The sequence below is a fragment of the Ananas comosus genome, linkage group 21 (assembly GCF_001540865.1).
Source record: "Ananas comosus cultivar F153 linkage group 21, ASM154086v1, whole genome shotgun sequence".
NCBI lineage: Eukaryota > Viridiplantae > Streptophyta > Magnoliopsida > Poales > Bromeliaceae > Ananas > Ananas comosus.
The window spans coordinates 9,512,173-9,649,535 of record NC_033641.1 but is presented as its reverse complement, the minus strand read 5'-3'; the positions used below and the strand labels follow the sequence as shown (position 1 = coordinate 9,649,535).

The 137,363-nt window shown below is 37.5% G+C and overlaps 20 protein-coding genes across 32 annotated transcripts in view; 8 read left to right on the top strand and 12 right to left on the bottom strand.

Annotated features, from left to right (window-relative positions):
* The window catches only part of LOC109726627 (protein FAR1-RELATED SEQUENCE 7-like), a 4,518-nt gene extending 2,559 nt beyond the window's left edge, over window positions 1–1,959 (bottom strand). For all 4 annotated transcript variants that reach the window (XM_020256336.1, XM_020256335.1, XM_020256338.1 and 1 more), the window contains exon 1: window positions 1–1,959. This exon is cut by the window's left edge and continues 904 nt beyond it. In XM_020256336.1, the coding sequence (XP_020111925.1) occupies window positions 1–1,592 (1,592 nt within the window). In that variant the 5' untranslated portion in view covers window positions 1,593–1,959.
* LOC109726717 (proline-rich receptor-like protein kinase PERK7) lies at window positions 4,009–4,889 on the bottom strand. The gene has a single exon (XM_020256497.1). The coding sequence runs from the start codon at window positions 4,860–4,862 to the stop codon at window positions 4,221–4,223; it is 642 nt and encodes a 213-aa protein (XP_020112086.1). The 5' UTR covers window positions 4,863–4,889; the 3' UTR covers window positions 4,009–4,220.
* LOC109726716 (N-glycosylase/DNA lyase OGG1) lies at window positions 5,455–8,391 on the bottom strand. Its single transcript, XM_020256496.1, has 3 exons — window positions 7,531–8,391; window positions 6,341–6,551; window positions 5,455–6,232 (listed from the first exon to the last, which is right to left on the bottom strand). Exons 1-3 carry the CDS (start codon window positions 8,316–8,318, stop codon window positions 5,975–5,977), a joined length of 1,257 nt encoding a protein of 418 aa, XP_020112085.1. The 5' UTR covers window positions 8,319–8,391; the 3' UTR covers window positions 5,455–5,974.
* Window positions 12,030–16,507, top strand: LOC109726515 (aspartic proteinase Asp1-like). Its single transcript, XM_020256129.1, has 8 exons — window positions 12,030–12,348; window positions 12,452–12,569; window positions 14,372–14,607; window positions 14,840–15,073; window positions 15,184–15,322; window positions 15,597–15,791; window positions 15,886–15,958; window positions 16,068–16,507. Exons 1-8 carry the CDS (start codon window positions 12,125–12,127, stop codon window positions 16,175–16,177), a joined length of 1,329 nt encoding a protein of 442 aa, XP_020111718.1. The 5' UTR covers window positions 12,030–12,124; the 3' UTR covers window positions 16,178–16,507.
* LOC109726514 (probable L-ascorbate peroxidase 6, chloroplastic) lies at window positions 16,619–21,054 on the bottom strand. 2 transcript variants are annotated; one of them, XM_020256127.1, is made up of 12 exons: window positions 20,703–21,054; window positions 20,095–20,223; window positions 19,250–19,370; window positions 18,923–19,023; window positions 18,745–18,832; window positions 18,416–18,483; window positions 18,235–18,321; window positions 17,845–17,919; window positions 17,669–17,746; window positions 17,487–17,591; window positions 17,271–17,351; window positions 16,619–16,957 (listed from the first exon to the last, which is right to left on the bottom strand). In XM_020256127.1, the coding sequence occupies exons 1-12, from the start codon at window positions 20,949–20,951 to the stop codon at window positions 16,805–16,807; spliced, it is 1,335 nt and encodes a 444-aa protein (XP_020111716.1). In that variant the 5' UTR covers window positions 20,952–21,054; the 3' UTR covers window positions 16,619–16,804. The 2 variants fall into 2 exon arrangements, with proteins under 2 accessions (XP_020111716.1, XP_020111717.1); XM_020256128.1 differs by having other exon boundaries at window positions 16,825–17,128; window positions 20,703–21,053.
* Window positions 23,155–31,803, bottom strand: LOC109726707 (DNA polymerase delta catalytic subunit; the record flags this gene model as incomplete). Of its 6 annotated transcripts, none has more annotated exon segments than XR_002220588.1 (31): window positions 23,155–23,550; window positions 23,641–23,809; window positions 23,901–23,988; window positions 24,094–24,167; window positions 24,410–24,570; window positions 24,648–24,737; window positions 24,806–24,880; window positions 25,468–25,539; window positions 25,670–25,842; window positions 25,920–26,034; window positions 26,184–26,297; window positions 26,677–26,756; window positions 26,912–26,999; window positions 27,105–27,161; window positions 27,298–27,363; window positions 27,451–27,546; window positions 27,661–27,768; window positions 28,036–28,134; window positions 28,240–28,359; window positions 28,480–28,566; window positions 28,734–28,805; window positions 28,922–28,988; window positions 29,363–29,454; window positions 29,572–29,649; window positions 29,848–29,985; window positions 30,134–30,269; window positions 30,373–30,568; window positions 30,911–31,070; window positions 31,166–31,272; window positions 31,365–31,475; window positions 31,560–31,803. XR_002220588.1 is itself a non-coding variant. In XM_020256473.1 (31 exon segments), coding segments are annotated over 30 exon segments (3,252 nt in total), but the record flags the coding sequence as incomplete, so codon positions are not given.
* LOC109726132 (tetratricopeptide repeat protein 33) lies at window positions 33,060–35,776 on the top strand. Its single transcript, XM_020255568.1, has 5 exons — window positions 33,060–33,302; window positions 34,291–34,429; window positions 34,792–34,823; window positions 35,241–35,327; window positions 35,425–35,776. Exons 1-5 carry the CDS (start codon window positions 33,093–33,095, stop codon window positions 35,563–35,565), a joined length of 609 nt encoding a protein of 202 aa, XP_020111157.1. The 5' UTR covers window positions 33,060–33,092; the 3' UTR covers window positions 35,566–35,776.
* On the top strand, window positions 36,527–39,286 carry LOC109726145 (psbP domain-containing protein 2, chloroplastic). Its single transcript, XM_020255586.1, has 3 exons — window positions 36,527–36,930; window positions 37,038–37,190; window positions 38,786–39,286. Exons 1-3 carry the CDS (start codon window positions 36,586–36,588, stop codon window positions 39,035–39,037), a joined length of 750 nt encoding a protein of 249 aa, XP_020111175.1. The 5' UTR covers window positions 36,527–36,585; the 3' UTR covers window positions 39,038–39,286.
* Window positions 42,562–47,723, top strand: LOC109726260 (amino-acid permease BAT1 homolog). Its single transcript, XM_020255769.1, has 7 exons — window positions 42,562–42,758; window positions 42,871–43,053; window positions 44,680–44,799; window positions 45,443–45,634; window positions 45,961–46,266; window positions 46,577–46,759; window positions 47,039–47,723. Exons 1-7 carry the CDS (start codon window positions 42,681–42,683, stop codon window positions 47,528–47,530), a joined length of 1,554 nt encoding a protein of 517 aa, XP_020111358.1. The 5' UTR covers window positions 42,562–42,680; the 3' UTR covers window positions 47,531–47,723.
* Window positions 51,372–63,365, top strand: LOC109726811 (histone-lysine N-methyltransferase ASHH2). Its single transcript, XM_020256602.1, has 18 exons — window positions 51,372–51,550; window positions 51,817–54,225; window positions 54,384–54,600; window positions 55,124–55,290; window positions 55,439–55,518; window positions 56,334–56,465; window positions 56,553–56,669; window positions 56,774–56,866; window positions 57,421–57,498; window positions 58,484–58,540; window positions 59,301–59,940; window positions 60,025–60,080; window positions 60,271–60,347; window positions 60,447–60,529; window positions 60,639–60,718; window positions 60,854–60,933; window positions 61,791–61,836; window positions 62,055–63,365. The coding sequence occupies exons 1-18, from the start codon at window positions 51,406–51,408 to the stop codon at window positions 63,033–63,035; spliced, it is 5,538 nt and encodes a 1,845-aa protein (XP_020112191.1). The 5' UTR covers window positions 51,372–51,405; the 3' UTR covers window positions 63,036–63,365.
* LOC109726812 (glutathione S-transferase TCHQD) lies at window positions 65,169–68,459 on the bottom strand. 2 transcript variants are annotated; one of them, XM_020256603.1, is made up of 3 exons: window positions 68,292–68,459; window positions 66,699–66,909; window positions 65,169–66,178 (listed from the first exon to the last, which is right to left on the bottom strand). In XM_020256603.1, the coding sequence occupies exons 1-3, from the start codon at window positions 68,401–68,403 to the stop codon at window positions 65,590–65,592; spliced, it is 912 nt and encodes a 303-aa protein (XP_020112192.1). In that variant the 5' UTR covers window positions 68,404–68,459; the 3' UTR covers window positions 65,169–65,589. The 2 variants fall into 2 exon arrangements, with proteins under 2 accessions (XP_020112192.1, XP_020112193.1); XM_020256604.1 differs by lacking the exon at window positions 68,292–68,459 and adding an exon at window positions 67,052–67,923.
* On the top strand, window positions 79,715–83,952 carry LOC109726602 (lipase-like PAD4). Its single transcript, XM_020256306.1, has 4 exons — window positions 79,715–79,864; window positions 80,014–80,383; window positions 81,685–82,407; window positions 82,995–83,952. The coding sequence occupies exons 1-4, from the start codon at window positions 79,830–79,832 to the stop codon at window positions 83,742–83,744; spliced, it is 1,878 nt and encodes a 625-aa protein (XP_020111895.1). The 5' UTR covers window positions 79,715–79,829; the 3' UTR covers window positions 83,745–83,952.
* LOC109726525 (LRR receptor-like serine/threonine-protein kinase GSO1) lies at window positions 84,674–88,409 on the bottom strand. The gene is made up of 2 exons (XM_020256148.1): window positions 85,373–88,409; window positions 84,674–85,264 (listed from the first exon to the last, which is right to left on the bottom strand). Exons 1-2 carry the CDS (start codon window positions 87,969–87,971, stop codon window positions 84,957–84,959), a joined length of 2,907 nt encoding a protein of 968 aa, XP_020111737.1. The 5' UTR covers window positions 87,972–88,409; the 3' UTR covers window positions 84,674–84,956.
* On the bottom strand, window positions 92,747–95,575 carry LOC109726881 (acyl-coenzyme A thioesterase 13-like). The gene is made up of 3 exons (XM_020256717.1): window positions 95,365–95,575; window positions 94,364–94,507; window positions 92,747–93,246 (listed from the first exon to the last, which is right to left on the bottom strand). The coding sequence occupies exons 1-3, from the start codon at window positions 95,551–95,553 to the stop codon at window positions 93,103–93,105; spliced, it is 477 nt and encodes a 158-aa protein (XP_020112306.1). The 5' UTR covers window positions 95,554–95,575; the 3' UTR covers window positions 92,747–93,102.
* LOC109726548 lies at window positions 96,451–106,487 on the top strand. Its single transcript, XM_020256189.1, has 7 exons — window positions 96,451–96,800; window positions 96,891–97,331; window positions 97,832–98,169; window positions 99,438–99,649; window positions 105,170–105,426; window positions 105,840–106,018; window positions 106,135–106,487. The coding sequence occupies exons 1-7, from the start codon at window positions 96,569–96,571 to the stop codon at window positions 106,222–106,224; spliced, it is 1,749 nt and encodes a 582-aa protein (XP_020111778.1). The 5' UTR covers window positions 96,451–96,568; the 3' UTR covers window positions 106,225–106,487.
* On the bottom strand, window positions 106,634–109,765 carry LOC109726549 (protein BPS1, chloroplastic-like). The gene has a single exon (XM_020256190.1). It carries the CDS (start codon window positions 107,691–107,693, stop codon window positions 106,728–106,730), a length of 966 nt encoding a protein of 321 aa, XP_020111779.1. The 5' UTR covers window positions 107,694–109,765; the 3' UTR covers window positions 106,634–106,727.
* On the bottom strand, window positions 112,019–117,395 carry LOC109726475 (protein disulfide isomerase-like 1-1). Its single transcript, XM_020256072.1, has 11 exons — window positions 117,142–117,395; window positions 116,351–116,381; window positions 115,956–116,243; window positions 115,647–115,835; window positions 115,330–115,455; window positions 114,927–115,064; window positions 114,706–114,825; window positions 114,077–114,194; window positions 113,250–113,362; window positions 112,817–113,073; window positions 112,019–112,373 (listed from the first exon to the last, which is right to left on the bottom strand). Exons 1-10 carry the CDS (start codon window positions 117,369–117,371, stop codon window positions 112,822–112,824), a joined length of 1,605 nt encoding a protein of 534 aa, XP_020111661.1. The 5' UTR covers window positions 117,372–117,395; the 3' UTR covers window positions 112,019–112,373; window positions 112,817–112,821.
* LOC109726844 (GPN-loop GTPase 2) lies at window positions 120,867–125,269 on the top strand. Of its 2 annotated transcripts, none has more exons than XM_020256654.1 (11): window positions 120,867–121,108; window positions 121,652–121,696; window positions 121,816–121,895; window positions 121,997–122,071; window positions 122,360–122,463; window positions 122,546–122,702; window positions 123,039–123,126; window positions 123,334–123,406; window positions 123,708–123,838; window positions 124,108–124,216; window positions 124,997–125,269. In XM_020256654.1, the coding sequence occupies exons 1-10, from the start codon at window positions 121,017–121,019 to the stop codon at window positions 124,148–124,150; spliced, it is 888 nt and encodes a 295-aa protein (XP_020112243.1). In that variant the 5' UTR covers window positions 120,867–121,016; the 3' UTR covers window positions 124,151–124,216; window positions 124,997–125,269. The 2 variants fall into 2 exon arrangements, with proteins under 2 accessions (XP_020112243.1, XP_020112242.1); XM_020256653.1 differs by having other exon boundaries at window positions 124,944–125,269.
* On the bottom strand, window positions 126,331–130,380 carry LOC109726843. Its single transcript, XM_020256652.1, has 4 exons — window positions 129,155–130,380; window positions 128,508–128,722; window positions 127,932–128,155; window positions 126,331–127,772 (listed from the first exon to the last, which is right to left on the bottom strand). Exons 1-4 carry the CDS (start codon window positions 130,323–130,325, stop codon window positions 126,995–126,997), a joined length of 2,388 nt encoding a protein of 795 aa, XP_020112241.1. The 5' UTR covers window positions 130,326–130,380; the 3' UTR covers window positions 126,331–126,994.
* LOC109726821 (TOM1-like protein 2) overlaps window positions 134,506–137,363 on the bottom strand; it is a 6,255-nt gene continuing 3,397 nt past the window's right edge. For both annotated transcript variants that reach the window (XM_020256621.1, XM_020256622.1), the window contains exons 7-10: window positions 137,244–137,325; window positions 136,661–136,746; window positions 136,018–136,266; window positions 134,506–135,664 (exon numbers count right to left, since the gene is read on the bottom strand). In XM_020256621.1, the coding sequence (XP_020112210.1) occupies window positions 134,941–135,664; window positions 136,018–136,266; window positions 136,661–136,746; window positions 137,244–137,325 (1,141 nt within the window). In that variant the 3' untranslated portion in view covers window positions 134,506–134,940. The remainder of the gene's footprint in view (window positions 135,665–136,017; window positions 136,267–136,660; window positions 136,747–137,243; window positions 137,326–137,363) is intronic.

Below are 137,363 nucleotides of genomic sequence, written 5' to 3'. Positions count from 1 at the left end.
GAACCTTCAAAAACAATATTAAGGTTCTTCGCAGCATCATTATAGATTTGCCATACACAATATCGATGAACGGTACCTTGCCACACTGTAGCTATCGCATTATTTATTGCCGCAGATTGGCCTGTTAAAACCAGCTTTGGCTGTTTTCCGTGCATAGCGTTCTTAAAAGTCTCAAACAACCACTTAAATGATTCTTCCCTTTCATCATAAAGAAATGCCGCACCAAAAACAACGGCTTGCTTGTGATGATTGACACCGATAAAGGGAGCAAAAGGCCTGCCATCATCATTCGTCTTAAATGTAGTATCAAAACATACGACATCGCCGAAGCAATGAAAATCCACAATAGACTTCGTATCCGCCCAAAATATGTTGGTTACTTGATCATTTAGGTCCAATTGCAATGCATAATAAAACGACGGATCGGTTACCTGCCTTTCATGCATGTATTGCATCAATGCGCCTAGATCTCCCAATCTCATAGCATTTGTGCACCTCGATGGTATATAGTTCTTGCGAAAAGTTAGATTTGGGTAAGTCTTATCTTCTTCATCAATTGGTTCATCACTACACTCTAATTCTACTTTCGAATCGTCTTCTGGACCCACGGAATCTTTTGGAGTCTCCGCTAACGCTTTCCGCCACTGCCATCGAACTAAGTGAGCTTTCGATGGAATCACAAGAGCATGATTATGCTTAGGCTCGAATGCACTCACACGGTACCTACCGTTCTTCGTGATCTTAACCGTCATCGACGCGAGGCAACCGGTCCGATCGTATGGCTTAGGAGACCTCCCCTGCTGATCTTCTTTCCTTCTACAAAACCCTTCCTTGTGGCAAACATAGACCCTCGAAAACACAATCCCCGACGCCCTCCTTTTAATCAAATGCTTCCGTACGCTAAACCCTATCGCCGTCGCGTAATTCACATAAAACAGATAAGCCTCCTCATCATTCTCAAACTCCATATCAATCTTTGGCACCCAACACTCATTAGAGTTGTTATCAACTGAAAGATTATAATACGTCTCTTCCGACGACGCTACCGAAGAGTAAACCTCTCTATTTTCCTGCATTCCCTTCTGCACGCATCTCATAACAGCACCAATCCTGGCGTCCCGTTTAGCATTCATACACTTTGGCGAAACAAAATTCTTGAAGCGGGGGCGACATGTAGCAATATTTGAAAGAGAAGCTCCAGCATTGCTCGGCGTCGCGGTTACTTCTTCGACCGCTTTCGGTGCTAGTTCATGGTTATGATTCGGCTCGAACTCGCTAACGCGGAAACGGCCGTCGTCCGTGATCTTCACAGTCATGTGAGCTTGGCAACCGCTCCGCGCGTCGGGGCGCGGCTTCTTCCCCTCCTTGGTGGTCCTACAATACCCTTCCTTGTAGCAGGAAAAAACCCTAGAGTACACCAAACCAGAGGATCTCCTCTTCACCAAATGCTTCCGAACGCCGAACCCCATTTCCTTCCCGTAATGGCAATAGAAATGGTAGGCCTTCTCGTCGTTCTCGAACACCATACCGATCTTCGGGACCCAAGCATCATCACCATTGGCGCTCTCGGCGTTCTCCGCGGAGCTCGACATCGCCTCCCCCGCTTCAAATCCAACTATATCCACTCCAACCCTCGAAAGATGCGATTTTTACACGCAAAAAGCTCGAATTGCGCACCAAATTGCACCGGAAACGGATCGGGCGGGAGAAAATATTCAAATTTTACCACCAAATTCGAAAATTTGGCCGTTGTTGACGGAAATTAACGGGAAAAAAAGGGGAAGCGTTGGGGGAAAAGGGTTTGAAGAGATCGAATCGAACAGGGACGACTCACCTGGCCCTAACGCCGCGATTCTCGTGAGCTTCTCTTCGATTTAGTGAGAGAGAGAGAGAAAGGGGGATCGGACGATGAGAGTACGACCTAGATTGGAGGGGCGAGAGAGAAAAGAGGGCGAGGAGATGGCGAGGTGAGAAGGGTTTGGGGACGATGCGACGGGGTTTGATCCAACCTGCCTCGATGAGCGCCACGTGTCCCCCTCGGGCCGCGGACGCGAGCGGATTTTTCGTGCTGGGTTTAATTTCGTCGGCGAGTCCGCGACGCGGGGGACACGTGGCGCGAAATGGGAGGGGTTTATTCGGATGCGGAGTAGTTGTGTACGACCCGCGTTGATTGATGGAGAAATTTTAGCCTGAGCCCGGTGTATCCGTACATATACTGTATTTAATATTTAATAAATAATATAATAGAATCACAATTTAATACCTATATTATCTATATCTGTATCTATACACATACATTATTTCTCATAATCTTTTGCCACGTGGCAGTACCATAATCTCTTCTTCTTAAAATTTTTACTCTCCAATTATTTTTATACACATACATTATTTCTCATAATTTTTTGCCACTTGGCAGTACCATAATCACTTCTTAAAATTTTTACTCTCCAATTATTGCGACCGTTCTCCTTCCTCGTAACGTCTGTCTTTTCGGTTTTCCGTTTCATTAATTTTTTCTCTGTAACGTCTGCCTCGTGTCATTAATTCCTTTTCCGTAATATATGCATCTTCTGCTTTCCGTCTCATTAATTCCTTTTCTGTAACGTCGCTGTTTCGACCTCCCGCCTCATTAGTTTCTATTTTCTAAGAGGCGTTGCTCGAGAAGCCTGTGGGCACGGCTTACGGCGTTCCTGACAACGACCTCGCATACTACGTCCGCTCCAACCTCAAGCCCTGCAGGCGCGCCGCCCTCGCCCTCGCCGTCAACGTCGGGTGAGTCGAATTCTAACCCTAGCCCCGAACCCTCCTCCCTCGATCTCGATCACATAAATTTGTAATGTATAGTTATGCAAAGGTTGTGTATCCCTTTTCTCTAATGGCCTCTGAGAACGAAAAGTATCGGCTAAGATATGAACTTACCGAAAAGGGGTTGAAGGCACTATGGTACTTAACAAAATCGTCGGTATTAATAGAAAATGTCCTAAAAAAGAGTATAAAGGAGTCCAATTTCTATATAACAAATTTTTTTCTCCTATAACTTTTTTTTATCTTTCATTGTTTTTCATTGAATTATAATTTTATTCTAAAAATTTTAAAAAAATTTATATTATTAAATTTAATCAAATATGATTATATCCGCCGCATCGCGCGAGTTTCTACACTAATAATCATAAAATGTCGTATCATATCTCTAATAAATTAATACCTCATATTAATTATAGTTTGATTTTGAAGCCTCAGTTGTAGCTTTTCAAGATGTGATTTATAAGATGTGCTTATCCAAACTATGCAGGCAATAATTTCTTCAGATGATGTAGTCCCCATTTCAATTTTGACAATTAAATATTTAAATTATGTTAACTAATTTTATAGATCTTTTATTTCATTTTTTACTTAAATCAGAGTTACTAATTATACAGCCGTTTTGATCATATATCTTATATATAATCTTATGAAGTTTAAAAATACAAAAAAAAAACAAAATATTTCGTATTCTAACATACAGAAAAAACAACAAAAATTGAAGTTAAGTGTACCTTAATTTTCAATCTTCATGTTTAATTATTAAAACCAAAAGAGAAAAAAATATATATTTCTCTATATTATGAGTCTTATAAAATTATCTACGCCACGTGCTGTCAAAATGATTATATAATTAGCAACTTCGATCGAAGGGAGAGCATGTCAAAATTATTTGATAAAATTTAAGAAATGTAGTTGCCAAAGTTGAAAGTATAGTCACTTTCTACAAAATAGCCAAAGTTTGGGGGTTATTATACATTTTTTTCCTTCTAAGTTAGGTAGCATAACTTGATTAAATTTTATCTAGTTCGGAAAGATTTAGTTGGATTTCTCATGATATATATTAAGTAACTCTCATCCAACTTCTATTGTTTAATGTTGGACTTTGTGAGAATTTAATTGTTATTCGTTATATTTTATCAAAATCGTTAAATTTAGTTGTATTTTAAGTTGATTCGAACAAAAAAAATATATTAATTAGCTGAATTTTTTTCATCTGAATTTTATTAAATTTGATTCAAATTTGGTGCGGAACAGATTATTTGGATACAATGCTGGACGTGTGCTAGGAAGAATCTATTTAATCGAAATAGAAATAATGCAAATCAAGGCGCACACGACACATATTAATTTTGCTAACTCACATTACAAAAAAAAATTGACAAAAATATATTTATATGTTGATCCTTGATTTCTTCTCAAATCATCCAGCCACTTGCCACCGTCATCTCATCCCTCTCACGTCCATCCTTCTTTCTAGAAGGCGTCGACGATGACGATGACGATGACGATGACGATGCAAAGTTATACGACGGCGGTGCGTAGTACAAAGGCAAACTCCGAGCCGACACCGATCGGCGTGGCGATCGAAAAGCAATATAGTTGATTTTTCCGCCGCCGCCGCCGCCTACGAAGCTCTTCTTCTCTTCCTTGCGTCGCAGCGACGGCATGACGAAGCAGCCCTGCGAGACCGGAGTAGTGACAAGTCGCTGGCGAGGAGAATCCATACTAGCATGCACTGCTTTCGACGTGGGGCGCCTTTTGGAGGGGGACGCAGAAGAGGACCGGCGGAAGAAGGGTGGTGTGGAGGCGGGGGAGGGGTCGCGGAGATCGCGCGATAGCTGCGACGGCGGCGGCGGAAGCCACGGTGAAGAGAAGGAGGGGGGAGAGGGGTTGTAAGAGTGGTTGGTCTTTTTAGAAGGAGGGGGTGGGGTTAGTTTTGGTGGGTGTGGTGGTGGTTTTGGTGAGGGAGAGGGGGAGGAAGGGTAAGGTTTTGGAACACCTGGTTGTATCTCCCATTTGAAGGGAATGGATCCTGCTCTCCTGAAGGATTCATCCATAGTGGTTTTGTTGATTGGTCTCTCTCTCTCTCCCTCTCCCTCTCTTGTTATTTATATACGGAGTTGTTCGGGACACAACACGACTCGAACACGGCGCAAATGAGGCGATTATCGGTGGTGGCGAGATTGAAGGGGAAGAGACAAGTTAGTTAGGCAAAATTTCGTTTAATAAGCATATACTTGGACTTAGGAAAGAGAAAGAGAGAGAAAAGGACAAGGGAGTAATAATAGGTGAGTGTCTATGTCAAGGGCAAGGCCGGCGTTGGTTTGACTCTGACAATGGGAAATTTCATGAAAATATTGTGAAGCTAAAAAGTGGACTGAATTGCAAAAAACCGAAAAGTAAGGGGTGATTTGCAAAAAATTGCAGCTAGGATATATACTTGTCTCAAGAATGATGAACACAAGATGCAGGTGTAAAATACACGAGCTGTGATTCAGGAGTAATTACGTAGAACACGCGATGCTCGCATCCGAATGTTGTGAGCATGAGCACCATTTTTCCTGTAAACAATTGAGGTGTAAAAAGAGTTCAATCACAACCTTTTTAGCTGCTTCTGTTTCTGCAGCAGTGAATCTAGAGAAATATTGGTTAGTTTCAACTGATCAATGGATAAAAGCTCTAGAATTGCTTACAAAATCAGATGCCAATGAATATCTCCCTCAGTTTCTCGGAGAACAGCTCGCCAATTGAGCTATAAAATAACTTGGTTATGGGGCTTCAGAGCCATCCGTGAATCAGCTTTTCCGCTAAGCTGGTGAAACTGCAATTCGACGATAAGCCACGTTGGGTAAAACTAGAAACACTTGTTCTGTCACCAACGACGACGATGCTGAGGAGATTTGCCGGCGAGTTGTGGGCTCAGTTCCTTACAAACAACTTTCCCTCGGAAAGGTCCACAGTCATCTTTCATGAAAAGAAGAAAAATCCAAAATGAAGCTCACGGTTAGGCACGGATCTCCTTGGTGTCATCGTGGTCGTGGTCGACAGTGAAATTAATGCTTCTACTCTCCAGAAACTTGCCTTAAAACCAAAACTGCAATTACGCCAACCGAACCGCTGAAGCTGAAATTGATCACAGCTGCACAGCAGATTACGCAGCAATGTTAAATTACTCTCCACATAGTGCTGCAGCGACTACGATATTGTTTCCCCCACGCTTCCGCTTTGTAGATTCTTTCTTATCAGCAGTATTATTCGCTGACGAGAGAATAACTTTTTGAGAAGATAGTTCACCAATGAAGAGTACATTCTGCGCCCACCCAGCATATTTCCCGAATTTCGTAACGAAGGCGTCGGCCACTCGACTGCATAGCTTCGGGGTCAGGCTCTTGCCCGCAAGCTCCGGTATGAAATATCGGGTTGCAATCTAGTGGTATGGTAAAGGAAAAGGAGACGAGCATTCATATGTCGAAAATAGAGGAAAAGCCCTGACTAACTTTTTATGAAAAATAAATATGAAGAAGGGATAAAACACCTGCCAAACATGGGTATCAACTGGAATGGCGTGATGCTGATCGAGGGAGAAAAGAGCAACACAAGCGGCGACTTTTGGCCCGACCCCAGGCAAAGTACAGAGAGCATCGATCACCTCATCGAGATCCAACCTGCGAAGAGAGGAAAGCCACTCTGCGCCCCCACCGGGCTTTGCCAACAAAGCTTTAGCAGTGCCAACTATGTACTTCGCCCTGCATTTTTCTCAAAAAAAAAAAAAACCATTCTTTACATTCTATAAGCATTAACATGAAATGAATCTGGAAGGGAGATTAGAGAAGCTTGAAACTTCAAGACAGCAATTTAGTTTGAGAATTGCTGATTTTTCTTGATAAGAAAGTATCGCAGTTTTTTGGATTCATGGAGAATAGGCGTAGGGTGAGTTGCTAAGAGAAAACATTTAGAGCAAGTAATCGTACATTTACATTATCGAAGCAGCAAAAGTGAAACCAATGTGAAGGAATAACAATTTCGATCCTCCAACTAGAAGGATAGTATGCAAGAACAGAGTCTATACACTAGATATAGATTGGAATTATTTCAGCAAGTATGAAATTTCACTTTAAAACTTAAATAGACTCATTTATTGTAAGATGAAGTAATCTAGTAAAGTAAAAGAAACTGCGACATCTAGCATTTTATATTAGCCATTCTACCAATAAGATTAACTTAGTATGAAACTCAACCAAGTAGAAAAAACAAAAAGGCCATTCTACCATGCGAAGTCACTCTAGTATCAAAATATAATTCAGAGATTAAAAAAAGATGATCTGAAACTAGTCTACACTGGCACGAAAAAGTAAACTCAATTACCTCAAAAACTGAATTTGCCAAACAATATCCAAAGTGTGTTTCAACATTAAGCCATGATTCTCTACTAGTAACATCATGATGATATTTCATGTGCATCATATCATAAAGGAGAGGAATAAAATAAACTAGGAACATGATTTAGCACAGATTTATATTAAGCCTAATCAATTCAGTAATGGATTTGCGGCACAAAATTGGGTCCATTTCAGTTCACATTTCTCAGATCCTTTTACACACAAAGCAGTTCTATCTACTTCGTTTGATCTACTCCATTTAATACTACTAGTATCAGTATTCATTTGTGCAAAAGCTGATCGAAATGAATGAACAAAGTGTAGAATTGAGATGAAAAAGACAAACCGATAACCAAATCCGGTTTCTCGGAGTTCCGATTCCGACACCAACGAGAGGCGATCGATCGAGGGGAATTCGTGGAAGTCGAATCCTCCGACCGATCCAAGGTAGTTCCCGAACGACGACAACACCCCGACCATCTTCTCGATCCTCCCGATGTTGTTGTTGGAGGAGCAGAGGAATTGGAAGAGGCACTCTACGGGATCCTGGCGAAGCACTCGGGCTCCGCCGCCGAGCGTCTCCGCGAGTTCGGCGAACCTCGGATCGGCGGCCGCGAAGCCGCGCCAGAGCTCGGCGAGGGAGACGCCGACGTTGAGGTAGTCGGCAACTGCGGCGCGCGCCGCGGCGGAGGCGGCGGCGCCGCCGCCGCCGCCGTGGAGGAGGAAGGCGACGCCGCCGCGGGGGTCGTCGGGGAGGTGGGAGAGGGAGACGAGGTGGGGGCCGACGACGCCGGTGAAGAGGCCGGGGGAGGTGCGGCGCCACCGGAAGGTTTGGCCCGTGGGGAGGGTGAGGGGGAGGGAGAGCTCGGAGCGGGGAAGGGGGAGGGGCTCCCACGCTCCGCCATGGGCGGGGGCGGGGGCGGCGCCATCGCCGAGGGGGAGGGATCGACGCGTGGGGATGGAGGGGACGGTGGAGTTTTTGAGGTTAGGGTTAGGGTTTGGAGGGGGAGGGGTGGCAAGGAGGGGTTTTATACGGCGACGACGCTCGTTCATGGTGGCGACGAGCGGTGATGGTGCGTGAGAGGGGCGGAGTTTGGTGGAGACGAGAAGAGTGGGGACGGGATGGGCTCTCATTGGCTTAGAATTTGGAATTCGATTTGATCTTTAATTCGAGCCTATGTTTGTGTGTGTGATTTGGGTTGGGTTGGGCCAGGTTTCGACCTGGTTCGCTTAATCCAAACAGGGGCATCTACCTATATCTATACATAGAATTAAGCTATTATACTATTAATAATAGCAAGTGTTTTGTGACGCTCTAACTTTTCAGGGGGTCACCCATCCTAAGATTACTCCCGTCCTAGTATGCTTAATTCTCTTAATCTCTTGGGCCTTGCCACCACCCAAAATGCTTAAACCGGGTTAAGAGTTTAGCCCTATTATATCTCATATATAGGACTATCTGAAGTCTCACATGTTTGGTGCTATTACATTTTCGATTCTTAGATAAAAGAATGTGCAGTTAGGATGATATTGCTCTCCAGCGTTCCAAACCCTATAGGTAGATAGGTAGGTAGGTCAGCGAAGAAGAGATCGATTGGGTGTTGCCATGTAGTACAACCCGCAGGTGTCGAGCACATCACCCGCGAGAAGGTGAACGGCTCCACCGTCAATGTCGGCCTCGTGCCCTCCAAAGTCGTCATCACCAAGCTCAAGCTCGACAAGGACAGCAAGACCCTCCTTGACTGCAAGGCCCGCGGCCGCGNCCCCTAGTAGGGTCCTCTTCCCTTTTTTTACTTCTTTTATTTAATTTGATATGTAAGACCAAGTTTTGGAACTGCAATTGTTAGATTTTTGAGGAGCTTGCCTTTTATTTGTGTGGAGGTCTTTTTTTTTTCTTTTGTCTTTGAGAGAAAGGCGGCACGCTACCCACTTCATTTATTTCATTTAGAAATAAACTTAGCTGGAAATGTGAATCAACTATAATTTGAACTTGAGACATCGGATACCAACTATCGAGCCCTTTGCCATTTGCTCCAGAAACGGTCGGTGTGTGGAGGTCTTTGTTGTGCTTTTGAATTGACTATGAACTAATTCATGCTCTCCATAGTCTTGAAAGAGTTTGGAATTAGGAGACATTATAATTTTAGCCATACATCTCTTAATCTAAAAGTCGAAAATTTAATAGCATCAATGACGTAGTGCTATTAATAATATAGTGGCCTAATACTATATGTATTATATATATAAAAACTAAATATTATTAGTCTCAAAAGCGCGTTCCAAATTATGAGATTTTAATACTAAATGTCATTATTCATACAACTATTTAGCAATGATTTATAACCAAATCAAATTGGCCAATTTGATTCGTCCAACCACGACCCACTACATAGAATTCAATCCTTTGATCTGAATAAGTCAAAAAATTATTTGAATCATTCGAACAGCCGGTTCAACTATCAAGCCAATGAACTGTTTCAATTTTAGTCAAACTAGCTTGAATTTTTTTATGAAGTTATATTAAAATTCAAAGGCTTAAAATTAACTCAGTTGATTTTATTTTTATTATTACAAATTAGTTTATAAAAAGTAAAATTTAAAAAATTATATATATTTAATTTGGTGTGAAAATTAATATTTTATAATTAAGTATGATACTAAAATAATAATATATACATATCTTTTATATAATAAACTTAAAAATAATAACTGAATATTTATAATGGCATGCTGATATCACTAATTCAACCAGTAGAAGTGGTGACTCTATACTGATCAGTAATATTTTTAGGTCCATACATGATAAGATCTTTAAAACATTGCTATTTAGTGATTAATTTAGTCAAAAGTTAATGTCTTATTAGTTGCAAAGTCCGAAATATAAATAACCAATCTAATTAGGAAGAATAGATGTGTGCTCGAAGGAAACAATCGTTGTTTTAGATATTTTGATAGATTTAAGATGTGAACTTAATTAAATATAAAATAATCAAACAATATTAAGAGTCTGATGAAATTTGAATTTAGAATCTTCTATTATGATATCATGTATTATATTATACGAAATTATATAAAATTACTGCTATTCTTCGAAAGTTTAAATTGTCATATAATAATATTTTAATATTTATACACAAATTTTTTTCTCAAATTTAGATTTAAATTTTTTCTTTGATAAATTCAAAACGTGAACTTGCATTAATTAGAAAATTAATTATAATAGAAACCTATAAAAACTAAAACACCTGTTCTCTAATTATGCAAGCTTTTAATAACAATAATTATTGGAAAAACTTCAAAAACCTCCCTGTGGTTTCGTAGTTTCTCATTTTGCCCCCCTATGGTTTAAAATGTATCAATTTGCCCCCCTGTGGTTTCTTTTTTCTCTTTTTCTTATCAATTTTATTATTTTTTTTTCTTAAATCAGTGATAAAGTTAAAATTAAAGAGTACTAAAGTGCATATTTGATAAATCTAGATGGGTATCTAAAGTTTTTTTGTATATAATTTAATGAAATATTAACGAAAAAGCTACCGAAAAAATAAAAACGAAACCACAGGAAGGCAATTTGATACATTTTAAACCACAGGGGGGCAAAATGAGAAACGACGAAATCACAGGGGGTTTTTTGAAATTTTCCCATAATTATTTAATATAATTCAATAGTAATACCATCACATTAGAAAATATTTTTGGGAACATCCCAAGGTGCATGTAGTAGTGAGAAATATCATTCTCATCATGAGTCAATATATATGACATGGCAAATGTGGGCCCAGAATAAAGTCAAAGTCAATAAATAAGTTTTCTAAAGGTGATAAAATAAAATATTAAAAAAAAAAGGAAAACCATGATCAATAGAAAAGAAAAGAAGCCCACATTGGAAAGGAGGAATATTAACCACCAATGTGCAAAAGTAAACACCCTTCCTTTATGCACACTTAATAGGTTTACAACAAAAAGCCTAGAATCAAACAAAAGCCAAGCTAGGGTTTGGAATAAAGACTCTTATGCCTTTCCCTTACCCTATTTTAATCCTATTTTATATTTTCCCAAATTTTATTTTTATTAAAATAAATATTATTTTTAGAGTACAAAATGGTTTCTCCAAGCATTATTACCTAGAATATTTGGAGGGGAGAGAAATTGTTTAATAAATAAAAAAAATTATTACCAGTATATCTGTATATACGTACGTGAAAATTTTACAATTTTTTTATTATATAGTTCACGAAACTTTTTTATATTAACATAAAAGAAAATTACTAAGTCTAGGAGAGAAATAAATATGTTCAAATTAGGAGTATTTACCATCTAAATACTTTTGTTCGAGTAATTGAATTACTAGCATTGAAATTTTTATCTAAGTTTCAAATTTGTGCTTTATTCTTTTAAAATAAATTTTAAATTTCTTAACTTTTTATTAATATACCAAAGCGACCTAATTTGTTTGTTGATTTTATTGATAAAAAAAATAATATAAATATCGAATAAGTAATTTTTAGACACCATAAATATACATTAAAAATAGAAACTGAATCTTACTATTTAACAAAGCTCATATGGATGCGATTTTTTTGGCGCCAAATATCTCGTCAAAATATGTCTATTTAGTACATATGTGTTATCATTTTATTAATAAAAATAATATTATTATATAATAAAATAGACTAATTTATTACATTATTAAAAATTCAAGGAAGAATAGGGCCAAGGTAAAATTTCGATAAAGTTGAGGGGGCAACTTTCCAATTAACCCCTTTCTTTCTTTCTTTTTAATTAATATTAATATAAGATATAAATAAATTTTTAATCTCACCGTATAAATACTCCTCACCTCTCCCATGTTGAAGGTCGTCTCCTTTCCCTCTCCTCCTCTCTCTCTCTCTCTCTCTCTCTCTCTCCATTTCCCCCACAAATCGAAACCCTAGACCCTGACAATGGGCCGCGCCACCACTATGCCGCCGCCTCTAATGGCGATCCTCGTCGCCGCCGCCATAATCCTAACCCTAACCCTAACCCCCTCCCCCTCCGCCGCCGCCTTCCCCTCCACGAAGAGCTCGAAATCGCCGCCACCGCCGCCGACGACTTCGTCGTCGTCGTCGTCGGCTCCGGCGACCTCCTCCACCGTGTTCCCCCTCTACGGCGACGTGTATCCCCACGGGTAAATCCCGATCGCCTTGATCGATGTCGATCTCGTTTTTGATTCGATCGGAGCCGATTAGGGTTTTGAGAATCGGTAATCGCGATCACGTTCGATTTTGTAGGTTGTACTTCGTGTCGATGAGCATTGGGGAGCCTCCGAAACCCTACTTCCTGGATGTGGACACGGGGAGCGACCTCACTTGGCTCCAATGCGACGCTCCCTGCGTTAGCTGCTCCCCCGTAATAATACACAATCTCAGCTCCTCTCTCTCTCTCTCTCTCTCATTCTTAATTTAGATCGATTTATTATTTCGGAAAAAATTGTTAAAATTTATCAGTAGAACATTTTGATTTGATTTTTTAATTTTTAAAATATTAATTTTAGTACTCAATTTTTTAATTTATTTCATTTAAATAATTTGACAGTTTTTAGGATTTAACATACAAACTAATTTTTTATTTTAATAAATTTATAACTACGTCAATTACATAAAATATTCTAGTTAAATCTTTAAGGTAAATAACGTTTTTAAATTTTGAAGTTAAAAAGTTACTGGCCGGTTCAAATAAAAAAAATTAGAAGGTCGGATGGTAAAGTTAAAATTTAAAGAATAGATATTCGGATTCAAATAAGTGATAGTTGAGTTAAGTTTCGTACATTTTTACCAATTATTTTTCATATCAATCTCATAATAATGTTCTAAGATGATGTGCGAAGGCTACTATTTTAAGAATGAGAAAAAAATAGGAAAAAATGTATAGAGATCCATTAACTAAAAAAAGTCTATACTATCACACTTACACCGCATCATCAGTAACAAGCAAATTATATTTTTTTATTAAAAAAAATACAATAAAAATTTTTTCTGTTAACCATAATGAAACATATCAATTCAATAAGATATATACTTATTTTTGGACGTACTAATATACTTACATCTTAAAGAACTACTAGTATATTCTAAAGTGGTGTGTACATTTTATACTGCTCTATTCAAAAACCGTTAATTTTTTACTTGTTATATTAATATTTTTATTTTTAATAAAAATTATTTGAATTTTTATAAACCCTGACATAGAGGTTATAAAATTTATAAACCGTAAGCTTGAGGGTGTACAAGTAGAATACTCTATTTTGAAATGGCTCCTTTAACTTTAAATAAACATGGGAACGGTGGGAGACCTGGAGAGTGGAGACCACTCTACCCTTGAGCATCCTAAAATGGGCTTTTTTTATAAAATAATCCTCCAAAATTTTAATATTAGAAAAATAATTTTGTCAAAAATTTATTTAGAAAAATAGCCCTCCTTTCGCCACGTAGGCGTTACGTTAGATTTTTGCTATGAATGCGGTGAATCATTCACTACCTTCACATATATATATAATGAAAGCGGTGAATCTTCATAATATATATCTAAAGACGGTGAATGAATAATTTACCGCCTTCATTATATATATATAAAGGCGATAAAGACGGTGAATCAAATCCAACGTAGCGAAAGGAAGATTAGTTTTCTAAATAAAATTTAGATAGGATTATTTTGCTAATTTGAAATTTTTGGAAAGTCATTTTATAAAAAAGCCCTCCTAAAATTGACCGTTTATTAACAACTAATTAATTCCATATATCTGTTATAAAATAGTTTAAACTATTAAATTTGATAAAATTATCAACCAAATTGGTAAAATCTTCGACTTATTTAGATGGGAAAAAAAATTAAAATTAATACACAACAATTAAAAAAAAAGTTACATTTTTTTTTTTTCATTTGACATGACATTTTGTTGAAATTACCGGTTCCGTTATTCTAACCGCACATCTATTCATCTAACGACAGAAAATTTATGAATATAAAAAATTTTATACTCATAAGAGTATAGTAATCCTAGCCTTGATAATTAATTAAATTTGTGCCTATTACTGAGAGGGTCCTTGTACATTTTTTGTTTTTCTTATTTATTGCGTTGCGGTAGCCTATGATTTATTTTATTTTGTTTAAAATTATTTATTCTATTATAATACCAACATGCATGCATGCAGGGGCCGCATCCCTATTACCGGCCGGAGGTAAGCAAGCTGGTGGCGTGCGAGGACCCGCTGTGCGAGGCCCTCCACCTGTCCACCACCGGCCGCCACGACTGCGAGCAGCAGCAGCAGCAGTGCGACTACGAGATCCAGTACGCCGACACGGGCTCCTCCCTCGGCGTGCTCGTCGCCGACGCCTTCTCCCTCCGCCTCGCCAACACCTCCCTCGTCCGTCCCTCCCTCGCCTTCGGGTTCGTATCTCGAATTCTCGTTGCCGCCATTTGCCGAAACTATTTCACGCACGTACTCGAACACAACAACTTTTGCTTCTGCTGCAGCGGAAAACTGTTAGAGGATACAAATGTATGAGCATAACTCATAGTCTAAGGCTCTATATATCCACACACACACAGGGTTGCTGAGAATTTGTGCACGGTAAACTGGCACGTAAAGTATGTGCTCTCATTGCTTCGCAATTCGCAGGTGCGGGTACGACCAGCAATTCGGGAACCCCAACTCGCCGTCGCCGACCGACGGCGTGCTCGGGCTCGGGAACGGAAAGACGGGCGTGGTGTCGCAGCTCAAGGAGCAGGGGATCACCAGGAACGTGATGGGCCATTGCCTTAGTCGGAAGGGCGGCGGGTTTCTCTTCTTCGGGGACGACTTGGTGCCGTATTCGAAGGTGACTTGGGCGCCCATGTTGCGCAGCGCATTCAGGTTCGATTCTCGCGTTTCTGTTTTTAAAATATACTTAACCATCAAAACAGAATGAAACTATTGCTATGCATCTGATGCATCCATAACGGTGCTGGTGATGTTGATCGCAGAAGTCACTACTCGCCCGGACCCGCGACCCTCTACTTCGGAACGCGTCCTCTGGGAGTGAAGCAGATGGAAGTCGTAATCGATAGCGGCAGCTCCTACACCTACTTCGGTTACCAGCCATACCAAGCACTTGTCTCAGCAGTAAACCTCCGCCGATCAATTGAACACACACATACGATACACGATACACGCATACATATCTACACGTACACGCATTTTACGGTGTAGGCGAGTTCAAAGAAAGAGTACTCTGATGATGAAGTTGCTTAAAGATCAAAGTTGCCCAGTCTAATTGCGTATTAGAATGCGCTCAGAGACTACCTCCCTATTCATTTTTACCAGGACGTAAAAGCACTTCTTTTTCTATTAATTTGACCTCACAGTTTGATGATGGTTTTGGCTTCTGATACTGCAGTTGAAAGCAGAGCTTTCCAAGAAGCCGCTCAAAGAGGCGGTCGACGACCCATCGTTACCGCTCTGCTGGCGAGGACGAAAACCGTTCAGGTCTCCGCTCGATCTCAGGAAGTATTTCACGACCCTGATTCTGAACTTCGTTAACGGGAGGCGAGCGCTCTTGGAGATGCCTCCGGAGAATTACCTTATCATTTCTGTAAGTGCCGACGTCGTCTCAATGCACGCTTACATACCCACGAATACAAACTGATATACTTCATGAGCACTGCTGACGCTCCCGTTCGTACCAGAAATACGGCAACGCGTGCTTGGGCATTCTCAACGGAACGGAAGTAGGGCTCAACGAGCTCAACGTCATCGGAGGTAAATGCGTCGAACAGAAAATTTTCCTCCATTCAAAAGAGTTCTCTTTCAACATTCAACATTCAATGATCTTCGCAACTGGCGTGTTTTGTTTGGCGGATTGTGATAGACATATCAATGCAAGACCTCATGGTGGTCTACGATAACGAGAAGGAACAAATCGGATGGATTCGTGCGGCGTGCGATCGGCTTCCAAGGGCCGGGACTTCACCTCTTTGATCATCCAAATGCCGTACGTACATACACACCCGCGGCCTCGCAAAAGGAAAGGTTTCTCACCCTTCAACTTCTCACCCTCCAACTATTCTATGTCTATTCTTTCCTACCAATATAGTGTACATATAATTTACTAGTCCCACCATCGGCATCATTATTCCTATAACGCAAGATCGACCAGCGTAAGTACCATGTAGCCTTAAATTGATGTATATAAACAAATTAATAGGAAAAGGTGGTGGGGCTTACATGTATAGATGGCCTTAATTATGTAACAAAATAAGTTCGTATAAATATATGTTACATAGCTCATATCGCATTTAAAGATTCAAAGAGGTGAGAGCAAAATCTACGTACAATTCCCTTGTCGAAAAAGTGTTGGGAACAGCTCGTATAATGAAATCGCCTTCAAATTTAACAATTTCCAATTTAATTTACTATTAATTAAAAATATAAAAAACGGGAGGTCTATTTCAAAATGATCGGAACTTGAAGGACGTTTGTTTTCCCTGTACATTTCAAACTCTTTCAAAAATTTGAGGTTATGCTCTCTATGAACTATTCATTTCTCAAAACCCGAAGAAGCACGGGGAGAACGGCAATTCATACAACCAAAATAACAGCAGTGTTTCAGTTTCCAAGCAAAGATGTGAGAAAAGCCAAAGCAGCAATGACGATCATGATGTTGAGAAAGTAATTAGATTTCAGAGGCTTATCTGGGCTGCCTCCTATGGCTTCATACTCTGCCCTGATCTTCTGCTTCATGGCATCCGACAACTCCCTCTGCAAATTCAAACTCAGATTCAAAATACACGGTCTCATTTTATTTCTATCTATCTATTGTCTATAACGCCGGTTCCGAAGTTTAAAGCAAATTCGCGCTGTTGGAAAAAAGCTTCGTCTTGTGTTATTAAAAGACGCAGCTGAAGAAAAGATGGTTTGTTGTTTTTAAGCCTGCAAACCATGAAAGTAAAACACAGTAAATTTCTTAGAGAATTGATGCACCAGCTTTGCTCTCTTGTATGACTCTTCCAAATGGTAGGAAGATAAAATGGAAAACAAAAAAATGAAAAAGGAAAGAGTGAAATTAACTAACCTTTTTTTCACCAGAAGAGTATTTTGCTGCCACAAATGGCTCGGGTGTCGCAGCCTTAATGTCGCCATCTAGTGAGATACCCTACACACCATTTTGAATACATCAGTTTTATTCAGAAACAATTAAAAAGTCCGTCGATGATTTTCCTATAAATTATAAACGGAAGTTTTAATGTTGGCGAAAAGACACATCAACGGAATCGACATGACCGCTAACCTCTGGGGGATCGAACTTTGCGCCCAGATTGCTGAGTTTGGCATGAGCTTCAGCGTAGTCCTTAAAGAACGCATCTTGATCCTCCGCGTACTTTTCAGCATAGACCTGCAACAATTATGGTTTCAACGCTAAGGCCTCGATTCCTCATTATTGATGTAGTTTAAGTATTACTCAACGCATACCTTGAATGACGGGTCCTCTAATAATACAGCATCCGTCGGCAAAACTAGAAGATCCTCATCTTTTTGTTCTTTTATGTCCTGAATTTGACGTATGCGTGTTAGAATAATCACAAAAAATGACAAAGACAAAACGTTTTCAGTTAAGGGGGAAAGAAAAAAGAAAGAGAAGAACCTACCTTGAAATAACTATTATCAAATTTCAACCACTGAACCGTCCAAGATTGCCCACCCGGTGCACCAGGCCCATCTTTCTGTTCCAGTGATTAAAACAGTGAACTTAACATATAACATGATGCAGTCAATAATAACAGTGAACTTAACATATAACATGATGCAGTCAATAATTTAAAATTTCAAACAACACACCGAATGCCCACCACATAAATAGTAAAAATTTAAGTTCAGCAGATACTTATTGTGTACTCTGGCCGTAAAATACATTACTTAAAACTAACAGGCAATAACATAGAATTAACATGGAACCCAAAAGCTGATTTTTTTTTTTTTAGGGGGGGGGGGTGAATAATCACTGTTTTAACCATAAGAATGCATGATGTATAACATACCGTATATTTTGTTTCTGGTTTTCCCCAGCCACTGCGTTCCGGTCTCGCCCTCCCAAGTGTGTGCGCTCCAGACAATGCCACAATCTCCTGTAGATCGTACAGATCCAAAAATAAGACCCAAAAAAAGAAACAAAAAGGAAAAACAAAAAAAAAAAAACAAAAAGAAAAGGAATGGAAAAACCTTATCATCAAGCCCCATTCTGTAAAACACATCTCTTAAGTGTTGAGCAGGTGAAGGTGGGCCAGCATCTGAACAAAGGAAAAAAAAAATGTCACCGAAATGCAAGAAAGATTAAATGTTACAGAAATCGAATTAAAATTTCGTCTCTCTTTTTCTTCCCCCCAAATTGAGAGGATGCTTATTGCTACATATAAAAATATTTATTGCATTTGTCCATCACAGCAAGTAAGGAAACATCTATATTCATACAAAGAATCTTAACACAACAATGGACCGGAAAATGAAAAAGAAATAAGAACCGTTGTAATCGATCGAGTAATAACACTAACCGGGAAGTTTTCTCTCCGCTGGGCATTGCTCAGGTCCTGTTACGTCGACCCTTCCGTACTTCATGGGAATTTTGGGGCCGCCGGCTTCCTAAAATAAGAATGAAAAGATGAACAGGGGTTTCGAGATGAAAATAATTCTGGTTTACAAAAATTAATCAAGTTAGAAACCAACTAAGACCTCAATGGCTGTAGCACTGGCCAATTGGAATAAATCGGCGTAAGTAACACCAGAATACTTGTCCTTGATAGGTTGGATAAGCTTCAACGCATTTACGAGTCCTGTCGTGCCGCATAAATATCGATTCATATAAAAGTTTAAACACAAACAAATGATCTCTTCCCTATGAATGGCATAGTTTTCTAATTTTAAATAAGTACTACTTTTGTAAAGGAAAAAAAAAAAAAAAGCACCTGTGGGAGGTACATATAAAGATTCAAATATTACAGTGGTATATATCCAAATGCAATGGCCCCAAATTTGAAATTTAGGGCAGAGAAAGTGTACCTGCATTAGCTGCATGTTTCAGCTCTACTTCAAATCTTAGGCTTCCATTAGCTCCGCCTCGTTGTGGCCACTCCTCGATGTTTTTGTCGTAAGTACCAGCATCATGCCATCCCAGTCGGACCTTTCGTAGGGAAATTTGTCAAATGACCCAACAGAATTCAAATTCAAATTAAAGTCCAAAAATTAGTTCATCACAGTTCATGAATCAAGAGCCACAAGAATAAGAGCACTTCCTCGTACTACAAAGGTTTATCTTTAGACCATTGATATAATGATTTCTGAATCAGTTAGATGCATAACACTTGACCGATCTAAAGTTGCAAAAAACACAAGAATAAAATTTACTCCGATAACGATCCAAAAGAAAGATACATATACTATTCTTTACATGGTCCGACAACATGCCATTTTTAAGTGATTTACAATGATCAATACAATTGCATAATCCCATATAGCTTTTGATGATGAATCCTATTAATTAATTAATGCACATTAAGCAAAAATCGAAGATCATAGAAGGTATCCAAATAATATGCCTCGATCTTATAATAATTCATTAAACAAAAGCATTGAAACAATTTAATAATCCCTTGTCCATTAGCACAATATGCACTACAAAATCTAACTACTATGATCAATGTGGTACTTAACAGAGTCCAAATTAATGCAAAATTAATCTATTTTGGTATTCAAAGATCTAAGAATCTATAACAATTATAGGCAATCAATGTAAAACCAATCACAATATACAAATACCTTCAAAAATTACAAACAAGAAACCTAAGGTCCTAAATTATTAGATAATTTAAAATTAAAAAAAAAACAAATAGGTCTCATGTGCATACCAAAATGGGGTGACAAAATGTGGTGTTGAGAAGCTCCTTAATATCCTCCCTAGCGCTTCTCAACTGCGCCGCATCCGATGCCGCACACATGGCACCCGCCGAGCCCATCGAACGGCTCACAAACGCCCCCTAAAATTTTAAATTTTTTATTTAATCTATTTTTTTTCCTAAAAACTGAACTACTCTGTAGCTCCATGAGTTGAAAAAAGTATTTAAAACAGTTAAAATTGGATCAAAACACATTTAAATATAACAAACAAACCTCTTAATTTAGTCAATTATAAAAAAATTTAAATTCGAAGAACCAAAAATTGAGAGTATTAGCGTTTTAGTTAAACTTTTACTATTCTTAAAAAAAAAAATGCTAATTGTTACCGATGTATATAGCTACAGTCATTTAAACAAATTTTTAACTTAATTTAATTAAAAATAACTTAAATCAGAATATCTAAAAGCTAAAGAAGTAATAATAGCAAATTAAAGTTGAGGTGTGTGTCTTATGTCAAATCGATTTTTACGTTTAGAGAAACACGATCGAACGCTGCTATTACCAGTACAATAAGCCCTAAAACAAGGAACAAGATCAGAGAGAGAGAGAGAGATCGAACCCGGAGGAGGCTAGGGTTTCGGCGAGGAGAGAGCGGGAGGAGACGATGCAGCGATCGAGCTGAGACGCGGAGCGAAGGAGAGGGAGAAGGAGACGCAGCGTGGAAGGGGAAGGGGAGAGCCTGCGCCGAGGCCGACGCGGACGCCGGCTTCTTCGGGAGGCGGGAGGAGGCGCCGCTGAGGGAGACGACGATGGAGGCGGAGGCGGAGGCCGAGGAGGAGGCGGGGGAGGAGAGGAGGAGCTCCGCCATTGTTGACGATGCTGTGCGCGAAGAGAGAGAGAGAGAGAGAGAGAGAGAGAGAGAGAGAGAATGAGGAGGAGGAGGAGGAGGAGGACGATGATGATGATGTTGAAATGGGGTTTGGTGGAGTTGGACGGCCACTGATATCGTTTTCGATCCACGAGGAAAAGCCCCAAAGCACAATCGCCTACGGCCAATAGGGGGAGGACGCGTGGACGGCTGGGGGGTGTTGACTGTTGAGGCGGCGGGGGTCGTAGTGGGTCGTTGGGACTTGGGAGGAGTAGAAATAGAATATGCTTTTCGATGGCGGGAAAAAAGTAATTTCGTCCTTTTATTATTAGTGTTTTTTTTTTTTTTTTTTATTTTTGAGAGATAAGACGCGGGCTACCCGCTTCGTTTATTTCATTTAGAAATAAATTTAGCTGAAAATATGAATCAATTAGGATTCGAACTTGGATCTCCGGTACCAACTACCGAGCCCTTTGCCACTTGCTCTAGGGACGGTCGGTTATTATTAGTGTTATACTATTATTATTAGAATTATTATTACTATTATTATTTGGAAAAACTTCAAATACCCCCTGTGGTTACACACTTTCTCACTTTAGTATCCTATGGTTGTTTAAAGTGTATCAAGTTAGTACCATGTGGTTTCGCACTTTCTCACTTTAGTACCCTGTGGTTTAATATTTCGTTAAATTATATACAAAAAAAACTTCAAATACCCTACCTAGGTTTATCGAATATTCATTTTAGTATCTTTTAGTTTTAACTTTGTCACTGATTTAATAAAAAAAATATTCTGAAATGGATAATAAAAAGAAAAAAATAAAACCACAGGATACTAACTTAATACAAAAATGAAACCACAGAGTATTAACTTGATACATTTTAAACCACAGAGTACTAAAGTGAGAAAGTGCGAAACCACAGGATGCTAACTTGATACACTTTAAATCATAGTGTTCTAAAGTGAAAAAGTGTGAAATCACATAGGGGTATTTGAAATTTGTCGGTATCACTGGTGTAAAAAATTTTAAAATGCGACGGTTGCATAACGTGATTTATATTTTTTGTCCATCAAGTTTGTTCATAAAATTAGGGTAAATTTTAAACACCATTTTTATAGATCTCATTTTTTTACTTTAGTATTTTGTAATTTCAAATGTTTTATTTTAACATCATATGATTTTATTTTTCTCTTTTTATCGACACCTTCATTAATTTCTAAGTCATATACAAAAAAATTCGAATAACTCATCTATGATTTACTGAATTTTTATTTATACCATGTGATTTTAACTTTATTGATGATATAACGAAAAAATTAACGAAAGGATAATGGAAAAAGAAAAATGAAATCACCGGATACTAAAGTGATATATTTTAAATTATATAGTACTAAAGTGAGAAAGCGTAAAACTATAAGAGTAATATTCCAAACTTTTCCCTAAAATTTATCTATCCCATCATAATTTTTTTAAAAAATTATTATTAATTTTTAAAACAAGGATTTAATTGGCCTCAGATATAATGACATATTGCCGTGAAAAATTATTTACGCAAGGTATTGCAATAATTTTATATTAAACTAAAGTATTAAAATTTTATTTTGTAAAGTTTTTTGGTATATGTATGTCTCTTTAAAAATGTTGATACCTGCTTCTAAATTTTATGTAGTATCATTTAAATTATTATATTTGCTAATACATCAGATAGCATTTTGAGAAGGCCTATGCACATGATTTTGATTTGAATAAACTTCAAATACCATCCTGTAATTTAAAATATATTAATTTACTGGTTTTATTTTTCTCTTTTCGTCAACCCCTCCGTTAGCTTTTCATTAAATTATATACAAAAAACTTCAAATACTCTATCTATAGTTTATCGAATATTCACTTTAGTACCTTTTTTTAATTTATTACTTATTTAACGAAAAAAAATTAATGAAACAAATAATAAAAAAATAAAATAAAATCACAAGATATAAAAATGATATATTTTAAACTACAAGACACTAAAGTAAAAAAAAAATGCAAAACCATATAAGTGGTATTTGAAATTTTTCCTTTTGATTTTTCTTTTTCCTGACACAACAATCGTACAGTCCATCTGAGATGGTATTAACTGAATGTTACCTCGCCTGCCTACCGTCATATGACCTAAATGCGTCCAGTCTTAGATGAACTGCAAGATAAGTTCAATGGTGCAGTTCAAAGCCTATCACATCACATTTAGACCTTCACAAACTTACAAAGGATATTTGCATAAATATCAAGGCAATTCCCACAAAGATACCGAATAATTACACAGCCTCACAAATTGGTTGTGTAATTGTTCATGTTTATCTCACAGCAGAAACAGAACAAGCACAATTACTATTACTATTTACTTTACAACAGTTACCCTCCTCCCTCAACATGTTCATCTCTCAACTTACTCCCAAATCTGCTAGTCTCACCATTACCCCATTTAGTTTTTCTTGTTTTTCTTTTTCCTTTTTAAGCCCTGGGGCATTGTTGATGCGACATGAGCCCTCGACAAAATCTTTCTCATTTGTCTTCATGATGATCTTATATTGCGGTACGCGAATTGCATCTGCAATCTTACAAAATGTACAACAAGGAAAAGAGGCAAACCTATAAGAAAACATATGGAGGACAAGAAAAATAATTAATATAACAACAATATTTACCGATTTTTGTGGACCGAATCCACAATGAAAGAAACATGCGCCGAATAATAAACGAGGCTATTTTAAGCACACCTTTGAGCCTCAAAAGTCCCATCGATCCAGCTGCGATTTAGCTTCCGCCATATCTTTTTGTGCCTTCTTCCTTCGGTAAAAGATGGGGCAATCACGGCTGAGTTATAGAAATGCCGACGATGAGTTACTTTGAAATTATTCATCTTTAGGCATGAGAGAGAGGGAGGGAGAGAGAGAGAGAGGTGAACCTGGTGCATAGAACATCCTGGTGAAGAGAACCTTGGCATTCTTGGCATTGGGTCCATAGCCTCCCAAAGAGCAACTCCAATTCAGCGACTGTAAATGACACCGATTAATGGATAACATGAATAGCCGTTTTCAACTGTAACTCCGACGAGAAATCGTAATGTGTATTGGGTTTGTTGGTTGCATGGAAATTACCATTTGCTACTGTTTTGCAATATAGCTCAGCCTCCCTTCCTTTGCAATGCGAGCAAAGAGTTTGAGATGCATTGCTGGGAGGAAAGGAACAAAGATAAGGTTGTAATTATGATTCATAAAAAGCACCATAAAGTTCCTAATCAATCAAAACAATAACAATGAAATAAAAATAGACTAAAAAGTGAATGAAGAGAGGAACAAGTAATAACACTCAAGATTCAGCAAACCGTAGCGACAAAACAGATCTTTCGCTAACGCATAAGCCAACATATTATAACCTGATTGAACTGACAACATTTTATATTGAAAACCGTACCTGATTACTGCTTTACATCCGAGGCAAGTAAGTTGCTTCTTAGCAAATTTCATTATTCCACTATTTGATGGAGTTGAAATAGAAACAGCTCTAGTGTGACTTCCATGCAGCAGCTCTTTACTAGCATTCTTCAAAATGGGCTCAAATATTCTCAATAGTGGCTGCCAGAATCAAAACAACACAATAAATTAGAAGGGAAGGCACATCACACAAATTTCAGCTTTCTTATAATGCCGACCTTGCTTATTTGATTCTCAAGGTAGTATTGAGGATCTATTGGGATGTTATTCTCCAAAACGTAAATTGGATCTTCTGATCTCTCATAAGCCTGAGCACAAAGCAAATGTATCAACAAACAAAAATCATGGTTAAAAAAAAAGACACGACATGAATTACCTTAGCACCTTTTGCAGCTTTGATTATGACATAGGGAACACGATCTCCAACATTTGGAGCAGTAGCAGCATCCCGCTGTAACAACCATCACCATTATTGCTAGGAAATGTGGATTAAAGAACTGTCTACTCATAAGGATAAATAAAAACATCAAACATATTCTGTTTAACCCGTTCTCTCTCTCTCTCAAAAAAGAAGAAAGAGCAAAATGATATATATTTGTGCATTAATTGGTGAAAAAATACACAGATAAGTAGCTGTTTACTTTTCAAAATTTCACCATCTTGCTATTATTTTAATGTTGTTGATTAAATTGGTGAAAAAGTAGGATGAAACAACTTGTTCACTATCCCGTGTCCAATCAGGTTGGAAGAAGTAAGCTTAGCTTAGCTAATTAACAAACTTGATTAATGAGTTTGCATATTTCCTTATTTTGTTTTCTCTTAATGAACATATATACTAGCATTATGACCTAGACTGGCACCGCTGAATCTCCATTTATTAGGCTTTATTTAACATGACACCTTCGTTAAACGTTGTCCGCGTAATTTTTTTTGACTCTAGTTGTTACTGCAATATATCCTCTGAAGAACTAGATTAAGAATAAAAAATGTAATAAAAATTCTACACCAGAAATAAAAAAAGTAAAAATGATGTCATACTTTTCGCATCCGTTCAGCAAGCTCAACATGTGCAGCTTTTACTGCATAATCATCTCCTGTTTTTGTCAAGCCCTGCAGTATCATTATAACAACATCAAGAATCTAAATCAAAATGGCGGTATTACAATCCATTAAGAAGTTAATCAAGCATTGAAAATCATCTCTAGATAAATAACAATCAACAAAAAACTGCTTCTCTCACCTTCGTAATGACTAAAAGAGACAAGTCCATACGGTTCATCAGAAGATCAGAAATTGTATTTTTGACATATTGAACAGCACCAGGAACATCTCGGTCGATCAATATCTTATTAAGGCATTCAGTTACCAGGTTCTTAACCAATAAACAGTTGTCTCTTCTCACTGTCTCGATGCCTGTTGAATAAAAATATTAGCTTTCGGAAAAGGCGATACACGGGATGACAAAATGGTTAGAGAGATTTACTTCTTACCCTTGGTGTCCATTTTGTCAAACTTCTCAGGATTTGTCCAATACAAGCCAGCATATCTCTTCTTGCTGATTAGTAGAAATGGATAATAGACCTTCTCAAACTCTAATTTAATGGGCTTCAAGTGACAAAATATATAAACAATTAGTTTACCAGCGTGTTTAGAGATAACGACAGTTTGTAGAGAAAAAGGTTAATAAACTGGAAAAGACCAGCTGTATTGTGACAGTGAATTAGAGAGGCCATTAACTTGCCATTTTGTACTACCTTCGTGAATGTTCCACTAATATAGTCTGCAGCCTCTCTTCCTAACTTCATTGCAGCCTCCACAGTTGGAACACCAAATTGTACCATCACAGAGTCAGTGTCTCCATATACAACCTAGCCAAATACAAGTAGACATAATTTTCAGAACAAACTATCTAATTATGGAAAAAGTTACCCTTGGTATACAATTAATCAAACAGCACAACTAACATATCTCCTACATTTCTCTACTAATTCTTTGTGATTTATTTTTGGTTGTTTTGGATACTGGCAAGCTATTCCGGATAGTATGTTAAGATGTCATCTTCATGAACATCTTCATCAGAACTACACTTTTACTTTCTCCTAACTTTGAATACTTCAATGCATGAAGAAATTTGACAAGAATTTCGATAAGCAGGTCTGAAGTGTAATAAAATTTCATTGAGCTCTTAATCAATAGAAATTTAACTCTATATTTCTCACATATAAAAATATACAGATATAATTGCACCTCTGCATTATGTTCATATCCTCCCATGGTTGTGAATTTCTCCTCCACGAGCTTCTTTGTGTGCTCTATCATCTGTCGGCCTTAAATGCAGCGAACATGAGTTTTTAAAATATACCCGAAGGAAAGAGACATATTTCTAGTTATATGATACTAGTCAATTTTGAAAACAGATCAACTCATTGTCCTTTGTGCTTGAAAATAAGCTCTTGTCACATAGAAAAACAGTGTCTTTTACCATAGCTTGTCACACTAGAAGATATCTCCAGACAAGGTAATTGCGCAACAGTTGCTCCAGTAAAACCATAGACCGAGTTTGCACTTATCTGAAGAAATAACACTTGTACACAGATTACATCCCAAACTCGGTGAATAAAAAACATCTATCATCTTTGAAGAAGCGTACATAATGCATAGAGAAGAAAATTTACTTTTAAGGCCAGCTGTCGACCATCTAGAACAGCCTTTTCAAACGGATCTTTTGCTTCCTGACAGTTATCACAATCAATTCAGAAATCACAAGTTCACTAGCATTTATGAAAGCATAACCAATGAAAGATCAGCAAAAGTAATTCTAGATCATCAGTTTCCCACATTGTGATGACATTACAAGCAAATGAATACCTTAAGATCTGCTTTTGCCCTTCTACGAGCAGCTAAGAGTTCTTCAAGAATTTCTGGTAGTATACCCTGGTTGGACATCCAAGACATTATTTCTTTGAAAAGCACTACTTATTAAGACTACGTATTGGCATATGAAACAACAAATAGTTTCACCTTCTGCAAATCTGGTTTAACAAATATTTCACCAGATGGAGTTTTATTGATGCTTTCCGCTGGCAAGTTTGATCTGCGAGCATCCTCTGGTGTCACCTATACAGAATGTAAGGGGAAAGCTAAGGAATTTTCACGCTCAAACAATAAATTAAACTGCAACGTAGGTTTAGAAATGTAATATATTCTAGTAACAAGTTGATAATGTAATACCAAAGTGCAGTAGCATAAATTGTATGCCATCATGATAGACGGGTACAAAGAAGCAAAGTCCAAAGTAGCAATGGGCTTCTCATAAAATCCAGCCTTTGCTTCCAAAACCTGCAATGAAAGGATAAGCAGAAAAGGCATTATCCTTTGTCCCTGGCTATGTATTCACAACCTGAAGATTTTTTTTTTTTTTTAAAAAAAAAACCAAGCAGCAGCAGCCTTTTATTTGACTTAAACCTCACTGCAACTAACTTGGTAGCCAAATGACAAAAGGTCCGCAATAAATAAGATATGAATGAACTGCATGTAGTGAGCTGTCTTAGATGTTGAAAGCAATCAGGGAGATGGAAACAAGCATATTTGGTTATACCAACTTACAGTTGCACCCTCAAAAGTTTCTTGTCCAGATCCCTGCCCCTTAACATTTGGTAGTACAAGGTTTTTCTGCTTTGCCTTCCTGAGAAGCTGAGAAAGAACCTGCAAGAGAGTTAAAAAGACAAAAACAGAAAAAAAGAGAAATGTCAGTTGAATGCAAAACTCTTCTCTCAATAAAAGATATGACAAAGTTATCAATAGTGACACCTTAATACTCTGACCCCTGGAGAGCAGAAATGAGATAGGAACACCAGTGACTCTTGCCATCTCCACATAGTTGTAAATAAACATCAGTTTGTCTAGGAGACGTTGCGGAAGATAAGCGTCCTGGATTTTTTTTGTAAAAGAAGGATAGCTACTAATTTATAAATGCAAAAGGCTCTGAATGAACCGAATATTATACTAAGAAAAGATATGCCATGAAAGGTTTCAAGATACTAAATGCACCTTCAAGCAATAGACAGCCAGCCGTCTTCTTGTCTCTGAGTTGCCATTTTGAAGATCAGATATTATTGAATGGTGAACATCCTCTTTCTGTTCTTAAAATAGGTGGCACCAGCAAGACGATTAGCGCACTTTAAACAACAAAACAACCTTCCTACTAAAAATTGTTAAACCTTCTAGTGTAGTTAACCAGTTAATTGGAAAAATTCGAGCATGAACCAAAATACAGTAACCGCAAGGAATAGCAGGATACTCACTTGCTCTGCAAGGAAGTGTGCAGAAACAGAATTGAGAGAATAAGAACTCAGCTTGTAATCTCGCTGCATAGCCTGTCAGATATAGAATACATGGGATGAAGGTGAGATAGAGCAAGCCAAAAATGATATTTCAGTTTTTACTTCTACAAATCATTATAGAAAATAACTATCCTGATGTTGATAAGAACCTGAAGTAAATCAAACTGCACTCTTCCTTCTATAGTCACTTCTTTACTTTCACGCAAACCATATTGCCTGCATTAATGTGAACAAGAAATTATTCAAGAAACATAACGTTTAAAGCATTTACCATCACAATCAAGTATCAAGCACAATTCACCAGTAGAAAACTATGAAGCTTCTCATCATTTTAATCATTAATGGTAAGGATGAGACAGTTTTCTTGCATAATTTCAGCTAGAACTAGATAGATCTTAGTCCCGAGAGTCACAGTTCTTAGATAACTTCAGCCAGAACTAAATAGAACAAATCTAGTAACTGCAAGGTCAATATTCATTATTTTCCTGAAGGGGAAAAATGAAATTGGCAACTACAGTTGGGTCCCGTGAATAAATGGATATAGCACAATGCTGAAACTTGTTTACAGTTAAGATTAAGTGAGAAGTAACCTTGAAGAGAAAGTTGTATCACGGATGCGAACCCTGCTGTTTCTGATGCGACCAAGAACTGGAAATTCTGCTATTTTTAGGGCTTCAGCTCTCTGTGCAGCAAAAAAACAATTGAACAAAAAATGGAGACATAAATAAGTCATAAGACAATCGGCTTAGACCTGCAATAATAAAAGCTTTTGGGGACTCTAATACATAAGGTGGCACACCTCAAGGAGATATGGAAGGTCAAATTTGCAGATATTGTATCCAATTATTATATCGGGGTCAACCTCCCGAATGAAATCCTGCAAAATTCCATGTCCAATAAGAAAAATAGATAAGACAACTAATAGATTGGAAGAATACAATATTACACTATGCAGTAACAAGACACGTAACTACTGCAAGTGTCAATTCTAGTTAATAATTTCTAAAGTTATAACCTCAAAAGTGAGTATTATGGAGAGGATTAATATCTGCAAAATTAGAATGGATGATCTTACCTTCCAAGCAAGAAAAACATCTCTTTCAGTGTCAAATGACATCACATCAACTCCAACTATAGGAGAACATGATTTCAGTGTCATGACATTTTGAATAAAAGGCTTATCAACACCTTGAAGAGTGACTAAGTTGGCTATCTGTTAAATCAAGGAAAAAAAATGAAAACTATTAGAGCATCTTTCAGGAACAAACAAAAATTTCTTCTCGTCGGATAAATAACTGTGGCATTCATCAAACTGAAACAAAGCCAGTCAAAAAAACAAATAAAACTGAAACTAAATCGACCTGAATCACAGGATCATGGGTTGGCTCAGGAAAGAGTCCTTTACGACCAGCACACTCAATATCAAAGCTTAGTATGCGAAATGGAGCTAATTTAGAGCACTCCCCTTCTGGGGCATGACTGATCAATTGAGAGTACCTATGGCAGATTTTAAGGAGAGGATTAACCAACAACAAAATGGTCCACCTAAACCAAGAAATCAATTAAAAAAAAAAGCATAATTAATGATGGTAAAGGGTACAAGCAATCTATCTCCAATTGGCAATGTGACATGCTCCTATCTGTCTTCTTATACTTCCCGATGGGTGCTTCAATCCAATTCGCGCCCACTATGTTACAGTCAATCATGAAACGGAGTGCAAACAGAATGTTGCTTTCGTATGTAATGAAGCTCCTCGAACCAAGGCCTTCAAGCATTATGCCCCTCTCCAAGATGCCTGTTAAGAGGTTGTTTATGCATATATTGAGGTCATATGCCACAACAAACATCAACCTTACAGCCACTTATAACAATATATATATATATATATATATATATATATATATATATATGTGTGTGTGTGTGTGTGTGTGTGTGTGTGTGTGTGTGTGTGCGCGCGCGCGCCACTGCAAAATATCGTGTGGCTAATTATAGTCTTCAAAGAAGATTTATCATATTTAAGCCAAAGAAGAGAAAGCAAAACAAGCAAAGCGCTGTTTAGCAAATTTAACACTACAACCTGGTTGCAAGTAGACCAATGTAAGAAACTAGGGCAGCTTGAGAAACTTGCTCTTCTTACCGCGGCAGCTTGCGACCATTGTTGGCAAAGCAACTACTATCTTAAGGAAAGGCTGAGACTGTTGGGGCTGGTAATACATAATGCTTTTCTTCTGCACCAACTCAACTCGCTTTACAAACCTCGGCACATTACTGCTCCTATTTGATTCTCTCATCTTGGCCTAATCAAAAGAAGTATACAAACTAATTAGAAAGAGTCCAGTAAGAAGGAGCTAAAGAAACCAATTTTTATCCTAATTTGTGGTATAATAAGCACCTCTAGATTTTTGTGGAAGCTCGCAATGTCATCTGGGCCCATTCCCGCAGGACAGCTGATGTAGAAATAGGGCTCGAAACCATGCACATTGCAGCAAACACTATGTCCTATCCGACACCAGAAACAACAAATTTATCACACAAACTACATGGAATTAGACTAAAAATTTGAACTTTGGCAAAGACCTTGGGTATCCAACCTTCTCTGGTGACACCGAAGATTCTGAGAATGGCAGCGGGACCGGACGAGTTGTGAAGCAGCTCCCTGTGGCTTTCCCCTATCACATAGTCGATCTCCAGCTGCTGGAAAACTGCCAAATCGAGACAAAAGCGAGATCAATCCGAGAACGAGAATTAGAAGTGATAGGAAAAGTAATTAGGGAAGTGGATCGAACCGATGCTTTGGGAGAGGTAGGATTCGGGGAGGGGCGGGCGCTTCCACTTGGAGAGGCGCGAGGAGAGGGCCTCGTCGCGGAGGAGGAGGAGCTCCTCCTCCGCCTCCTCGAGGAGGGCCTCCTCAAGGAACACGTCCTCGTCCATCATCTCCTCCTCCATTGCGGCGCCCCCGTGCGGCGGAGGGCTCGGGGCGTGGCTTGGGGCGTCGCTGGGTTGGAATCGCTTCGCGGAGGCGGGGCTCGGCTCNCCCCCGCCGCTTCCCTCCACCGCCACCGCCGCTCATTGTGGTTGATCGGATCGAAGGAGAGGAGAGGAGAGGGAGCGAGGGATCGGGGAGAGAGAGAAGAGAAATGGAGGAGGAGGAGGAGGAGGAGGAGGAGTGGTCGGGTTCCCGCCATTGGAGGGGACAGTAGGGTTTTTATGGGCGTAGGTCACGTGCTTTGCACGTGACCTTGGATATAGAGAGGCAGGTAAGAGTTTATTCCCTGGACCTTGTCCACCACATCATCCGTGGACAGTACTCAATTTGCTCTATGTAGTTTAACCTATTTTTAGCTTATAACTATATAATAATTCAAATAATTACACTTAACTATTCTATAATTTTATTTTTATTTAATCAACAAATTTATCCCCAAATATTAAAATGAGATTTATTAAAAATCGTAGGATTATATTTTATTTAACTGAGATAGTTAATTATAATTTTTTAAACCATAAGGTGATAAAATATAAATAAAGTAAACTATCATCCAAGAATTAAGATGCCCATAGGTACGGACTGTATGTCTGTATCTACCATATCGTATCGTGCTAACCAAATATCAGTACGATATAATTCTGTGTCGGTGGCACAGCTCAAAATATTTTATTTTTAAATTAGTATATAATTTTTTTCAATAAAGTTTAAAAAATTTGATAGAAGTATATAATAAATAGTTAGGCTTTTTTATTATTAAAGAAAATAAATATTTTATGAACACATAAAATTTTTGTGACTGGTATACATTGGTTGGTTCGATACACACCGTGTCGTACCGCATTGACAAGTTTTCGGTACGATTCCATATCAAGACATTTAAATTCTTGTTGCCCCCTGTAAAATAGTTACATATAATTTTTTTTAACCATAAGAAGTAAATTGAACTTTACTCTTTTATTTAGTTATAGTAGGTAAGAATACTGTAATTATATATATTTATAATTTTATAAAATTTAAAATAAATTTATAAATTTTATTATGTTATATATGAAACGAAAAAACTATCTAAACTTTTCTTTTCCAAGAGATTATTAGGTTGGAAAATTACAAAATTACTCGTTCTAATTACTACTACAAATATATAGTTTCATTTAGTCATTGAAATAACAAAAATAATGGAAATCAAAGTAATTAAAAATTTAACTTTAAACTTGAAAACAACTAAAGGGTTTTTTTCAAAATGTTTCGTACTTGAGGGGTCTCTATACAATTTCACCTTCTCCTTCCCCAAATAATCACTTTTGTCGCACACGAGAGATCGATAGTCGCCATGAAATTGGTGTGGAAGCAGGGAGGGGCGAAGAAGCGATCGCGCCCCAAACCCCTCGCTCCAAACCCTAGTCTCCCGTTCGAATCCGTGGAAGAAGCATCCGATGCGAGTAACCTCGGTCGCTCCGAACCCGAATCGATCGATTCCATAGACCCTGATCTCGATCGCCTCGTGGAGTCGCTTCGATCCCAGGGGAATCAACTCGCCGAGGTACTTCGCCCAATTTCCCCACTCTTTTTTTCGATTCAAACTGTGAATTTTGTACTCGTTTGATGTATGATTCGAACTACGTGTGGTTTGTTTGGATTAATTCTCAAGGAAATTGATGTTTGAGAAGTTTGTTGAGTGGAACGTATACGAATTTGGTTGGTAATTTTCCGAGAGATAAATTTGGTAGGGACTAGGAATCCCCTTAGCTGTAGGCCATTTTGGAATACACCCTTCAACTTTTTTTTATTTTTATTTTTTTGGTGTTGGCACTTCCTTAGCTTTCGATTCTTTTGATTTAAGTTACTTTTATCAATTAAATTAGAGATTTTGTTAAACTTAATGATGCTTCTATTAAATTTAGCTGTTTTGAGCACCATTTCAAGCTAATGATGGAACTACGGATTCCGTTCAGTTTACGAAAAATAACTCAAATCAGAAAAATTAAAGGTTTTAATGGTGACTATATTAAATTTAGCTGTTTTGAGCACCTTCTCAGCTAATGAAACTACCGATTTTGTTCAGTTTACGGCAAATAACTCAAATCAGAAAAATTAAAGGTTTTAGTGGTGATTATATTAATCTTTCCTGTTTTGAGTATCTTTTCAGCTAATGGAATCAGTTTATGGAAAATAACTCAAATCAGAAAAAAATAAAAGTTCCGAGGTGTCAATCACTAAAAAGTAGAAGAGATGAAGTATTCTAATATGCTTGATTTACGTCGTTATCAATTTATCATGAATATTTAGTATGTGCTTGGCCTTCTTTTGTAATATATTGCGAAATGATTCAATAATTGCCTCTTTCATTTCTATAGACATATGCAACAATAAAAAATGTAGTTTGGAATGTTTTTGTGATATAAATATAAGAAATATCTTCTAGAATTCGTCAAATTCTTGTGCCTATTTACGTATTGTTCGGAGAAAACACGCTGTGTTACCTCGTAACTCCTCCGATTGTTTGGTTTCTTCGACTACTTCTGTTCTAGGATGGAAGGTACCACGAAGCTCTTGGAAAGTGGGAGGCTGCGCTTAATTTGATGCCCGACAGTGCAGTACTTCATGAACAAAAGGCTCAGGTTTTGCTTGAACTCGGCGATGCATGGAATGCCCTAAGAGCATCTACCCGTACGCTCTACTCTTTTTATTCCGCAGTGTTCTTTCATTTTCATACAAGAGTGTAATTGTTAAGAACCGTGTTTCGCTTAATCTTCTTTTCTTTTTTTGGACTTTTTCACTAAGCCTTCTTTTTGTCCAAATATATATCACATCCAACCTGCATGATTTATCACTAGTTTGTCTTTGTAAAATACTAGGCTGTTGGGATAATAAAATATCCAATTTCATGTTTAGGGATACATTATCGCCGACACTGTTAGTAAACTATTTTGTATCACGTAAATTTCTCATCTTGCCGTGAAACTTATGTAGAATATAATCTATGTTGTTTAACTGTAGAGTTCTTATCTTCTATATACTTTTGCTTGCAGGGGCTACGCAACTGAAACCATCATGGCCAGAGGTTGGTTGAAATTGCAAATGCTTTTTTAACATAACAATTATTTTGTGCCCTTTTATTCTTGTTGCTTTTTAAGATTATTTTGCGTTTTGTTGTAACTATGGATAGTTTGAAGATCGTCCGACTCTTTTGGAATATTTGCATGAAGTGGGTGCTTTTTTTTTTCATGACTCGAAATACGCAACCATGTAGTTCCGTGCATGTATGCTTTACGACTTGGATTGTTGCCGGGACCGAAAAGATTATTTTGATATTATCTTATTGACCATCATAACATGTAATTCAAACAACATTGTGCTGGCACATTCTTAGATCAAGTCATGGGGGACCAAAAGTTTGATGTTTCCAGGAATCTAAGTTTCAGACTACTAAGAAAGTTGCTGATCTTCAATTTGGATGGTTTATATTTTCATTATTTAGGCCTGGGTTACACTTGGTAGGGCGCAACTAAACTACGGAGAACCAGATTCATCCATTGAGAGTTTTGACAAGGCTTTAGAAATCAAGGTATGCGTAACTAATGTACCTGTAACTTGCGCCCGAGTCCTGTTCTTTTCTTTCTTGAAAACAACTATTTATATCGCGCTTTGGATTATGCACGCAGCCGGATTATGAGGAAGCGAAAGTTGACAGAGAAGCGGCGGTTCATCTCGTAAAGAAGCGGAAGCGACTGCATCTCTCGGGTTTGAGTGACAAAGAAAGACGATTTAGGGTCGTAGACAAGGCCGAAGGTTCCGAACCCTGAGTTGTATTTTGTAAATGTGCTACTATGTCGCGGCAAACTTGCTGTGTTCTTATTGAGTTGTGCCGCAAAGAGAGAAATAGGGTTTTGCCGAGAATGAATGAATGTTTGCATGGAGAGGCTTTACTCTTAGATTTTGAGCATAGTTGTGGAAAGCTTGTACAAAGGATAATAAAATAAAAATATCTTTACACACTTTTTGTTTTATGCATTATCTTGAATGTGTCCACGAGTTAGCAATATTTAATTGTCGTATCTTGGTGCTGGCTATTAATCTCAAAAGCTCGAGTGGTTAGAAATACACAATGAATTTACTTAAAACAGGAAGATATAGCGCTCATAGGTTTTTATTGTGACTCTCGGCTCAATCAGCCTCACACCACTTCGAACGCGACTCGGCCTAATCCGGCCCTTTCGCCATTTCGAACATGACTAAACTAAACTCGACCTTTCATCAAAAGACAAGATGCTTGCCCATTTAAGTCAATATTAATTTGTTTTCGATGATTTTAGTTTTTCTACAAATCCATTTTTGTTTCACTGAAAGTAAAAAAAGGTTCCTGTTATAAATTTTTTGCTTTTGTTTGGTTTATCGCAAATTAAATTTGCCCATAACTCCCACTTTACCGAAAAAAATAATTAATTTCGCATTGGAGGGTGCTGAAACTAATTATAAAAAATTATAAAAATAAATTAATTATTGTAATTTTTTTCGTCCTTTATATATTATTATGAAAGTTTTTAGTAAAATAAATAAAAAAATATATATATAATAACTACAGTTTTAAATCTATTAACTTTTTCTCAACCTGAAAATTATTTTCCATCTCAAAATTACTAACGGGTAAATAACAAACGGGCTCTAACGAATCGGGTGTGTGTGGATACACACACGCCACAACCCTTTCATACCCGACCCGTTACTGCGCCATTTCCCACCACTCACGATCCAAAACGAAAAAATCGAAAAGATAAAGCTGCGTTGTAGCAGTAGTAGTAGTAGCAGCAGCAGCGACCTCGCCAATGTCGCTCTTCGCCCCCTCGCGAGGAGGACGACGACCCCACGCCCACGCTCCGCCCCTCTCCTCCGTCTCCGACGCCGTGCGCCACCGTCTCCGGCGGCGGCGCCGCTTCCTACTCCCCCGCCTCCATCCGCCACCCCCGCCGCCATCCATGGCTCTCTCCTCCGACGACGACGATCTCGCCCGCCTCCGCCGCATCTCCACTAGCAGGAGGAGCTCACTACTCACTCTCCTCACCTTCCTAATCCCATCCCCCCCCTCCGCCGCTTCCGAGTCCGAGGGTTTGGAGCGGTACACCGATCGGGACGAGGGGTTCACCCTGTTGAGGCCTTCCTCTTGGATCAAGGTAAAGCGACTTACGATTCCCGTTTTTAGGGTTCGATCGGAAAATCTCCGATCGAATTGGGGGGATTAGGGTTCTGATTCGTTGCGAGGTGGTTTGATTGGTGGAAGGTGGAGAAGGCGGGGGCTACGGCCCTGTTCGAAGAAGGGAAAGGGGGAAATAGCATTGGAGTTGTGGTGAACCCCGTGCGCCTCTCCTCGCTTCGGGATTTTGGGACTCCGGAGTTTGTCGCCGATAAGCTTATACAAGCGGAACGGAGAAAGGTCTCTTCTTTTGATCCCTTTGCTCTTGTTTTCATAAGCATTTTGTTCTGTTTGTTTATTCTACTTGCTTAGCTACAATGCTTATGCTCTGTGCCAATGTTAAAATGTAGCGCGTAAATGAAATCAATAGCTTTTGCAGTTCATGGTTTGAGATCTAGTAGTTGAATACTGCTATAGAAATCTGAGGAACTTTGTGTTGGAGACATTCTTTATATCAAATTATGTAGGAGATATACAAATGGATTAAGTTTGTTGGTACCCTGTAGTTCGTCGCCAATAAGCTTATATAAGCGGAAACGGAAAAAGGTTTCTTTGTTGATCCTTTAGTTCTTATGTTTTTTTCTTTCTTCTACTACTACATTGTTAAAGAGATTTTGATTAGCATTTTGAGTTGATATCATGATATGTTATGCAGCAATGTTAAAATGTAGTGCGTAAGTGAATTTCATAGCTTTAAGGAATATGGTTTGTGTGGGGAACATTCTTTTTGTCAAATTATGTATGAGATATACTTATGGATTATTTCTGCTAAAGAAAGCATAGAATTTTGCATGCTCTTAAAGTATAATTTTTATTCATTGATTAAATAATGGCTTCATGAGAAGTGGAGATTGTTACTCCAACTATCTTCCACAAAGATGTGTGATGTATCTATCAGTTGATCTAAAAGAGATCCTGTTGATTTCAGCCATGCTTCGCACCAAAGTTGTTATTTGACAAAAAGATTAAACTACTCTATTGATCTTTACCTGCATCAGCAAACTTGTGAAAAAAGAAAATGAAAACTATTTGGTGACTCAAAAGTTCATGCATCGAGATGATGTCTTTGAATTTGAAAATCGACATCATTATGTGCTTACTTCTCAAATCTTTCATATAATGATCACTATAGTAACTGTTCGGCTGGGCTTAGGAAGCCGAAGTAGCATTTGACGAACAAAAATACTGGAGATTTTTTCCTCTTTTTTTTTTTTTTTTGAGGAAGAGGTAGCTTGCTACCGCTTCATTTATTTAGGGAATGAGCTAAGCTATAAAGTGAGACAACTAGGCCTTGTAAAGGGGGGGAAAAAAAGAAGAAAAAAACTAGATGCAGTAAGAATCCCAAAGGTTTTAGAAGCGAGCGAAAGTCCGCTATTAGCTGTCCTGTGGTGGACTTGCTGTCCTGTGGTGGACTTTTTCTTATCGAAAATTCTTCTGTTCCGCTTCAACCAAATAGTCTACAATGAAGCAGCAATTATCACTAACTCCCGACCCCCTAAGGCACCGCCTTTGGAACTGCACATTTCCCAAAGCCTATTTACAGAAGTGCAATTGTGGACAAACAGCTTATTCGGTAGCTGTCCCTCCAGCAAAATACTGGAGATTTTGCGGTATCAAAATGATCTTTTGGGCTCTAAAGGAAAAGCTCCAATTCGAAGTTTCAAACTTCAGGCATATTTTAAGAAAGACATTCTTAGTACTTTTTCAAATGACTCTACTCATGCCACACTTTTGCAGAACAATCTAGTCAATGCGAACATGCCCAAAGAATGTATCATAATGTTGGGGACTCTGATTTCATTCGTTCAAATTTGTTTGTCGTTGTCATTGTATAGGAAAGCACCATGGCTGCAGAGTTGATTGCAATTGCCGAGAGATCAAACCATGGTGGCTTACCGGTGTACGAGATCGAGTATTCGGTGGACAGCACAAGGGGAGGATTGAAGAGAATATTTTCAGCTGCGTTCGTGGCTTCTAGAAAGCTCTATCTTCTCAATATCGCCTACTCAGATCGTCCGGATAAGCCCTTGGACGGCGAAACTAGAACGGTCTTGGAACAGGTTCTTCATTCTTTCGATACGGTCTAGTGAAACTTTTGACCCTACAGAAGAGAGGCATGTCGATATTCGCGATGTTGTTTTTCGCCATTATTTTGATACGAAGATCATTTAATACTTCATTGTTGTTTCTTCCGAAACTAATTGTAATGCAATTGATAAGAAGATGCATTTGAAAAGATATGCAGATGCTCATCTTTTCTTCTGATACTGAAACCTGTGGCGAGTTGCTTTTTGAGTATAGTTGTTGTAAATGAGAAGCTACCAATCATTTCATTACATCCGCTTATTTTAGGGAAGCTGCTTGAATGGTGTCATGTTAACGGCGAACAGAAAATTCCGCGAAATACAAATGATGTTCGCCACCTCAGCTTTTTCTCATACATATTTTTTTATAACTTATTTAACTGAAGAAAACTTTGGCCAAATACTGCAGAGTATTACCCAAAAAAATGTCTTTGATATGATAATATAGAGTAACACCAACTTGTACCCTTTGTTAAAGCAAAAACTATATATAAAAAAAAAAACTACTCCGACTGTTGACTAATTGTCACAAGCTTTTAGTATTTTAACTCTTCTTATAAACAATTGAATGAAATTAAAGTGAAAAGGGGCCTTGAAATATTAAGCGAGAGGAGAATCATCTGTGCCCAATATTCAACTCAAGAAAAAAAAAAAGAAAAAAAAAGAGAGATTGAAAAGGTATTAAAATAAAAAAAGGTATTAAAAAAAATGAAAAGAATCCAAAAATGTTTGTAGGCCTCCTTAACTATCCACTTTTTTAATTTTTTTAACTAAAATTTTAAATATAAAACGGACTACATAAATTAGTAAAGTTTGAGTATTAATTTACAAATTAATATAAATATTTTTTAAATTTTGTTTGTTTACTAAAGTTGGGCTTTGTCATTTCCCTTTTCCTCTTTCCAAAATTGCGGCTCCTTCATGAGTCCACACACCATACACTGCATGGACTACACGCTACCAAACCAAAAAAATAAAAATAAAAATAAAAAACTACTACTTATTTTTTAGAATCAAAATGACCAAAAAGATAATTTTTCAGCTAAAAAATGATTTTTTAAGATCTTTTTTGGAAATTCAAACACGTAATATAAATTTAATTATAAATCCTCACGATTTCACAAGATTCTAAAATTTAATTACACGTCGTGTGGATCAGTTTTTTCCATTTTGTACTAGCACTATGATTTTAAGTTTTAAATTTCAAACGTAACACATATTCTTTAATTTAAATATTTGTATTTAATTCTTTTAAGGTTTTTGTGAAACAAACACATCCAATAGAAAAGGCACCGTTCTTTAAGAACGACAAAAAAAAAAAAGAAAACCAAAAAATCTATTTCTTTATTAGGGCTTTTTTTTGTATTTAATCCTTTTAATTTTTTTTCCCCACAAATAAGTCCCACTAAATTTATATTTTCAAGATTAACTCTATCTACGCCACGCAAAAATCACACGAGTACCATGTGAGAGTGGCTGATGGCTCAAGTTAAGTTGAACACGTTAAACCATTCACCGTATTTAGATACAATTAATAATTCATCGTATTTATTGTATTATATACTTCTATAAGTTGTATAAGTGTAAGTTAAATACAGTAAATCAAGTATTCAAATATAGTAAATGATTCACTGTATTCAACTTATTTCTAAGTCGCCAGTCAAGCTCACTAGGCATTTGCATGACTGGTGATCTTGCAAATATAAATTTTATAAAACTAATTATGAAATAAAAAAATTTGGGCATGCTAAATGCAAAAAAAAAAAAAAAAAAAAAAAAAAAAAAAAAAAAAAAAAAAACTTTTCTTCATGTTTGCTCCACGTGGCACTGGAAACTTGCCGACGTAGCCACATTTAAATCGCTCTCATTAATTACAAGTCAACGCTCTCACCGTTTGACCCAACGAAGCCAAATTGAAAAAGGACAGCAAAAGAGTCCGGTGAATCGGAACAACCAATAAAAAAAAAAACAAAAAGAGGATTCTGATAAATTGCACATTACTCCCCGACTGTCCAAACAGCTTCACTCTGGTCCTCCACCTTCACAACTCCACCTTGATATTTTTTTGAAAAGGGTAAACTTTCATATACCACCGACATGGTTTCGCTCTTTCTCACTTTAGTACTATGTGGTTTAAAATGTATCAAGTCAGTGTCCTGTGGTTTCATTTTTATACTTTCGTTAGTTTCTTCGTTAATATTTTGTTAAATTATATACAAAAAATTTCAGATACTCCAACTAGGTTTATCGAATATTCACTTTAGTACCTTTTAGTTTTAACTTTATCACTGATTTAACGAAAAAAATTAGTAAAATCGATAAAAAAAGATAAAAATAAAACTACAGAATACTAAATTAATACACTTTAAACCACAGAGTACTAACGTGAAAAAACATGAAACCACAGGAATGGTGTTTAAAGTTTTTTCTTTTGAAAAATACTAAGTCTGCAATCAAAAAAAAGTTGTAGGATTGTAATCTTCAAAATGCCATATTTGGAAGAGGTGAGGGGCCTCCATGCATTTGTTACCAATTTAACGGGGTTTTTTTGCAAATAGCCCCCTGAGCAATTTTTATTTTAAAAATAGCCCTATCAAAATTAAAATTGCAAAAATGACCCTGCCTCTGCCACGCAGGCGCCACGTCAGCGCCACGCGGGTAGGGCTGGGGCTAGGGTGTTAAGTTGAACACGGTAAATCATTCACCGTGTCTAAACACGGTGAATGGTTCACCGTGTTTCTTACGTATTTTTGTATATTGAAAAGTGGAATAAGGAGTAGGGATGTCAATAGATATGGATATTCAATAGATATGGATATTCGCAATATTATCCGAATCCAAACCCGAATAAATTATATATATATATATATACGTAATTTATTTTTGTTTATTTATACAATATATAAAATATTTAATAATTTTTATTCCTTAGATCTTCATCCAACGGTATAGATTTTTAAAACCCGCTGGGTTGGATGAAGATTTAAGAAATAAAATTATTAAATATTTTATATATTGTATAAATAAATAAAAATAAATTATATATATATATTCGGGTTTGAATTCGGATAATATTTCGGATATCCATATCTATTGACATCCCTACTTCTTATTCCATTTTTCAATATACAAAAAATATGTAACAAAAAATACGTACTAAACACGGTGAACCATTCACCGTGTTTGAACACAGTGAATGGTTCACCGTGTTCAACTTAATACACGGGCCCAGCCTTGCCCGCGTGGCGCTGACGTGGCACCTGCGTGGCAGGCTCAGGGCCATTTTTGCAAATTAAATTTTGACAAGGCTATTTTTAAAATAAAAATTTGTCAGGGGTCTAAATGCAAAAAAAGCCCCAATTTAACAAGTTTAAGGACTCAAATCTAATAAGAAATATGTTAGGAAATAAAGCGCAATTTTTCCCCAACGAAAATTCCACACATGGGGGGAGAGACTCTTTCGAAGTGGAGCAAAACAGAGTATATATATATAGAGTTTATAACAAACTAAGCAAACACGCAGAATTCGCCGCCTCTCTCTCTCTCTTTCGTATACACGGAGTTCAAATCCCCATCTCCCTCCCTCTCTCTCGCACTCTCTCTCTCTAGGGTTTCGATCGATCGATCGACCGATCGAGCCATCGCCATGGAGGAGATGGAGGTGGACTCGGGGGAGAAGCGGCTCAACGAGCTCGGCTACAAGCAGGAGCTCCGGAGAGAAATGGTATGCGCTACTACACCACCGCCCCCTCCCCTTTCGATTTCGATCTAATTTTAGAGTTTTTTACGACGCGTGTTTGGGGGTTTTGATTTTGGATTTGGATGATTCCGAGTAGACTCTGTTTAAGACCCTGGCGATCTCGTTCTCGACGATGACGCTGTTCACGGGGATCACGCCGCTGTACGGTTCGAGCTTGGTGTACGCGGGGCCTGCGCCGCTGGTGTGGGGGTGGGTCGTCGTCTCCTTCTTCACTTGGTTCGTCGGCATCGCCATGGCCGAGATTTGCTCCTCTTTCCCTGTTAGTTCTCAGAACCTCTTTAACTCTTTGATTACTTCGTGTATGTGTGTAGATAGATGTATACTTAACATGTTTTTGATCTTTTAGTTGCATGCAAAATTTGCTCAAAAAAATGGTGAAAAAGTTGCTCAAAATTGGATTTCTTTTGGCAAGTTCATTGATTCAATTGAAATAGTATTGTGTGCGAGTATATTTTAGTTATTTATGCATTTTTTTATATATTAATTGCATTACTAGTTCCTAAAAACTTTTATTCAAGTTACAGTTTGCTTCTCACTTTTAATAGTACTTAAATTTAGTCTTTGGCTTAGAGAAGCATTTACTGCACCAGCCATAAAAATCATCTCCTGCGATAATTTATCAAATGATTCAATTTTCAAGCAGAGAAAAGCTTGCAACTCAAGCATGAGACAGTATGGAGTATGAGTAGCTGGAGTTGCATGGTGTATGAATAGATGGATGCACCAGTGCAGGACAATAATTTTTTTTTTTTGTAACTATAAATGAGGATAAGGACTAAAATGAAATATGGTTCAAAAGTTTGGGGTATGGAATTTCCAACTTACAGGTTTGAGGACCACAGTGAAATTTGCCTGCAAGTTTGCGGGACTAGTGATGCAGTTTCCCCTTTTTTTGTCTTTGAGAAATGTAAAAAATATTATTATTTTCTTTATTTAGATTGCCAAGAGTTGGTGTGGAGAGAATTTAAACAGATTTCCTCCACTTTTTGAACAAGTAAATGTGATGGCATCTGAGATTCCCATTTTGCAAACAAACTAAATAAAATGGAAAAGCTTTTGGAAATGGTCAAGCTGAATTAATATGTGGAAATCATTTGCGTGCAATTTTTTCCTTTCTATTTTTGGCTTTGTCACCATGTTCTCTGCTTCTGGTATGTGCAACTACTGCCTCATTAACATGCACTTCACTACAGAGCATAACAAATATTTTGTTGTGTTATTTGCTTAGGTTAACAATAGTTATGATTCTTTTACGTGCAGTTCTATTGTAGCAAAAGAACTTGCTTAGTTCATCATATCTCATCCTTTTATTGAAGGTCCTTTTATTGAAGGTCCTCTCAATTGCTTAGTTGTTCTATATCAACCAACTACCCCTATGTTCATGGTGATTGATTTATTTATTAACATATAAAGCACTTGGGCTCCACTTCATGATTAGTCAACTAGGATGAGTACAATGTTGGGTGGTTGGAAAGATTTTGCCCAGTTGTTGTGGCGATTTTGTCAACTGTGAGAATTTGCCGTCTGTAAAAGAAAAAATTTTATATCATATTTTATCTTTAACGGGATAATTATGCAATGCAAAAAAATTATAATTATTTGCTTTTCTTTGCCATTGGATGTCCTGATCAAGTATTATTATAACCTTTAATACTATAATCGCAGGAAGTGTAGCTGCAGGTTTTCGTCTTGAATGCTGCTCACTCTTTTGAGTGTTGTTTATGATAATACTGTTGTCGGCTTCTTGCTAAAAAGATTTTATTTGCAGCATGAATACTGTTTAATAAACTAGCACTTACTTCTGATGGCATTGCCTTCTATTTCTTGCATTTAAACCTATCTTTCCTGACAATTTTTTTTTTTAAATATAACTTACCTTCAACAGACTACTGGTTCTCTGTATTTCTGGGCTGCTCATTTAGCTGGACCGGTGTGGGGCCCGTTTGCATCTTGGTGTTGTGCTTGGCTGGAGACTATAGGCCTTATTGCTGGCATAGGAACTCAGGTATCAAAATATTCTTACTTCTCTCTAAGTTTCTGAATGTGCAATATTTCATTAAGCGTAAGCATAATCTAAGACGATTTTTGAAATTATCACACTAGTTCTCTAGAGAAGCAGAAGCTTGTTTGTTTTAAATTGCTTAATAAATTATTTCATAGTACTGGTTAAGTTATAATACCTTCTTTCTTTTGTTGTAAGCTCAAACTTTGCTCTTTCTTTGGATAAATATATGAACTTCAGTAAATGAGTAGACCAAGATGTTAAGAGTTAAACAAAGCCCAAGCCACCCCTTTGGAAAAAGATGAGAAAATTGGTTCTTGCGACTTCAGAATATTCCTGGCATTACCTGACTCTAGTAGGGAAATTGTTTCTGTTTTGATTCAACATTAGATCAGATAAATCGATGGGAACTGATCTTTGCTCTAGAACTTGTTCAGTGCTACAATAGAAGATTCAAAGATGGGAAATTTGGTGTAATGATGATTTCTTTTTAAACGGTAGGGCATTCACGTACTATTACTAAATTTTTCACCATTTATTACTTTTCTCCCATCTAATAATTCTCTACAATTCATCTTCTTGCTGCATTTGAGTTAACCTACATGCTTTTTCGTGTTATCTTTATATTGTCTTTTCTTGGTCGCAGGCCTATGCGGGATCTCAAGTTCTACAGAGCATAATTTTGCTATGTACTGGCACAAATAAAGGTGGAGGTTACTTTGCTCCTCGTGGGGTATTTCTTGCTATGTACATAGGACTTACAATAATCTGGGCAGTGCTTAATACATTTGCACTAGAAGTTATTGCTTTCATCGACTTAATCTCAATGTGGTGGCAGGTAATCATAACATTAACCTCCTTTTTGAGTACAATGAGCAATGCATTCTGAAATTTCATTTTTGCTGTATTAATCTAGGTTGTGCTTTTTTTTTTTTTTTCCCGTTTAGGGAACTATTGCAGTTGAATAAATTTTATCCAGTAAACATATTGTTTTCTGAGTACCAAATTTTATACAAGTGCTGGTGCTGTCGTTCCTTTTAATTCTCAAATTTGTACTACATAATCAATAAATTAATCTTTCCACATAATCGTACACAGGGTTTGTACAAATTATACTTCCATAAATGGATCATTTTGTTAATCTGCGTTTCTAATCTTATGCAGGTAATTGGAGGTGTCGTCATAGTTATTATGCTTCCCTTAGTGGCAAAAACTACACAACCCGCTTCATATGTATTTACACATTTCCAAACAGCTCCAGAATCAACTGGAATAAGCAGCAAAGCATATGCAGTCGTTTTATCCGTTCTTGTTAGTCAGTATTCTTTATATGGTTATGATGCCGCTGCACATTTAACAGAGGAGACAAAAGGCGCAGATAAAAATGGCCCAATAGCTATTCTTTCTAGCATCGGAATCATTTCCTTATTTGGATGGGCATACATCTTAGCTCTCACTTTTAGCATTCAGGTATGTTTTACAACAACTATTTCAGAGATAACAGTAAGATAGTTGTTATTTAACAATCAGGGGATTCCACGTATATATCCCTATGGCTATTTACATACATACCACCGTAAAATTTCACATTTTATGTATACCCCTTTTATGTGCCACTTTTTACATAATACCCTCGAGTCGGTGAGTCATCTGGTTCACAGGGAAGCATGAGAGCATATATTTAAGAATCAAGTTTTTGAGGATTTTTATGTTTAGACAATTTTGTAGGGTTATATGTGTAGATATCTGGTAACAACAACGCTATTTACCTGTCTTGCAGAATTTTAGCTATCTGTATGACCCTAGCAATGAAACTGCTGGTGCATTTGTACCGGCGCAGATACTGTACGATGCGTTCCACGGGAGATACCACAACTCTGCTGGGGCCATTATATTGCTGTTTGTTATCTGGGGCTCCTTTTTCTTCGGCGGCCTTTCCATTACCACAAGTGCGGCAAGAGTGGTAGGTTGTTTGTTAGCTGTAATGCCGCAGTCACAGTAATTTTTCGTTCTCTTTACTTTTTGCCATGAACAAGCATAAAGCTTACGATCTTAAATTCATTCGAGAACCTAATGTCTTGAATAAATTTCTCGGTTTCGACTATCGACTGGGCGAAGTGCAAATCAGAATATATTCAAGGGGATTAGCAGCACTTTAAACTAGTTAGTAGCTTACAGATTTTCAAGACATCAGAAATTTATCGCATTCAGAACACTTACATGAGTACATCTTACGGTGCAGGTGTATGCATTGTCGAGGGATAATGGGATTCCCTTCTCATCCACATGGCGGAAGATTCACCCGAAACATAAAGTCCCCGCCAACGCGGTATGGTTTTGCGCGGCCATTTGCATTCTCCTCGGCCTCCCTATTCTGAAAGTCAACGTGGTATTCACCGCCATCACTTCCATCTGCACCATCGGGTGGGTTGGCGGCTACGCGGTTCCGATATTCGCGAGGATGGTCATGAAGGAGAAGAACTTCAAGCCGGGGCCCTTCTATCTGGGGAAAGCGCGAAGGCCGATCTGCTTAGTGGCATTCTTGTGGATCTGCTACACTTGCTCGGTGTTCTTATTGCCGACGTATTATCCTCTCAAGTTCAACACCTTCAACTATGCTCCCATTGCCTTGGGTGTGTGTTTGGCTCTGATAATGTTGTGGTGGATCGTCGATGCGAGGAAATGGTTTAAGGGGCCGGTTCGAAACATCGATGCTCAGAACGGAAAAGTCTGATAACAAAGATAGCTTCTTCTTCTTCTTCTTCTTCTTCTTCTTTTTTTCCTTTTCTTTTTCTCTTATCTATTCATTGTGATAACACAAATATTGATTGCAAAGCGAATCTAAAAGATATTATGTAAGCAATTGCAAATGTATTAATTAATGCTGCCATTAATGGTAGGTAACTTATTGAGACGTGATCATGGAATTGCTGATTAGATTTTTTTTAATTTTTTTCAATTAAAAACCAACATATAAATTAAGTATAAAATGACCCATGAAGAAGCAGTTTATTGAATTGAAAATTTTAATGCTTATGCTTCTGCTTATTTTGTTTATTCATGATCTAATATTTTTGCAGTGATTCAAATTTGAAAGGGAATTCATAAAGATAAAAAGAATAATGTTCAAGTGTTCGAGTAAACGAAAATAGAGCATTAATAATTGGAATATTGGTAAAAAATCTTTTGTTCATATTATTTTTATTTCAATTACTGTTAAATATAGGTTATTTTTTATTTTTATATCTTTTTGTTTGGGATTTTAAAAGCAACCGAAAATTTCTATTGAGTGCAATTACATAACTTGTGATTTTGTAAGCATTTTGAAATGATACCCTGTTAGCTTCACCTAATTACCTAAAAAGTGCATTTCTACATAAAAGAACTACTACTACCTCCTAATTATTTTTTTGGGGGTGAAATTACACTTTTGAATTTTTAAATCATTATAATCAAGTTTCATAATCTAATTTTGTTGATTAAATATTAATGTGTCACTAATGTGAAAGTAGCGTAGCAGTATTGCAATTGATAATGCAAGAATAATTAACATGCTATATCATTTTCATATTAATGATGTACTAATATTTAGTCAACTACAGTGATGAATTTATTAATGCCTTAATAGAATATATTGACCCCACTGAAGGAAACGAAAGGAAGACTATTATGGCAATTCTTGTGTTGTTGACCGCACTTTGGGGCCAAAGTTGACCCCAAATCAGGGTCAAATAAGGTAAATAAAAATTTTAAAAAATTACAAATTGAAATGAGAATTTAAGAATTATAAATTTAAATTATTACCGTGTTGAATTATTTTACATTCTTTCATCCAACAGTTGAAAACTCGATAGCACAAAGAACTTTGTATTATCGATAGTATAGTAGCCGGACTCTATATAATTATGCTACTATACTATCGATAGTACCAAACATTTAATGCTATTAAATTTTTAGCCGTTGAATGAAAGGATGCGTGGTAAGGATAATAGTGGTCTCCGGTTAAGGTGATAGTGGTTTTCTAGGATTGTGTGGATGATTGGTTAAATAGTATAGTAGCTGAGAACCTAATAGCACTAATAGTTTGGTGCTATTGATAGTATTCCAGCCTAGTTCTATATATATATAGAGTTGAGCTGGCATATTATCAGTAGCAAACGAGTTCCGTTGTCACTCATTTGTTTTTTATGATGGAGCATCTAAATCGACGATCGGTACCGTTGAACATTATTTATACCACTTGAAGTATCTAGAAATTAAATTTCATACTTTTCCGATATTGTTCTCTTCTCCATCAAGTGGACGTAAAAATAAGCGGCTGAAAATAAATATCCTCTAAAAAGTGATGATAGAAATTTTGTAATCAAGATCGAGGGTATAGATTTTGTTCTAAATAGTTTAAAGAATTTTCTAACCAAAATTCAATTGATTTGGATAGCTTTATACCGTTAAACGAGAAAACGCCTCATATTTATTTATCACTAAAATTATAAATTTTGAAATCCTTTGTTCATTAGGTCAATAATGTCTAAAAGATTTAAAATTTGATTTCTATATACTTCAAGTGGTATAGATTATGTTTAACGATGCAGTTCGTCGATTTGAAGATTCTATCGTCAAAGACAAATAGATGGTAAAGAGTCCGTTCGCTATCGATATCGTTCTGGCTCATCTCTCTCTCTTTCTCAATTATACTATTCAACTAACCACCAACTCAACCCTTGGGGCTCACATCATCATAACCGCATATCTTTTAATTCAACGACAAAAAACTTAATAGTACAAAGTCATTGATGCTATTAATAGTATTTCAGTCTAGTTCTATATATATATATATAGAGAGAGAGAGAGAGAGAGAGAGAGAGTGAGGCTACTATGCTATCGGAAGCACGGAGCCTTCCGTGCTTCCAGCTCATTTTCGATGTTGCGATTTTCGAATTGTCGATCGGCTCCGTTAAATTTGATCTAGAGTATTTGAAGTATCTAGAAAATAAATTTTATGATTTTACGATATCATTTGCCTAGTGAACGAAGGGCTCAAAATCAACGGCTGAAAATAAAAATCTTACAAAATATAATAATATGACATTAAAATTTTAAATCAAAGATATTGATCTTGTTTTATATAGTATAAAGAATTTTCTATCAAAATTTCACGTGATTTAGATATTTCTACACCGTTAAACTTGCAAACGGCTCACTACGGCCATTAAAATTTGTTGATTTTGAGCCCATTCGATCACTAGGCAAATGATATCGAAAAATAATAAAATTTATTTTCTAGGTACTCCAAATACTCTAGATCAAGTTTAACGGAACCGATCGACGATTCGAAAGTCGCAACATTGAAAACGAGCTAAAAACACGGAAGGCTCCGTGTTTCCGATAGCACAGTAGCCTCACTCTATATATATATATATATATATATTTATTGCTTCCATAAAGATTACAAAACGGTTATACTACGCGTCAACTGTGAAGGGCTCAGACACAGTTTCTTTCCCGTTCCGTTCCTTTTCACATTACAAACCGCGTTTCCTTTTCCATCTTTGCCCCCCGTTTTCGCCATAAATTACTATTCACCCCACCCCGACGATAAACACTCATCACATTTCCAATTATGCCCCTCGTTTTAGTCCTAATTACAATCACAGAGTTTCCCGTTTCCTCATTACATTAATCCACGTGTCCTTTTCCAACTTTGCCCCTGATTTTCCCCCTAATTACTATTCCACCCCCGCCCCCCCCCACAACACGCACACCCACGGGAGAATAAGCTTATCCCTTTTCAACTTTGCCCCTTGTTTTCCTCCTAATCACTCCTTTCGCATTAAACGCTTATCATTTTTCCACCTTTGCCCCTCGTTTTCGTCCTAATTACTGTCCACTCCTTACTCTATCCCGCCCCCCGGAATAACACAAAGACCCAAATCGGAATTAGGATGGTAAAAATTCACCGTGACCCCTCAACTTTAGATAATGTTGAGAGTGACCCCTATTATTATCTATTTAAGAGTGAAAGTTTTACCAAATGCAACAAAGTTGAATAATTTAATAATTTTTAGTAAATAAATTTTAAAATAAAATAATTAAAAATTAATGCTAACAAATTTATTAAATGTTTTAAACTAAACTACCTAGAATAGTTTAAATTAAAAAATTTTATGGTTTGTTTTTTCAAAAATCGATAATTTTATTCAATTGAATCAAATGTTTATTAAATTCATCTACGATTAGACAAATTTAACTATTTTCATCACTTTTAGTAAGTAAAACTAAAACAGTTAGCTGCTAATAGTTATAAACTCATCAAATTTAATAAATTATTTTTTTTACAAGACTAACTAAAGTAATAATTAACTAAACAAGCACTATAAAATAGAAAAACGGAAAGGATTGTTTTAAAAGTATCTTCTAGTTAAGGGTTATCTCCGTAAATATTTATCACTATAAAACGCGGAATAGCACTGTTCCGCACCCTTCTCTTGAAACCGTCAACCAAAAAAAAAAAAAAAAACCATCATTTATTTTTTTATTTTTATTTTTATTTTTATTTTTATTTTTTTTATTTTCCTTTTTCTTTTTCGTTCTCCTCTTTTGGATTCGTTTATGAGCGAGGAGGAGGAGGAGGAGGAGGAGAAGGAGAGGGGGAAGAGCTTATCCTCGCCGCCGAATCCGCCGCGTCGCGGAGAAGCCGAAGCGGAAGCGGCGATTGCGTCCCCGTTCGCCTCCGCGGCGCCCTCCTCGTCTCCAGGCACGTATCCGTCGTTTTCCTCTAAATTTTTGGTCTTTTTCTTGATCGGAATTGGTTTGGGTCGGGGATCGGCGTGATCGTGTTCGCGGGGCGGAAATTAGGGTTTTTTCTGGTTTTTTTGGGGGATTTTTATGGTCGTTTTTGTTGGGGTTTTGATCGGTTGTGTTGTTTCTTGCGGGCATTGTGTTGAGGCGTCGGGGTTGTTTGGTATTTTGTGATTTTGGGGTTTCCTGAACCCTAATTTGCGTATGCTTTGGATTGTTTAGGGATGGGGGAGGCGGAGGCGAGTTGCAGGGGAGATCCCTCCGAGGGAGAGGCGTCAATGCGCGCGTCCCCGGATACGGCGGCGCAAGAATTCGCCGCAGCCGCAGGCGATGGTTGCGGCTACGGCGGCGGCAGCGCCAGACGCCGTGAAGAGGTGTTGGATGGAAGAGATGATGAGGGAAACATAGCATGCTCAGCTTTCGAGCCGGTAAGGGTTTCAATAGGAAGCAATGTTGGTGGTTCTGAGGAGAAGAGAGGTTGCCCTCCTTGTTGTGATGAAATTAAGAGTTTTGTAAAAATAATTAAAGGGCCGAGTGAGGAGGAAGAAGGGTGCAAAGAGCCTGTTGCTGAAGAGGAAGAAAAGAGCTCTCTTGGCTCAGAATTAGGCCATGCAGATGAGGTTCTCAGGATAGATAATGTGGGTGTTACCGATGACTGTTCGGCGTGTGGTTTCAGTTCATTGGTCGAGCGGAATATGGTAGGCGACAACACCGTTAACGGGGATCTGAAGATTGCTAAAGTTGAAGAGAGCGAGCACTTTCAACGTGCGCCGGTAGACGACGGGCAGACGGTGGTAGACGACAAGACCGTTAATGGGGGTCTGGAGGTCGCTAAAAAGGAAGAGAGCGAGCACTTTCCACATGTGCCGCTTTCGATTACTTTGGAAGGAGATGGATTGGCCCATTCTTCTTCCGGCGCTGTTGTCGGATTAGAAGGTAATTATATAGTTAAATCATTTGATGAAAATAGTAATGGGTGTGACATGCATGCCGGTTTTTATTCAGAAGAGACCAACAGGCAGGCGAATGAGTTTGTCGCCGACCTTCCGACAAATATTTCTCCTTCAGTCGGAGATGATGTTTCTCTTCAAGAAAGAGGTGAACAATTAGATAGAGTTGATGCCAGCGCGATAAATGTAAAGACAACTTGCACTGACAATTTAACTGAGCCTTTTGGGCATGTCAATGCTGGAGAATCTATGGGGCCAAGACGTTTACCTTTAATTGTCTTTAGGCGAACAAATCCTAAACGCGCTGCTTCTTTGTGCAATACTTCTTCTAATGAAAATTCCAATCAATTGAGCGGAAAAAGGAAAATTACAAGGAAAAATAGGAAAGAGGTTGGCATTGCTGTACCACTCTTAAGCAACATCATTAAGATCCCAAACCAAGTTACAAGGAAAAGAAGTTACTCCCGAAGACAATCGCCACAAAGTTCTGCTTGGGGAAAGATTGAAAATTTATCAAAAATTTTCATTCAAAATCAGGAGCTTTTGATGCATCTGCCAGATTCTGTTCAGCTGCAGGGCAGAAGGTCGAAGAAAAGTATCTCTGGTCATAGTTTAAAAAGATGCCAAACCAGCTGGAGAAATAAAAATTTCAGGTCCTCAAAGACGAAATCTGCTGCTTTGACCAATTCAATTGATGCAAAGGATCAAATGAATCTGGAATCAGCCTTTCCTGTTTCGGTCGATTTGCATGCTTCTTTACAACCAAATACCTGTGATAACATGCCAAATTTGAATCAGAATGCAACTTTGCTTGTTTCTGATGAAATTGGAAAGGCTACGAATGTTGAAGTAAAATTGCTTCAAAGGGATGGGCTGCAACTAGAGAGGGACTTGGAAAGTAGTTTGACCCAGGAAACATGTTCAGATTACATTCTGGGTGAAAGCAATGGAGTTTCATCTCATACAGGTTCTGGACTAACTTTGGGAAGCGTAAGGGGCATGTTAGATCCAGGTTCATCTCCTGACTCTGATCTTTATAATCCAGTCATGGATATAGGTAGCACTCCAGCTATCCAAGATGTTGTAACACTCCAGGGCTCAGTTGTTCCTGATCTGACGGTCGAAGATGGTTTTTGTGCTACTAATAAAGCTGTTTCAAGTCCAGCGTCAGCTTCATCATTTGATTTAGAACAGAAAACCACTGATACAAGAGGGAAAAATAGCAAGAAGAGTCACGGATTTAGAGCACCTGTTACTGAGGAAAAGTTGCAAGGATCCCAAAAGCTGAAGAAGGCTAAGAATCCTAAAAGTTTATGTAGGCATAAGTGCAAAAAGAAAGATAGATCTAAAGTAAGCAATTTGAACTCGACTGAATTTTTATCTGGAAAATGTTCAGAAGGTAAAATTCTTCCTGCTGAATCGTCTGTCCTTGGACTGCCTGAGAACGAATGCTTTCCAGAACCTACAAAACTGGAATGTTGTGCAGAGGGAATTGATGAGAAATCTTCATTAACTGATAGAATCGAAGAAAATAAATCTTGCAGAAGTACCAAATCAAAGGTGGGTAAAGGCAAATCAAGCAAACTAGAGTCTTCAAGGCGCAGAAGACAAAACTGTGATGGAAAAAGGAAAGTAAATGTCCGCAAAGAAGTAAATGGTGCTAAGTCAAATGAACTAAACGGTAAGTTTGTCCCACTACTGCATACTTTTTTACTTAGATCATTATTTAGATCTACTGATTCTATCCTGCTATTTGACCTTCTATATTGTTGCTTAAAAGTTTTGCATCCTGGATTTGTATGTTACTTGAATATGTTATGAATATATTTCGGTGTATAGGTGAGCCTAATCATAGAAGAGGACCTGTATTGAAGGATCAATTGACCTACTCTGTGGTTAATATTGGAGATAAAGTACCTCTTGGTGAAACTGCTAGTATTCTCGAGGGACAGTCTTTACGGCCACGTGTTGCATGGGTCCTCTGCGATGATTGTCAAAAATGGCGTTGTATACCAGCTGCACTAGCAGATATAATTGATGCAACAAACTGCGGATGGTACAAACTTTGCTACTTCATCTTTTTCTCTCTAATCGTATATAAACATACTTTCTTTCTGTTTATTTGAGATGAAAAAGCCTTTTTGATACTACTTATCCTAACATGTGTAACATGCTAATGCAGACAACAAACTTACAGTGTGTGTAGCAATTATTCTTGAATTTTGACGAGTGGATACTTTAACCACATATTTGCATGAATGTAGACCAGCTGCAACTGTATGATCTAGATGATAAGATTTTTAGTTTGTCATTGTTGTATACTTAAACCGTAATGTAAGTCCAATTTCAATTGTATCTGATATCTACCTATGCCCTTTATGAATTTCTTGGTGCATTTTGGGTTAAAAGAAGTATTACTGTTGCATGGGATAAATTATTTATAAAACAACACTTGCCTGATTTGTGTTGCATGAGGTCCTATACTTTGCTTCATTGCATCTTCCGGTAGAGTCTTGTTAATTTTCTTTGTTATTTTGGCTTTAACATGTTAATTTATTACTGTTGCTCATTTTTTGAAGGACTTGCAAGGACAATGCAGACAAGGCATTTGCTGACTGCTCAATACCACAAGAGAAGACAAATGCGGAGATTAATGCTGAGTTGGACCTCTCGGATGCTTCTTGTGATGAAGATTCATCTAAGTTGCAACCTATATCTAAAGGAAATAAGCCTTTAAAATCAGCTGGTATGTTTGTTTCTATCACATTATGGGATACTTAAACATTCAATGTGATTTCATGACAAAATTTCTGGTCTGTATATTATCCTTTCCGAGTTTCTTATCATTCCTTTTTTTTTTTTTTGTTTTGGTGCATTTATGGCTGTTGTTGTAGCTTCCCAGCCGGCTTCTTGGACACATATTAAGTCAAACTTATTTCTGCATCGCAGCCGTAAAACTCAGACTATTGATGAGGTCTGTTCTGATCTTTTTTTTTTTAAATGGACTTGTGTGTTACTTTTTTTCTTCTATATTTTCTTGTTTCATCTTGTTGTACTGGTATGGACATACCAAATAAGGCTTTCGGCAATGCAAAATGCCAAAAAAGGTTGGTTCCTTAGCAAATCGTTTGGAACCTGTAACAACTAAGTCATGGACATCAGCTATCTAAAATCGCTGTAGTTTCTTCATTTACATTGTTCAATTATTCTCACCCACTTCATATTAACAGTGGTTTTTGCTTGAACAGCAAATTAACATTGTTGACTTTTAGTGTTTTGGATTTTCTACATCACAGGAATTTTGATGCCTAGATGTGAGTGTTGGAAGCATGAATTACATGCCGTCAACCTTTAACAACAAACAGAACAATTAAAGCTTGTTTTTTCTGGCCCACTTCATGTTAATATTCTATTTATACTATTTGAATCTTTTACTTCCTATTCAGGAAAAAAAAAGTAAGTTAAATAGCAGTTAGAGAGGTTCTACAGAAAGTTTTCATTGTTACAAATATTCATTACTCAAACAAAGCCTGTCTTCATTCTTCTTCAGCCAATAACCCTATATATCTGTTGCCGTACTTTTATTGCTGTTTGTATTTTTTTTCTTTTGTAGTGGGTTTCTGCTTTCTTTCCTAGTTCTCTCTGAGCATTGCTTCTCTATTGTTATAATTGTATCTCAGCCACACAGTCTGCTATTTATTCTGATTTCAACTGAGATTAATGATTATTACTTGGGTACCAAAAGAACTATTTTCTTAGCTTAGATCTGTTTTATCCTTAAACAAGCAGACAATGGTTTGCCACTGCAAACCTCCTGAAGATGGCAGAATGGGTTGTGGAGAAGAATGCTTGAATCGGATGCTTAACATAGAGTGTGTTAAAGGAACCTGTCCCTGTGGCGATCTCTGCTCAAATCAGCAGGTTATAGATGTCATTAATCAGTAAATAAATAAATATTACTCTTTCTTATAATGCATCAAGTTTCACAATTCAAATTCTGAAAAGCAGTTTCAGAAACGTAATTACACTAAGTTCAAGTGGTTTCGCTGTGGGAAGAAAGGCTTTGGGCTACAATTGCTAGAAGATGTATCTCAGGGCCAGTTTCTTATCGAATATGTTGGAGAGGTGCAATACATTTTCTGTCCACTGGAAATAAACTTTTTTTTTGATGCATCTCCAGTGATATAACTTTTTCAAGATTATTTGCGCTGTTTTATTTGTTTATTCAGGTTCTTGATATACCTACTTATGAAGCCCGACAAAGATATTATGCTTCTAGAGGTCAGAAGCATTTCTACTTCATGACGCTAAATGGTGGTGAGGTTTGGCTCATTCCATCTTTCCTATGCCTTTCGTTTTGATGAATATTTGATGAATTATATATATAGTCAGCTACAATACTCTTATGAGTATAGACTCTTCTATACTCATAAGTTTTCAGCCGTTAGATCTACCTTTTTGACCATTTCCACCTGCTAGATCATACTATTCAACCAACCACCCACTCAATCCTAGAGGACCACTATCATCCTAACCGCACATCTCTTCATCGAACTATCAGAAATTTATGAGTACAAGAGGGTCTATACTCATAAGAGTATAGTAGGCGACTAGGCGCAGCCTATATATATATATATATATAGGTTGATTCAGTCTGATCTAGAGTTATATTTGCATTTCTGTACATGCTTAAAAAAGGAATGACATATCATATTACAGGCAAAGTAAAATCTGTTCATGTTGGTCTTTAAAGTTAGATTGCTGATAAATATACTTGTGAAATATGTATAATTTTATCAAAAACCCTTTTGTTGCTCCTTTTTTGTAGCTCAATTTGTATTGCTTCTGAATAACTACTCTCTTTTTTTAATATCAGGTAATAGATGCATGTGCTAAAGGAAACTTGGGGAGATTTATCAATCATAGTTGTGAGCCTAATTGCCGCACAGAGAAGGTTAATTTTTCTTCTCTTGTTCTCTTGATCTGCATCTGCACTTGATCTCTTTTTTTTCAAGTCTTGTGTTTCTCATTAATTATCGGGATTATTTTTTCGCTAGTTCTATTTGGGATGAAGAGAAAGAACCTGAATATTGTAGCAACAATTATGATGATCAAATAATATTGAAATGTCATTGATCAAATGGAAAAAGAATTATACATCTGTGCTATATGCTGTAGTAGTAAAAGACCCATGGCTATATGGCTACAGATGTGTGATTGGAGAGAATTTGATTCCATTTGATGGGTGTAGAAAGTTCTTTATTCACTTGTAAGGATTTGCATTGAAAAAACAAGGTATACTTCACTGCTCATTTGATAGTATATGCATTTTTTTTTCCTTGAAATGCAATACAAATTGATGCACTACTTAGGGGGTTTCCCGCAAGGATTTAAGTGTCCATCGGCATGGACCGTATCTACCGTGCAGTATCGTGCCAATAAGATATCTGCACGATACAGTCTCCGTGCCGATGACATAGCTCAAAATCCTCTATTCTTTAAATTAGTAAGTAATTTTCTCAATAAAGTTCAAAAAATTTGATAAAAATATATAATAAAGGGTTAGAATATTTTGTTGCTGAAGAAAATAAATATTTCATGCTATTATGTCTTGGCATACATGAATTTTTTGTGAACGGCACGCATCGGTATGGCTTGGCACGCACTATGCCGGCAAGTTTCTAGCACGACGCCGTGCCACGGCATTTAAATTCTTGGTTTCCTGTACAATAAGGAGACTTGTACATTTGATAGTAGAGCTCATGTGAATTCTCTCTCTCGCAAGCTGAATTTATTACTTGATGCTGTTGGATTAAATGCATTTGTTTCTAGTCAAACTTGCTTACGTCAACCTCATTAGCTCTATGCCTCTATCTATTATTTATTTATCATCATCTTTTCCTTTCGCTGCTTTTAATTCTTTTTCTTTTTTGGAACAGTGGATGGTAAATGGAGAAGTCTGTATTGGATTATTCGCAATACATGATATCAAGAAGGTATGATTTGGAAATCCTTTTAGCATATGATGCTTTCAGTCGATTGGAAACCAGAAACTAACCACTATTCTAGGTTTTTCCTCCTTTCTAGTCATTAGCTGTTCTGTCGAAATGCATATACAACATAATTTGCTCATCTGTAGAGAACTTTGTAAAATGCCCGAACTTTTTATTGAGACATTGTACAGTTGGACAGGATATAAAAATTCAGATTGTACAATTAAACACTACTCTCGTTTATAGAGAGTATCATTTTGATAAATGTATATATTTATGGCTAAATTACAGAAAACCTCACTGTAAGTACCTGCTTTATCATTTTCTCTCCCTGACTTTAAAAAACCTACATTTTTGCCCCCTTAAAATTTTAGAAATGTTTTCAGGAGGGCACGGCATTAATGGAGAGGGCAAAATGACCAAATTGCCCTTACTTCTTCTATAAATAAGTTTTTAATATATTTTTGTGATTTTGAAGGGCATTTTCGGTATAAATTCTAAGAAATGGACGAAATAGTGATGGAATGTGTGACTGAAGGAGGCTAAATGCAACAACTTGAAATATTGAGGAGGTGAAATGTAGGTTTTTGAAAGTTAGGGAGGAAAAAGGAAATGGGGGTATTTATAAGGAGGTTTTCTATAATTTAGCCTATATTTATATATATGTATATATATAGCCTTGTCTGTTTTTTTTATTCCATATAGCTTCATTTTATTTTCATGCTACATGTGTTATTTAACTTGGATTCATTTACCCTTACAGGGTGAAGAGGTGACTTTTGATTACAATTATGTTCGCGTATTTGGGGCTGCTGCCAAAAGATGTGTCTGCGGGTCTGCTGAATGCCGAGGATATCTTGGTGGTGACCCATCAAACAGTGAAGTTATTGTTCAGGGTGATTCTGATGAAGAGTATCTCGAACCTGTAATGATTAATGAAACTGGTGAAAAAGAGCTCAATGTGCTGGATGCTGCTTTTGATGCTGGTAGTGATATTAATGTTGTGAAACAAGAAGAGATTTCTATACAACAAGAGTGCATGCTAAATAAATCTGGAGAAATTTCAGATAATTGTCAACAATCTAGAGAAATTGTGTGCATTGATAATATAGACACTGAAACGGCTATTAGAACTCCTGTATATAATATTGAAGCAGTGGAGTTATCTTTGGAAACATCGGATCCTTTGAATGAAGCTGCACCTGCTACTCCTCCATATAGAAGCGGTTTGATAATAGCCCATTCTTCTGATGATAAACAAATTGAATCAAAGTCTGATCCTGTTCCAAAATCATCAACACCTAGTGGTCCAACGAAGAAGAGCAAGTCAAGTGTGAAAACTAAAATATCACGTGGAGCTAAAAAATTATTGTCATCTTCTGGTGGTGGACACTTTGATGGAGGTAGGATTCTATTCTCACATAAGGACTGTTCTATGGCTTTGTGTAGATGCTTTTTTAATATGCTCAATTGCTTTGTACATGCAGTTGAAGGAAAACTTAATGAGTTGTTGGATACGGATGGAGGTATTAGCAAGCGAATAGTAAGTATTACTTATGCAGACCCTGCATTCTATAGTGCGTTTGGGATTTCAAGCTGTTTAGTCTAGGAAGTGCTTGGACACATAAACTTCTTGCTTGATTCATCTCTGTTTACTTAAGGGTCATTTGGTAAATGGTTCATGGGAAGTATGAAAATAAAGTTTTTCCTTGACAATTCTCTTCTTCGAGCAGGATTCTACGAAAGGATATTTGAAGCTTTTGTTTGTAACAGCAGCAGAAGGAGATAGTGATGGACGTGCATCCCAAAGGTTCTGAAGTGCCTTCCTGAATGATTTCTTATTTATGCAACATAATTTCTTATTGTCTTTTGAATCTAATTCCTGGGTGTACTCTTTTCTCTCCTTTAGTACAAGAGATCTCTCTTTGATTCTTGATGCGCTTCTAAAAACAAAATCTCGCTCGGTTTTGGTGGACATAATTAACAAGAATGGTATGGATATTCTTTATTAGTATCTTACAAATTTATATTGGTTCGGTGAGATGAGTTAGTATGTGCTTAAAATTGTTTATTTTTTATTTTCCTTTCTCCTATCCGACAGGTCTGCAAATGCTGCATAATATAATGAAGCAGAACCGAAACAACTTCAACAGAATTCCTATTATCCGAAAGCTTCTTAAGGTTAACACTTAGAAGCTCTGGTTTTTTCATCAGTTGATTGTCACATAATACTTTTTCCTTGACTTCTGTTAATATTTTCGTTCAGATGGCCTTCTATTGTGTCCACATATTAAAAATGATTGCCCTGTTTTGTAGGTTTTGGAGTTCTTTGCACAAAAAGGGATTCTTACGCCAGAACACATTACTAGAGGTCCTCCATGTAGTGGAATGGAAAGGTTAGAGAATTACAAAAGATAAAGAGGAAAAACTCTCTCTCTCTCTCTCTCTCAAACACAATTGGTATTTGTTTTCAATTGCTTTCTTAGCCTCAGCTTGTTCTCTTTATCAAAGTCAACTTTGTCTTGATTTGATTATGAAGAATTGCACTTTGCAATGTGTTGTGGATTTTTTAGCTGTTATCTCTAGCTTTTCTATTTTTTAAAATTTTCCGTGATTTTGTGCAGATATATTGAGGTAGAGAAAAGTGATTTTTTTTCTTTTTTCTAGCTATTATTTTTCCTTTTTGTTGTTTTTGCAGAAGTGATTAACACTTTATCTTTCTCAAAGCAAAATAAAGTTGAGATGGAGTTTAATCTTGAATTGTATTCACCACTAAATGCATTTCCCTTCTGATTAAAGATTTATTTCTTTGATTTTTTTTGTATAATCCAGGAAACGTTTCAAATTTCTTAAGATCTATATAAAGGAAGTGTTAGGATTTATCACATCTTTCAGACTTACTTATTGCACCAATTAATGAGGCTGCATCCCATCTTCTGTTGTGCTTGGACCTTTCAATATGACATGTCAGTCTGGGTTTACAATGGGATACTCATCCATAGGCATTTTGCGGACTAGACTTCAAACTTAATATACTTAACAAACTGCAAGAAAATCTTCATACTAGTGAATATTGAGGAGGTGCAAAAGAAATGTTCATTGCCTTCGTTTCAGTGCTGGAACTGCAATAGTTCGAAACTGCACCTTTTTACCCTGTTAAAATGAAATGCTTATATCATATGTAGCTTTGTAAGCTTTCTTTCTTTTGGTACACCTGGCATTGTAACTTCTTGTTTTGGATTTCAACTTGCAGCTTTAAGGACTCAATATTGAGTTTGACGAGGCATAACGACACTCAGGTAATGCCCTTACTGATTCTGTTTATGAGTCCTTTATTCTATGTTTCTCTCTCCTTGCAATATATATGTATGTATAATTCTTGTCTTGTGCATCGGTTAGCTATGTCTAGTGGGAAAATACACATCGAGCCATTAGAGAATGATACAGCAGAAACATCATCATATGCCACCCTTTCTTGAAAATTGACCAACATATTCCTTGTAATACACACTTACAGGTTCATCAGATTGCTCGGAGTTTTCGAGATAAATGGATTCCTCGTTCAATAAGAAGAGTTGAGCCATCGGACAGAGATCATGCGCATTTAGATTCACCGCACTCCTACTCTAATTGGTTTCAATCACCATTATACAAATGCCGATATGACCAGAGCGTTAGAGACTCTGATGCAATCATATGTGTTAGTGGTGCAGCTTACCAACCAACACCTACATGCGCAAAAGAAGTCTTGGGAGGGAACCCTTCGAACCCTAATCAACTAGTCTCCAATTGTGGTCCCACTGATAGCTATCCTACAAGAGTAAGGAAACGTAAAAGTCGATGGGACCAAGATTCGCCAAATGTGTCGTCTTATGAAGATCAATGCTCAAAGTTGAGGAAAATTTCTTCTGGGGTTGAAGTAATAAATGACAAGACACAGGCAGAGAGAGAAGAAAAGAGTTGTTTTGAGGAAGCTGCAAGTTTGAAGGGCTCGATTCCGGAAAACATGGAGGAAGAAGTGCCACCTGGATTTGGGTCTCCTAGAAAAGGCGCTTCTTCGGGAAGTGCATCTGCTCTAGGAGAAGTTAGTATGGGGCATCCCCAAGAAAGATATCTTCCCCAGTTGAGCATATCATATGGCATCCCTTTGACCCTAATTCAGCAGTTTGGAACGATAGATGCGGAAGCTGCGTGTTGGAAAGTTGCACCTGGAATGCCTTTCCATCCTTTTCCACCTTTGCCCTCGTATCCGCGAGGCGAACTGACTACTATAACTTCATCACAAACATCTAATTCTGATAACGTGACGCAGTCAGCAAATCAAAATTACACAGGTGAAAGGCTGGATAGAGGCGAAAGAGAGAGAGGACGCTGGTCCTCAAACCGGCCTGGAAGAACATTTTTCCGCTCGTGGAGAGGGAACAATCAGAAATTTCATCGATGTTGGTCCACTTGGCCTCGAGAAGGTAACGATGGCGGGTTTAGAGGTAGATACTGATCCCTAGTTTTTCTGTGTAGGGGAAATTTGAGCAGGGGTATAGAAGGGAATTCCTGTTTCATAAGGTGTAAGAAAAAAAAAATGATCCTAGGTTAAAGCTCTCTTTAGCTAGTATACCGTAACCATTGGTGTTATTTGATAAGCTGAAAAAGTTAGAATGAAAGCGGGGCGAAAGGTGCTCCTTTCTTTGTAATTCTTTTACATGGTGGTATTTGCGGGTTTATGATTTTATCATTAACTCAGTTTATGTTGTAAACTCAGTGAGAATGATTGGTTCAGTTTGAATCGTACAGGGTAATTCATTTCTGTCCAGTGAACTTGTTGTTTCTCCATCTATCTCTTAGGCTGGCATGTCATTTCTACTTAAGTCGAAGGAATTGTTCTTTCAACTTTCTGAAACTCATTGATAAATGAGGTTTAGCTAACAAATACATCCAGGAGCATTTACGCCTTCATTAATTTCTTTTGTGTTTCTGATTCAGCTGGCAAGGAAGCATGACACTATGGGTCAGGTAAGCTGATTACGAGCATCTAGTGACTTTGAAATATCTACCTTTTCTATGCTTGTATAGCCGTCTTCTTTAGTAACTCATCCATTTGTTGCTGATTCCTTTTTGTGGATTTATATCTTTGTATGATTTTTTTTTTTTTTTTTTTTTTTTTTTTAACATTTCTTTCAGTCCATTTGTGTTCTTTTGGAGTTTTAGATCAATTTTTTCCAGCTACGATTAGCACGTAAATTGCACCAGGGTACCCCAAACCTTTTCAGGAGGTTTCAGTTTGGTCACAGGTTTGCGACTGCTACAATTAGGTCCCTAATATTTACATTTGGTTGTAATCTTACCCTTTTGTTAAATTCCTCGGTTCAGTTTGATCACAATTCCTACATTATCACTATGAGATGTTTGAAAGTTGCTTTTACAGCAGGTTAATGATGATTATTTGTATATTCTTGCCCAATTTGTTGAAAAGAGCAAAATCGCAGCAATAAGATAAGATTTAGGGACTGCCAACTGTAACAACTGTAAGCATTGGCATGCAAACTGAAAACGTGCTAAAAGATTGAGGACCTGTGGTGCAATTTAAGCTCAAAAAATGTCTACATTAGTTTACACACTCGGAATTCTAACTGAATGTGATGTTTATAAGCAGAGAACGTTGGTATTATTTTTCTTCGGCCGTGTCGTCATTCATTCAAAGTGGAGATCTGCCACATCTTAGTCTCTCCATGTAAGTATTTATGCTGTTTTCTTGCATATATGCTTTTGTTGAAACCATCTATACTCAGGTAATGAATTTGGTGGCTTTTAGATGCTTCACTTAGACAGAAATATATTATAGCAGCAATATCTTTTTTCCTACAATACATTTTAGTGGTATTATTATTATTATTTTTTAAGGTTGTGAACTGAACCTGTTAGTGGATGGAACAAAACGTTGCCGTCCTAAATATGTTTTTGTCATGAGACAAACTTAGCACTTCTTTCCTGCAATTAGTTTTCAGGGATTAATTTCCACTTTGTTTTTCGTCTTTTTGGGTGTGCGCGCTTCAGAAATTTTTAGTCAGTTGCAAAGTATGTTTCAGATTCATTGCTTCAATTCGCAATCTGGTTTCATTACAAACGTAGCATGCATAATCAATGCAGTTCAAATGAGTTGAGATTGTACTGAGAAATGCATCTGCTTGGCGTGTTTTCATCTGATTTCATTATATATTTTTTTGTAACTCTGGTACTTCTATTTGGATTTGAATCCCTCTTTCAAGGCACAAATCTTATTAGGGAGTGTTAAACTACTCTGGTTTCAGATCTTCCAGGGGTTATTTGCTTTCAAAGCACGAGTCATTTCCCTATTTGCTACTGCAGTAGGGCTTCTAATTATACATTCAATGAATGTTAGATTCCATTCTTTCAAAATGGTGGTGGATTGAGAAGCATGGTGATTATTACAATAGCAACTAAACACTCAAATACTTAAATTGCCCCATACATAAATTTTAGATTTTTAGACCTTGTGATAGAATAATAAGCAGGATGAAATAGGAAAAAGCACCAACCGTTACAATGGAAGAGCCATTTTTTGGAATACATATTTTCATCTGAAGATTCCATTAGTCACAAAAAGCAGAATAAGAGAGACAAAAGTTCATTATTAACACAAATATCAGAAATATAATGACTCCTCTCTCAACAACTCTGTACATCTAAAAATAACAAAAGGAAAAGTATTCAAAAAAAAAAGGAAAACAAAATACTCATGAAAACACCAATTTCTCCTTTGTAGTTTTTACATGAAAAATCACCACCAAATAAAAGAATGCAGGTGCAGGTTCTTCGGATTACAAAGTTGCCAGAATTTACGAGGAGAATGAGAGAAACAATCTCGCGGTTCCGCCAAAAAAAAAACCCAACACAGCTGGAGCACCATTCCTCACCATCTAACCTATTGAATTGTAGCTTCCATTCCACATTCATTCCGCGTCCGTTTGCCACTGTACAAACTCCATTTCGGCTTCCTCTCTTCGAAAACAATCCGTGCCACTTTCGACAAAGCCCTAATACCTTCTAAACATGCTTCTTACAGAAAGAAAGCACAATGTCTTAAGATGCGTCCGGTACTTTCTCCACCCCCTGAAATATTTCCCGATCACCACTTCGTAGCTTGGCCTTCGCTTAACTAACTTGTAGTACTCCTCCATTTTAGGCCTGCAAGTAATGTACTCCTCTTCGAGATCCAGAAGAGTTATGCGGACAAGAATCGGAACAAACATGGCATCGGCGAGAGTGAACTCGTCGCCGACTAAATACTTTGTCTGATCCAACTGTAGTTCCGCATCGTCAAGAAGTCGGCTTAGTTTTTCCTCGCTCTGCTTTACTATTTCGGGATCTTTCAGCTTTTCCTCTTTATCATAAGCCTCTCGGAGCTTCGTGTGGTACATGCTGGCAAGATCTGGCGCTTCGGCCATCCGGGAAATTATCACACGACGGATGAATTTGGAAACAAAGGAGCGGTACTTTTTCGGGACGTGGGAGAGGGTGAACATCTTAGGGTTCCAACCTTCGATTTTCTGTATCCACGCCATGACTTCACTACTTATAGGAGTATCTTCGCCCGTTAAAGAGACGGTGAGTCTGTCTATGTACCTACATATGTTGAGCAACATCATGTATGAGTATGCTTTGTGGAACGGCAAAATGGAAGTAGAATGTAACTTGAATTAAAAAGACCATTTTGCGAGACAAATCCTCTTTATTCGTCAAATTTCGCATCTACAATCCTCTTTTTGTTCCTTTTTTTTACCCCTTAAGAGCAAAATATCATTCTAGAAGCAAATTGCAGCTAACAAACTGTTAATAATCGACAGAGGAAGCAAGATTTTGGATCAAACTTGCAAGAACAGAACTAAATGGGCAACGAAATTGTAATATCTTATAAACTGTGCTTTGTTTTTCTGCGAGAACCCCAACCTAAATGGTCTCTGAAGGGCAAATTCTGGCACAATGGACAAGCCTTAATTGTCAGATCAAGTGAAATATTCAAAGAATGTTCAAGAAGGAAAGTGTTAAATTATATAAAACGTCTGTTTTTCTCCAAAAGCTTAATCTAACATAGAACGGCATTTATAATATTTGTATGCAAGACGGGAAGTATAAGATAACTCACAGGATAATGTCGATGGTCTGAAATATTACGTGAGCTCCATTTTGAAAGACGGGAAGTTTTCCTGACGGGTTCATGCGAAAGAACGACGCATCCATGTTTTTTCCAGTCAAGGGGTTAACATGGTATGAGGTGTAATCAATACCCTTCTCTTCCAGCGCCAGCCGCACTTTCTGGCTGTTCATCGAGTAGGGATGATGGTACAGCTGCATTACTGCATTCAGTATTCAAATCTCGGATTAGTTTTCATTCTTCAGGATCTTAAAAGATACGATATGTTGATAAACGAAATTCTCAGAGGCAACTATCTTAAAACTGCATGATGTCGAAGTTACGAAGTTCACGCAGTTTATTACCGGTGTAGGTACGGGCAGTAGTATGCGAGTATTTCTACACGTCTCGGTACATTCGTAGCAAGTCGAAGTGCGGAAATCAACAGGATATCGAGCCAAATTAGCTATCATTAGGTTGTAAATTGAAACTTTCAAAGTTGAAGCACAAAAAATACAGTAATGTTTACGCAGTAAAATCAAAACTACAAAGTTTAAGCACCTATTTCAAAATGCGCTATAGTTCAGATAAGAAACATAAAAACAACCTAATGATTGCGATCGCATAAAAACACAGTTTGGTGCATCTAAAAGTAGCAGGAAAGTGCACAACTTAGGACCCAGTTGTATCATGAATGAAGGACAAAATTAGAATAAAAATCATGTTTCTCTTTTAATAATTCGCATCTAATAAGAGATTTTCTTTGATAGCATGATTATAACTACTTATGTCAACTCATAATGCAATACCATGTTGGATGTGAACCGCGTGCTTATTCAAGGGGATCTCTAATGATACAGTGGATCCAACGGTTGAGATATATCTGGGCACGTTCTGGATGGACAGATGTGATTAACATATTCTTACATTAGGTTATATACATAAAGGAAGTCCCAGTCTAACTCTAATCCTATATTTGTTCATGTAACGGCTTCATTCTGGATAATTCGAAGCGACTTGCTCTTTTGCATATCATGAACGAGAACAAATCACAAGGAAGAATCGCCATCTATAATCCGTCTTTGAAAATCGAAGTGAACGTGAACAAATCACAAGGACGAACCGCCATCTATAATCCGTCTTTGAAAATCGAAATCATAACAGAAGATACGATTTTAACTTTTATATGATTTAACACACCAAACTAAATCCAGCCTCTACAGATTCCTAAAGGGGGTTTCATACTTCAGTTCAAGCTCCCTAATCAAAACAATTCAACAACACATCAAAAAAAAAAAAAAAAAATCATATCTTTACACTATAATCTCAAATTAACATAAAATTCCATAAATATGCAATTCATATTGAGCTACATAATCCCTAAACAACCTTAAATTGCTAAGGATATGATTAAAAATCATCAAATAGACAACCATATATAACACAAACACATCAAATTCCCCAATCATGCTTAATTCTATCACACCACGGTATAATCATACTGATCAATTCACCTCGCAACAAACAAAACGATAATAATCCTAAATTAAACCACCAAAAAAGGGGAAAAAAAAGATCAAATTGGAGAGAGAGAGAGAGGCGTACCGAGAAGAGGAGGAGAGAGGGGGATCGAAAGGGTTCGCGAAGATTCGTTTTCTGGGCTTTTCCTCGCTTTTGTGCGCTGTGGGGAGAACCTGAGAAAGGTTTTTAACTGCATAAAAAAGTGGGTTTTGGGAGTGGATTTGGGCTTGTGCTTTTCCCAAAAGCGCTTTTGGAGTGGATTGGAGTGGAAGGGGGTTTCGGACCTTTCGGTAGGGGGCAAATTTTGCATTTATGCCCTTCAGAGTAAAACTATTTGTGCTTTCGTTCTTCTTTTTTTTTTTTCCTTATTTGGACTAAATTACACTTTTGGGCCTCAAACTATAAGCGCGCGCAGGGGTGGCAATCCAGCTCGCTGTTCGCGAGTAAGCTCGAGATCGAATCGCTCGCTTAGTAAACCAGCCCAACACGAGCTAAATTTTTTAATTTGTTTAATAAACGAACCGAACACGAGTTAGGGTCAGCTCGCTCGTGTTCGGCTCGATAACAGCTCGAATACATGTATTTTATATTTATATAACGTATTTAATTTATATTTATATATATAAATAAATAATTATATATAATTTATATTTTTATTATTTGATTTTTAGCAAAATAAAAATATAAAGGCTAGCTCAATTATAAAAAGACTAATTTATATGTAAAGTTTCAACTATTAGATCAAAATTTAATGGATGATTTTATATTTATTTTTTATATATATTCAATTTAATCCTTTTAACTTATTATTTATTGGTCAACTCATAAGCCAGCTCGTGTCCAGCTCGTTTATTAACCGAGCCGAACAAGAGCCGGCCCTAGCTCGCTCGTGTTCAACTCATTGACGCCCCTAAACACGTGACACTATAATACTCAAATTTTAATTCATTATAATTTACGACTCGAATTACTCTGCAAATTACCGCAAGTAGGGCGGACGATCTAACTTGCCGTTCACAAACCAACTCGTGTTTGGCTCGTTAATAAACAAGTCGAACACAAGCTGGATTTTTTAGCTTTTAATTAACTAGCTCGTGTTCGGCTCGTTTAATAAACGAGTCTGAGGAGTCTGACACCGAGTCTTATGGAATGGATTAGTCTTTTCGGTAACTATTCTTAATTCTCTCATTTCTTAAACTTTTTTAGTATTTCCTCCGGCTCGCCCTTGTTCGGCCTGTTGCTAGCTCTGCTTTGGAGCGAAAATTTTTCTCTTTTTTTTCTCGGTAAAATTAGGATAAATTTAACGGACGTGGTGGGATTTGAACCCAAGACCATCGACTCTGATACCATAACAAATAACTAAGTAATTATTTATTTTTTTTGAAAGCTTAAATTATCAAAGTAGAATGTTTTATGCAGGTCCAAATCAGGTCCCTGTTGAAATAATTAGAGCATGGAAAAGAGAAAAATCAAGTCCCACACTATAATTTGCATTGTCTTTGATAAAAGAAATTCAAGGATTTGTTGCTCAATTTCAAACCTGCTGAGCTCTGTTCCTTATTTTCAAACAAGTTGAATTTTGAGCTAGCAAATGCAATAGAGCACCTTCTTTTCTTTTTTTTTCTTTTTTTTTTTTTTTTTCTTTTTTCTTCTTGCTTGGAAAAGAGTAGCATCTCTCCTCTTTTATTTTTTTATTTTTTATTTTATTTTTTTTTTCCAGGAAAGAATTAAATGGTGTGTTGGTACCAAATGAAGCACAATTTGTAGCTGTAGCACATGGTTTTACTTTTACATCATTTTATTAACTTTTAAATCATTGTCAAATGTTGAATTGTGTTACATTCCTTGTGTGGGTTACATAACTTTTAAGAATCACTTTAAGAATCACTTCTTTCTAATGGAAAGTGATATTAAAAAGACTAATGGAAAGTGATATTAAAAAGAAGGGTAAACTTTAAATATCATCCCTATAGTTTCGTATTTTCTCATTTTAGTATTCTGTGGTTTAAAATATATCACTTTAGTATTACGTGATTTTATTTTTCGTCAGCGCCTCCATTTACTCTCCGTTAAATTATATACAAAAAACTTCAGATACCCCACTTATGATTTTTCAAATATTCACTTTAGTATCATGTGGTTTATCGAATTTTTACTTTAGTACCCTGTTGTTGTTTTAATTTTGTCACTATTTTAATGAAAAAATTAATAGAAAGGATAACAGAAAGAGAAAAACGAAATCACAAGGTGTGAAAGTGATACATTTTAAACCACATGGTACTAAAGTGAGGAAACGCGAAACCATAGGAATGGTATTTGAAGTTTTTTCTAAAGTGAAAATATCTTAGTTGCAAAACATGCACATAAAAAAGCTAAAATATAAAAAATTTCTTGTAAATGCCTATTTTTTTTACTTTTTCTATTGATTTTTAAAAACTTAAATTTTGCTCCTTTAAAATTACAATTTGATGCATTTAGCCTTGCTCTGTTACGGTTCAGTCATCTGTCCATTTCTTATAATTTATACAAAAAATACCATAAAAATGATAGAAATATATTAATTTTTTTTTTTTTATATAAAACTAGTAAGATAATTTGATCATTTCATCTCCGTAATCTTCTGAAATATTTTTAAAATTTTAATAAACCAAAATATAAGTTTTTGATAACCAGGAGAGGAAAGTGAAAGAACGTGTATTTTCTTTTATCTTAAGGTTTTCTCTATTGTAGCCCATAAAAAATTTAAATAATATTAACCTTGCACTTAAATTTTTTGTTTATTTTAACAAACTCGTGCTTACATAGCAAAGATAGTAAAAATCGCTACGTTCTATGTGCAGTAATCTATCATTATATCACCGATCGTCTCTAGAGCACGTGGCAGAGGGTTTGGTGGTTGGTGGTACCCGAGACCCAAGTTCGAATCCTAGCTGATTCACACTTCCAGCTAAGTTTATTTCTAAATGAAATGAACGAAGCGGGTAGCATTCTATCTATCTCTTAAAAAAAAGAAAAATAATTTGATGCTCCTACAAGGTGTGCCCTATCCTTTAGTACTTTTATTTTTCAATTAACTTTATTTTTTATGTCTATATTTTTGTTGTATCCAATATTGTTTAAATTTATTGAACTGGCCAAAATTCAGCTAATAAATAGTAACTACGTTCAATAAATCTTTTTTCACTATTAAGTTTAGATATATTAATTTCTTCGTTCATTTGCGATGGTAAAAAAATCAGAAAATATTTATTGACTAGATTAATTCATAAATAGAATCTCAAAATTCAGCGTAAGAATCAATCCATTATATACCATATTTATTTAACATATTTATTTAACATGATGACAATTTACATTTTAATTTTATTTTTCACATTTTTAGTTGAAAAGTTTGACTTTTTCAGGGATTTTTTTTCTCTTGATAAGTGTACCAAAATTTTGACTTTTTTTTTTCTCGAGGAATTTAATTTTCTTTTTTTGATTTAGATGAACGAGAAAATTAAGTCAGGGATTGATCATTTCTTATCATTGCTGCATCATTTAATTGTACTTTTTAGTATTCATAAATCACTCTTATTCTTAATATATAGTGTTGTTTGATTATATATTATTCGAGTATAATTTTTTAAAAATAAATTAAAATAAAATGGATTATTATTATTATTTTTTGCATGTGTTAGAATTAGAATAGCCAAAATTAATAGATCTTTGTTCTTATTAAGGTTCAAAATTCTATACCTACTTTGTGTACTACAATGGATATCTTATCATCTAAGATTTGATAAATTGGAATAATTGATGGTGATTAATCAACAAAAATAAAATTTGGTTATCTCTCTCTTTCTTTCTCTCTTAATTTTTTTAAAATTATAATAGAGTCCATTAACCAGGCATGAAATGAACGATCAAAATCAAATTACCTTCTAAAAATAGAGGATCGGATTCTTCAATTTAAGATCGGAGTTATAGATCTCTACCTAGATAGAAAATAGAATTTTGTATAAAAAATTTAACTAATTTCGATTTTTTACACTGTTAAACCAATAAGCATTCCATACCGGCCGTTAAAACTTATCAATTTTGAGATCTTTTAATCATAAAATAAATAATATCAAAAATTATGAAATTTAGTTTTTAGAAATTTCAAATGTTCTAAATCATGTTTAACAGTATGGATCGTCAATTCGAATGCTCTGTCATCGAAAACGACTTATAAGTACGAAGTCGATCATACTTATAAAAGTATAGTAGTTGTGTTCTCTCTCTCTCTCTATGTGCTTTCGAAAGCAAGAAAATCTCCGTGCTTTCGAATTGTATCCGATAATGAGACATCCGATTCGGCAACCGGTTCCACTAAGCATGATTTATTCTATTAGAACTATCTAAAAATCAAATTTTATAATTTTTCGATAATATTTGAGATGCCTCAAATATAACTATTTTAATGACTGATGTGACATATTTTTAAGTCCACAATATAGAATAATTCAAATTATATAAAATTCTAATAAAAAAATTTAGTTATCATCAAGAGCGAGATCAATACTTACGATTTAAAATTTAAGTCTTTTATCACTATTTTCTATAAAATTTTTATTTTCAATCGTTCATTTTAAAGCTACTCGTTTATTAGACAAACAAAATAAAAAGATTATAATATTTAGTTTTTAAATAATTTTAACACTATAAATCATGTCTAATAAAATTGATCGCTGAATCCGATATATATCTAATCATCAAAAATAACTTTAAAATACAGCGATCTTCGTACTTTTAAAAATATAAAGTAGCCTAACTCTTACTATCTCTCTCTCTCTCTCTCTCTCTCTCAATATATACTACTATATTATATATAATATATATATATATATATATATATATATATATAGGCCGTGGCTATTATACTATTATGAGTATTGGAGCCCTCGTACTCATAAGTTGTTTTCGATGATGGAACTTCCGAATCGACGATCAACTCCGTTAAATATGATCTAGAGTATTTGAAACTTCGAAAAATAAATTTCGTAAATTTTCGAAATCATAATAAAGTCAATCAAGCGGGCATAAAATGAACGGTCAAAATCGAACGACATCTTAAAAAAGGATGATCGGATCCTTCAATTCAAGATCGGAGTTATTGATTTTTATCTAGATAGTGAATAGAATTTTCTATCAAAAATTCAACAAATTCCGATTCTTTTACACCGTTAAACTAGTAAGTATCCCATACCGGCCATTAAAAATTGTCAAATTTGTGACCTCTTGATCGTAAGGTAAATGATGTCGAAAAATTATAAAATTTGATTTCTAGAAGTTTTAAATGCTGTAAATAACGTTTAACGGTATAGATCGTCGATTCGGAAGCTCTATAATCAAAAACGATTTATGAGTACAAGAACAATCGTACTCATAATAGTATAGTAGCCGGACCCATATAGGCCGTGGCTATTATACTATTATGAGTATTGGAGCCCTCGTACTCATAAGTTGTTTTCGATGATGGAACTTCCGAATCGACGATCAACTCCGTTAAATATGATCTAGAGTATTTGAAACTTCTAGAAAATAAATTTCGTAAATTTTCGAAATCATAATAAAGTCAATCAAGCGGGCATAAAATGAACGGTCAAAATCGAACGACATCCTAAAAAAGGATAATCAGATCCTTCAATTCAAGATTGGAGTTATTGATCTTTATCTCGGTAGTGAATAGAATTTTCTATCAAAATTTCAACAAATTCCGATTCTTTTACACCGTTAAACTAGCAAGTATTCCATACCGGCCATTAAAAATTGTCAAATTTGTGACCTCTTGATCGTAAGGTAAATGATGTCGAAAGATTATAAAATTTGATTTCTACAAGTTTTAAATGCTGTAAATAACGTTTAAAGGTATGGATCGTCGATTCGAAAGCTCTATAATCGAAAACGATTTATGAGTACAAGAACAATCGTACTCATAATAGTATAGTAGCCGGACCCTATATATATATATATAATCCAGCTATTATACTCTTCTGAGTATAGGTCCCTTTCTACTCATAAGTTTTCGACCGTTAGATCTACCTCTTTGACTATTTCTATCTGTTAGATTGTACTATTCAACCAACTACCTACTCAATCTTAGAGAACCACTATCATCCTAACCGCACATCTCTTCATCCAATAGTCGAAAATTTATAAGTACAAAAGGCTCTATACTCATAAGAATATAGTAACCCTAGCCTATATATGAGTCCGGCTACTACAACATCTAACATTTATATCCGTTTTATTGATCCAATAAATTTGCAACTCCCCACCTGTAAAGTATGCTCGTGGGCGGCTTGGTGCCCCCAATTTGCTCAATTTGCTAGTCACTCTCCACTGCGTCATTGTCACACGCACCCCTAACTGTGGACAATATTACATTGAATCATCATATTTAATCGGCGCGCAAGTGCGGCCTATTTCGCTTTGCTTTTGCTTTCGCTTTCGGTCGTGATTTTCTATTAATTGAATATTGTTTGGTAGGTGGGAAATATTGTGTCTGTTTCAGCTGCGGTAGATAGCTAAAATGAGATTCTGAACCGTAAAACTAAATATATATGTTTGAATTTGAAGATTCTAATTTTTTGCTTCAGAATGAAGTTAGTAAAAAAAAAAAAAAAATTACTCCAGTATATTCAAACAATACCAGTGTGTCCTAAATCGAGTAAAGAGTCTCAGCTCTTGTGCAATGAATGCGTATTTTACAAGTGATAGTTAGATATTTAGCAAATAATAGGAGTCATTATTTTTTGGGTTAATTTCATACAGATCCCTATTATAAATATATCGAATAGTAAATATATCCATAAAAAGTTTAACATTTTATATTCATATTTGCTCCTATGATTTATTGTCGTTAAAGCACTATTTATTTTTTAACAGAAGATAAATAAAATGATACTTTTGCTATCACAAATATATTTCTCCAAAAGTTTCTACTGATAGAATTATATAGAAATATCTTCCCAAAAATTCTTCAATGGTCTTTTTTTTTTCTATCATCATAAACAATATAAGAGGGATAAAAATATCATTTTACCTTATTTACTAACTATGGTTAAGTATTTTATCGATGGTTAACTATTTTTTTATAACGGATCCTAGCAGTAGAGATATATATGAAAATGTTAGGAGTTTTGCAGGAATAAATATAAAAAGTTGAACTTTATAAAAATATATTTATCATTCGATATATGTACAGAGAGCGGTATGCAATTAACTTTTTTTTTTATTTTGGTTACGCAAAACCAAAAGTTTCAGTTGCGCTTTTGAGTTTAACCTTTGGTTTTTTTTTTTTTTTTTTTTTTTTAAACTTTTCGGCATAACTTGAAGTCGTTCAAAAATAAAAAAAAAACAAATAATTTTAAAGCAAGTAATATGATTTAGACCTTTTTACTTAATTTGGTAATAATATAAACTGTTTTCGTGATACTAATTTTGTTTTAAATAGTTCTACTCATAAAATTTATTTTTAAGAAAGTTTTTTTCTGTAACAATTATTTGTCTTTATATTCTTACCGATCTAATCAAACACCGTCATCGCGGACGAAAGCCTATTAACTCTATTTTCATTTTACCACCCTTTTTTTTAAATCTGAACTCTAATTCAAATTCAACTTAGCACCTACACATACATAAAAAAATATCGAATCGGCTCTTTTTAATGAATAAATTTGATAGCTATTTCGAATGCGATATTCACGGAAGAATCGAATATCCGAATAAGAAATAGTACTCAGAATCATATATATATATAACTGTAATGAAATGTACGATCAATCAACATTTATTAGGTTTTATCACTATATTGACCGTCAAACCTCGATACATTATGACAAATTTATTTTGTTATATATTCAACACAAAAAAAAAAAAATTAGTGAAATGACCATTTTACCCTCGAACGTCTCGGCCACGGTTTATTCTAGAAACTAAAGTCATGGTACTTTTTTTTGCATGTTCACACATAAATGGTTAGGACATAAATATTAGTGATTTTGGGTGAAGTATCTTTTGTTGTCATGGCACGTGAGTCACGTGACTTGTGGGTCAAAGTCAAGTTCTCTGGTCCAAGCCCCAATTTAATCCAAGCTCACTTGATGGAGAAATTTAGCTTTCAAAATTTTGGCACAAATGATTTATGTATAAGTATACAATTAAGTTTAAACTTGTTGACTCAAGTCAAATAGAGAGTTTACTTTGGTATTAGAAGATCATTAATTATTAAGAGAACTTTTCAAACTACTATATTAATATACATAGTTTGGCGTTTTGCATCGATCGAAAAATTAGATTTAACGCGCGTTTAGTCGCCCTTCTGCTGCTGCTTTCAGTAGCAGTCGTGTTCAGTAAAAAATTGGATACAAAAAAAAGGTTTAATATTCCTATTGTATTGAAATCAGAAATGAGATTCTGAGATTCGAAAACAGAAGCTCGCTTCAATTTAATACTTCTTACTTTAAATATTTATCCTAAAAATACTATTCAAATAACACTTTTATTGAACAATAATGCACAAAAAAAGAATCTTGTAGTGGTTCAATTGTTCCTCAATGTGGTTAAACCATGAGAGAGAGAGAGAGAGAAGGTCCACAATCCACTTGAACATGAGCTTCTTTATTAAGCAAAAGCTTTTTTTAAGATAAATATATAGTGGTGAACTAAAGCATGTGTTATTTGACCATCACTAATATCCTATTACTTTGTTGAAACAAAGTGTTGCTTCTAGAATGAATATAACCCCATCTCTGGTAACTTCATCTTTTATTTTAGAATATATTTATAGATTAGAATTTTGAAGACTTCTTTTTGTCACATCCTTCGAGATCATAAGATTTTTTTTTTTTTTTTGGCAAACTTCAAATACAATCCCTATAGTTTCATACTTTATCACTTTAGTACTCTGTAATTTAAAGTGTATCAATTTAGTATTCTGTGGTTTTATTATTCTCTTTTCGTCAGCTACTCCGTTAACATTTCATTAAATTATATACAAAAAATTTCGGATACTCTACCTAGATTTATCGAATATTCACTTTAGTACCTTTTAGTTTTAACTTTGTTACTGATTTAACGAAAAAAATTAGTGAAATGGATAATAAAAAGAGAAAAATAAAACCACGGGATACTAAATCGATACATTTTAAATCACAGAATACCAAAATGAGAAAGTGCAAAACCACAGGAGTGGTATTTGAAGTTTTTTCTTTTTTTTTTTCCTCTAATGAAACAGACATCTAATAACATATTAATAACCTTCAAATCTCATGACCGTTATCAGATCTGGTGCTTCCGATTATTTAGCCCTTAGATTAATCCCTTTAATCATTTCTAATATTTGGATTAATACTATTATCCTGTGGGGACCACTCAATCTTAGAAGTACTACTCAATCCTAGAGGGACCGCAATCATCCCAATCGTATAATTCTTGATCTAAAGATTAAAAAGTCGGATGCATCAAATTCCCTATACTTTCGACAACATAGTAGCTCTACACTTTCTCTATTATGATATAACATCTACCTCAGTAATAATAAGCAATTAAATTCTCCAATGGTAAAAAATAAAAAGATAAAAATGAGTTGTAAGATGATAATGACTTGGAAAATAATTAGAGATTCTTTGTTGAATTTGACTACTTTGTATATACATTATTTACATTGTGGAGAAGTGTATTTTTGTGGCTAAGAAGTCAAAGATTGAGCCGTATTCAAACTTCTCCCAAGCTGTCATAATAAGCTACATGATTTCAACTCTTTGTTGTGTGAGGTGTCATGCTATTTTTTAGTATCTAACTCTTTTTATTTTATTTTATTTTATTTTTTTTTTGGCTTAGTCTTAGGAATTAGGAACTTGGTTTGTTTCAACACAGCTTGCACCAATAAATACTTGGTAGTGTCTAATTGGGACTCAAACTAGCTCATTGTTTGTTCCCACTTGCGAGGCAATATTATTGGATATAAGGATTTAAGTAGCATGGTACGTGATCATGCTGAAAATTTACTGATACAGTTTGATACGGTGTGTATCGGATTGTACTGATACTGTGTCGGTCACAAAACATACATGTACATCGACACATAATGCCATGAAATATTTATTTTTTTAGCAACAAAATATTCTAACTGTTTGTTATATATTTTTATCAAATCTTTTGAACTTTATTAAAAAAATTACTTACTAATTTTATAAATAGAAGGTTTTGAGTTATGCCGTCGGTACAGGAGTTGTATCGTGTCGATATTTTGCTGGCACTGGCACAATACAATAAATACAATCCGTGCCGATCGGCATTTAAATTCTTGATTGGATGTTTTTTCTTTTATTTGGTAGAGTGCTCTTAGGTTTCTCCAAAAAGTTAAAAATAAAATACTATGGATATTTTTTTATGTTCAATCTATTTGGTTTCAAAAAAAAATTAATTTTTTGAAATTTTCTTTTCAGGTTTTATAAAAAAAAACTTTTTAAAAAATTATTTTTTAAAAATCAAAAAGGCGGAAATTTTAAAAAGAGATTTAGTTTCCATGGTTCGTTTTTTTCGGGTGTGGAACTGAAGAGATTGTACTTGAAACTCGGCATCCAATAGACAGGAAATGAAGTCGGCAGCTCCGATCACACCGAAGCTTGCAGCCATGACACTTATTATCGACCTATTTTAGCAACCTGCACTGATAATACAGTATATGAGAATCTAACCTACGCAACTGATTCAGATAATATATAACATATGGGAGCTGAACTCGCGCCACTGGCTTTTACACTATTTGTGATTCGTAAGCGCTAGCGAACTATTTTCAAAAATATGTGTTGAAAGGAAAGGCTGACTCACAGGTTTCGACCCATCAGCCACAGTGTTGATAGGTCTCGACTTTACTCAATTCGCCTGAATATTAGGTCTACTGTTGAGTCTCTTGCTGTTAGATTTATTATGGACAACTCTATTTAATTTATTAAGCTCACCCAACTCAACTTATTAGTCTTCTGAATTTAGCATCATATGATAGAAAATTGGATCTATTTTAGCCGATAATAAGTAGCAAACACGTAAGGGCTATATATGCAAATATATGTAGCATCCCAATAGTCTCACATCGGATAATGTGGGAGAGTCTGATGAGTTTATAAATAACGGACGCACTAGTAATAATAACTGGACTTAAACATTTTGGGCTGATGATTTGAACCCAACGAGTTATTGTTGCTAGTGAATTAGATCGTTACATTTGATGTAACGGACAAACTAGTAGTAATAACTTGAATGATGGGTGTATAAGTAATTAAGTCTAGAAAATATCACTGATCGGTTCACGAGTAATGTGGCGGACCAAGTTCATGCAACAATTTGTGCCTTTCCTTCCTTGCGCTTCCTTGTTAGCCTGTCAAAATCACACTCACTTTGGTCAACTAAGTCTTTGTCCCACTCCCCCCCAACCCAATACAACACATAAGAGAACGTGAAATTCGTGATTGCAAAAATAATAATAAAAAAAAAAACAAAAAGAAGAGAGAGATAGACTCACCACCATCACCTCTCTCTCTCTCTCTCTCTCTCTCTCTCTCTCTATACTTCTCATTCACACTTCTCTTCGCCATGGACGCGCTCAAAGAAGAAGAAGACGACTCCATGTAAGCTCCCTCTCTCTCTCTCTCTCTCTCTCTCTCTCTCTCTCTCTCTCGCTCACATACGCAATTCATCGAACACGTGTAGGGCGTGGAATAGTTTCGGAATTTTTGTTTAGCCCTCTTAACGGTTTCTTTTTGCGCGGGATTCGAAGGTTCGAGACGAGCCACGTGCTGGGGAGCCTCGTCGCGTCGTCCCCGCTCCTAGGGCACGCGTGGCGCGCGTGCGCGCGCGCGGACGCGGCGGGGCCGAGGAGCTTCGTGGCCGAGCGCCCGGGCGGGGGCGGCGGCGCAGCCGTCCACGTCGCGTTCTCCGGCGCCAGCGCCGCGGCGGCCGCGGCGGCCGCGGACGCGGGAGGGGACGCGCTCCGACCGGTGCCCATCGGCGGCGGCGGCGGTGGAGGGCTCTTCTCCCAGCTTGTGGGCGGCGGCGGCGGCGGCGGCGGGGATGGGGAGGAGGAGGTGCTCGTGCAAGCTTGGGCTTTGCGTTTCTATGTCGCCTTGTGTAAGACACCGGAGTATCAAGTAAGTTCACTTCTTTCCTTTTTGCCCCTTTCAAATCTTTGTTGATCGGTTTGTAAACCCTAATTGCTGAACCAATTGGGTGGTTCGTGTATGTTGATGAGCAATTTAATCTAATTTAATGGGACAATTAGATCTCGAATCTAATTTAGTATCTTAGTGTGATTTTGGCGATTTTTGCTTCAAATTTTACCATTTTGATGAGAAAAACAATAATTGTTTTTGGCATACCTACCCGTGCAAGTAAACAAAATTTAAGGAGGTGGGCGTTCGAATAATCAATTCCGCACGAGTGCATGCGCAATTTTACATGTTTGCAGGGATATACATGCAAAATACCCTAAAAAGGTTGGATGCCAAGGTATCTACTCTTTTCAGCTTTTGTAGCTAAAAAGAGACTTTACATGTTCGACAAAATGCCTAAGAGATCTTGGCACGTAACTTCGCCTATTTTGAGCTTTTATTCGGTGACGTAACCTATAATTCATTTTTGATAAGATTTGATGAGATATAAGTGCCACGCCGCTGCCGCAAGCCAACAAAATAGGGTTTATTAACAGTGTAGGCCTCCAGATGGGGAAGGCCATAGCTTTGGGACATTTAACTACCCTTCAACTTAATGATTGGTTTCTCTTGTCAATTCACTTTTTGTCTTTATCGAAGAAGCAATCCAACTAGGCATTAAGACAATTAGTTTTCACCAATTTGAGTTTTGGAGGATTTTATTTGTATTTTGCAATCATTTGGGCTTAAAAGCTCCTCCAGGAACACATGAAAGTGATCAACTTACAGATTTTGTTGGTTTATAAGGGCTCAAAAATGATTTCTCTCTATGGTTTTTGCTGAGAGATGAAATTGTCTTTTTGATGCAGCTTTCCAGTTACGCTTCTTTGACACAAAACGATACATATACATATGTATATTATTCTACTTTGAGGACTGAATCAATCTAAATTGTTCCTTTTCAACTTCTTCAAGCACAATTGTTACTAGTTTGGCCTGGCTTTTGGGAAAGTTTTTCTTCTTTATAAATAAAATCTTCAAGCTTTTGCTGTGGCTTAAAGCTGAAATGAGTTTCTGCACCCGAAAGCTGAAGCTCCAGTGTGGACCTTCTACTTTCGTTGCTGATCTAAGCTGTTGGGACAATTTAAACCAAAAAGTTGTTAGTATTTTAAATAACTCTACTCAGACAACAAAGCTCTAGATGGGCCAAATTAGCTCTTTAGATACCATAATAATAATGTATGTGACGTTACATTGTAGTTCAAATTGCATCTTGATTTCGTTCTTCTCTCCTTGGTTAGATGCTTCTGGATGATGTCAAAGACAAATCAGTGGTATTCACAGGCCATGCAATGGGCGGTGCGGTCGCTTCGCTTGCGGCCCTTCACTTCCTTTGCTCATCGTTCTGCTTCACTTCTTCAACCACCAAATCCCTCTTATGCGTCACCTTCGGAAGTCCGCTTCTCGGAAATGAGGCTCTATCTCGAGCCATTCTTAGAGAAAGATGGAATGGTAACTTCTTCCACGTCGTCTCACAGCACGATTTCATGCCAAGGCTCTTCTTTTGCCCTCTCAACTCAATTTCTTCTCGTCTTAGAACCTACTTGCAGTCGAGGCAATTCTCAATGCATGCACCTAATGAAGAAAAGATGGAACTGCATAAGTTTATATCTCCGCATATTGCTGCTGCCGTGACCGGGCAGAAGCAGAAGCGGAAGCTATCTGCTGTGGTTTATGACAGAAGCCCTTACAAGCCATTTGGGAACTACGGTTTGTGCTCTATGGAGGGAATGGTGTGCATTGATAATCCAACTGCAGTGGCACAGATGCTCTATGTGACATTCGTAACTAATTGGCAGTCAAACTCCAACATCGAGGAGCATCTTTCTTATGGTGATCTTGTAGTGAATATCTCGCAAAACTTGCTAAAGAGGAAGCGAATTTCCGTTGAAGATGAGGACCCCAAATCAAACTACGAGTCAGGGATTTCACTCGCACTCGAGGCATCGGGTATCGGAGTAAAGGTAGTCTATTTCCTTCATATCTCTATTATTGGTCTCCTTTCATTATTCTTCAAGAACGAAGATCGCAAAGTTTTAGATTAAATGGCCAACTGATGCATGAAAAAGATTTGGACTCTTGGACCTCTAGTACCCAATTCTTGGTGTGTTCATCAACCAAATATTGCAAGAAAAATATGAATCAGTTCATGACAAATTTAGTCCCTAAAGTTTGATCCCGATTTCAACAACAACCTTAGAGTTTCAATGTTAATAGTTTGGTCCCTCAATTTTGATCCACCTAACAATTAAGTCAAGTTAGCCTACTGTCTGAAAAACACCACATCGGCATAATCGCTGCTAAGGCCAAGCTCAAAAATTGCCATGTCAACAAACTCTAACGATGATTCTGACATGTGGCATAGTACTTGTTACTTGGGATAAACCTCCGAGACAGCATTGTTAAAGTTGAAGCTCCATGAACGCGTTTGAAATCGGGGTCGAACTTTTGGAGCTAACTTTATAATTAATTCAGCTTGAGTTGATTCTTTGGATGTGCATATAAAAGCAGAGGTTTATTGATGATTGGTATGTTGTAAAACGACTAACAGGGCATTGGAGCTATGGCTGCACGCGAGTGCCTAAAACAATCGAAGAGGATGGGCCAAAGTCCTAATCTGATCTGTGCCAATCTAGCAATCAGGCTTGGCAAAATAACCCCATGTCGGGCTCAAATCGAATGGTACAAGACCTCTTGCGACGACGACATGGGCTACTACGATGCATTCAAGCTTAGGAAGGCCAAGAAGGACTCCAAAGCAAACATGAACCGAATAAAACTAGCTAAATTTTGGGACAGCGTGATTGAAATGCTTCAAAACAACCAACTTCCTTATGATTTCCACAAAAGAGCCAAGTGGGCTAATGCAGCTCAATTCTACAAGCTTCTGGTTGAGCCATTGGACATTGCTGAGTATTACAGAAGCCGGTATCACAAGACTAAAGGCCATTATTTGACTCATGGGAGAGAAAGGAGGTACGAGATCTTCGATAAGTGGTGGGAAGGGAAGAAGGATTGTGTTGATACCACGAATATGAAGAGGAGTAAGTTTGCTGGGTTGACTCAAGATTCGTGTTTCTGGGCGAAGGTCGAAGAAGCAATGGAGTGGCTGGATGATTTGAGAAGCCAGAGTGATCCTGCGAAGGTGGCGCAATTGAGGAAAAAGTTGAATGAATTTGATTGTTACTCGAAGCGATTGGTGGAGAGGAAAGATGTGTCGATAGACGTGTTGGCCCCGCGCTCGAGCTTCAGGCTGTGGTTGGAAGAATGGAAGGATCTCAAGTTTAACCCCAGCTTCTAAAAAGTAGTACATTGTTCTACTTAAATACTCTTCTGTAAGTTTGATTTAGTAGTGGTATGAGAAATTAGCAGTAGATAAATGATAGCATAAAGAACCTAAATTACCGAGAAAGAACATAATCATCGAGGTATATGTATAAATTCGAAGCCTTTGTTACTAATTCTGGTGTATGTATTCATAATAATAATCAGGATTCATAGTTCTACTACAAAGTGTATTTTCCTGTATCAATTTTGATATTGCTTGTGGAGAGAGCTTATTGCTTGTGCTAAAATTTTCCCTGCTCACTTTTTCGTTTCTGCACTTCATCTTCTCAGATTTTGTAGGTGTATATCTATATCAAGGTAGGGAAATTAAGTTTTAAATGGTTCACTGAGAAGTCGAGGACGTCGAATTGTTAGCTGAGCTAATCGCTCGCTCTCGCGAGTTACCAGTACTCGACATCGCTCGATGTTGCAGCTTCTAGTTATACTGAAGCTCGGCTTGGTCGTGAGAAAGGCGAGTTTCATTGTAAAGTTAAGATTAAAACTGCCACCGAAAGAGCATGTAGCTGTCGTCTTCTTCGGCTGCTGCTATGCTATACCCACCACAATTTTATAGCATCAGAGAAAAATATTGAAAGCGCTTTTAGAATTTTTGGCCCTTTCAAAGTATGAAAGCAGATGCTTTTAATCACCACAATACGGCGCGGGATCATAGCTTTCATTATTGAGGATATCCAGGTCTTATAGAGTAGCATAGAGGTAGTGATAGCATAACATAGGTAAGTACCCATCATAATTAAACAACACTTTTGCAGAGACTCTGTAAGAAGCAAACAACTCAATATATTGCATAGACTCAAAAATAAGTACTTAAAAGCTCCGGCACCTAGAAATATACTTCAAATTTACATCTTTCCATGGCCGTGGTTTTCAAATTTCAATCACTGCTTAAAGCTTCAGCACTTAGAAATATACTTTGAAATTTCAACATCAAAGATGCTCATATCAAGTTGCTTCAATTCCCATATTACATTTTTCCACCAAAATCCACCCCTCTCTCCATACTAATTTCTAAGTAGGCAAAACTATCTTTTATCACATTATATTACAAGGATTCAAGGTATATATTACGATATAACAAGGAACCAAACCCACATAACTATCACCAACATAGGGTATGGCTAGGTAATGTCCAAATTTTTTGAGAAACCCCGAAAACAAACAACTCTCATTTCGCGTTGAATAGCATACTCAACACATGCCGCATTTTCGGCCTCGCCTCGGGAGATAAATTGACACAGGCTAGGGCGACCTTTAAGACCGATAGCATTTGAGATCGGACGCCGAGTGATGCTTTTGAAACCCTCGGGTCCAGAATTTGCTCTCTCTGATCACGCCTAGTCGAATAGCTGAGGGCCCATTTGGCTAACTCGACCCCCTCGCTGACGGGCGGTTTCCCCGTCAGCAACTCGAGCAAGATAACCCCGAAGCTGTACACATTGCCGGACATCGTCAACCTCATAGTATACGCATACTCTGCGATCACAAAACAAAGAGATTTAGTATCAGTATGGTAAAAAAAAAAAAGTTCACTCCTTCGTGTGCCGCATTACGATAGCAGGTAAATTTTGCAGCATCCCATACCCGGAGGAATGTACCCGACCGATCCAGCGACAGTAGAAAGGCTCCCCGTGCTCTTGGACGGATCGATAACTTTACAAAGCTCGATATCTCCAACCTGAGGCTCGGTGGTCGACTTCAAGTGAATGGTCAGCGTCGAAAGATCGAGAAGAAGAACGGGTTGAGCGCACCCGTGAAGGAAAGTCAACCCTTGCGCGACCCCAAGCGCTATACTGTACCTGGACGACCAATCCAAAATGTTTTCTTTACTTCTATGAAGAAACTCGAACAACGTCCCTTCGTGCGCGTTCTCGTAGAAGAGATAAGCGCTATCCTCGGTCAGTACGTAAGCGAGCGGAACCATTACGTTCGAACTGCTTAGCCTCCCCAAGCTTTCAAGCTCTTGCCCGAACTTCTCGTGGGTCCCGCTCGGGACGCTCTTGTCGCTCCAGTTGAGCTTCTTTACCGAGTAGCTGGTTCCGTTCGGCATCGCAGCTTTGTAATAGGTACAAAACCTCGTTTTGAGAGTGACGTTGCGCGGGTCCGAAACTGCTTCCATGGCTTTGGAGAAGTCGATCGCGGACCGGTGGATGCTGTTCGACGTCACGAAACAACCATCCACAATTTGAGGAGGGTTCTCCGAGATTTCGATACCTTCATCTTCCACCCGATAAAATCTCTTAGAAAACACATATAGAAGTACCGCCGCAATTAAGCCCAAACCAAGAAAAGCACCAATTATAGCGAGTATGATGATCATAAGACTCGATCTCTTCTTCTTTGTGACAGTGCCGGTTCCATCATTGGTTCCTATAAGGTCCACATTTCCATTTGTAATGACATTCACGTAAGGAGGGAACTGAGGAAGGACCCCGGAGAGTCGATTATAAGAGAGCACCAAAAGCGTTAAAGATTGCAGCTTAGTGAGAGAGTTTGGGACTTCGCCGGAAAAATTATTGTGGGAGAGATCGAGAACTTCCAATTCGGACAAAGAGCCGAGATACGAAGGTATCGACCCTCCGAAGAGGTTGCTGCTTAGGTTTAGAGCGATCGTTAAGCTACTCGGCATGGGCGGAACTGTCCCACTCAAGTTGTTGTTCCCCAATTGAAGCTCGATCAAATTATTCAAGTTGTTAATCGAGCTGGGTATCGATCCAAAGAACATGTTGTCGTTCAAATCCAAATTCGTAAGCTTTTTCAAGCCGGAAATCGCCGACGATATCTCCCCGGAGAAAGAATTTCGGCTGAGATTTAGCGTGCTCAGGCTAGAAAGCTGGAAAATCTCATTAGGTATCCCTCCACTAAGATTGTTCATCTGGAGCTCCAACTCCACTAATTGCCGAAGATTACCCAACTCTTTTGGAATCCCTCCCCGCAAACGATTGTCAGCGAGATTCAACAGTGTGAGATTCTCGCAATCGCCGATTTGAGAAGGGATACCCGAATCCAACTTGTTACCTTCCAATTCTAAGTATTTCAAGCCCGAGAGTAGCCCAATCGCCTCCGGAATTGTTCCATTGAGCAAATTCCCGCCAAGTCGAAGACGATAAAGCCCTTGCGACAAGTTTGCGGGGATGGCCCCTTCAAGATGATTACCGGTGAGATCGACCGACTCCAAACTAGGCGGCGATAGGAGGTCGGAAGGGATTTCCCCGCCTAATTGATTGTAACTGAGGTCCAAAATCCTCATGTACTTTGTGAGCCCGCCGGGGATTGTCCCGGAGAACTTGTTCTCATTGGCCGCGAAGCGCGAGAGCGTCGCGATACCGGATAAGCTCGCCGGGATATCCCCGACGAGGTTGTTTGAGGAGAGGAGGAGGGTTTCCAGCTTCGGAAACTCTCCGAAGCCATTAGGAAGGGACCCATTAAAGCTATTCTGGCTAAGATCCAGGAGAGTGAGGTTCGCGTACTCGGAGACCGAATTGGGTATGTTTCCACTGAAATTGTTAGAGGAGAGAACCAACTCTTCCAAGGTGAGAACTTTACCACCGCCGAGCAAGCTCTGAACTGTGCCCACCATGCGATTGGAGCTAAGATTCAAGCTTTTCAACCGCGACAGCGAATCGAATTGGTTGTGAACAGGCCCTGTCAAGTGATTGAAGGACAAATCCAGAGTCTCCAAACCCGCAAAGTTTGAGAAGTTACCAAGTGCTCCATCCAACCCGTTGTAGCTGAGGTTCAGGGACTTCAATCCGGAGAGCCCGACGCAGTCGGCGAAGAAGGATTCGGGGAGGGTGGTGATGGAATTGAGGGAGAGGTCCAGGTGCTCCAGGGTGTTGAGGCCACAGATGAGATCAAAAAGGAGGGTGGAAAAGGAGGAGTTTTTGGTGGTGGAGAGACCAAGCCCTGAGAAGGAGAGCTGGGTCACTGCAGCATCTGGAGAGGATTGGGGAGAGCAAGTGACCCTCTCCCACGAGCAGGGATCTGGGTTTGTGGTGTTCCACTCAGAATTGGATCCTGTTAAGGAGTTGAGGGTTTTGGAGAGGTTTCTCATGATCTCCACTTGGGTTTGATTGAGTTGTGAGGAAGAAGCTAAAAGGCCATGGATGAAGAAGATGGTGAAGAAGAAGAAGCAGGAGAAGATGATGGGGAAAGGGAAGGAGATGTGGGCATACCTCTCCATTAATGTGAGCTCCTCTCTCTTCTCTCTTTGGGTTCTTTTGATGAAAATAAAAATTGGGTTTTTGGTGTTGTTGTGGTTGGGTTTTATGTTGGGTTCATCTTCATCTCTTTTAGGAAGAAGAAGAGGATGAGAGAGAGAGAGTGGGGGGATTTTGTTTTGTGATAGGGGTGTTATGATGATGGGTTCACCTCCATTTATCCTATTGATTCTTAAGATGAATCTAACATCATATATTTCTAGGAAGAAGAGGAGGGGGAAAAAGATGGGGTTTTTATTACCAAGAAAAGAAGAGTGAAGGAGAGAGAGAGAGGTGTGGACTCAAAAACACAGGGTTTAGTCTTCTTGGAATAGAGAGAGAGAGACAGAGAGTCTCCTTGGAATAGATAGAGAGAGAGAGAGAGAGAGAGAGAGAGAGATGTGGACTAAAAAGGGTTGGTCTCCTTGGAAAGATGAACATTGAATAGAGAGAGAGAGAGAGAGAGAGAGAGAGAGATGTGGACAAAAACACTTGAAAAGAGAGAGAGAGAGAGAGAGAGAGAGAGAGAGAGAGAGAGAGAGTATTTAGAGGGGCCTGAGTTGACTGAGAATAGTTAATGGGTCTACCACCAGTTCATGACCATGTAATGTAGGAATAATGGTCTTATGTTCCTTACAATGTCCAGCTTACTTATTTAGGAGTGCTTAAAAAAAGAGTAACATTTTTTTTCTTCAAAAAAAAAAAAAATATACTACATACTTCATTCATTAAAAAAAATAAATTAAGCTACAAAAATAAACTAAAGAAACCTCCAAACCAGACCAAAAAAAATATTAAAAATGAAACAAAAAAAAGTAAAAAAAAAAGGAAAAAAAATGAAACAAAAAAAAGTTTCAATTCAAGTACTAGGGTACGCTCGTTAGACACGCTGTTTTTCTTCTACTGAAGCATCAAACGTCTGATCGAATTGACAGCTAGCAATGTCTGATCGAATTAACATTTAAAAAAAAGATAAAAATTTTATGAATCCTTTTTTTACGGTTTCTTTTTTCTGAATGCATGTAAGTTTATGTAATATTAGGTCTTAAAGATTTGGTCCAAAACTTTTCTATTGATTGCTACACGGCGAAAATTAAAATACTATTAATAATAAAGAAATAATATTTGCCATTTATGTTTTATTCTATGAATACATAGGATTTGTTTACATTGAACATATTAGTAAGTGTTACGACAAACGCACAAACGAAAACGAAATAACGAACACAAAATTATCAAATCATAAGCAGAAATGAAAGAATACACAGATTTACGTGAAAAATCTTTTGCAGGAAAAAAACCACGGACGAGGGAGGAGAGAACATCACTATCGAAACAAAAGGGAATATAATGTTCTTCAGATTACAACTAACCACGATCACACGCCTCTAGGGCAAAAACGAAGAGAAAAAATTCATAACGAATTTCGGATCCGATCCGTACCGCGGGGGCCTCCGCCCCCCGCACCCTCGCACCCCCTGACGAATGTCAGTGGTGGGCTACGGGCTCGGGCTTGACGGCCCGAGCCCTTCGCTATCCAGCACAGACATTTATTTTCCCTTCACAATTTAATTTCTCAATTTGGTCGCACCGCAAAGCTGTTGGCGAGTCATAAATCCAACGAAATAGATTTTGAGTCATATCTAACAGTAAGTATTATTAGTCCTTTGATTCTCTACCCTATTGAACTATTTGCATTATGTGAAATATTAAGATTATGTTTAGTATTAAGACAGAGTTAATATGATCTGCACAATATGTTTTCACTTGTAAAAATTGATAAAATATTTTTATATTGCAAGTAATGTATTTTGCTGCAAATCCCAAACAGTTGCAGGATCTTTTTCGGCCTAAAGTTGGCAGCACATGTCACTTCTTTCTGCAGTTCCCAGATGCCCAACATTTGACTGGATTTTTATTTAAGTTCAGATTTTGTAACTTATACCCAAATTTCTATCATTCATTAATAAGAGATTTCATTCCCCAATCTTAGTTAATTAATGGGTGTGATCACTCTTCTTGTGCTTGTGTTTGTGCTTGTGCTTGTGCTTGTGCTTGTGCCTGCGTGTGTGTTTGAGCGGACGCGACACGCCGTGTTTGACGGTGATAATTAATAATAATAACAATATGGGTTTTAGGATCTCGATGTACAATAATAGTACTGTTATTTTAACATTTAGCAATAACCAACATTATCTTATTGTTAATACAAGTTTAATTTATGCTTGAGTTAGAATTACAATGTGATGTGTTAAGAGTCGAATAATTAAAGTGCAAGGTTGAATCTCTCTCTCTCTCTCTCTCTCTCTCTCTCTACTTATTATTAGGGAGTAGCAATACATAGTTGTTTTATCATTTGTGGTCTTTATTAAGCTAAACTTTGCGACTTTTTAATTGTTGTTTATTAGAACTAAGGGGCGCACTACGTAATTGTTTGTTCGCGCTTTAGAATGTAGTACTATTTTGTAAAATATTATCAGAATAGCGGTATCAGAACAAACCGCAATATTAATAGCTTTATTTCTGGAGTAGCGTCAAAGCCGAGCCTTAAAATTTTATTTTTTGCTTCCTATTGTAGTAAGAGCTTTAACTTTTCTAGTTTGTTAAACACTTGAGCTAAAATTTGCTTTTGGTGAAAGTAGAAGCGTAAGAAAAGTCAAATGGACTCTAAGAAGCATTGATTAGTATGCGCAATAATTAAATCCTTTGAAAACAGAATGATTAGGATATGATTTAAATACAAAATTTGATGACTAAATTAAAATTGGGTGTCCAAATATCAGCAACTAAATTATTACAATTAAAAATATGAGGACTAAATTCAAATTCAGATTGAACTTTAACCCTAGTAGAGGTATAGAAGAAAAAGAAGGTAAAATCATAGTGTTGAGTATGAAAAAAGAAAAAAAAGAAAAGCAATTAGCAGCATTGGTGGGCATGAAAAGTGTGAAATGGAAATATCAGAATCATTTGATTCTGTTAGGTCAAGTTCAAGCAAAAGGTCAAAAGTAAGTTAATAAAGTGCATCATTTCAAATACCAAGTACAGTAAAAGTCTCCTCCTAGCATATGATATTCTTATTTTACTATTACTATTTAGCGCAGTTGGTTGATACGCCACATTACTGGTAAATAGGTTCGGAAACATCGATCTACACGGCATACTCGTTTAAAAATAGAATGATTTAGAGTAATAACATAAATGTAATAAGATGAATAATAGGTAGAGCCTGTGGACTTGTTCCCAAAAAAAAAAAAAAAATCTAATTCCAAGCACTACAATAGTAACATAACCAGTAGTCCGATGTTTGATGTCTAAATTGTCAGACCATTGACGCTAACCATTAATTCTAAAAGTTCGAGTGTCAAAAAGATATAATCAACTCATTTAAAACATATAAGCATAGTGCTTATGAGTTTCAATTTGTGACTTGGCCCAACCGGTCTCTCGCTGCTTCGAACATGGCCCGATCCAATTCGACCTTCCGCAATATCAAACATGACTAGACACAACCTGACTCTCCGCCATAAGGCAAGATGCTGGCCCCTTAAGTCAATATAAATACCAACAATAAGGTCGGCATTCGAATTTATGTTGTCGTTTAAACTTAGGACTCGTCCGGTCTCGGATTCATGTAAAATGAGACATATTATGTTCAACATTTGAACACTCGTGTCGGCTTAAATTTGAAACTCATATCCCAACTTCAAGTCAATCTTCCATACAAAGACCTGTATACAGAATCAAAAAAAAAAAGAAAAAAGAAAAAAGAAGAAAAAGAAAGAGAATAATAATGAGAGTCTATTGGGGTCCACATGAAGAAATTCAACATAGAATTATTCAATGGAGTGTTGGATACGGGAGAGGGTCCCTTTCTTGACTCTTCCCTCCTCTAGAGGAGTTTGAATGCTCTTTTGATGTGTTCTTTTTTTTAGCCTATTTTCATAGAATATAATCACCTTTATTTTTTCTAAAAAAAAAATAAAAAAGGTGCTTTTGATTAGTATATTATGACCACAATTAGTGGAAAAAATGGTTTAATATGACAAAAACTGAGGGTGATTTAAAAATAGATCAATGAATTTTTCCTTTTTTCTTTTTTTTTTTTTTTTTTTTTGAGGATATGAACTTTTAACTTGATAAATAATTCTTGATTTCATAATAGCAAAAGACTTTGGAGTAAAGCTAGAACACTTCCAAGAGAAAATAGAACACTTCCAAGACATCCTGATCGATGATCGGCATCTTCAAATTTTGCGACTTTTTTTTGCATCATATGGCTAGTATACAAATGGTTTCAAAATTGATAATTTTTAACGACTAATATAAAATGAATTTAATACCACTTTATCACCAAACAAATAAGTTCACAAAATCACAAAAAATTCGATTCTTAAGGAGTTAAAAATAAAGCAGATTGCATTTAACAGCGTCGATCATCAATTGAATGCCCCATTCGGGGAAATAACACAAACAAGTATTCCAGCTTTACTCGAAAACTTTGTATCTTTTAGCAACATTATCATCTAACCAGCTTATAGCATAATGTTTAACAAGGATACAAAATACAACCGAAGAAACTGTATTAAAAGTTTGAATAAATAACATAGACAAAATCAATTATATTTCAGCAATCTCTCAGTTCCAATGGCAGCACAAGATCTTTTGACTTCGCGATAAGGTGGCAGAACTAAAAATTGAGAACACTGACAAACTTTTCTGTGTGAATTGAGGAGATTCACTGTTAATACTTCAAGCATTATACGGCACAAGTCTCAGAAAAATACCTTCCTTACTTAACCACAGAATAGCAAAAAATTGTGATGTTTACATCTGTTACTTTAACAGGACACAGTACCAAGTAAACTTATGGTCTTGCATAAGATATGATTCCATATATGATAATTGGTTCATTGATGAGAGAACTGTAACTTCCTCCCAAAAACATCGGTCATGTAGCAGGATTTACAGTTAAAGCATCATCATCCCTATCGATATACGACATAATAATTGCCTTTTCATTGTGAATTACACGCAGGTCAAATAAATCTATCTAGTTGGGAGTAATAGGGTTCAACTTTGTGAATCATCAATACAAGGCGTAAAAGGAAGGCCTCACAGTTTGCTAGAAACTGCGAGATACTTGGAATGGCGCGCCTGGGCTATTATCTTCCCCGTGTTCTTCTTCCTGAACTCGATAGAGGTGACCCCAACTGCTTTTCCGACTCGCAACAGTTTTGCCTCGATCTCAATTTCTTCCTGCATAATTTGTAGTCATTTATATTCTGATGTTAGTCAAATCATCAGATACACTGCCTAAGTATAAGACTCACAATAATCTTAGATAGAAGAGAAAAAGAAGGAATTAAAAAAAACTGTTCAAAGGCTAATTTGGAAATAAAATCTTTTGATATGGAGAAAACTACTTAAGAAACAGGATCGGAACAAGAATAATTGCTCAATAAAGCCAACAAGCATCAGGCTACAGGAAATGAACTATCTTAGATTATATAGTTCAATAAATTCATCCTCAGAATTTTATGACACACAAGAACCCTTGTGCCATGATTTACTTTATCTATGCTAGTTTTCAAAACCACAATCAGCAGAAAGTAAAGAGTCATTGTTTTCCTTTCCACCGTCCGTATCACAAATGAACTAGAATATTAACTGTTCAGAAAATAATACGACACGACAAAGTAATATAGCAGTATTCATTTTGCTGCAACCTTACCTTTTCACTAAATTCCATGTAAACTGGCTGAAAATGCCAATTTAAGCGATGCATGGGAAATCCAGAAGTTGGCACCATCTATATAAATATTTCTGTCTAATTTGATGGCGGAATTTAACCGAAAGAGTAAGATTTCAACAGAATGCAAAGGTTAAAGACCCAATTATTACAATAGAATAGTTAGGGGTTCAAACTAACAGGTTGAGGTGTTTCAACTTACCCAAATAAACCCTCTACAAGACTTTCTCAGTCAGGTATACTATATTCTGCTTAGTTATATTATATTCTGCATATGAAGTGCTAGATTAAGATAATTGGTACACAGCATCTAAACAAATCATGCATTCCCACTTCCACCTATGTCTCTACCTCCCAGGTTTAAAGTTTAAACTCTTAATAAAGACATTATTCAATGAAACTTCAGTTTTGCAGAGCATTTTGAACATAAAGCCAAGAACATCAAATTGAAGTGCGCACTTCATTCAATTTAGGAATAAATTATACTCATTCTAATTCAAAAGTTGAGCCAACTGAATTCAGAAAATCTAAAAGTCATCCTATTCTATTCAGAATGAGTTGTCGAACAACTGATTAACAATAAGGCTAACATTGAGAACCGCAATTTAGAGATAAGGCGCGCACATTAATAAATGCAGCGTCCAAGTAGGAGATGCTGATCTCCAGGGAGACACCGCTGGTTGGAAACCCGCTGCTATAGAACACGGCGGAGCCCACGACGTCCGCCAAAGTCGCAATTACGCCGCTGTGGAGGTAGCTTTCCGAGTTCTGCAAAAAAAATCCAGATTTACACTCTGTTTGCCATGTTTGGAACCAAGTTTTATACAGAATTCAAGCAAGATCAATTCAGAGGAACTCAGTTGAATTCATTTACAGGCGAATTTCTTTTTGTTTGGAATAATTTGAGGTTTAAATGAACTCCATCCTATTAAATTATTCAGAGAAACATAAAAAGGAATCATTTCAATGTATTGGCTAGGGCATAATACTAATCAGAAACGCGATATTAAGTGGCCCGTAAAAGCTTCTTTCGGCCGGAGAACCAAAGTTTCGAAACAGGAGCTTCTGCTTTTGCCAAAATCACACTTTTTACTTCCCGCTACAACATAAGCTCTACACTAAAGCTTCTCTCTGGAGGAGAACCAAAAGTTCCAAATTGGAGCTTCCATTTTCGCCAAAATCACGTTTTTTTTTTTTTTTTCGACTTCCCACTGCAACAGAAGCTCCACAATTTTCTGATCACCTAACACTCTTATCACATATAACTGCAGTTAAAATTCAAAGCAGAAGCAGTGGAATCGTCTGAGAAATCCCACCAAATCCTTCCAACAATGAATCGAAACCTCAAAAGCAGAAGCAGGAACTGCTTCTGGTCGCCGAACTACTCTCCACTGCAGCATAAACTCCATACGTTTTCTAATCACCAACCACTCTAGTACAAATTACTGCTGCAGAGGATCAAACGACCTCAAAACATAAAAATTAACCGCATCGCAAAAAATCCCACCACATCCTTCCAACAATCGATCGAAACCCCAAGCCTTAGCGACTCCAAACAACAAGGATACCGAATCGGAAGATTTAGGGCACCAAACAGGGCGTTTGATCCCGGGACGGGGTGATACCGCGAGGCGAGGGGGGACGGAGAGGGAGCAGAGGACGCGGCGGGGCTCTGCGGCGTCGATGCGGAGGCCATGGAGGACGAAGGCGTCGTAGAAGCTCGGTGGGAGCTCCGCCGCAGGGGAGGAGGAGGAGGAGGACGAAGAGGGATCGGGATCGAGCTCGAGGGAGCGCTTCACCGCATCGAGATCCATGGCCGATCCGTAACGGATAAGATCCGTTAACAACGACAAAATCCGTTGGGGGGTATATATGTAATTATGATTAAATAGTTGGGCTGGGCCGTAATTTACCAAAATTCGGCCCAGGTACAATTTATTGCGTGGGCCGGGTCCACAAAGGCATGCTCTCTTACTATGGTTTTATGTTTCTATGAAGGCCTAAAGAGTGTTCTGTAAAACGGAACTATACTCCGTCGAGCTCGGCCACTTCCGTCCGTAGGGCAAAGCTCGACTTTGCGACTGTCGAGAGCAAAGTCACGAGTTCTCCTGCGTGGGCTGTGTGAGCTCCAAAGAAGTCGAGCGACAAACTCCTGTTACACGAACTCAGTCCTTCAACTCCGAGCTCGATCAAAACAAATGCGCGACCTAGTTCGCTGAGAACTATAAATAATATTGACAGTGAAGGAGTTGCGACAGAAGTATGTTGAAGTGGATTGTAAAATTCATATCTTAACTAAATCAAGGCCAAGTTTTACAGTGTTTTAGAACTAAGTATGAAAGTGAAAGTAGTTGACGCCGTAATTCTAAACTAATAAAATACATCAGATTTGGTTTATTCTATTGAAATATTACAAAAAAAAGTAAAGTTTTAATAACATAATAAAAAAGTATTAAGCTTATATATTTATTTGAAATTTTTTTAAAACTGGGGAGCTGTGTATCTACTCGAAAAAAATGTTAAAGGAGGGATAAAACTATACACTGTTACCTTCTAGATTTTAAGACCTTTAAATTAGAGTTTTCACGAACCCGGTCTATAGACCGGGTTCACGTAAGAAACCATGGACGTTGTCTCACTTTTGCTTACGATAATATCTACCCCAATACCTACCCAACAATGAACCTATAAATACTCGTTATCCCACCATCTACTACAAATTCCCTTCGTCGTCTCCCTCCTCTTCGTCGCCTCCTCCAAAACCCTAAACCCTCTCTCTCTCTCTCATCGATCCCCATTGTAGAGCGAGCGAGCTCGAACGATGCGGCGATGAGCCTGTATCGGCAATCGGGGGGCGGAGATCGATCCGCGTCGCGCTCCCACACCGACCACCACCCTCCGATCGAGGGCCAGGTCCACCACCGCCCACCGAGGCTCCGCCGCGCCGGAAAACCCCACCACCGCCTCCGCCGCCCCCCTCCCGCCACTCTCTTCGTCGTCGCCCTCACCCTCGTCGCCCTTCTCGCCTTCCTCGGCTGCCGCCGCCTCTTCCGCCACAATGGTACGAAAACCTAGCCCCATAGTCTCGTCTTTAGGTCCTTTGTTCGTCCCTTTCATTCAATCTAATGAGAAGTTTTTGGGATTGGCGTAGAGAAAGGGCTCGGGGAGGAGGACGATGGTGGGAGGAGGGAGATGGGGTTGGTTATGACGTTAGGGCAAAATGTTGGGAAAGATCAGATTGGGGATAACGGGGATAGTGCGCAAGGGATTAGTGGTAATGTAGAAGGATTGTCTAATGGAGCAGAGGAGATGGATCCTGATGACGAGTATGATGATGATGTTGATGATGATGGTGACGATGATGTTGCTGATGATGATGATGGTGGTGTTGGGGTGGACCATGATGATGGTGATGATGTGGATAAGGTTGGAGAAGATGCCTTCGTGAGTGCATTGGAAAGAGACTCTGCTAATGGCGAAGAAGGTGGTACGCAGAAGAACGGTGATCGCACAAGCGGTGATAATGTGAAGCGTTCTGGTTCTCGGAGGAAGTCGCGGTCGAAGAGAAAACCAAAAAGGCACAAATTTTCGGGTGATTTGTTAAACTACTAGTTTTGCATATAGTTGTGGTGTTAATTAGTGGCGTATTGTGTTATTTGACAGTATGTTCTGCTATATATATTTCTTTCATGGAAACAGTTAAAGGTTGTTATCTTTGACTAAAATTTGCGTATTTGTTTTACTGGACATTGTTAAGTTCAAATAGAGCTTGGTGGTCAAAAGAAATGAAAAGGTGATGCGGTAAAATCAAAATATTAGAAGTTCAGGTACTCTTGTCAAAGTGCATTGTAGTTAAGGACTTAATATCTGTATGTTCTTAACTTTTTGTTACTTATGCGAGTTTGTAGCTAGTATTATTACAAAGTTTGCAGCATTTGCTAAATATGACCTCTTAGCCACACTACAGTAATATGGCTACTTGAAATTTAAGAATTGGTAGCATTTGTACCTTTCTCAATGCGACAAGCCTTTTTTTTCTTTTCTTTTCCTTAATGCCTAATTTACCTGTTTTATCCTTCTCTTTTTAATCAGGTTCAACCTGTGAGATGAAGTTCTTGCAGTCCACAGCTCAACTAGTAGAGCCTTCTGTGGATAAAAAATTTGCCAGATTTTCTCTGCAGTATACAGACGTTGAAAACCAACCGATAGGATCGAAAGATTGGGAACCAAGATTCGCCGGCCATCAGAGTCTTCAAGAAAGGGAGAAGTCATATCATGCTGGAGATCAGAAAATCAATTGTGGATTTATAGAAGGAACTGGGTTTGATCTTTCAAAAGAAGATAGAGAATACATGAGCAAATGCCATGTCGTTGTATCGTCTTGCATTTTCGGGAATTCGGATCATCTGAGACCACCGACTGGTAAAAAGGTAACAAGTATCTTAATAAATTACATAGTTTTTTGTAGAATATACAATGGTAATAATTTCAAGCTAGAACTCACAAACTGACCTAAACTATTGCCCGTTACGTGACGACTACCCAGACATTTAGAAAGTCTGATTTTGCTATCCAACCTTTCAATTCATTTGATTTGAGCCATTTGGTGTTCTTTCCATATAACAACATTTAGATGTGTTGTTTGCTTTCATGTGATTCAATTCCTTTTGAAACAAAGGGCACACCCAAAGTTTGTAAGGAAAGACTATCAAATGATTTAAATCAAATGAATTGAGAGGTAAGTAGCAATATCAAAACTTCTAAAGTTTGGGTAGTCGTCCTGAATCGGGTCTTTTCTTCAGGTCAGTTTCATACATTTTTAACTTATTTTAACATCAGATTTTGCCATGAATAGAGAAGTTCTTAAAGTTGCTCTTTTTTATACATTTGTTGAGTATCTGATGGAGTAGATGTATTTGTTGTTATTACTTTGTGTTCGAGTCCTTTGAGCTTCTGTCTGATTACAGATACACTTAAGTGAGCTTTCTGTTGGTTAGACATGTATTCTCTGTCACTGAAAAACCCTCTTTTTTTCTTTTGAACCCTGAAGTTTTTTGGCACTTTATCAATAATTATTTGTCAAAAATTTAGTGAAGCAATTGCAAAATGTAGATGTTTTTTCACAATTGGACTTTACCATTAATCTTGCTTTTAGACTAACAATTCTATCTTTTATAACTAATTTGGTACATTTGTTAGTTCCAGGTACATCAAGATTTCATATATGTTGCTTTATTTACATGTAGCTCTGAAACAAATGATCACCTTACCTGATTTGTATATTCTGATTCCTATGTTGAATTGTAGCAAAGGATATATATATATATATATATATATATATATATATATATATATATATATATATATATGTTGCTAAAATTGGTGGTAGAAACAGAGTTGTGATGAAACGTGTATATAATGGAGCTTTTTATCTCAACAGAGAAAAAAGGAAAAAAAAAAGAAAGAAACCTGGCAGGTTAATTTAGAGCCTTTATTTTTTGAAGTTGGTGAGGTTCATTCCTATTCTCTTTGTCTTGTAAACCACCAATATATTCCTTCTTAGAGAACACCATTTATCCCTTATCTAGTGAATCATTGTATGTATACATGCTATATATTTAGGACTTCATTTGATGATGCTTAGTTTTCTGCGATAGACTGCCTGCCACTGAATTTAATTTTGTTAATTTATTTGCAGATTACGCAACTTTCAAAGAAAAATGTCTGCTTTGCTATGTTTTTGGATGAAAGTACTCTGCAGACCTTGTTATCAGAAGGCTTAAAAATGGATGGCTCGGGTTTTGTTGGCCTGTGGAAGATCATAGTGGTTAAAAACTTGCCTTATGACGACATGCGGAGAGTTGGCAAAATACCTAAATTTTTGCCTCATCAGCTTTTCCCTTCTTCCAGGTAAGGAAAAAGAGATGCAAATAGCCTTTATATTTCAACATTAACTACTTTTTGGCCTGCTTCTCGAATGGTTTTTAGGTCATCAAGCTTTGTTTGGCTGGTCATTTGGTCTCTTTCTTTATTTCTTGAGTTCATGCAGCTTGGTTTCGTTAGTGCGTCATCTGGTTTCCGGTTTGTGATGGAGGAATCGCCTGTTTTATGCATCTCGCTTTCTTCTCGTTATGGTACTCTCCTTTTTTTTTTAGAACTCAAGCCTTCACCATCAAAACTAGGCGCTGAAAAGACGGATGTCCCAGTNAGTGATACGTGGTTGAGTTTTCTATAACGCATTTTATTTATACTTAGATTATCAACTTCATCTTGGGATTCGGAAAACACGGTTTGGTACTGCAACCGTCCTAGGTAGTCACCAAGTATTAGATGCCGAGTTAATCGAGCGGTTTGGATCGTACTTCTTTTTCGAAGAGGAATATAAATATAAATATATATATATATATATTCGTCGGAAAGGATGAAAGGATATATTTTATTCCAGTCGAAGTATCGTGGTATATGTGGCGATTCTAGACCAATATAGGGCCGGTTCGTTCGTTCCACCCTTATCACTTGCTTTCTCTTCCCGACCGATCCATTCATTCCATCCGGTCGACTCGAGACCGACCCTTATCGAATCCGAATCGTCGAAGGCCCCTACGAGCGAGGTCAGGCTCAAAAGTTAGTTAGAATCCCCCATCCAATCCATCGACCCTACCCTTTCCAGATCAACCTACGGAGAAGACGACAATAGAATCGGAGAGAGCAGAAGAGACTACTCGATCCACTCGTGACTATCTCTTCTTCGCCACGGCACGGACCAGCGTATCATCGAGCCACTGGGTCAGATCATCGAATCGATCGAGGACGGACCGGACTCACCTCTCTTCGCCACTCGCTTGGTGACGACGACCGACCGACTATCACTCGATCGAAGACAGATAATAAAGGATGGGAAGGAAGAAGAAGAAGCCCATCATGAGGGAGGGCAAGGTTAAAGAATGAATGACCTCCACAACTTCTTCGTGAGGGGCCAGGCCATATCCATCTTCTTCTCGTCGAGGCCATGGCCATCTTCTCGTCGTGGTGAGGGTAACGTAACGACTTGTCTCGTCTCGTAACTCCGACCGACTCATTTCTCTCAAGTGGAGTGGTCGGTCTGGGTCTTAGTTACCTTAACCTCAACGCTCAGTTCTTTTTCTTCTATGGTCTATCAAGTGGTAGGGGCTCGGGGAGAAGATCAACATTTCGAGGAAGGAAACACTGCATTACTAACCGATATATCGTGGTAAGAGAAAGTAAGGTACCACGCTCACGCCCTCAAAGGAGAAAGAAGAAACAGATTTCTTGGTGAAACAAACAGTTCCATCGTAGCGAACTGCGCCTACTTACTTCTAGCGAGATAAAATGGTAGTAGTTGTTATACAATCCTTTCGAGCCCCTCGAACGAACATAATTTCCATTGACGACGAGATTGATTCCTGATGAGCTGGATTCTTCGATTCTTCCCTCTCCTCTCTCTCCAACCACCTATTCTTCGAAGAACTGAAAAAGGTTTGGTTTCTTTCGGAACTAGGCTTTTCCTCTTGAGAAGAGAAGACCGATCGGCTCTTAGTGAAAACCAGACGAACAACCTGCATGCCCCGTATCAGTAAGGTTATCATCGACGACGGAAAAAAACTAAGAGTACATACTATGGATTGATGAGTCTGCGATCCTACGCTTCGTCAAGAGACTAGACTCATAAGTTAGCTAACTAGTACGCTCTGCGATTTTCCATCCTTCCCGTAGTCATAAATAGGGGGGTTTACCATGTGTTCACTCAAGCTAAGAGCGAGATGGATAACAAAACACACACGAAAAAAATAAAAGTAGGAGGCCGGCTGTCTTAGTCCGAAAAACGACCGACCGAGAGATCAAGGTAAGCGATCTGGGGTCGTATGAATCACTTTCAACTATAAGAAATAATTAATCGACTTTCCACTCTCCTAAGAATTAAGGTAAGTTGGAGACATGGGTTTTGTCTACCCGACTGGTTTGTCGCGATCTGGAGCGCGCGCCTCAGCTACTTGGTTTATCGTTTTGTTTAATCCCAACATAAAGAATGAATAATGATATGAGATTAATGATATGATTATTATCATCATCAGAATCTGAAAACCGAATACTTCTCCCCCGGAAAGGCTTGGTGAAAGGAAAGGCCATTATGCTGGGTCCCGTCCGAGAGAGACTAGCTTTACACCCGAGTGACTTTGAGCGTAAAGCTATCACACTTTTCTTTTGGTGTAAACTTTACTCTGGTTGAGATATCTAAGGAGATCAACCAACCCCAAGGAACAAGACAATAGTTGAGCATATGAAGATTTATTTTATTTCGAAGAAGACCAAGAGTTGAGTTTATAGTCTGGAATAAGAAGTTCTCGAGAACCGTGGAAGATAGTAACCCGGAGGGCGACAGAAGGTGGCAGTTTGATTCAGTTGAAAGCGGTGGGATTTTTTTCTGAAGAGCAGATACAGATATCGCTCTAGAAATAGGTTCAAATATATATACGTAACAAACGGCCTTGAAGGAAAAGTTTCGGGCGATCGTCTATTTCCATCGGGAGGCGAAGCCCACTAATGCGAGAGGCGTGGAAACTAATAAAGTATTTACATCTTTCGGTTAAGGTTAAAACAAATCGTGTCCTTCACGTAAGGCTTTCTTTTCGACGTGGAAGTGGTTCTCGCCTTCTGAATACCGTAGGTAAGAGGGAGGCGGAGTACTTCGAAAAGTGTGAGTTTCGTAAAAGTGGTCGAGTGATTTCAGCGGTAAAGTCTGTTCCTTAAAGCTGACTAGAACAAGCGAGGCGGAGACGACTTGCTTGCTCAGATTTCCACTTCCTCCTGTCGATCTGTTTGACTGCGCCACTCTTGTTCCCGGACCTTTTATTCATCAACTTTTGTCTCTTTTCATCCCTACCTCGACTCGCTATTGGTCTGTCCAACTTATGAGTTCCACTTACCAGATATTGACTTGTGGTTGGGTTTGTTCGAATATCGTCGGAGTTATTCTAGCCATTGAGTTCAGCTTAGGAGTTAAGCCAAGGGGTTGGTGGCAGGATGGGTAGACTTATGCTTAAACGTCTTGCTCTCCGTCTTTGATTTCGAAAAATTTTACGACGTCTACGGTGGTGACTTCGTCTTTCTCGATCCGCGATTCATACGAGTTTGATTACAAGATAAGATGTACAAAATTCGGGAAAAATCCCGAAAGGCGAGGAGAAACCTACTGCCTAACCCTAATCGTATTTACCGACAAGTGTCGGTCAGCTAGAGTCTAGACGCAGATTTGGCATTACCAAACCCCTAATCACCGCTCATCTAGTTGGAGGTGGTTTAGGAGAGAGTTTTACGGAGGACTTTTGGGGACATGAAGCTGGAAAAGATGGAAGCATTTATTCCAAGAAGATTATTAGAGTAGACGAGAATATGGTATTCAAGCACAAAGGTACTCATGGTTCGGAAAAACTTAAATATCAGAAAGAAGTTTACGATACTCAGACAAACGTCTAGTTTTCGCGGTAGTCTGAAACCTAGAATGACCCTCTCTTGCACCTAGATGAGAATAGAGAAAACAAGGAGAAGCTAAAATAAGTTCATTTTACTCGATGACCCACAAATCGAGTCAGAGAAGAAAGAGGCTTTAGCCCCCTAACTCCCCCTTCTTCTCTACTATAGTTTTCTGGTATCTCGAGCAGAAATTGTACCCTTCACTCCAAGACAGATAAAACAGACTAAGACCTTTGTCTGGTTTTACCCCACGGAGGCTAAAGATTGCTTCGTTTATGTGGGATCTCGTGTTTTACTACTTACCCTAACACCGTGTTTGTGAGACTACAAACGGTTAAGAACCATCTAGCCTTACCTTAACCTATGGCGTCAACTTCATCTCTAGTGGTGAGGCGCTTTGACTTTACGAAAAAGGTAACCAAAGAAAGACCCCTTCTCTGAAAATGAAAAAAAAATCCCCATCAAAGGTGAGACCGAAGTGTGGGTTTTTCTTTCGAAAAAACCCTAGCAGCTTCCTTTTCTCCCCACAAGTTCGGTGTACGAAAGTTTAGTCTTCCCCCCTAATCCTGCTACGTATCCTGATCACAATTCGTAGTCACCCGTTACTCTTCTTACACGCGCTCCTTCTACTCACTCCGTTCGCCACCCTTTTTCGAATTCGACGTAATGGATCCGTAGATAGTTCAGAAATTGCTTATTCAATGCAATGCAAAATATGTCAATCAGGTTCACTTCGCTCTCGGCCTCTTTCGATTTAGTTATTCTGGTGTACATAGGTTTGTCAAAGATTTATTTCACCTAGATGATAACCTTTAACCCAAGGTTATTTAAAATAGTCTCGGGACATTTTGAAGTAACTTTAGCGGATTTGTAAGGATGCAGATCTTTTTGCTGCTTATCGCGATGCTTCTAGGCTTCTTCTTTTTCTCTTGTTTATGCACACGGCAAAGCTCCCTTCTTTTTCACCAGGTTTCATTCGATTTATTGTGGATTGGATGATGGAAAAACCAGCAAGGGCTTCAAAGCTGACAGAAGGCTCCAGCGTCTTGCACGGGGTTTGCATTGACAGCTGAATAATCCAGAAGTAAAATGCTCCACTGAAGAATTGGACTGCCGTGCAAGGCCCGATCGCTGATAAGGACCATTTTCTTGAAGAGTTTGGCTACAGTGACTGACGCTCTGATTCTGATGATGAATAGCTTCGTCAGCCCATAGATGATAAGCTATCAGTCGTGATCGATTCTGAAACCACTCTCAATCGCATCACTACGATGGAACTTCTCGGCTAGTCTCCCCTGCATTGATCATCGCGCTTTCTAGATCTAAGCTCCGGCGGAAACGTTCCCTCACTATAGACTGATGACCGTAGGGCCTTTCTTACCACCTTACCTATTCGAATGCAGCCATTCTTGAACCTCTTCCCTTTTAGGTAGCATCTACAAGACGTAGTCAACCGCGGACCCCCTTTTGTTGACGATCTAATAAGGAAAGCGGCCGGGTGTCAAACAGGTCCATCCGGCGATCTTGGCCTCGGGCTACTCTGACCAGCTCTAGACCAAGCAGCAACAATGATTCTTGCTTTAAATAACATTATGGAGCTTTGCTATGATCAGGAAACTGTAATGAGCTTTTGGATTGCAGAAGTAAAAACTTCAAATTTGTAGCTTCTGCTTTAGCTAAAACCTGTTGGAGGGAATTTTAGTGCAAATGTTTTTAGTGCTTCTTCAAACACCTTCAACTTCTGCAAATTCTCCAACCGAGCCAAAAAAGACCACCCTATAGTAGGATACCATCTTGGTAGACATAATGATCTGAAATTTGGATAGCTGTATTTCTTTCTCTTTCTGTATAGAAGCAGATTTGTTGATGTCTCTCTTTTAGTTAATTAAATCTTTTTGTGTCAATTTTATTATCATTAAACAGCTTTATCAATTTCAGGTATTCAATATGGCTAGATAGCAAACTGCGACTTGATGCCGACCCTTATCTTATTATCGAATATTTATTGTGGAGGAAGAATGCAGAGTATGCAATTTCCAATCACTACAGTCGACACAGCGTTGAGGAGGAGGTGCAGCAGAATAAAAGGCTGAATAAGTTTAATCACACCATCATCGATCAACAGTACAATTTCTACCGTTCGGATGGGCTTAACAAGTTCAACTCTTCCAATCCCGACAAATTGCTTCCTAGCTGTATGGACTCATAACTTGGGTAAAATACATGAAACGTCCAAGGACTCGCACAATATCCACAACCTAGTGCCTAAACTCTGTACTCTCAAATGTTTCAGTCCTTGAACTTTCCTGTATGACCATTTTACCACTAGTCGTTTTTACATGGAGAGGGCAAAATGGTCATTTTACATGACGATAGTCACGACGTTTAGAGCAAGTGACTTTCTAGACATTGGATTGGCGGCGGAGCCAATAATCCAATTACACGCAGCGGCGAAGTTCAGGGACTGAAAATTCGACTAGTTGCTATATTGTCGAAATTACGGGGACAGCTTCTACACATTTCCCTTCTATAGTACACTGCCATTATTATTTATTATTATTATTTACATTATATGTCACTTTAATGTGCTTTTTTCGATTATTTACAGATGTCCCGGAAGGATCTTTTATCGTGAGAGAACACACGCCGATGTCGAACTTATTTTCGTGTCTATGGTTTAACGAGGTTGATCGGTTCACACCTCGCGACCAGCTGAGTTTCGCTTACACATACTTGAAGCTCAGAAGGATGAACCCCAGGAAACCTTTTCGCTTAAACATGTTTAAGGTGCTTGTCAAAAAAATCATATGCATCATTGATTTGATCAATTCCCTCTTTCTTTTCATTGTAAGCTCATTTTCGGCTTTCGTACTTCGAGTTCTAAAAACAACTTCCATGTTCAGGATTGCGAGCGGCGTGCTATCACAAAACTTTTCCATCACAGAGCAGTAGAACCACGCGGTAATTCTACAAACTCCACAAAAATCTACTAGATTACGATGATTTTTCAGCGAGAGCGCCTCAACAAAAATACAAAGTTTGTTTTTTTAACTTTTGTATATTCTTTGATAAAATTGCACTAATATTCAGCATTGCATCTTCACTCTTTTAAAATGTTTAAATTTTTATTTTTTCTTTTTAGGATAGAGCTAATTGATGGATGAAATTTTGACTTTGCTTCACCATTCTTTAATCCTTGTTTGTAGTCCTGTAAATTTTGATTAATATTACTTGATTACAAAAATATATTGCGTATTTGATATTCAATGGGCTTTTATCTACATGTTTATAATACTTTGTACTATTTTCATGTGATTATCATATCAACAAGGACAAACTCTTTCTTTTAATTTTGTTTTTTCTTTGTATTCTTTTTTCCTCAAGAACAAGTTACATAGCATATACAATCAAAAGAAGAATAGGGTTTTGCATTCCATTTTCTATATATATACTACATGTGCATGTATTCACAAAGTTACTTATACAACAGTGAATTTCATGAGCCCAAACCTAGGGCACCATCCCTGAAAACCCCCAGCATCTCATTCCTCCCTCTAACCACCTCCCCAAACACCTCATCCACCATGGCTTCAAACACCTCCACTCCTCTCTTCAACTCGGCCGAGCTCGCCTTCAACCTCTCGACGCCTGCCGCCTCCACCGCTTGCCCTTTCAGTTCCCTCGCCGCCTCCGCCATCACCTTATGCTCAAATAAAACCGATCCAAACTCCGTATCGGCCTCCTGGAACCTCTCGCGGAACTTATCGGAGATTGACACAAGCGCTTCCAGGCACGGCTTCAGCTCGGGGGGACTGCAGTTGATCCCTGCGCCCCCCACGTCGATCGAAATAGGCGAAACCAACGCGGAGAACAGGAGCAATGACATGACGAGCATCGTAGTCTTCGCGGCGAGCATGACAACGGCAATACCCTTCTCATCCTTCTTGTTGCCCCATGCCGTGATCGTGTCGGCTAACCCTAATGTCTCTCTCACTGCTTTGGCATCCAAAACCTTTCCTGTAGCTCTCTCTAACCTCTCGAACTCGAACTCACCGATATCGATCAACCCGGGAGCATCTTTGGTGAGTATTTGGATAGCGAGGTCTACGATCATGCAATATCGGTTGAAACCGGAGATCGCCGACTTGAACACGTTGCAAAAGTCCAAAAGAGCGGCGGTTTCTTGCATGTACTGATCAAACCAATCTTCTTCGGCACCGTAAGTGATAGGCAACTTGGATTTCTTGACGACGGCGAGGAGCTCCACTTGCATCTTCTTGAAAAGGCTCATCACCTCGGCCGACCACTTGAGGGATATCGAATCCTTTGCCAACGACTCCTCGAGCCTTCGAAGGCCGTCGGCGAGAGAAGCGCAGAAGGCAGACGAATCATCGTCGACAGCATCAGCATCATCTGCCAGAAAGCTCCTCCGGCGAAAGCACGGCATAACCGACCTTCCCATAATCCCGGTGGGAACTTAAAAAAGTTATCTAAACCTTAGAAACAAGATTCAATAGAAACAAACACTCAAGAAAAGCTCATGTTGTGGTGTTTCTTTTACTCTCTTTATCACACACGCACACACACACTTTTTGGAAAAGGGAGAATGGATAAAGAGAGGGGTGGGAAAAGAGTAATTTGGGTAGTGATATAATCAATTCGAAAAGGGAAACTTGATGCCAAAGAGCTTCAAGGAGAAGCAAAGAGAGTAAGAAGAGGAGTCACGCAAGAGACAAGCCACAATGTATGATGTATGAGTCTTTTTCTATTTTTTTTTTTAATAAAAGTTGATGGAGATCCCCTCAACTATAGGTTACTTTGAAATAGAACATTCAACTTATCTTCTTTTTGTTTTTCCCCTTAAATAACATCTTTTTTTTTTATTTCAATTTGAGTCAGAATTTGTTAAAATTAAGGGCCTTTTTAGCTTTTCATAGCAATTGAGAGTCAATGAAATCCGCAATTTTTATTAAATGAAAAGTATTCAAACAAATTAAATTCAAAACTCAACAGAATCATCATTAAATTTAACATATTTCTGAATTTTAACTGCTAAAAATAACTTACTTCAAAAGGATATATAGTTGAGGGATCACTAAACATCTTTTTACCCAAATTCCTCTTCTTCTTTTTTTTCTCTTTTTTTGGGTTAATATGTTGGTTTTCTTGGGTAGTTGAAATTTTCCAGAAAAGAGTTGCGGTTTCACCTTTACCTACCATTCTTGATGGATCCACCAAAATACTTTGATCTTTTCTGGGGAATAAGTTTTGGAGTAATACTAACTGGACTTGGCTTCCAAGCAATAGCGGAGTGTGACAGTTCAAAAAAGGAGAGAGAGAGAGAGAGAGAGAGAGAGAGAGAGGGGAATCTTAACAAAATGGAAGGTAAAGTTGAAACCCTCACCCGTTTGGTTCGGGGTTAAGAGGTGGAATAACATCCGAAGTTATTCCCAAACACCTAATTTGGAGGGTGGGGTTATCTAACCCCGCCCCACCCCACTATTCCAATCAAACAAAACACTATTTTACCCACTATCCTTCTTATTCCACCTACTCCAACCAAACACTATTTTATTTATATCTGGACAAAATTCAATTCTCAACCAAACACAAAATTACTCTAACCCCACCTTAACCCTGAACTTAACTCTATCCTTGGAATAATAATTTTTATTTAACCCCGAACCAAACGGTGGCTTATTAAAGGAGTCAGTTTGATTCAAAATTTATAATATTTTAAAAATATTCTATATTTTATATTTCGAATGATAAATTCATTACTAACTTATTAACTCACTTGAATTGAAAAGCTAAAAAAAAAAGAAAAAAAGAATCTCTCTAATCCATGATAATTTAATATTTCTATTACTTAAACCAAACGGTAGCTTAAGAATATGCAATAATTCCACTACTGGAGCAGCACTTTTACAAATATCCACATTGAATTAAATGATAATGATTTAAATAATCAGAATATTATGAACCGTGAACTAGATGAAATCTAACTGGATGATCATTTGTTCTAACAGTTCTTTGCATGCTGATGTGGCAACAGGTGATTGGATAAGCATCTTAGCTTTCCTTTTTAAGGTCCTTAATTAATGAAGCATATATTCAAGAGGATCAGTACTCGGATTTATTACACTTCGCGAATATTTTTGTTAATAGTAAAACTGGCTGTGTTAACGACGATAGTCATTTCTTTTAGTAGAGCGTAGATTTTCTGCAATCCCAAGTACAGAAAATTTCTATACACGAAGTAATCACTGGCGCATGGAGTGTTGTAAGAACACTCCAATCATCAATCACTGATCCCATTAATCACTTCAATCATCTTTAGGAGAATAGAAAATCCTATACAATCTCTTGCCATTATCCACACGTTTCAAGCCTAGAAACTGAAACTTCTCCCTAAAAATGTAGAATAACTTATCTGGACTCTATAAATCATTACAAGTGGACCACATAACTTCTCCAAATTTTAACTTTACTATTATCTACTTTTCAGTTTATTTAATTTGAATCAGGTATCGACACTCTGACAAAAAATATTTAAATGCGTCGTTTAGTTAGTATACTTCATGTAATTCTCACAACTATAAATTCATTCCAGTAAATAGTTAGCATCAATTTTGAAGTCACAATGCTCGAACAGAGTGAATGATAGGTAGTGCAGTAAAACCAAACTTTTAAAAGATTGAATAGTCGACTCAAAAACAATCCATCGTTCAAGTAAGTTCTTGAAACTTTTACCAAACTTTCCTATTTTCTTTTACACTCGAAACATTAAAGGAGTTGGAAAACAAAAAAAAAAAAAGTCGTACGTACAAAGATGCACGACATGTAGTTAGTATTGGGTGTAAGTTTCACCCTCATACTTATCATCATCCTCCCTGCTCTTTAGCCATGTCTGTAAGTTACAGGGCTGAATGAATTTTCCTTTCTCTTTCTGATGGATGATCAGTCGTCGACTCGTCCGCGTTCGAAATCGACTGATCATGAAGAACAGATATTTATCGAAGTTTCGAAGAAAACTGTTCTCAAATAGTCTGTATCTGCAGCTGCAGGTTTTAGAGGAAACAGCAAAAACCTTGCGAGAGACAACAACTAATTTAGGGCCCATCTGGTCCCACCAAACTCTATTAAACAAAAGGATAACTCACACTTTGGGTCCTCAAACTATGAGGCGTGCGACGCTCTAGTCTACGAACTTTAATAGTTTCTGAGTTGTTGCAATCATATCTCACGACGCAATTTAGTTCGCTAAATGTCGACAAATTATTGGTGCAGAAGTAATATTAGCATCTTAAATATTGTCGCATCATCAATCACTTCTACGTCAATAATTTGCCAACGTTTAGCTAACTAAACTGAGTTATGGGATTTGATTACAACAATGCAGAAAGTTAGAGCCGTTATAATAAATTAAAGCTTGAGTACCAAAGTGTCGCGCTCCTCATGGTTTGAGGAACAAAAGTGCAACTTACTCTTGTGACTAGCACCCCAATAGTCCCAAGTTGGATGAAAACGAAATTGTGATTGAGAACATATAAAATCATAAACCCTAATAATAATTCGGCTTTAAGTATTTTGGGCTGGGGTTTGAGCCTAACTAGTTTTGGATGAGATCGTTACACTTGATATCGAAGCCGGTACACCAACTAGCCGCAAGTGTGAGATGGACTTATATCGCCCGATGATCTTACGTTGTGCAGGTGAGAACGGGATTGTAATTGAAAATATAAGAGACCATGGACCTAATAGTCTCACATTATACGAGAACGGGGTTGTGATTGGAAAATATAAGAGGCTATGAACCTTAGTAATAATAATTAGGTTTAAACATTTTGGATCGGCGGGTTAGGACCCAACAAGTTATTAGTGTACCGAGTTGTTACAACCTTAAACAAAATGGAGTTGGGAAAAACACATAAGCAAATACGCTAATCAGTTTCCCATTAAACTACATAAAATAAAGGGATAACTTTAAAAAACCCCCCTTGGTTTCTCACTTTCTCACTTTAGTACCCTGTGGTTTAAAGTGTATCAATTTGCCCCCCTGTGATTTTATTTTTCTCTTTTTATTATCAAATTTTTTTTTTTTCTTAAATCAGTGACAAAGTTAAAATTAAAGGGTACTAAAGTAAATATTCGATAAATCTATGTGGGCATCTAAAGTTTTTTGTATATAATTTAACAAAATATTAAGAAAAAATTTGCCGAAAAGATAAAAACAAAACCATTGGAGGGCAAATTGATACACTTTAAATTACAGGATACTAAAATGAGAAAGTGCAAAACCACTGGGGGGTTTTTGAAGTTTTCCCTAAAATAAAACTAACCTGACTCATTCCAATATGCATAACTTGATATCATATACAAAAACAATCAGATCATTTTTCCTACTGCACTTTCTGAACAGACGTAACGCAATCTCGCTACAATCCCAAACAGAGCCTTAGTATGTCTATGTGCTTGATCCAAAGAAGCCCTTAGTAACACAGGTGGTGCCCTTTATCCAAGTTTTTTAGTTTGGCCCTTGACCTTCTAAATTATGCGATTGGATCTCAAATTTCTATTAGTTGTCTCAACAAGTCCTTTTTTTGTGTGTGAAAAAAAACTCGATTCAAATGAAAATTGCCATGCAGATTGAAATTTTTGAAGGGATTTGATGTAAACAGCTGATAAATGTTCTGAACTTGATTGCAAATTAAAAGATTTGATTGAAATTAAAGGTCTAGTAAAAGTTAGAGACCAATAGAAAACACAAGAAACACAGAACTCATATAGGATCGGAAAGCTTACTTTTATTTAACTTTTATTAGATTATTGGTACCCAGAAATTCCACATGAAATGGTAGACTAAACATAAAGGCTCCATTTATTAACTTAATCATAAATCTCTCGATCGATTGGTCGCAAACAAAAGCGCTATTGAATTCTAATGTACTCGAGATGCAACACTACTAATTATTAAGCTAGAAAGTACAAAATAACAATATGGAACCTTCTAACAAGTGTACCTCAGTAAATTTGGCTTGAGAACCAAAAACATGTTTGTAGTAATTAGCCGCCAAAATCTGATCAAAGGCGCACACTTACTCTGGCAACATCAAGTCGCAACATCAAGTTCATAAATTTCCTGCAAGAATAAGCAAAAAATTACTGTTTTTTCCTTTATACCTTTTGCTAGGTTAGCACTTTTGTATAAATACTCAGAATGATAAAATGCCTTTTCATTTTCTTTTTTAATGTTTCTATAGTTAGCAGATGAAGTTCTCCATACAACATGATATACAATAACAAAACTATAGAAGAAATACAGGTAATGACGTAACAAATAGTGAAAAATTCAACTAGAAATTTGTATTTGTTGTTTGAGATTGAAAAATGTTCTTCTTAACTTGGGAAAACAAAGGCCGTAGCTGATGGACCGAAGGTCTTTTTTTCCCAATAAAAATGTTATTGTTGCACACATAACACATTACCTCACTCAATCACTCAAAAACACTGGAGAGAGAGAGAGAGGAGGGGGGGGGAGGGGGCGGAGAAGCAATATATATGTATATATTTCACAGAACTCACCACAATCATAGCTCATCTTTGACAGGCTCAGATTCAGTTGCTTCCTCTACTACGGGTTTGGATTGAGTTTCTTCATCTTCTGCAGACTTGGACTCGGACTGGACCTTTTTACCCTTATTATTCTGTATAAAATCAATGATGGCTTCCTTACTCCGACCACCCAAATAATTCATCAGATTTCCATCAGCAGTATAATAGTATAGAGTTGGATAACCCTCAACATCAAACTCCTTCGGGATATCGTTTGCAGTAGCATCCTGCAAATTTTTTTTTTTTTTTTTAAGAAACATGTCATACTCAAATGAAAATAACGATGGAGAATTTATGTTGATAGCGAAGACACTGATATTATATAGACACTAACTGAAACAAAATGACTAAATAGAAGAGAGACTAAAAGCTACACAATAATAATGGACAAAAGTAAGCATACCATCTTAGCAATAACAACATCGTTGTCGTCCTTGAATGAGACAGCTACTTCCTCCAAGATAGGCTCTAATTTCTTGCAATGTCCACACCAAGGTGCATAAAACTCGAGGAAAACTGCAAATGAATACAAAAAATGAAAAGAAGGAAAGTTAGAATATAGTACGAGTAAATAAAGTTTTTTAATTGAACTGAAGATTTGAGCAGAAAGAGGGCAAGGAAGCAGTTGTCATTAACATACTAAAATGAGATTCTGCATCACGTCTCAATAAATAATTGAGTTTATGTAAAGACTAAATCCTTATTTCATAATGAAACAGTTTCATCCAACATCAACTTTCTAAAACCATTAGGTTCTTGATATCCATTATGAATTGATGTCTTACTGAATAACCAAACATAAAAATTTCAATTTGAAGTTCGACAAATAATACAGTCATATAAACAAAAAGTAATTCTGATAAGAGGGTTTTTATCTGGTTCTCCTTTTTCAATCTCTGTGAACCCTTTTCTTCTTTCTTATTTCTTGAATTAATTTCTACCACCCACATTTGACCAATCCCTGTGTCAATTAATACAGAGGCACAAGGAGACAAGCACAACTAGATAAACTCCTACTAAAAAGGAAAAAATGGGGGAGAAAGAAAAAGATAACAAGAAATATTCCATTCTTATGAACCTATGCGGAGCAAGTTTAGTAAACAAAACTGAAGCACGTTCAAATGTTCAACTCCTAGAGTTTACTGATTGGAACCGAAAAGGCATTAGGAGATCCAATCTAAGAAAAGAAGCATGTTATCCAGAAAAGAAAACAAGCCAAGAAGGGCAAACCATTTTTGCCAGATTTGTAGACCACATCATGAAGGTTGGTAGCCACAACAACCTTAACAGGTTGATCATTGACCTCCGGAATTGGCTCTGACTTCAAAAATGGTTTCAAGGTACCATCCTATATGCACATACCAAAAAAAAAAAAGGTTTAATTATATGTCCAAATTCATAACCCAATTAATCAAATTTTCTCATTTGTGCAGGGAACATATTACTTAGATGGTAGGAGCACGATCGCAGCACACAAAACAAGTTTTCAGAAATTGAGATTTTACACAAATGTATCCCTGCAAAATCATCTATTTACTGTATATTCCTGTAAATCCAAATTTTCATATGTAATACTCCAAAGTGCAAATTTTTCCTAAAATTAATCTTATCTTAAAGTTGGGAAATAATCCAGTTCCGGGAAAAGTTGGTTTTGTATTTGAAAAAGTTTTCCAAAGAGGGGCAACTTTTGCATAAAGGCCTATGTGTGACTTAAAATTTTTGAAGCCAGATATGAAAATCCAGATTTTGGAAGGGTCTAATATACATAAAGAGGCTATTTTACATGGGCATATACATAAGAAACTCCAGAAAAAGAAAAAGGCACGCCATCTCAGAGAGGGAAAATATTTAAATCTTACTTTGTACTCCTCCAATGTAGATACAACTTGATCAGGTTCCAAGTTTGTTTTAAGATACTTATTACCGGTGGTCTCTGTTATCATAATGAGGGGAGCTTGATCTTCTTTCAGTCCAAAATACTGATCATCCAAGGCAAAAGATATTAAACTTATAAGCGGACTAATAAAAAAAGCTTGAAGAAAAGGAAAATCATAAAGGATTACAATTTACAAGTCTTAACCTGGAAAGCACGCTGAGTGGCATCAAGATCACCAATCAAAAAGCTTATGTTTTGCCCTTTGAACTGTTCAGCAGCTTCACGGAACTTGGATTTAAAAGCATCAAATTTCTCATCGCTGAAGTTCACGAAAAGCATAGCCTGTTCATTACAAAAGAGCAAATAGCCATGAACCAGTTTGATAAAAGAATAACGAGATATTACAACAGTGCACCAATAGTTATGTGGACAACTTGGGTATTCAATTGATGATCATAGGTATGGAGTGCAAGGACTTCACAGAAGAATGATAAACAGCATATTCATGCATCTAGCAACCACATGGGATTGGCAATCAAAATTCTAGTAATTCTAACCAACCGTAACAAATGATTAGACAGGTGCAAGATCATTCAAAGATTCTTACCTTGTTACTAGGACGACCGAAGAATTTTAGGAGATAAGGATGGTTGTTGGGATCATTGTCAAAAGTGGTGACCAACGGCACACTTGCAACTTCAATGAAATTCTCTAGTGAGTCCACATTAAATTCCTGCAGCAGGTAATGAGAAAAGCTTGTAAGCATACAGCAGAAATGTAGTCAAAATTCTTGAAAGAAACAAATAAACCAGAAAAGCGCTGATCCACATTAGATCTATGTTCCTATTAGGTAAATTTGTATTATCAATTAGAACATGCAAAACAACTCACTACAAAGAAAAAAAGTTATCAAGTCCGACTTACCTGGTAATCGACGGATAGTTCATCAAACGGTTTAAATAGCCTAACAACAGGCCCTTTCACAGATGAATCACCGCGAGGAAGGAGCTTAGCATCCAGGGTGTGACCAAAACTGTAATCTGCTCGCAGCTTGTCAGCCACAGCTATGAAGTTCTCAAACTCACTGCCACTATATTCAGGGAACACTCCAACCTGTCATCATGTACGTAAACTATGTCAAAACGGCACACAACTAAAGAGAATGAGGCCCGTGGGGTGTCTGTTTGGAGAAAAATAGGATGATAACAATGGAATGCTAAGATATGAGCTTACAATAAAGATTGAGTTGTCGCCAATTAAATTGCTGGCATCTTCTGTAGATTTTATCTCAGCAGAAGCAGGACCAACTTGTTTCTTCAGATAATCAACTATGCCATCTGCTTCCCGAGGACCCTTGTACTCTTGACTGATTTTTCCTTGATTTCTTAGAATCTTAATTGTGGGGAAGCCCTGCACCTCATACTGACTGGCAAGCTCTTTGTTTTTCTCCTCATTAGCATCAATCTTAGCAAGCACAATTGGCGGGTCATGTTTGCTCAATATCGATGCAGCCTTCTCATACTGCAAAAGAAGGCCAAATACAACATCAGTGCAAAAGCTTAATATATGCGGGCATCACAATTGTTAAGGTTTATGTGATTTCAACATCTCTGTCAAGAGATATTTACCTCTGGAGCAAGTCTCTGGCAATGGCCACACCTGTTAACATAGAGATTTAGAGGAGTGGAATTAGAAATTGCATGTTACCAAAAAATGTAAATTACCAATACTTCTGAAAGAAGCACAACTCTTTTGATCTTCAGTTCAGATACTTTAACATCAATCTTAAAAACTTATTGTAAAAGCCACAAACTTCTGAAAGTAGGAAAAAAAAAAAAAAACTCTTTTGTAAACATAAGAGCTTGCAATTAACAACATTTTCTTCACAAAATCCATAAATACTGATTAAGAACATCATGAATGCTAAAACTAAAATTAAGAACTTTCATTTGAAACATCACATCTCAAAGGGAGAGGGGTACCAACAGCAACTCCAAGAAAATTTGTGATGAGACAACAGGAATGAAGGGGAAAAAAAATTGCATAATTCCCACCAAGTAATCAGTTGAACTAACCAAACGACCAAATCACCAAATATATGCTCTAAGTGCCAAAATTCAAGTAAAATACACTGATCCATAGAAAGAAGCATCTACAGAACATGTTTTAAACACATCAGGAATCCTCTTCCAGTGTCTGCTGTGTATGATGCTAGATCAAGTTGTTTCCAAGTTGATCTAAACATATTACCAAATTAACAGGAAAATAAGGCGAAATCAACACTACACCCCTTCGAACAACTACTGAAACGAATTAATTCATGAGATCTACAACTCCAGATCACAGGAACCAAATTCCCACTCCAAAACCACACATCAAGCAAGGATCTCATCAGGATCGAGCTAGGGTAAGGGTCTACCATGGGGCGTAGAACTCGACGACGATAAAGGAGTGTTGCGCGACGACTTCGGCGAAGTTGGAGGCGTCGAGGGTGAGCACCGCCGACTCCTCCGCCGCCGCCGCCTCCGCCTCCTCCGCTCCGGCCTCCTCCGCTCCGGCCTCTCCCTCCGCCCTAGCCGGGGACAACGTGGAGAAGAGTAGGAGCGCAAGGACAAAGGAGGAGGAGATCCAAACCCTAGAGATCGCCATGGGAGCAGAGACAAGCTCTGTCCCTGTGAGCACGCCGCCTCTATGTAGAAACGTGGTGGTAGAACTGCACCGAGACCCCTCAACTATAGAAAATTTGCTATCAGCCCCTGAACTTTTTTAAAAGAACTTTTGATTAAATAGAATATATGTTCCTAAAATTAGCAGCTCTATTAGCCTCTAATTGTTTGTAATTTGAAAAAAAAAATAAAAATAAAAATTTAAAATGCCTCAGTTATAAAGGAAAAGTTTAGGGGGTAGTTTCACAAATTTCTATACTTAAGGGGTCTTCGTCACATTTTCACCTACTCTGATAAGAGGGTGTAAGCGAGGTGGGCCCCACTTTAATGTAACGCCAACGTGCCTATGCGTGGTGCATGGCCAAAATTAATCAATAAAATACGAAGCTCTAAATACACCAATAAATATTTAACACGTGGCATATTTTAAAGCTATTACGCGATCTATTCGGTGAAAACGCTGTTCCCTGTTTTTCATGGTTCATCTGATTCGGAGAGAGTTTCGAACGGTGTCTCAGATCTCTAGATATTTGGTGACGCGGCCTAATAGCGACGTGCTAAACGGACCCGAAAAAGGGACTTTTTTTCAACGACTTTTCCAAGGATACCAAACAACTGAAATAAAATTTCCAGGAATAGGTGTCTCTTTGGGTACGTTTCTGGTACACGTAGGAACTGGCCTCTCTTTTACGTTGGGGTAGGGGTTCACGAGGTTTGGACGGTTTAAATAGATTCTTTCTGAAATGCTTCTTTCGTAGACTCGGTTCACCGAATCTTCCTTGGACCATCCAATCATCTACCACCAATTCAATTCCTTCGTAGAATCTCCGCTGCAATTTGGGGGTTGTATGGAAAATACGGTGAGCCGGGTTTACGTAATAGTTTCCGGTGCATCAAATCAAAATGAACGTGGGTTGTACGAGGAAAACGTGCGAGCATGTCGTACCCACTGTTCTTTTTAATTTAATAATAATAATAATAATAAGTATTATTATTTTTTATTACTATTTAATTTTACATATATATAGGGTAAATATTCTATTTTCTTATCTCAAAAATAAAAATATTATCAACTTGGAAATATTAAAATTAATTAAACAAAAAAAAATCTAAATAGAAAAGGGCCCGTGGATCATGGCCCCCCTTTTTTTATCCAACGGCCTAGAAAGCACCGGCCCAAATAAAACGTTCCTATACGAATTACGAGACAAGAGTCCAACTCTTTTGAACTCGGCGACGAATACTACGAGCATCGCCGACATTAATTCTGAGTAAAGCAAAGCTAATCACCGGCACCGAGTTCCAAACAGGGCCGAATTTGAGGATGGGAGGTGACTCCTTAACGGATCGGGTCAGAGCGGATTCGAAGTGGATTAACTTTTTATTTTATGTTTTGCTCTTGGTTTCTGGCCTATTTCGGACAAGTCGAGGGTGAAACTGATTGCTGATAAATGTTTAACAAATTTTTATATAATATATTATTTTATTATTTTTTCTTTAATTTTTTTTATCGTAATTGATTTCAGTAATTTTAGATTAACTCGAATTTCGATTGTAATTTTTTTACGATAAATCAAACAATAAAAGTGATTGTTTATGACGAAAACGATTTCACCCTTCCCCACTTCCATCCCACTTCCACCTAAACAAACATGCCTAATCAACTGCTCACACAGAAGCAGGAGAAATCATTGCCTGAACCAGGTGTACAAGTACACTGCATACACCACATAGTAAAGAAGCTAATTTTATCTGTCACGTTCCGCTATCGCTAATTTGGTTGATCCGGGCCCGTACACGGACGCCGAACGGACAGTATTTTTTCTGTCCGCCCAAGACTCAACAACAACAAATACATGTATAAAGAAATAAATAATTTTCAGAATGACATTTCAATATACATGGCTTGCACGAGGGCAAACAACAAGAATAAGTGAAACTGAACTTAACTAAACATGTATTCACTGTAATTTTAAAACTTTAAAACCAAACTATAAATAACTAAATAAACCTTACAACAGAGCTCTTAAAATAAAAAAATTAACCAAATGAGAGTGTTCTACAATATTTAAATAAATGAGCTACGTATTAAAAAATTATAAAATTTTGGACACCGACTTGTTACAAATTAAATAATGGCTCTTTTCTCAAGCTCTCATTTTTATTATACTACTTAATAGCTAGATAATATATTTTTTTTAAAAAATTTCTAAATCAATTACACATCAAGTCACGAATACTGTAGACAAGGGGTGTGTTTGGTTTCTCAAAAAAGAACGTAGAAAACTATTTTTCAGAAAAAAAAAAAAATCTATAAAAAGCCTAGTTAGTTAATTTGTGAATTTTTCGCGAATTATTCGCGAATTATTGAAAATTCGAATTAAACAGTCCGTTTACGAATTTTTTTCAAAAAAAGAGAATTAGTAGCGAATTTTTTAGCCAACCGAATTATTCACGAATTATTGAAAATATGAATAAAAAACTTATAATTTTTATTTTTAAATATAAATTATCTTATATTTTATATTTTATACCGAATCCGTTTTTTAAGCCGAATTTTTCAATAAATTTAAAAATTAGAAAATAAATTTTATGCGTATTATATTCGTAACGAATTTTTGCCGAATCCGAATTAACTAACTATGATAAAAAGCACTCTTTTTTATGATTTTTATTGTTTGGATAAAAAAATTCAGAAATTAAAAATACTTTTCCTTAATAGAAGGCTTTTTTGCATAAAAAATTCACTTATTTTGGGCTTTTGCAAAACCGGGTCACCTTTTTCGTTTTTGCAGATTCGGTCCGCTTTTTCAGCGACCAAAATACCCTTATTACNCGAAAAAGTCGTTTGACTGGTTTTATGGGAATATGGAAAAAGAGAAAGGAGAAAGAGAGGAGAAAAAAAGAGAGCAAGAAAAAAGAAAAAGAAGGGTTCCTCGCCGCTTCTGTCTCGCCTCCACGGGAATATGGAAAAAGAAAAGAGAAAAAAGAGAGCAAGAAAAAAAGAGAGAAGGGTCTCTCGCCGCTTCTGTCTCGCCGCAGCGGCGCCCGCGGGGGTGGAAGGAGCGGAGGCTAGGGGGATTCCGGCCCGACACTGAAAAAAACAAAAACGTAAAAAGAAAAGAAAAGAAGAGACTGAGAGGAGGTGTCAAAGGCTGTTGCCGCGGAGAGAGCGAGAAGGGACGGGAAGGGCAGAGAGGAAGAGGGAGGAAGAGACGACGGAGGCTGCTGCTACGTAGAAGCGGCTGTGGCTGCGGCTGTGGCACCTCTAGTGACGCCGCGACGTCGGAGCCTCACCCCCCAGAAATCGCCGCAGCAGTGGCTGTGACACCGATAACGGTCCGAATCTGCAAAAGCCAAAAAGATGGCCCGAATACACAAAAGCCCAAAATAAGTAGATTTGTTATACAAATTGGTCAAATATATATATATATATATATATATATATATATACATAAATAGTTAAAATTATAATTTATAATACTTTCTCTCTCTCGATTCCTCTTGTAGCTTCCCCGTGCTTCTCTACTTGTCCTTCGCCTTCAGAGAGTTCTAGAGAGTTCTAGAAGGAGTTCTAGAAGGTTCTAGAGAGTTCTAGAGGGTTCGAGAGAGTTGGAGGGAGGGGGAGATGGTGTTCGGGCAGGTGGTGATCGGGCCTCCGGGCTCCGGGAAGACCACTTACTGCAACGGGATGTCGCAGTTCCTGAAGCTGATCGGGAGGTATCGATAAACCCTAGTTTCCACTTCTCTGCACAAATCTCCCCCCTTTTCCCCCCTTTTTTGCGGGTTTTTTTGATGGTGGTTAGTGTTCTAGGGTTCGGTCACGAGATGGGCACGAAAAGCTCATCTTTTTGCATGTTAAATTGTCCCTAAAAGATTTGTATCAGAATCACTTTGTGTATGTTGAAGATTTGTTGCTTTTGGTGTACATGTTGAAGCAGAAATTGTTGTTCTACTTGGTAATTTTGTGAAGGATTTGGCGAAGTAATGTAGATGTAAAAAAATTTTGTACTTCATCTAGGATACTGTAAACCTTCCGAAAGCTTCCGTTTTTTTATAAATTGCTAACTACTTGTTACTGTAGATTTGGTAATTTTAGACCTCATTAATATTAGTTCATTTTTTCACCATATCTTTGTTTTGATTACATAGCTTAATGCTTTAAATTTAATCTAACAGTAGAGTTTGGCTGGTAATTGGATCAAAATAAAACTAGTGCTTACATGAGAAAGGAAATTGCTTTTTGTTTCCTTATCTTTGTAGGAAAGTGGCCGTAATTAATCTCGATCCTGCTAATGATGCGTTGCCGTATCCTTCCTAGTTGCAGCTTACATTGCATTTGTTGTTTGTAGTTTATATCGTTAACGTATATATGGGTGGACTCTGCTTTTCCCTTATGTTGAAGTTTTTCTTAACAAGACATTCAGATATGAATGTGCCGTGAATATTGAAGATCTCATAAAACTTAGCGATGTCATGGTTGAACACTCTCTTGGCCCTAATGGAGGTCAGCCCTCATGAAATCTTTTCTACCTTCCACGGTGGATATATTTACGTATTCCCTTCATGTTATGCTCTTGCTCATGATGAAGCAAATTTGTTTGTTAGGTCTTGTTTATTGCATGGACTACTTGGAGAAAAACATTGACTGGTTGCAGGCCAAGTTGAAACCACTTCTTGATGGTGAGTAATGATATTAGCGTTTTTTTTAGTATCAAAAACGAAGTTTGGTGTTTTAGCTTGTGTCGGTTTTATGCCGTTCATCATTTGATTTGGTTAGACTTTTGGTAAGCATTAGTTCAATCTTGGCTGTTGTACTGTAAATGTAGATAGTGTGTCATTCATTTATGCAAGAATCTGTGAGTCTGATTGGCTGAATGCCTAAGCTATGTTTTGCTACTTTGCACGTGTAAGCTATTTTTGCCCTACCATTTTTAACTAGTTTGTGCAATTGGTTACTTAATGTTGCAGATCACTATTTACTATTCGATTTTCCTGGCCAAGTTGAGCTTTTCTTTCTTCACTCGAATGCTAGGAATGTTATCGACAAGCTCATTAAGAAGTTGGATTTGAGGGTACATAATTTCTCATCATCTTTTATAGGCAGCGCAATCGTAAGCACCTTAGTGTTTCAAATCATCTTTTCATGTCATGCAGCTAACAGCTGTCCACCTAGTTGATGCCCATCTATGTTGTGATCCTGGTAAATATGTGAGTGCTCTGCTTCTGTCATTATCAACAATGTTGCATTTGGAACTCCCTCACATCAATGTTTTGTCGAAGATCGACCTAATCGAGAGCTATGGGAAACTAGGTACATTATGCTTTTGGTCTTTACAAGAATAATCCATCAACTTCTCTATTTTGCAGTTTTTAACCATGTTTTTGGTTTTTACAACTTCGGACCTAACCTTTCTTTTATGGACTAGTATGCCTCTGGTCCCCTATGTTCACTTGAGCTTGTGCCAGGCTATTTTGGTATATGAAATTATATATCAATCCAAAGTTGTAGAAATGGGAGGAAAAGAAAAGCCTGAACCTGCAAAAATTGAGAAAGTAGAATCTCTATGTGGAATGTCCTACATCTTTGTCGTGAATATTACTAGGTTCTTAAACTAAACAACTTATGTTGATACTCTTTTCTTGGCAGCGTTCAATCTCGATTTCTATACAGACGTACAAGATTTGTCCTACTTACAATATCATCTTGATCAGGATCCTCGCTCTGCAAAGTACAGGTACTTTCTTGTAATATGAAAATACCCACAAAATGTCTGTTTTACTTTATCTCTAGCAATTATTTCTTAGTAGGCACATTGAGCTAATAAATCCTTGTTGCTCTTTAAGATTTTTGCACTATTTAATGCAATGATTTCAAGGATAGTTCTTCTTTTTCTTGCTAATTCAGCATCAAAATATTAATTCTGTAACTGCATTGATTGCAGAAAACTCACCAAGGAGCTTTGTGACGTAATAGATGATTTTGGCATTGTTAACTTCACCACCTTAGACATTCAGGTTTGGTGTTTCTTATACCCAATGCTCATAGTCGGCGAATGTATTATTGGTCATAAACGAAGATATTAGATTTCTTGCAAAAAATTACATGCGTACCCTTCCGCTATCTAACACTGATATTTTGTTACTTTCTTTATGTTTTATTTTTTTTAATTGCCTTGTACATATCATATATGCTGCTTGTAAAGATAAAGATAAATTTATAGTGGGATCTGTGATATTATAAATAAGGGGTATATACTGTATCTAAATGATTCTAAGTGGTAGGCGTGAAAAATCACCCATGTCTATTGTATTGCAGGACAAGGAGAGCGTGGGAAATCTTGTGAAGTTGATAGATAAAAGCAATGGATATATATTTTCTAGCATAGATGGGAGTGTTGTTGAGTTTAGCAAAGTTGCTGCGGCTCCCCTTGACTGGGACTACTACAGATATCCTTTTCTAAAGTTTCATCTTTACTATTACTTGTGATTATTCCTTTTATCTTTGTGATGACGAGAAAGAATTTTATCTTGGAAAATTCTATTTGAGCTCGATACAAATGTTTTGTCTTGGCAAATTAAATTTTGTGTGGCCATATTGATTTAGTACCTTTTATGGTAGTTATCTTTATTAGTGCAGGTTCTCTCTGTAAATCTAAATGTTTGGATTTCCTCTGTTAAGGAGAAAGACTAAATGCTTTACCTTAACTGGTAGTTACAACAGCTGCAGTGCAGGAAAAATATATGAAGGATGATGAGTAATTTCAAGGCTGAGTAAGAGAGGATATATGAAGACAAGATACCCTAGTGAGCTGACCGAAGTCTTTGGTAATTTCCTTTTTCAGAGGACCCTGACTTAAAAATGTGCAAGTTTTGTGAAACAGATGCCCTGTCAACATCTGGTTCTGGTGAATGTAATTTTGTTGCCCTTCTTTGCACTAGATTACTTTGACTCCAGTATTATATTTGAAGGTTTCCAAAAGTCGAGAGTATTCAATTCATTTGTTTTGGGAATTTACAAGGGAACTCCTCGACTGGGCTATCATTTTGATAATAATAACTTACCAAATCTGCTTTTGTTTTTCTGCTTGGTCTAGAAGGCATCTATAGAAACTTGGTGCATCTACACTGTTGTTTATTGCACTGGAAGATATCCTAGAAATACTAAACATACATGCCTGATTTGAGATGAGCAATGAAAAAGTAGATTACTCTCCAAATAGTTTCCATTGCTTTTAATTATTTAGAATCTAATCTTTTGGACTTTGACGCATATGCTTCGATGATAAATGATTAAAATATATCACGAGAAGTCGACTTTCCGTTGGCATTTCTATATTTTGTAACATTTTAACAAAGTTTTGCATCTGCTTTCAACTCATTTGAGACAGCGGTAAAGTGTAGGGTACAAATGATGCATTGTTTTATGCACTGGGACGGTCGAAACATGAGCTGAAGTGCTTTTCATTTCTATTTAATTCCTCTTTGTGGTACTTTTATATAGTAAAATATTCCTTTCTAACAAAATTTTCTCCTTTTTTTTTTCACTTTCAAGGTTAGTGCACTTGGCAGCTTTTCGTTTTATCAAGGTTTGTCTTGCTCTCGCAGATCGAAGAATCGAAGAATCTGCGCGGATCTCTTCTCTGATCACTCTGTTAAGCTATTGTTTGTTTTATCAGTTGTCGAATATCACTTCATGCTGTCCCTTGTAATATACGGCAAAAATCGTACGTCTGAAATGTATAATTTTGTTAGTAAGTGGGACTCAAACCAAAGTTTTCGACATCCCTCTCTAGAGCTGCAAAACACATTTGCAGATTGATAATTTACTGGAAATAATTCCAATTTGATATCCTTAGTGGTGTTACAAGTTCATGAATTGTAATTATTATTATGTCACTAGCATGTAGATATTCTTCAAGGGAAAAAAAAAAGGAGAGTGAACCGTGGACTTGGGGGGATGCTGAATGCAGTTTTATGCGAAGAGGAAAATAAATGAGTGGAAAGAAAAGGAGAAGGAAAATGAGAAGATGACTTGAAATGAGAAAGTGATTTTCTTTGAACCTTTTTATTTTTTTCCTACTTTTTCTTTTTAAGCTTTCCATTTACTTAAAAAGCATTATGATCTCAATCGAGAACAAAGAGCTCTACATATTATATTGCCTTGGTTGTTTGTTGATTCCTCAAGCTGATTAGATACTTAAAATTAATGATCCAAGAAGATAATAGATAAGGTGATTAATGTGGCATCAAAAAGAATATTAGAATGAGATCATATCTTATTCTGTTTTGTTGTCTTCTAAGACAAACTAAGCCGCTTTAGTATCTGTTTGGTTGAATGTAATTACAAATGCAGTATTATCGGAGATTTATGTAGTTGAAAATGTAATAATTATAATAATTACACTCGTCTTGTTTCGCTACATGTATGTAAAGGCGCTGTGAAAATAAATAATATATTTGGTCGTATGCAGATGAAAGATGCATTTAGAAAAAAATTATCACTTTATATATGGATGGGATTACTTATTTTCTGTTTAAAAAGTTATTAGAAAGGTAAGCGAGCGTTTTGTTAAAATTATTTGCTTCAATTCTTGTAGTCGGAACTGTGGTCAATTTGAACATAATTTCAACTATCATTGTCGAGACGCTCTGTGTAATTTCAATTATAACAGTTGGATTCAAATACATTAAAACAAATATCGAATTAGAATATACATTCAGTTACAACTGTAGTGCACTTGCATTTATACAACAATTTAGTTTAATACTTTGATTGCTGTGTAGAAAATACTTAATCTCAACCGACAAAGCCTTTCATAATTCAAAAGATTCTCTACAGGAGATTATTTATTTCCATTTACATCACATGCAGGAACAAACTTAGTATTTTGAAAAGTCTAAGAAGGACAGCAACACTTCATCCACCAAATTCTCAGAAATTAATACCAGACCCACTGTAAGCATGTAATCTTTTATTATCAAAAATCATTCCTTTACAGATGTATCAAATGATTGGAACTGTGAGAAACCAATGAAATCAATTAAAAGAAAAAAGAATTGACTATACACTTGGGAATAACTTGAGGTTTGCAAAACTTTGGAGAAGACCCTAAAATAGAAAAGTGAGCCAACTACGCGAACACTAACTAAGTTATCTAGCACTAGAGCAGAATGAAACCAGTCAGAGAATGTACAATCCGCCACAGCATCTCCCGCACTTTGAGCGAGAACTTATCCAACACTTCGTGACCGGCAAAACACGATAAACTCTGTTGGTTAAGTCGCCAAATGATTCGACTCTCCAATTCCAAACACTTCAGAAAATATCCACAGCCTTTCTGTAATTTAGTCAGCAAAGCCACTGAACAAAGAATACGCACTTCATCCTAACTCTGAACAATAAATCACGTGCCACGAATCAAAAACCAATCAAAAAATTCTGTAAATACCCGAGATTAATGACGAGCTGAGTATATAGCTGAATCGACTTCTGAAAGAGCTTCATAAGAGCCCACCGGCATTGACCTTGAACTCTCTGATTCAAGCAATAAGTACCTTTAAAAATGAGCCAAAACTGCAATTTTGATGTATAAATGTCCATGTCTACGTAGATGCCCCGTTATTTTTTATTCTGATTGCGTCGTATTCTTTCAGGGTCTCCAAGAAGTACTTCTCCAATTCCTCAATAACAGGAACCAACCCATTTTCCAACAAGCTGGAAGCAACGTCTTGTAGTTTATTCACTGCTTCCTTATGCTTGGCCCTCTCTTCATCCCTTCTCCTTTTCATTGCGTGTAATGCCGCTATTCGAGCGTCGTGTTCCAAGCCATTCTCACTGTTCTCGCCCGAAGATACAACCTCCATATGCTCGCTTATTCCACTCTCCCTCAGAGATTTTAACTTTCGATCATAGGCCTTGGATAAGTACTCCACCTTTTGCCTTCTGCGTAGTTCCTCTTCTTGGCTCTCCCAAAGATCACGGATTATTCTAGCAAAATTATTAATTGATTTAATCAACTTGCCTTCTCTAATCCTTGCAGTTGCTTGGAACCAATCATTGCATATGATAAACGCCGCTGGCGCTCCGAGTCTACTTGGGGAGAAGGGTGGGACTCCATCTGCTGTTTCTTCTTCCTGCTGTTTAGGGAGCCATTTTACTAACCAGCCATTTAAGGCTTCTACAAAGGACTTCTGGGTCTTTATCCAGTTCTTCAAGCAATAGCACCAGTTCACAATCTCCTTCTCCAGTTCCTTCGTAGTCCTCGCGACATACTTTTTTGGGCCAGTGGTTTTCGCCATGAGTTGACGGCTTTTGCTATCGTTTAGAGCTTCTAATTGCTTCTGATGGCAATTTAATACTTGCTTCCACATTCTAAGCAATCTGCAGTAAGAAAAACAAGAGTATAAGCACTCCAGCATGTAGTCTACTACAATTTTCGCTTACAAATACTGCTTACTCGTAAATGAGGGAAGTGAGGCGCATATATTTAAATAGGAGAATCGCGCTCACAAAGGTCTTTCTTTAAAAAAAAAATCATACCCTTGAATTAGTTCGACGAGTTGAGGCCGCAACTCTTCATCTCTTATCTTGTGTATCCTATTTGAAATGGTGTTGATTGATTTAATGATAATGCCTATCTTGGTGCGGAGCTTTCTAACCGATGCCTGCGCAGATGCGATTCTGTCATTTTCTGCTCCTCCACCATCCAAAGCATTTAGCCGCCTGTACTTCTTCTCATAAATTACCCGCACTTTTTCTTCCTCCTGGAAAAAAAATCATCCAAGCAAATTCTAATCAACATTTTTATCACCGCAAATTTAATTCATCACGCTAACTAGAAACAATTCCTATCTGCTAAGTTTCGATACTGAAAAAACATCCAACATCTTCAGTATTTTTCAACATATTTAATATCTTTTTATCCAGCCTTCGGCTCGATACGTTGGTCGATAACGATATACCTTTATCCTACTTAAATGGAACGCGCCTTTTTGGGGGTAAACTCGCATCTATACGTATTGAGAGTTATTAAGAGATTACTAAAAGGCAACAGCATTACTATGCTTTATTAGACGCTAAAAGAGCAATGAAACATTAAGACGAATGTATACATACCTTTACTTCCTTGTACAATTTCTTCTCCCATACATACAGCTTCTCCAGTGTCGATGAAAGGTTGCCGGAACTCATACCGACCTGCTTTCGAGAGTCTCCATTTCCGGGCTTTCTCCTCGACGAACTCATTTTCCTGCGGCGCAAAGGCTTGCAAGAAAGGCGCGGAGGTGTCAACAGAGGCAGAGCCAGAGGATCCAGAATCCTGGAAAAGAGAACTGCAGCAGGATTTACAAAAAGTTCACTGATTCTACAAATACCGCATCTACCAAACGCAAAAACATATTCGGAAACCGATTTGTAATTCGTTAATAAAAGTTCTATTAGAAAATTTATCCTGGGAGAGAGAACTGCAGCGTAGAATGCTCTATTACGAACACCGTATTCTCACTTAAAAAGAGAGTAGTCCTAGAACTTGTATTAGAAAACCAGGTTGTGATTTGTTGGAAGTTCGAGAACTACACACCCATGAAATTTACCATAATTCTCTTATCTGAATTTAACTACAAGCCAAATAAATTTAAGGTTAAACGACAAATAGACCTTGCAACAGTATTGTTATAACATTTAATACTAACAATCAAGCACAATATTCAACGAATAATCGTAAGAACATAGCACATATAATGAATGAACAATGCAATGCTCACCTCGCGAGATTCTGTTTCTCGACCGGTACGGCACCTTCCCTACCTCAAGCATCCCTGAAACCTCTTCGCTGGATTCCGCGGCCAATTTGAACTGCTCCTCAATGTCCCCCACAACCTCCCTCACATCTCTCGTCCCGCGCGGTGCCGACAATTTCTTACTGCCGTTACCAGTCTCGGCCGCAACTTCTTGCTTCTCCGCGCCTGATCCTTCTTCGTCTCCACTGCTCCTAATTTCGACAGCTTTGCCTTTACCCTTTTTGTCCAATTTCTTATCATCCAATTTCTCGGTTTCTTCTTCTTCTTCTTCGACTTCTTCGACTACCGTCTTCAAGCTCCTACCTTTCTCCACCTCCTTGGTTTCCTCCTCCTCTTCAACCTCCTCTTCGAGATCGGGAATCCCCTCGCGTGCCCTAATCTCGCTTAAATTCGGACTACTTGTGTAATACTCAGCGCCGTTCGACGCCAGCTGATCGTAGGAATTGAAGGGGTCAAAGAACTCCCACGGCAATCCCTCGGGCGGGGGCGGCGGAGGGGGCGTAGAAGGAGCAGGCATTGAGCTCATTGAGGTTCGATCATTGTAGCCGAAATTCTCTGGTTCCGACGCATACGGAGGGAATCCGAATCCGTAGCCATAATTCGACGACTGCGGGGCGTTCGGGTCGTCGTAGACAATGTAGGGGATCCCAGAAGACGACCTCATGAAGTAGCTCCGAGGGCTCGGAGATTTTGAGGGCTTTTCTTCTACAATCACAACACTCTCATCACCATTACTACTACTCCCTCCTCCGCCTCCGCCGCCGCCTCCGGAGCCGGAGCCCGATCCCTCCCCGGAGAGATCGTGCGAGAGCGGCGTCACCGTCGACGACGACGGCGACGACCCGCTCCCTTCTCCGCTTACTCCGCCGCGGTCGGAGCCCTTCGACCGGGGCTTCACCTCCTTGCCCTCGGAAGCGGGGAGGACGATCGCCGGCGCCGGCGCAGGCGCCGGCGCGGTCTCGTCGAGGACGAGGCGGTGGAGGGCGGCGCCGGCGGCAGCGAGGGCGCGGAAGTGGGCGGCGTGCGCGGCGGCGAGGTCGTAGCGGAGCCCCGCGGCGGCGCGGATCCCCTGCATGCGCGCGCGGCACAGCGCCACGAGCTCCGAGGACTCCGCCCTCGAGCTCCCGCATCCCATCTGCCTCCCGCCTCACGCGGCGGAGCTCCCCCGCATCGCCTCCTCCTCCTCCTCCTCCCCCTCCTCCTCCTCCACCTTCTCCGGTCACGATCGCGAGGTACCGTCGAAACCCTAACCCTAACCCTAGACTTCGCCTCCTCCTCCTCCTCCTTCTTCTAGCGGCTCCTCCTCCTCTCCTCGTTCCCGTCCATCGTCGCGTTTCCCCTCGCGTTTCCCCTCCCCTAACGGAACGTCAAGGAACGTCACTTAACGGAAACGGCCTCTTCAACGCGAAACGCGAAGCGGAACGGGAACGGAGAAGTAACGGCGCCGCTAACAATTCAACAGCACGAAAACGGCGACGGAGACGGAGACGGAGACGGAGACGAAGGAGAAACAATGCAGAGGGAAACGTTCTCGCGTGTCCTACTCCGTATATACTTATAACTCTCTCTATGCGCACGCGCGCACCGTACGCACGGTCCACGTGGCATGCTAAATTACGATTGTGCCCGCGCGAAGATGCTATTATTAGGGAATAGCAATTTAGCATTGGGGGTAAAATAGTCATTTTAGTAATTTGATGTGGAATTATGCGGTATAAAAAGGGAAGGCCCTTTTTTGTTCTTTTTGTTTCCTTAATTCTATTCTCTCGAAGCTTCTTCTTTTGGTAAGGAAACTGTTTCGTGGACCCGGTCTACGGGTAAATTAGGATAACTTTTTTTTATTGTAAAATAAAGAAATAATTAAAAGGAAAGTACCACCTTAGTTGGAAAGCATGGCTTTGAAAAATGTGCACATTATTGTGACATTTTATACTTCGTTGATTGAGGGATTCATTCAACAAAGTAAATTTATTCCAAATTAAGAGCTGTAAAAATAAATATAACACCAAATGCAAAATTTATTTAATTAATAAGAAAGAATAATAATAACAACGATGATGATGATAATGTTGTTGCACATTGAAACTCCATTTGATTTTTATATAATATAATTATTATAAATATCATATAGTTTGAATTATAGATGACCGATAATACAGTAGTTTTAACAAAAAAAAATATTATAATTATAAGCAATTTATTTGGTTATATAGAATTGAAAACTATTTTTGCAAATTTTAACATTTCGCATATAAAATAAGAGCTGCACCTTTAATACAATAATTAAAAAAAAGATGATCAGATAAATAAACTTATCTCTTGTTTAAAATTAATCTCTCCGTCTGCTATAGTTGAAATTACAATAAACTTGGATGCAATTATAAATGTACTTGTAACTTTTCATTGATTTTGTCTAAATAGTCGAGCGTCCGTCTGCATAGAAAATTTCTAAATTAAAAAAAAAAAAATTGTAAACTCAGGAGGCGATCAGGATCGCAAAAATTTTTGACGACAGTATACGTCGACGAGCTACCTTTTCTGGTACAGTAGAGCAGTTAAGTTTGACTGTACCAAACAGAATACTACTTGTATTCGAATATGCATGAATTTTCGAAAATGCAATAAAATTACAAAAGCGTGCAACCAAACAACCCTACAATGAAGGTGGTCCGCAGATGAACTCGGCGCATGGAATTAATTTCCCAATCTTACGTGGCAAAGTGGGTCCCACCTGGATGATGACGTGGCGGAGGCCGATGGACCCATCCAACCGTTTTTTTTTTGTGCCTATGTTTTTTTTTTTTTTTAATTTTTGGCCTTTTTGACCCCCAACCGTCGCGGGGTGGGCCGTTTTTTGCCGCGTTTACATTGAAGTCGGCAACGACTCCCCAGTACAAAATTTTTCTTTTTTTTGTTTTTTTTTTTTTTTTAGTTAATTACATATATGCATCTTAGGTATTTATTCTTACAAAAAATTTTCATTACCAAATATATATTTTTTTCTAAAATTATGTAGTTAATAAGTACATTCCTATTTATCAGTTGTTGATTTTTCTACAATATATTTACAGTAAAATTATATAAAATACTTGCTAATTACTTATTTTAATTAATTATGAAATGCATTAAATAAATAAATTTGACTCAAATCAAATCAGCTGAAGATTGGATAGTTGATTCAAAATATTTTAACTTTTAATAACAACGATGATGATGTCGGCATGAAATTGACGATAATAAAATAATAATAGTGGGCATACAGAGAAATATTTATATATTTTTTTTAATTAAAAATCTAAAACAAAAACATGTGATTATTAAAGTGCTTGATTTTTCTTTTTCTTAACCGTGTTGTCGTAACAGCGCGGTGGTAAACGCGGTTTGAGGGCGACACTCGACGACAAATGCTAGCCGTCGGATGTGGAAATATATTATTATTATTATTATTATTATTATTATTATTATCTTTCTTTCTTTTCATTTAGTTAACTAAATATGAATATATTGTTAATAGGTAGGTGATATAGTAATATTCTGATTAGCGATACGTGTTTATATTATTTTTACATCAGTGATGAGTCGACATTTAATTGAGATTAAAATATAGAAAATTCTTCAGTATATACCGCTTTCTTACTTCTCTTCCCTACTGATTTTCAAATTTGCCGTTTTAAAATTTCAGAAATGTTTGCAGTGGATTACGGCATCAATAGAGAATGCGAAATGGTCAAATGATCGTTATGTTATAAGAAAACAATAAATTTTTAATACAATTTTATTATTTTTAAGGAAATTTTTGGTATAAATTCTGAAAAATGGATGCAATAATGATGGAACTCTGATGGAATTAATTTTGAATTTTGAGGGAATAAAATATATGGTTTTGAAAGTCAGAAAAAAAAAAAAGTAAAAAAAAGTAGGTATTTACAGAGAGAATTTTTTTTGTATTTTAGTCTTAAACAACTAAAGTTAATTGTTGAATTTAATTGCAACAATCAAGAAAACTCGAGCAAAAAACTATAATAAATTAAAGTTTGAGAACTAAAGCATCACATGCCTCATCATTGGAAGACCATACGCGCATTGTACCATAGCAGTAATGGTATGAAAACATTGCAAATGCAATTTTAGACGACGAGTCCGAAAAATTCTGTTTGGTTTGCTGCAGCTGCAACTACGCGCTGCAACTGGATCTTGTAATAAAGATCCAGTTGTTATATTTCGATCTACATTCAAACTGAAAAAGCAATTAGAAACGCAGATAAATTTAGATAATTAAAACAAGCTGTTTCGTGCACAGTTTTATTTAATTTAATGTTTGGGTTGCGAAATTTCGGAGGAATTGACGAGACAGAATCTGGTCGGGTCAAAAATGTTGATCCTTGAAATATTTGGTCGAGTCAGGGCCACTTCTGGCGCGGTGTTGCCAAACCCTACTTTGACATTCGTGCCAACGTGCTACCCTGCACTCTTTTGCATTTTTCACAATTTATTTTTTTTTTGGCTAAATTGCCAAAAAAAAAAAAATTGTAAATACTTGCTTTTCTATTTTTTTTTTTCTTTCTGACTTTTAAAAGTATATATTTTGACCTTTTAAAATTTTAAAAATATTTTTGGAGATGAGGCTTTAATGAAGAGAGCAAAATGACCAAATGGCTCTGACTTTTTTTATAAGAAAAAAATAAAATTTTAATATATTTTCAATATTTTGAAGGTTATTTTTGATATAAAATATAAGAAATAAACGGAATAGATAGATGTAAAACAAAGAGACAGATTGTTTTGAACCGAAAGTACGTGGAATCTTTAAGTCACAAGTAGTTGACATTTGTGTCCTCTTAATGATTATCCACTCATCTAAAATTACATAAAATAGATGCATTATTCATGTTCAACAATCATATTAGCCGCGTTAACTTTAAAAAAAAAGAACTCGTTTATAGCAGTAAGTTTGTACTGTATTGTGACACCCTCATAGTTCCACATCGGATAGTTATGACTAAATATGAAAATATATAAATTTTAATTAAACTAGACATAATCAAACTGAATTTTAAGCATTTTGGACTGATGGTTTAAAACCCAACGAATTATTATTGCTAACGAATCGGATCGTTACATATGTCGATTTTGAGTTTCTCTCAGTAACTTTGTGTTGCGGAGAAAATAAAAGAGCACAAACATCTTAAGAGTGAGAAAAGGGGTTGGATCAATGTTAAGGGTTTAATCATATATCCTAATAACTCCATATACAGCAAATTCCAAGCAAGAACATGGTGAGTAAATCTTGTTAAAGAAACAAGGGAGGGGCGAAAAATAAAAATAAAGATATTACATTCACCATCAACATCAACTTGGTAAGAACACTATCATGAGTTTCAGAATTTGAGCATGATACCAATGTGTAAGTTTCTCACAATACTTTCATACACAGCAGCAGCCAACAAATAATAGAGATGGGAATAGCCGCGGCATGCGACGGTGGCGCGGACGTGAAAATAAGAGCACATAACGAGTAAACCGAGTATAAAAACACAGTACTGTATCGGCTCATCGATGCTATTCTAAACAGGATATACACAATCTCATGAAATAACCCGACTGCGAAAGCCAAATCCAAACCATAACAAAAATCCCTCTTTTATTATGCGGCTAAACTAGACTCCTCTTTTGTTTCATACAAGACACTGATAAAGAACAAATTATATAAACAGTAAGACGGCGTCAAACCTGGGAATGAGTGAGTCCGCTCACCGGGTCCTGCGACTGTTGGGGGGCTTCGTCGAAGGGGACGAAGATTTGGCCCTTGCGAAGTCCACGAGATCTTTGAAAAGCAAGTCGTCGGGTTTTTCCTGTTTTGCGGGCGAGGACAGCTCCTGCGAGTCTAAAGAAGTGCTTCTGTCATTAAGCGACAAATTCCGGGCTTGCATTGCCAGCCCGTTGTAAGCACTTCCCGATAGCCCACCAGGCGATGCCTGTTGCTGTTCAAAGTATTGTTGTCTCTGGCCATATTTTGCTGGGGGTGGAGGTAAAGAACCCGAAGGTTGTGCGTCCCAGGAAGCTTTCTGAAAATTCTCATCGACGGATTTCGCCTTCTGAAGAGGTGCGGGCTCGTCGTATTTGGGTGGGCTATAGGTCTTCGGAGGAGGCGCGGCCCCATCATACTTGGGTGGGCTATAGGTCTTCGGAAGAGGCACGTCATATTTGAGTGGGCTTTCGGCCTTTGGAAGAGGCTCATCGTATTTCGGCGGGCTATAGAATGCCGAAGGCGGAGTGGAAGAGGGAGGGGAAGATTTTTCCGACGGCTTTCCAGATTTGTAGAGATCGCCACTCAGATAATCCACCATTGAAGACTCGGTGCTGACCGGGTTCTTTGCCGATGGCGGCGGAGGAATAAGAGGACTTGTGTACACTCTTTCTTTCTTTGTAATAGGAGATTTCCCACTTTGCACTGGTGTGCTATCCCTTGCCGTCCTGGAATAATGCACGAAAAAGAAAAACATAGAAAGAGCATGTGAGATCGTCAAATGGGAAAATACAAACTATCATGTGATAGTCATGTGACTCGTTGAACATATCGTGAATAAAGATATTTCTAGTTGTGTGACGAGTCGCGTGACTAAATGACTATGATGTGCTTGAATTAAACGGCAGTTCCTAATGAAAATGATGGAAAGCCCCTTAGTTAATAATAGGATTGCTAAAGCTGAATTGCATGACATGACGCCAGGGTGGTGTTGGGGAGAGTGCACGGGCGTGCGCACTCTCTGTCCTCATAGGAATTTTAAGGACATCTATTGGAAGGATCAGAAATGTCGTTATTTCACCTGCGTGAAAGCTGGGAAAAATCATCCTCGGACTCATCCTCCTCGTGGTTGACATTAACAAGAGGGGTAACTGACGGAGCTGTACTTCTGGAAGCGGGAGGAGTTCCTTGGCCTACAGTGGCAGGAGGAGCAAAGGAAGTAGCAGCAGCTCCAACAGTGAGAGTTCCTTTTGCTATATTGTCGTGCCTTTGAAGCACACGTTGAAGGTCATCATTTAGAGCCAGGGCCTGAAATAGAAGGCTCTCATCTCTGCCAAATTCAGAACAATAAAAATATCAACATGATGCTATTCCACCAGATAATGCATAAGTAAAGGCATATAAATCTTACTTGAACTATAGCACATTCTGAGATGGGTACCCGAACTTTTAAAACTTAAATTTTTTTTTTTAATGCCGAGCATTTTAGTAGTTTTGATGCAGATTTTCTCTCAAAACAGATATTGAATATTCGGTCAAGTGACAGAATATTCCATCAGATTACAGCTTGCAAACACCATAACTTATCAAATATAGTGGAGGTTTACGAAACAAAATAAAAATTTTACAAATTCAGGTACCCTATTAAGAATGTAATATAATCCTGGTAAAGTATGCACAATTTTAACTAATATAAATTAAGACTAGGAGAAATGCATCCATACCCAGTGTTATTCACTAAATTCATAACACGCTTTTCGTAGGTGCGGCACTGCTCGACAAGCTCGACAATGACTTCTTGTTTCACACCCTAATTTAAGAGGCATATGGCATAAATCATTAGATCGCAATGCGGAATGCTTTAATTTGATCTACAAGAATAAAAAAAAAGTTGCACGAAAGCTAATGATACTTGATCACACAAAAAGATGCTGCAACAATTTTGCTAGTATGAATAACAGCTGAAAACCACTCTATCATTTTCTGTTGAAGTAATTGTCAAATATTAATTTATGACCTTAATAAAATTGCATATTATAGTGAATTCTTAAGCAGATGGAGGATAAAGCGAATACTATATATTTACATTCCTAGGCAAATTATTTGCACAGATAAAAGGACAAAGTATAAAAAACAATATTGAGTCTCCATAAAGGTATTGGCATTTGTCAATGCCATTATATACATTCAGATCATTAGCATATCATCTGAGCAACAAGAGTGAGTAAAATCTACTAATAATTCCAAAGTAAACTGTCCAAAGTAAGAGTGGTTATAATTCCAGAGCAATATAAAGAAAATAAGTACCTCTGGGTTATTATGATCCAATGCGTTCAACATGTCAGATAATACATCTGCTATCCCTCGAGCAGTCTGAATTTCTTCCGAGCTGCATCAACATGAAATAAACACTAATTATTCCACAAT

Bases quoted from the DNA above. Each gene is read 5' to 3' on its own strand.
- LOC109726717 (XM_020256497.1), bottom strand. From the start codon at position 4,862: ATGGATGAATCCTTCAGGAGAGCAGGATCCATTCCCTTCAAATGGGAG.
- LOC109726716 (XM_020256496.1), bottom strand. From the start codon at position 8,318: ATGAGAGCCCATCCCGTCCCCACTCTTCTCGTCTCCACCAAACTCCGC. The intron at 6,552-7,530 runs GTTTGTCTTTTT...AGAAAAATGCAG, and splicing joins GAAACCGGATTTGGTTATCG to GGCGAAGTACATAGTTGGCA. The intron at 6,233-6,340 runs GTGTTTTATCCC...CCATACCACTAG, and splicing joins TTGATACCCATGTTTGGCAG to ATTGCAACCCGATATTTCAT.
- LOC109726515 (XM_020256129.1), top strand. From the start codon at position 12,125: ATGGGCCGCGCCACCACTATGCCGCCGCCTCTAATGGCGATCCTCGTC. The intron at 12,349-12,451 runs GTAAATCCCGAT...TCGATTTTGTAG, and splicing joins GGCGACGTGTATCCCCACGG to GTTGTACTTCGTGTCGATGA. The intron at 15,792-15,885 runs GTAAGTGCCGAC...CGTTCGTACCAG, and splicing joins AGAATTACCTTATCATTTCT to AAATACGGCAACGCGTGCTT.
- LOC109726514 (XM_020256127.1), bottom strand. From the start codon at position 20,951: ATGGCGGAGCTCCTCCTCTCCTCCCCCGCCTCCTCCTCGGCCTCCGCC. The intron at 18,322-18,415 runs GTTTTTCCATTC...TACGATCTACAG, and splicing joins GAATGGGGCTTGATGATAAG to GAGATTGTGGCATTGTCTGG. The intron at 17,352-17,486 runs GTTAGCGGTCAT...AATGGTGTGTAG, and splicing joins CAAAGTTCGATCCCCCAGAG to GGTATCTCACTAGATGGCGA.
- LOC109726132 (XM_020255568.1), top strand. From the start codon at position 33,093: ATGAAATTGGTGTGGAAGCAGGGAGGGGCGAAGAAGCGATCGCGCCCC. The intron at 33,303-34,290 runs GTACTTCGCCCA...CTTCTGTTCTAG, and splicing joins AGGGGAATCAACTCGCCGAG to GATGGAAGGTACCACGAAGC. The intron at 34,430-34,791 runs GTACGCTCTACT...TTTTGCTTGCAG, and splicing joins TGCCCTAAGAGCATCTACCC to GGGCTACGCAACTGAAACCA.
- LOC109726145 (XM_020255586.1), top strand. From the start codon at position 36,586: ATGTCGCTCTTCGCCCCCTCGCGAGGAGGACGACGACCCCACGCCCAC. The intron at 36,931-37,037 runs GTAAAGCGACTT...GATTGGTGGAAG, and splicing joins GGCCTTCCTCTTGGATCAAG to GTGGAGAAGGCGGGGGCTAC. The intron at 37,191-38,785 runs GTCTCTTCTTTT...GTCATTGTATAG, and splicing joins TACAAGCGGAACGGAGAAAG to GAAAGCACCATGGCTGCAGA.
- LOC109726260 (XM_020255769.1), top strand. From the start codon at position 42,681: ATGGAGGAGATGGAGGTGGACTCGGGGGAGAAGCGGCTCAACGAGCTC. The intron at 45,635-45,960 runs GTAATCATAACA...AATCTTATGCAG, and splicing joins TAATCTCAATGTGGTGGCAG to GTAATTGGAGGTGTCGTCAT. The intron at 46,267-46,576 runs GTATGTTTTACA...CCTGTCTTGCAG, and splicing joins CTCTCACTTTTAGCATTCAG to AATTTTAGCTATCTGTATGA.
- LOC109726811 (XM_020256602.1), top strand. From the start codon at position 51,406: ATGAGCGAGGAGGAGGAGGAGGAGGAGGAGAAGGAGAGGGGGAAGAGC. The intron at 55,519-56,333 runs GTCTGTTCTGAT...TTAAACAAGCAG, and splicing joins AAACTCAGACTATTGATGAG to ACAATGGTTTGCCACTGCAA. The intron at 59,941-60,024 runs GTAGGATTCTAT...TTGTACATGCAG, and splicing joins TGGTGGACACTTTGATGGAG to TTGAAGGAAAACTTAATGAG.
- LOC109726812 (XM_020256603.1), bottom strand. From the start codon at position 68,403: ATGCAGTTAAAAACCTTTCTCAGGTTCTCCCCACAGCGCACAAAAGCG. The intron at 66,910-68,291 runs GTACGCCTCTCT...TACTGAATGCAG, and splicing joins CCTCTCTCCTCCTCTTCTCG to TAATGCAGCTGTACCATCAT. The intron at 66,179-66,698 runs GTGAGTTATCTT...CAACATATGTAG, and splicing joins CAGACCATCGACATTATCCT to GTACATAGACAGACTCACCG.
- LOC109726602 (XM_020256306.1), top strand. From the start codon at position 79,830: ATGGACGCGCTCAAAGAAGAAGAAGACGACTCCAT. The intron at 80,384-81,684 runs GTAAGTTCACTT...CTCCTTGGTTAG, and splicing joins GTAAGACACCGGAGTATCAA to ATGCTTCTGGATGATGTCAA. The intron at 82,408-82,994 runs GTAGTCTATTTC...AACGACTAACAG, and splicing joins CATCGGGTATCGGAGTAAAG to GGCATTGGAGCTATGGCTGC.
- LOC109726525 (XM_020256148.1), bottom strand. From the start codon at position 87,971: ATGGAGAGGTATGCCCACATCTCCTTCCCTTTCCCCATCATCTTCTCC. The intron at 85,265-85,372 runs GTATGGGATGCT...TTGTGATCGCAG, and splicing joins GGTCGGGTACATTCCTCCGG to AGTATGCGTATACTATGAGG.
- LOC109726881 (XM_020256717.1), bottom strand. From the start codon at position 95,553: ATGGATCTCGATGCGGTGAAGCGCTCCCTCGAGCTCGATCCCGATCCC. The intron at 94,508-95,364 runs GTATCACCCCGT...TTTTTTTTGCAG, and splicing joins CCGTCCCCCCTCGCCTCGCG to AACTCGGAAAGCTACCTCCA. The intron at 93,247-94,363 runs GTGCGCGCCTTA...CAAATTATGCAG, and splicing joins TGGACGCTGCATTTATTAAT to GAAGAAATTGAGATCGAGGC.
- LOC109726548 (XM_020256189.1), top strand. From the start codon at position 96,569: ATGAGCCTGTATCGGCAATCGGGGGGCGGAGATCGATCCGCGTCGCGC. The intron at 98,170-99,437 runs GTAACAAGTATC...ATTTATTTGCAG, and splicing joins GACCACCGACTGGTAAAAAG to ATTACGCAACTTTCAAAGAA. The intron at 105,427-105,839 runs GTATGGACTCAT...GATTATTTACAG, and splicing joins CGACAAATTGCTTCCTAGCT to ATGTCCCGGAAGGATCTTTT.
- LOC109726549 (XM_020256190.1), bottom strand. From the start codon at position 107,693: ATGGGAAGGTCGGTTATGCCGTGCTTTCGCCGGAGGAGCTTTCTGGCA.
- LOC109726475 (XM_020256072.1), bottom strand. From the start codon at position 117,371: ATGGCGATCTCTAGGGTTTGGATCTCCTCCTCCTTTGTCCTTGCGCTC. The intron at 115,065-115,329 runs GTAAGAATCTTT...TGTAATGAACAG, and splicing joins TCGGTCGTCCTAGTAACAAG to GCTATGCTTTTCGTGAACTT. The intron at 113,074-113,249 runs GTATGCTTACTT...AAAAATTTGCAG, and splicing joins ATGTTGTTATTGCTAAGATG to GATGCTACTGCAAACGATAT.
- LOC109726844 (XM_020256654.1), top strand. From the start codon at position 121,017: ATGGTGTTCGGGCAGGTGGTGATCGGGCCTCCGGGCTCCGGGAAGACC. The intron at 121,697-121,815 runs GTATCCTTCCTA...CAAGACATTCAG, and splicing joins CCTGCTAATGATGCGTTGCC to ATATGAATGTGCCGTGAATA. The intron at 123,127-123,333 runs GTACTTTCTTGT...CATTGATTGCAG, and splicing joins CCTCGCTCTGCAAAGTACAG to AAAACTCACCAAGGAGCTTT.
- LOC109726843 (XM_020256652.1), bottom strand. From the start codon at position 130,325: ATGGGATGCGGGAGCTCGAGGGCGGAGTCCTCGGAGCTCGTGGCGCTG. The intron at 128,156-128,507 runs GTATGTATACAT...TTTTTTTTCCAG, and splicing joins AATTGTACAAGGAAGTAAAG to GAGGAAGAAAAAGTGCGGGT. The intron at 127,773-127,931 runs GTATGATTTTTT...TTCTTACTGCAG, and splicing joins CTCGTCGAACTAATTCAAGG to ATTGCTTAGAATGTGGAAGC.